Source organism: Sycon ciliatum, chromosome 7, assembly GCF_964019385.1.
Source record: "Sycon ciliatum chromosome 7, ocSycCili1.1, whole genome shotgun sequence".
Lineage (NCBI taxonomy): Eukaryota > Metazoa > Porifera > Calcarea > Leucosolenida > Sycettidae > Sycon > Sycon ciliatum.
Window position 1 is genome coordinate 20,421,188 of NC_088649.1, and position 144,179 is coordinate 20,565,366.

General features: G+C 46.6%; 2 protein-coding genes and 2 long non-coding RNA genes across 4 annotated transcripts in view; 1 reads left to right on the top strand and 3 right to left on the bottom strand.

Annotated features, from left to right (window-relative positions):
• The first annotated feature begins 24,732 nt into the window (after positions 1–24,732).
• On the top strand, positions 24,733–78,876 carry LOC135820596 (uncharacterized). The gene is made up of 18 exons (XM_065333653.1): positions 24,733–24,808; positions 29,131–29,215; positions 31,010–31,201; positions 33,109–33,132; positions 33,838–33,900; positions 35,442–35,708; positions 37,651–37,938; positions 39,547–39,672; positions 40,612–40,803; positions 45,567–45,830; positions 47,858–48,145; positions 60,948–61,070; positions 63,693–63,815; positions 64,595–64,786; positions 70,749–71,045; positions 74,064–74,222; positions 75,479–75,769; positions 78,581–78,876. The coding sequence occupies exons 1-18, from the start codon at positions 24,791–24,793 to the stop codon at positions 78,598–78,600; spliced, it is 3,012 nt and encodes a 1,003-aa protein (XP_065189725.1). The 5' UTR covers positions 24,733–24,790; the 3' UTR covers positions 78,601–78,876.
• A 44,254-nt stretch (positions 78,877–123,130) lies between these two features.
• On the bottom strand, positions 123,131–125,990 carry LOC135820597 (uncharacterized). Its single transcript, XR_010554128.1, has 2 exons — positions 125,710–125,990; positions 123,131–123,842 (listed from the first exon to the last, which is right to left on the bottom strand). It is a non-coding gene; the product is annotated as an uncharacterized LOC135820597 (long non-coding RNA).
• A 2,754-nt stretch (positions 125,991–128,744) lies between these two features.
• Positions 128,745–131,034, bottom strand: LOC135820598 (uncharacterized). Its single transcript, XR_010554129.1, has 4 exons — positions 130,963–131,034; positions 130,138–130,234; positions 129,658–129,758; positions 128,745–129,309 (listed from the first exon to the last, which is right to left on the bottom strand). It is a non-coding gene; the product is annotated as an uncharacterized LOC135820598 (long non-coding RNA).
• Positions 131,035–143,133: 12,099 nt separating this feature from the next.
• The window catches only part of LOC135820599 (uncharacterized), a 91,429-nt gene continuing 90,383 nt past the window's right edge, over positions 143,134–144,179 (bottom strand). Inside the window, exon 15 of the mRNA XM_065333654.1 lies at positions 143,134–143,671. Within this exon, the coding sequence (XP_065189726.1) occupies positions 143,652–143,671 (20 nt within the window). The 3' untranslated portion in view covers positions 143,134–143,651. The remainder of the gene's footprint in view (positions 143,672–144,179) is intronic.

Below are 144,179 nucleotides of genomic sequence, written 5' to 3' on the forward strand. Positions count from 1 at the left end.
AGGAACAATAAACATGTATTAAAATGTAAACAAATACATTGCTGAGTCCGACACCTCGTTCCAAGAACTACACTGATCCTGAGGATAAAAGGGTCAAGGCTATGGTTGGAGGTACTGATACTGAGAGATAAACAAGGCACTCCATGATAATAAAATCTTACACATCTTTTGGTGAGTATGAATGATGTCCAGTCGAACCTCTTTAGGACGAACACCAAGGTACCGATGGTATTTTATTCTGTGAGTTTGTCTTAACCTATTTTATAACCAATGAATACAATTATTTCTCCAATAGACATACGAATAGATTTCTTCTACAGTGAAAGATTCTAAGTCATACCGACTCATTGACTCGTCTCGTATGAAACAAATGAGTCACTAGAGAGGTTCTGCAGAACGAAAATGCGTACAAACTTTCGCTCTACGTCATGAAGTGCAAAACTTCACACGAACTTTCGCAACTTTGGACGCGAAACTTACATGGAACGCCAAATGAACCGCCGTAGGAAATTTCGTGAGATCGGGTCATCATGGCGCACGTGCACTTGGCCCGCGCAAACTACGAAAATGTGCAGAACGCAAAGTTCGTGCAAAAATTCGTACACACTTTCGAAAGGACTGTCGCGAAACTTCGTTCGAATTTTCGTTTTGCAGAACCTCGCTACTGAACCTTTCTTTAGCAACATGACGCCAACTGAAACAGCAACAGAGAAAGTACGATACATGTACTGCATATTCTTACAGGTACTACAAACAGATTGCAGATCGTAATTCTTGCTTTGGCGGCACGAAACTTTATTTGGGGCAGTGCAATCTCGGCGGTACTCACAAATCAAACAGCCCAGACTCGAGTAAATAAATCCAATCATACAAGTAGGAGATTTTCACGAGACGAGACTGCACCCATTGGCTTGTTTCGTATGAAGCAAACAAGTTACTGAACCTCACCACAATGGAGATTTGCCCTGATATGCGAATTTATTTGGCAAACTCGGTCAATGAGTCCTTGAACCTTTCCCTCCAGATTGGGAACTGCCAACGATAGTATGCCACTGACCAGTGCCTTACTTGTAACGTACTAATGTGCAATGAATATGAGTCTTTCGACAACACATCTAACATAAGCCTTACCGTCAAGAAGGTGAACTCGCATTCTTCGCACACTGTAGGCAAGGGCAAAGAGATAAAAATGGATCTAAATCCGAATAAAATCAGCACACGTTTCCGTAAATGAAAGGGTGAGCATAAGCAAATGAATCGAAGGAAACTGGTCAACTCAGAGATCACCTGTCATTGAGTATTCCGTAAAAGGAGGCCTCGGCAGCGGAAAAGCTAAATTTAGCAAGGAGATCCTGTCAGCTTTTCCATTATTTATTGCATTCCGCGCCGCCCAAAATCAGCACACTTTTCGTAAATGAAAGAGTCAACACAAGCAAATGAATCAAAGGGAACTGGTCAACTCACCTGTCATTGAGTAATATTCCGCGAAAGGTCTCAGCAGCGCCGAAACGAAATAAGCCAGGCCAGGATACGAAATATCCGAAACAGCTCATGCAAGAAGCAGTTCCAAAGAAGGAAGTTCCTCGTGCATGCACATCCGAAAAGGCAACAACAAAAAGTCTGCAATGCACAGGCATAGGCATGCGGCCAGCCGGCCGCGCGATGGCAGGAGCCATGGAGTAGCTCCCTGGTCCAGGACCACGTACCGAGCATCTTACGTAGAAACTTACGCAGCTACGTAGACAACGTGTCTGAATAGCGGTGTCGTTAGGTAGCGCCATGTGAACACAATAATAGAAAAGCTGACAGGATCGCTTTTCTAAATGCATGCAGTCCGCGGATCCGTGGTCGGATGTGCATGCGCGAGGAACTTCCTTCTTTGGAACTGCTTCTTGCATGAGCTGTTTCAGATATTTCGTCTCATGGCCTGGCTTATTTCGTTTCGGCGCTGCTGAGACCTCCTTTCGCGGAATATTACTCAATGACAGGTGAGTTGACCAGTTGCCTTTGATTCATTTGCTTGTGTTGACTCTTTCATTCAGGAAAAGTTTGCTGATTTTGGGGCGGAATGCAATAAATAATGGAAAAGTTGACAGGATCTCTTTTCTAAATTAAATAATTATTTTGCTTTTCTGCTGCCGAGCTGCGAGGCCTCCTTTTACGGAATACTCGATGACAGGTGATCTCTAAGTTTACCGGTTTCCTTCGATTCATTTGCTTATGTTCACCTTTCATTTACGGAAACGTGTGCTGATTTTATTCGGATTTAGATCCATTTTTATCTCTTTGCCCTTGTCTACAGTGTGCGAAGAACGCGAGTTCAACTTCTTGACGGTAAGGCTTATGTTAGATGTGTTGTCGAAATACTCATATTCATTGTACATTGGTACGTTACAAGTAAGGCACTGGTCAGTGGCATACTATCGTTGGCAGTTCCCAATCTGGAGGGAAAGGTTCAAGTACCAATTGACCGAGTTTGAAAAATAAATTCGCATATCAGGGGAAATCTCTATTGTGGAGAGGTTCAGTAACTTGTTTGTTTCATACGAAACAAGCCAATGGGTGCAGTCCCGTCTCGTGAAAATCTCGTTTGCGCGGGCCAAGTGCACGTACGCCATGACCCGATCTCACGAAATTTCCTACGACAGTTCATTTCGCGTTCCCTGCAAGTTTCGCGTCCAAAGGTGCGAAGTTTCGCACTTCATGATGTAGAGCGAAAGTTTGTACGCATTTTTGTTTTGCAGAATCTCTCTAGTGACTCAATTGTTTCATACGAGACGAGTCAATGAGTCTGTGTGGCTTAGAATCTTTCGCTGTAGAAGAAATCTATTCGTATGTCTATTGGAGAAATAATTGTATTCACTGGTTATAAAATAGGTTAAGACAAACTCACAGAATAAATACCATCGGTCCCTTGGTGTTCGTCCTAAAGAGGTTCGACTGGATATCATTCATACTCACCAAAAGATATGTAAGATTTTATCATTGTGGAGTGCCTTGTTTATCTCTCAGTACCTCCAACCATAGCCTTGCCCCTTTTCTCCTCAGGATCAGTGTAGTTGTTGGAACGAGGTTTTGGACTCAGCAATGTATTCGTTTACATTTTAATACATGTTTATTGTTCCTCCTTTGCTGTGTTGTTTTAGACAATCGTGGACTAACAGTTTGAAGTCATTGAACTACTTCCAAAAGTTGTATCGACATCAACAGGATTACGATTTCAGTTTCAATATGAGGCTGGATGACCTTATCACGATAACCCATGACTATAAACCATTATAAACACAGAATCAACAAAAACATCTGCGACACGCACCTGGCGCATGGCTACATTTCTCAAATAAATCTGATTGAGGGTGGAGAAATCTGAAATATCTGAAAGGCAAGACAATTTTATGACAGAGTCATGAAATTCTGCAACAGCAACATGCACAGAATGACCTCCGTATAATAAAAGTATCACCACCACTGCTCACATGTTTCCCCGCAGAAGAACATGCATTATTCTAGTGCCATTTTCTGCAAGAAAAGGCTTGCACATCAATGCGTATAATATGGTATTGATATGATGTGAAGGCCATCATTTACATGTACATATTGATATAGGGAATTCCATTGATTGGTGACAGAAAAAACAAAAGAAATTATAGCAATAAAAACTGCTTTATGGCAGTTTTCTAAAAAAGGTTATTGTGTTCTAGTCCATGGACCCCGTCTAAAAAGTAAGAAATTAACGAAATGTGATAGCTGAAAATTAAAATTTCACACAAAACCTCACAATAATCACAACACTTGAAATGCTGCTTTCAACACTAAACTTGTACTGCACCAACAATTGGCAACATGCATGCATAGGAAAGAGGATCACGAGGGGAAAAGGTCTTCTGCATGTAGCTTTTCATTCTGTGTGTGATTATTGTGAGGTTTTGTGTGAAATTTTAATTTTCAGCTATCACATTTCGTTAATTTCTTACTTTTTAGACGGGGTCCATGGACTAGAACACAATAACCTTTTTTAGAAAACTGCCATAAAGCAGTTTTTATTGCTATAATCTCTAGGGAGGTTCTGCTCTACGTTTTGGGAACGCGACGCAAAGAATCACGCGAACTTTCTTCGCGTTCCCGTAACGTAAAGAAATGCTGTTCTGCTCTACGTTTCACCTAGAGAAGTCACGTGGAATGTGTACTGGGAATTTCCCCTTCCATATTTGGCAGTTTTCTGCATGCAGTTGATCGATACCCAGCAAATCCGTACGCATTTTCTCTGCGTGTGCCACAACGTAGAGAATCCCATCTCCGCGTAGAAATCTGGAGCCAAAACACGCGAAGCCGTAGACTCTAACCCAGACACCTGCTCTCTACGTGATTTCTCTACGTTTCACGTATAGCAGAACCTCCCTACTGCTGTACTTTCCTCGCCGTTTGTGTCTGTGTTGTCAGGTACACGTAGTAATGTAGCCGCCACGACGTGCTTTGCACTTTTCTACGCGCGCTCTCACTAGGTACCGCGCTTGAGTGTAGGCAGGTTGCCTGCAAACTATTCTAGCTCGATGAAGCTGCGCGAAGCGTCCTTCAAGAGTTTGAAATTGTTATTCTTCATCAGCACTCGGCCGAAGACCGGAGATTGGCACCCGCCGGACTAGCATCCAGCAGCCAAAGGTGGGGCCATGCATCACATGGATGTTATGGAAGTTATTCTCTGGCATTCTGAGCAATACGATCACAGCCTATCTCGACGCGGCATCTTACAAATCAAGGACCTTACGCAGGATAGCCGCCAAGCCAAAGGGAGCATTCTTTTGCAATTCAGACACAGAGCAGTAGCTGGTGATGCTGATGGTGTCAAGGTATCCTGGCAACTGTTTGGAAACAGTGCCCAAAGTCCCACCCACCACAGGAACAATCTGAGTCTCAATTTGCCATAGCCGATCGATTTCGCGAGCCGCTTGAAGAAGTTGATACTTGGCACGTTTCTCAAATTCCTTTTCAGCAACTCGTGGATCACGAGGTACAGCATTGTCAATGATCAGGGCCTTCTTGGCAAGTCTATCAACCTGAGAACAATATCAGGCCGTCGGTGCTCAATGAAGCGACCGCACTGGATGGTGAAATCCCACAGAATCTTGATCTTCTGGTCCTGCGGATGGATGTTGGCGTCTGAAGGATCTCTAGCTTCAGGCACGTTACCGTCGGGTGCAGGATGCTCTTGGACCGTTGCACTGTTCTTGGTATGCTCAAGGACCGGATCACAGTGATGCCTGTAGTACCTGCCTTCACATGGTATCCGATATACACGACAGAGCGACCAGTGGACCAGAGAGGCCAGCCGATTATGACGCTCCAAGTAATCCCTTCTTCCACTGAGCTTTGAAGACTCGCAGAGGATGTGGGCAACCGACTCGCCTGCCTTCCCACACCTTCGACACAGGGGGATTCCACCCTGATGGAAGATTTGGGCCTTGAGCAGGTTAGTTGCCAAGGCCTGGTCTTGTGCCGAGATGATCAGGCTCTCCGTGGTCCTCTTGAGGCCAGCCTTTGTCAGCCAACTCCAGATGTTCTCGTTGGTCAGTTGTTTTGTTTGCCGGACAAACTGTCCATGCAAGGGTTCTGGGTCCACGCCAAGAGGTGTTCTTTTTGAAGCCGACACTTCACCACCTCTGAGTTGTTTGGTGGGGCATCCAGATGTGACTACAGAATGGGCGCTGTCACCTTCAGGAGTTCCTCGTCTGACTGAAGCACATAACGCTGCATTTTGCTCTTCTCCATGGTGACAACATCATGAATACTTTGCAAACCTCGTCAACCCTCCTTGCGACTGACGTACATACTTGCTGCATCAGCGTGTGGATGGAGAGCTCCATGCTTGCGCGGACTTTGGTCAGCAAATTACACCTCGTCTGCCTCCTTGCCAATATACCAGCACTACACCGTATCAAAACAACAGCCCAGGTGTTGTTAGCTGTGATGATGTTGTGGCCGTTTAGAGCTGAGAGCAGTACTCGTCGCACACGCCACTTGTACTCCTGCAGGATTTTCATCATCTTACTTGAATGTTCCATACCTCCAGCTTCAAGGAGTCCGAGGTATTTGTACGTTTTTTCTGGCTGTAGCGACCTGATAGATGAGCTGTCAGGCAATAGGATCTCGTCAGAGGCTGCATACTTTCCTGCCTTTAGTACAATGGTTGCGCATTTTGCCACACCAAACTGCATGCCAATGCCTTGACTACAGCCATTAACAGTGTGAACAAGAGATCGCAACCCCTTTTTATTCTTTGCATACAGCTTGAGGTAATCCATGTACATGTACCATAGATGGTTGAGCTTGGTACGGTTTTGGTCCTTGAAACAGTAGGCTGCGTCAGCCTTCCGTAATACCATGATGATTGTTAAGAGGCAGATGACGAACAGCAGTGGGGATAAAAAGTCAACTAGGAAAATCCCACGCTGAATGGCCGCCGATCCCAAGTTGTTGGTACAGTTCCAAAGGTCAACCTTCCACTGAGCCATGCTAACAGTCATAAGTCTGCGTACGGAATTGTGTATGCGAAAAAGCTCCAAACAGCGCTCAATCCAATCGTGAGGAACCATGTCGTAGGCCTTCTTGTAGTCGACCCAGGCCATGGCCAAATTGGTTCTGCGACGCTTACTGTCCGTCATAGCGGCCAGGTCAATGACGAGTTGATCGTCAGTGCCATAAGTTCCGGGCTTACAACCTTTCAGCAGAGATGCCGCGTCGAGATAGGCTCTGCCGACCTTGGGTCTCGGCTTCATCATAACCAGGCGAGCCAATAGCAGAGAGAGAGAGAGAGAGAGAGAGAGAGAGAGAGAGAGAGAGAGAGAGAGAGAGAGAGAGAGAGAGAGAGAGAGAGAGAGAGAGAGAGAGAGAGAGAGAGAGAGAGAGAGAGAGAGAGAGAGAGAGAGAGAGAGAGAGAGAGAGAGAGAGAGAGAGAGAGAGAGAGAGAGAGAAAGAGAGTGAGAGGGTTGACGGTGGACTTGTTTCTGGTCTCTCTCAAAGGTTCTATTCTTTCAAAACTGCCGGGATCGTTCATCGGAGCGCTTGATCACAGAGGATGTAGCATGACTTTCCTGCTTCACCTCTTCCAGTACGACATTACGCCCCTTTTCAGGATCTCGTATTTAGTGGCTAGCTTGTCCTTTACCCTCTCATTTGTCAGTCATTGCCGACTCCATTCGCCAAGTCGACCGCGATCTTTGCGGAGCCGGGCCAGCTTACTCTTTCGCCATCCGTTCTCATTACGCCTTTTCTGTGTCTCAGTTGTGGATTTCACCTCTAATTAACCGCCCACAGACCAGGCGAGCTCGAGCAAAGATAAGTTGATTCAGACAGCTAACATATTCCTCCGGAACGTACAGTAACAGTCGATTGACAAAGCTAACCACTCACTGCACAGAGTCTAGATGGAGGTATGTGGCGCAGGGATGGTATACGAAGGCTTCAGACTTGCAGCAGGCAAACACACCTTCTCCGCCACTGTCCTATCAGGGCGCACTGAGCCACGTGCCTCTGCCTTGAACGACCCGCAAATTGCGTGGGTTAAAGAGTATTCAAACCGTGAGCGCAAGAAGCTGGCAGAGAGAGTTGAAGCTGCCCGCAGAGGAAGCCACTAGTGCAATGAAGGTAATTACGGTCCGTCAGTGTTAACTATGAGTAGTATTGGTTACCTTTCTTTCTTTTTAATACTCACTGCACTTGCTCTCAATCCCCATGCTGATCCCTTTTTCCCTCGTGCTGCTATGCGGCCTCCCGTTTCCTTTTTCCGGTGAGCACCCAGGACACCCGAACTCTTAAGCTAGGTTTTTTGAATGTCTGTAGCTTGCGCTACAAAGTAGATGAAGTAACACCACTCCTCTAGGCGCAGGACTTTGATATTTTTGGATTGGCCGAAACCTGGCTAGACAGCACTATTGGTGACGGAGAAGTAGCCATTCCTGGACACAACCTCACAAGGACGGACCACGTGGGTAGACGAGGAGGAGGTACTTGTTACATTACAAATCTTCTTTGCCAATCCGACCTTGCCTTGAACTGTCTTTGAACGGCCTAGAAGCTGTCTGGATATCGATCAAAGGCGGACAGGGTCGACATGCAGTGGCATGCGTCTACTGAGCTCCAGACGTGGGGATTGACTACTGGATCGACCTTGAAGAGTCACCGCAGCGGGCCCAAGCGCAAGCACCACAAATGATCATTATTGGCGATCTCAACGTCAACATGACAACTCACAGTCCCCATCGTACACACCTGCAAGACCTCAGCAATATGTTTCGCATCTCGAATTTGGTGAAGTCCCCCACACGGCCGACTTCAAGTGGGAATCATGGTTCAGTGATCGACCTCGTACTAGCAGACCATAACTTTGTCTCGAGTTGCGTTGTTATGGAATGTTCGATTAGCGACCACCACGCGGTGATGGCGAACCTCCATATCGCCATGCCCACAACTAGTCCAGGTAGGGAACGCCAAAAGCGTCGCCACTTACGCAACTCAGCACTCAGCGCTAATACTACATCCGCCCACATGGATGTTGACGACATGTGAACGGCTTTCTATGAAGGGCTCAAAACAGTTCTAGACCTACATGCACCCATCATGCTCTCCTCAAGACGCCAGAGAGCTGTTGCGAGATTGCCTTGGCTCGACAAGGATACGTACCAACTCACGCAAAAGAAAAAACATAATTACACAAGCGCTGGCTAGGAGATAGAGGAAATGACATCCTACTCTCCCAGTATAAACAGCCTGGTCTTAGGCATCCAACGCAATCCGCAGGAAAAGAAACCATTTTTTTCACCAGACAATGTGAGCAGCACTCTCATGATCCAAGGAGAATGTGGTCAACCTTGAACGCAGTAACCGGCCGCTCCAAGGCAAGGCAGGACCCAGTGTGCGACGTTTCTGCTGTGTGCAGCTCCTTCAATAGTATTGTCACTGATCCAAGTCGTCCTGACACCCTACAGATACCCCATGGTCCCTGCACCCGCACCTCACTATCAGCTATCACGCCAACGACCTGCCCCGCAGTACAGCGATTACTCGCCACAATCGATCCTGACAAGGCTACAGGCAGTGACGACATCCCTGGCCGTCTGCTCCGAGCTTGCAGTGATATTGTTATTATTATTGTTATTATTATTATGAACAGTTTCGCGTACTTGAGGACCAGCCTCTTTCCGCCTCTGTGTTCCTGAGCAATAGAAGGAAAGAGACAAAACTATACTATTATGATGATGACAAGGGAAGACATGGACTGCAAGGTACGGTTTACAAATCGACAATAAGCAAATAGCACTGAGAAGGATGGGCAACTTCTGTTTCGTCAGTGTTCACTGTGCGTTTTTTACGAAGGCCTTCCACACTTGCCTGTCGGATGCCTTCTGCCGGAGGCTCTGCAGATGCGGGCTCCTCTTGAGTGGCGTTTGTCTGTGGACGCAGTCTTGCTGGATCTGGGTGACTAAAGTAGTCAGAGGTCTTCCTGGCTTGGCTGTGTTCGGTGGATTGAAGTAGAGTGCCATGGCTTGTTGCGGTGGTGTGTCTTCAGGTAGGCGTAGGACATGTCCCAGCATGGTCATTCTTCGTCTGTGGACTTCCTCGGAGATGGGCTGGCTCCGACATCTCCGGTATAACTCGATGTTTGTGATACGATTGGGGTAATGTATGCCCAGTAGCGAGCGAAGCTGTTGCCTGTGGAACACGTCCAGCTTGTCACTGACTGCCTTTGTTGATCCCCACGTACAGCAAATGTACAATAGGGTCGGCAGAGCATATGCGTTGTAGAGGCGAACTCTGCGAGCTTCTGAGACATGCTCCCTCCGCAGCCACAGAGTGTACATGTTCTTGAAGGCAATCGTTGCCCGCTGCTTTCGCCTTTGGATGTCTTCGTTAGTTGCCATGAGTGATCCCAGCTGCTTTACTGTTTTCCAATTTTCTGTTGTTGGCGATACTGTGACCCATTCCGTCTTCTGGGTGTTTACGTACAGCGACCAGGATTCAAGGACCTTCGCAATGATCGGCAGTGCAGCTCGTAACCAGTCTAGACTTGTGCTGTAGTAGTTGACATCGTCAGCATACCTGCTCTCATGGGGTAGTAGTCTATCGCTTTCTGGACGGGGTGGCAGATGGGACAGGACATCCCTCAGGGCCGCCTCGAGATAACAGGTGAATAGGACTGGGCTTAGGCCATCGCCCTGTGGTGTTCCAACTGTGTTACTGAACGACTCTGAGGTCGCCTGTCCAACACGGACCACGAGGGTTGTTCTCTCCAGGAGCAGTCTCAAGAGTTTGCGTTCGTCTGGGCCAACTACTCCATCCATCACTTCCAATAGCCGCTGCCTGTTGATAGTGTCAAAAGCACGACTCATGTCGATTCCCAGCATGTGGTAGGTGAATGGATGCCTCTGTGTCTTAGCACTCATCCAACGCTGTGTCCATACGACGTCTGCCGTGCTCCTGCCTCTTCTGAAACCTGATTGTATCGCGCCAAGGTGTCCATCGACGGCTGGGGCTATTCTTTTGAGTACAACCAGAGATAGAGCCTTTCTGATGGTATTGAGGAGAACAACTGGTCTTAGGCTTGTTACTGGACCTCTGGGTTTTCCTGGCTTTGCTAGTGGTACTATTATGCCAGCTCCAATGACTTGCGATATGTCTTGGTTATTGGTAACAGCTGTGTTTATGAGTCCGACGATCAAGGGTGACAAGTATCCTTTTCCATACTTCAGCAGCTCCGCTGGCACTCCGTCAGGTCCTGCAGCTTTCTGGTTGTTCATTCTTGACAGTGCAGCTTCCATTTCATGTACTGCTACTGGGTTTGACAGTAGCGTCGCCAAGCCCTCCGGTGTCGTCACATGGTTAGTTGGTGTGGGATTGCACAACAGTGTGCTGAAGTGGTCACGGACACGGTCAGCTCTGTCGACGTCTCGATCAAGGACTAATCCGTCCACAGACTCCACAATGATTTTCTTTTGCTTTTCTCTGCGGAAGACTGATGTTGCTTGGTACATTTTGATGCTGTCGGGAGCGCGCTCAATAGCTTCTGCTGCTCTATCCAGCTGAGAGTTGGCGTTGTCCAAGCACCTGCGTCGTATTTGGTGGGAAATCCTGTTCCTCTCTCCTCTAGCTCTGCGTTTGCCTTCATCGTCCAAACTGCCGTCCTACAACCGTAGACGCAGTAGTCTCTGCTGCATCGACAACCGTTGGATCTGTGGGTCTGGATTGACGAGTCCCCGACGCGTTTTCACCATTGTTCCAAGAACGGATTTTGCCTTTTCCTTCACTATTTCTTTGACTGTTTGCCACGCCACCGAGAGGTCTGCTGTGTTCGCTGCGACTTGCTCCATGCAGTCACTCGCACTCAGTGCGTCCACATACTGCCGCCCCACGGTGCTGTCATACAGTCTCCCTATGGCAACGGGTGGTTCCTGCTTCTTCGACGCTCTGAACACTTTGAAGAATGAATCGAGTCGGAGATCGCTGATCACAAGTTTGTGATCACTGCACACCATGGTGCCACCATATGAGCGTGCTCGTCGGACAAGGGATTTGCAATGTTCCGGTACGATGATGTAGTCAATCATATTGTAGATAGGCTTAGTGCACGGTCCGTCTCTGACATATCCAGTCCACGTCGTTCTGTAGCGCTGTGAATAGCGAAAGAGTGTGTTCGCCAACACCAGACTCCTGGACGTCGCCCATTGTTGCCCCGCACTTATGCGACCTCTTCAATGCCTCCTTGCATTCCGGTCGCCGGTGCCTGGCCCTGAAGCAATGCTTCCGCATGAGGAGGCTGCGCCTCCGGGTGCTTGGCCTTGAGGAGATCCCGAACGGTGCTTCCATTGATGGAGTCATCCAGGTCCAGCACTCCTTCACGCACAAGTAGGTGCGCATGTAGATGTAATACCAGTTGGATACATGTGCCTCGCAGTTTTTCGTAGTACCATGATCCCGAATTCCACGTGTGAAGGCAGTGTACGTTGATGAGTACATCAAATTAGGGAAGTATGCATGTAATAAATGTGTTATTAGCCTCGTAGTACGGGCAATACCGGCTACGATATCTGCCCTCACGGCTGACGCCGTTCAGGCAGATATTGGTCGGTATTGCCCTGATACTCGGCTAATAACACATACTTATCCCATGGTACGGTACTATAGGCCTGTTTCAGCCAATCAGGAGCCTTGCTGACCGGGAAATAATAGCGAATACAATCCCGCGCGGGATGATATTCATTATTAACTGGGTTCACTTCTACCGTACCTACTACGGTGCACCCTGCATTGGCATGCCCCCACCCCCTCTCGATTCGATGCAATGCATCTTGCCACTGGAGTCCTTTCGATCAGAACCCAGCGACAAAATGCACTACACAGAACCGTGAGAGGGTGGCACGTGGGAGCATGCCAATGCAGAGTGCACCGTCGGTACAGTAAGGCTGTGTTTACATGAGAAATTTCAACCCGGGTCGAGTTCAGCCCGGGTTGAAAGTCTGTACGATAGACAAAATAGGTGAGCGTTTACATGAAGACAGTTGACCCGGGTCAAATACTGATATGCCGCCAAAATTCCACTTCTAGAGTCCTGTAAGGTCACGTGAATCGTTTCGCGCGAAATTTGCATGTGCAGTGCTGTTCAAACCTGGCGCGAGATACGCACAGTACGATATCTTTGACCCGGGTTGATTTCAACCCTCCCCCCAAGAGGAGGGTTGAAATCAACCCGGGACGAAATTTCAACCCGGGTCAAGCGCAATGCGTCATGTAAACGCGCCATTCATTTTGTGTGCATGGCGGGTTGAAATCTGACCCGGGTCGAACTCAACCCGGGTTGAAACGCCTCATGTAAACACAGCCTAAAAGTGAACGGAGAGAACTTACCTCCGCGACTACGTCCAAAACCAGATTCCACACAAACAAACAACGAACTCCAATCACTATTCAACTCAACACTACGACACAAAGGAGACTTCGAAGTGCATCAGTTCTCATTCACTCTTTTTAAACTCGAAAACTACACAAAGTATCACCATCCGAGTGAAAATTACTACATGTAATTGCAAGGAGAGATACCGAAACAACACGAAAAGTACACGACGTGAAAGTGAGAGGAAAAATCTTGTACAGAATATTCAACAGTGTGAAAGAAGAAGAGCGCAGCAATCCATGTGTGATGTAGATAAGATATGGATGCAAGATGCGACCCGCAGTGATTATCATGACATTGTATCCAGTACGATTAGTAATTTACCACAAGAACAATCTAAAACGTAGATGCTGCTACAAATCCAGTATGCCTATAATAATTATAACAAGGCCAAACTAAAGAAGGTGTGTGGTTCGACTAACATGGACATTTTTTTACGGGCGGGCGGGCGTATTTTTTTTTAATGTATTTTTTAGTACATGTAAATACACTGTACTGCCTTTAGACACCCAGTACATCGGCATTATTACGCAGTATTATGCCATACATGTTGTATAAAGGGATCACTGGCTATTACTTTGAAACATTGTGTAGCTCTGGAACGAGAAGAGAATAACTTCAAGCGGTGACTCTGACTGTCCGAATCATCAAGCAAATGAAGAACGATGCGAGTTGAAAGTAAGTTCGGGAACTACTTCGAAGTACAAATTGTACAATGTACCGGTACATGTATTGCTAGATTGGTGTCGGCCTGCACGAATACATGGGCTTTTTCCATCGACGCTTCCTCTGCTTGCACACATGGAGCAGCAACTTACCGGTACAGGTGAAATATCGTTCCCAATACACGAGGAAGTAGACAATCATAGAGGTCCGGCAGGACTTTACGGCTGAATCAAGGCCGAGTGCGTACGGCCAAGGGCGCAGGCCAAGGCGCGTAGCGCCGAGGCCTTCGCCCGCGGCCGTACGCACGAGGCCTTGATGAAGGCGAAAAGTCCTGCCAGACCTCTATGATGGTGTTTCAGGTTTTGTCTTTCGCCTTTCTGGTATAAAAGCAAGACACGTATAGGGGTGGTGGTCGGGGACGTGGTGGATTCAGCTTGTGAGTTTCAGCTCCTTCAGCTTGTGAGTTTCAGCTCCGTCCGCTTCTCATGGATGGGATGACCCTTGGTCCATGATCTTTCGCTTCCCCAAAATTATCAGAAAAGTTCGTCAACTCCTTTTTTTAGTACATGTACATGTAGAACAGAAGGTGGAAAACTGATCGCGATGTGTGCCACTTATTTCAGCTTGCTTCTTAGCAGATCGATAGGTGCATGCTCTTTCGCTTATTCACAACTATCGTAAAATTTCATCTCCACTCACGACAACAAGAACTTGAGTTGAAAACTGACCACGATGTGTAGACACTTTTCATGTTGCCGTTTTTGGACAGGCTGTTTCCAGGTACCATGTCAGAGCATGTTCACAGTCGAATGTGAGATGTGAACTGAGCTGACAACGAAAAACTGCCACAGACCCCTGCAGAGCTAGTGTTATGTAAGTTCATTCCCCCCTGGTTTATACCATTAAGCGGCTTGGTGTCCATTCAGCCCGCCGCACCACCGTTATGACCGTCCACAGGAATAGATTAAAGCGTATTTTTGGACCCGTAAACCTTCCCCCTGTGGACGCCCCGGTTAACCCACCTCCAGCCCCCATAATGGCGGGAGTCACCATTCCCCGCCTGCCCTCTTCGTTCACACCCTTATTCTGAGACCTCCAGCTGAGTGTTCGTCCTCGCTGTCGCAGTTTCCCCTCAGGCAATTTTTTTTTTAAACTAATCTCCAGCCGAGTGTTCGTCCTCGCTGTCGCAGTTTCCCTCAGTCATTTTTTTTTAAAGTAATCTCCAGCCGAGTGTTCGTCCTCGCTGTCGAAGTCCCCTCCGTCATCTTAAGTTTTAATCTCCAGCCGAGTGTTCGTCCTCGCTGTCGAGTTTGACCTGTGGATGTTGGTGTGTCTGCTGTGGTGTCTGGTGTGGCGTGTTTGTTTTTCTCTCTGTTGGTTTCGGTTGCGCGTGGTGTGCAGGACCATCACCCTGCAACTCGACTAACCCCCTCCTTCATCGCATCACCACCGACATCACTACCAGCAACACCACCAGCAACACCACCAGCAACACCACCAACATCACCCCCGACTCCACCACCAACATCACCCCCGACATCACCACCAACCAAATCTTCGACAACACCTTCAACAACAAATACGACATCAACTACTACCACCACACCCTTCCCAGCACACAACACCACCACGCCCACTAATGCCACCGGAGGATGCTCGACGGACAATTGAGCGACGCCGCCATACCCGCCAGACCCGCCGCTGTCGAACCCCCGCTTTCATCGCCAGGTCTCGGCGACGGCCCGCAGCTCGCCTTCAACAGCGGGCCCGACCCCGGGCGATTCCTCCCCCACCAACCACACCCCCACCGACCACACCTCCACCGACCACACCTCCACCACCACCGCCACCGTCGAACCCGTCTGGCCGGTTCGATCGCTTCAACCAGGATTCAGAACTGGTTTCAGAGGCCGACTGGTCCGATGAAGAGTACAACCCTTGACTGTGTTTCCCCTCCTATTTTCCCTGTGTGGTAATATTTGTTCTTCATACACGTTTGCTATGTCGAGAGGTTTTGCATCCTCGACGCCCTTTCCCCCTTGCCATCCGTGTTGAGCTGCTTTAGAAATCCTCCACGCCCTTTCCCATTTGTGTCGAGATGTTTTGAATCCTCGACGCCCCTTCCTCCTTTCCATCCGTGTCGAGTTGTTTTGAATCCTCCACGCCCTTTTCCCTCTTTCCACCTCTAAATATTTTCACGCCAACTGACCCTATCAATTCTAACTGTCACGGTTTATATATATATTTTTTTCATTCATTCAGACTTTGCGATTTCCCCACTTCCAAAGTTCCCTCTAAATTACCCTTCCAACAATCATTTCATTAAGCCCCTTTGCTTGTCATCTCCAGCTGAGTGTTCGTCCTCGCTGTGGAGTTTAGCCCCTTCCCAAGTGAGAGGAATCATCACTCCCCTAGCTTCTTTCCCTCACCTTTGGCCCCTTTGTTTCCACGCCTCCAGCTGAGTGTTCGTCCTCGCTGTTGAGCTTCCCCCAACAGCTTTTGCATTCTTGTTGTGTGCTTGTGGTTGTGTTTTGTTTTGTGTTCGTTCTGAGTTGTGCGACTCCTGATCTTCTCTGCTTGCACCTACTCTTCTTTTGGTTCCCTCTTTCTTCTCTCTACATCTCTTTCTGTCATTCACTTGCCTTACACGTGTTCTGTTGTACATGCGGGTGTCTGCGGAATGCGTGCATGTCAGACTCGTATGTGCGTAGTGGTTTACATGTCCGTATATGTGTGCTTGTTAAAATGCATGCCTCATTTTTAGTATTATCAATTTTTTTTCCTAGATCTTGGGGACACGATTTTTGTTCCCCACGGGGGGAGGTAATGTTATACGCATCCCATATTTGGATCCCGACCCCGGCATGATTCCATTACCCCTAGCCCTGCATGCAGTAGTTCGTACACATTCCATTACCCCCTACCCCTGCATGCAGTAGTTCGTACACATTCCATTACCCCCTACCCCTGCATGCTGTAGTTCATACGCATTCCATTACCCCCTACCCCTGGCCCTGCATGCATTAGTTTGTACACACTTCATAACCATATTTGACCCATTATCCCCTACCCCTAGCCTTGCATGCAGTAGTTCGTACGTACACACTTAGGCGGTGTTTACATGAGGCGTTTCAACCCGGGTTGAGTTCGACCCGGGTCAGATTTCAACCCGCCATGTGCATAAAATGAATTGCGCGTTTACATGACGCATTGCGCTTGACCCGGGTTGAAATTTCGCCCCGGGTTGATTTCAACCCTCCCCCCAAGGGGAGGGTTGAAATCAACCCGGGTCAAGAAAATCGTACAAACGTACTTCTGTGCGTATCTCGCGCCAGGTTTGAACGGCACTGCAGATGCAAATTTCGCGCGAACGGATTCACGTGGCCATACAGGACTGTAGAAGTGGACTTTTGGCGGCATATCAGTATTTGACCCGGGTCAACTGTCTTCATGTAAACGCTCACCTCTTTTGTCTATCGTACAGACTTTTAACCCGGGCTGAACTCGACCCGGGTTGAAATTTCTCATGTAAACACAGCCTTAACCATATTTGACCCATTTCCCCGCTGCCCCTGCATGTTATAATTAGTACCGTACACATTTGTAGCCCGTTTTCCCTCCTTCTGCCCCTGCACATAAAAACCACCGTACACTTGATCTAATTACATCCCTTTATAGTGTACATAGTCGGGCTATACACATAATATACGCGCCCAGCTAAATGGGCGCGCTCATGCATTGCACCGTACATTCTATTCTAGTTCACTCTAAGATAACCAAACTTCGATAATCTAGTCAGAAGTCGAATACATTCCCTATAGACTGTGAGCCAGGCACCAAAAATCCTGTTAGAATTATTTTTCGTTCCGACCTCGAGCGTACCGCAATTTTTTTCCCCAGTTCGTTTCATCTACTCGACTAGATACGAATTCAGCTTGTTGTCACTTCCAAATCAGGCACGAACATGCCCAAATAGAAGGGAGAAACTACTTTGGCCAAATCAATAGCCGCCATCGACAAGAACCAAGGTCACAAGAGCTGGAGCGGACTTCTGTTGCACCACTGACCTCGCAAAAATGTACGGTGGTGCAAACCCAGCCGCATCATGACGATGTTTTTTCGTGGTTTCTATAGTATTGTGTGCAGTGCTAGTGCAGCGCAGTGGCAGTACGAACATCATCATGTCCATCATATCAGTGTGCTAGCATGCTTGCTGCTGATCAGTCAAGCTAAACTAAAGGTTTTGTAATCAGTGTTGGAGCAGAAATACATGTAGAACGTACATATACAATGTACCTTATCTCCGGAGAGCTAATAACTGTTTCGATCTTTTATACTGAAGTGCTTCAGACTATGATTAACATGAATATGCATGTATCTTTCCGCTTGTGTTCTGTACATACAATGGGTAATGTTTCAAAATAATTATTATTATAGTTCAAATAAACTACAGATCTGTATCTGCCGGTATACCCCTGTGGTCCTGTAACGTTACTGGTTACGGTCATTGCTCTACCCTTTGCACTTATACATGTAACTTAGGAAGCAATACAGCAGTACTTACGAAGTAACGTTACATTGATTATTATTATTATTATTATTATTTATAAAATAATATTATTTTGATAGGGCAATCCCCACAGACTCAAGGTCTTCTTACGGGGTACCCTAAGAATGAAATTGATCAGTTATATGAGTGCAAATATACAAATCCTGTATCCAGCAACTTCTTTAACATTGTTCTGCCATACTGTAAATGTATATATTATAGAGATGTAGAGGGTGAAATGAGCATTGCACCGGATTAAACCAGATTCTCCTGGCTGTTGTTGATGGTCTTTTCCAATCGTTGTCTGGAGAATTCGCTGCTGCTGGGCTTTGTATATTGAATGCCACCTGTTTGTTCTGTACATTATCATTCCTGAAATGCATTTCGTGGTTGTCGGCACCATTTCATGTGCACTTACCTACCAGTGCATCAAAAATTTAATAATTATAATAATAATAATCGTCACTTCGAGTAATATTTAAAATGTTCACGTACTTTATACAATGCACTTATGCGTAATTCTATAATTTTTGGCTCGTATAGTTATTTTAACCCAGCTGCAATGACGCTTGATATACATTTCTTCGTCCAGTGCCGTTGCCGGCTGAAAAAAGTAAGAAACACCTTCAAAATAGCATGTTGCTATGTCAGTTGCTATGTAGTTGCTATGGAAACGGGGTATGTTAAGATAATTGCTTATTTTGACTTCCCTGCAAGCTTCCCAAACTAGTCCTAGGGCTCATTTGAAATTTCTCACTTTTACTTGACACATGTTTGCTAACATGGATTTTATGATCATTCCTGGATGGTTTTTGCCTCCTGAACACGATGGCATAGATTTCGATTGCCGAATTGTGTCCGAACATGGTGAAAAACATCAAAATAGAAAAAGGCCGTTATTACCATGGCAACCTAACTAAAATTGCTCCTATATCCATTTTTACTGACATGTATATGGCCAAGTAGCACCTCATTTTGCTCAGAATAAGCAGTAGATACAGTACGGCGACAAGAACTGTACTTTTACAGTGTCAAAACAAAATTTCCAAAGTGCAATGAAACTTGGCTATTGGACATGTACATGTACATGATTGTACATTACATGTCGCGTCGAATGTTAGCATTGAGGTACGTGTACATGGATGTGCAGCTAGCAGGTACATGAGACTATTTACAGGCATGCATTACTATAAGTATCAGACTGCAAACACGAGAGAAGCGTCAGACGGTTCGGCGTTACACTTCAACTGAGAGAATAGGTATTGTAACCCAAGTACTAACAGGAGAAGGAAAAGGTTGTAGGAAACTGTCAGAGTCTAAGGAAAGAAGTGATAGGACAGTTGCAACCTGAAATAATTTACTCGAAGTACGTGTAGATAATACGATAGATCTCGCAGCAATGTAAGAAGGACAACACTATTTGTATGCGATGGCAGTGCTGTAACGAAAAAATGATGAAAATGAAAATACCAAAATCCTTTGCATACTAGTAGATATTAAAACAGTCCAAACATTGGCTAGCTTGTCACTATACTTAAATGCTTTGAAAAGACTTCAAGGCTGCAGTTGGACAACGCTCACAGGTGAATAGCTGCAGTTTAAAAAGCTGATCGATCCCAACATTGTAATGCGAATACTTTCGCTTCCATGTGTTTCACTTTAACTGAAGTTGTTCTTCCGTCTGAGCTTTGGAAACTCTACGCCGTACAGCTGAGCCCATCTCTACTCCGCCACCTACACCATCACTGTTGGCTCTGCAGTCAGGGACAATTCTTTAGCCACTAGTACATGAGGTATTATATGAACATGTTTTCCCTCTTCACCGCCGCTCTTGAATCGCATCAACTACGTGCCGTGATCAGTTCAGGAGAGACAAGCCATGACATTGGACATCGGACTCTTTCTTGCAGTTAGTGTTTTATAAGTATACCTGTAGTTTCACACTGCCTAGGCCCAGCCATCAAATTCTGTGACAAGGAAATGATTCTTCTACTGCTGGTGTTGCATATTGGGATAGGTTACCTCCAGGTACTCGGATTTCGTTTTTGTAACACTACACACCACATAGCTACTCCCTCTCACTGCAGCATGGCACTCCTAAGGCAGTTGTCCTAGAGCTGTTGAGCTGGTAAATAGGCTTTGTGCAAATGGTAGCTGATCACCACGGTCGGTGTGTTCAAATCATGGTACTAACACTAGTCGCTCTTGTAGATTCGAATCAAATGCTCGTCCACTGTAACACCTCCTGTGCAGCAGTACTCACAAAGTAAATGCTTTTATTCCAGCCCGATGAAGTTAGCCAGGTCTGAAACGTTCCACGGTTGTAGATTAGTCCTATGAATAGTTACAACTGGCTTGGCAAGCTATGATGACTTTCCCCTGCTTTCCACACATAATTGTTGTGCTGCTCCTTGTTGGAATCATGCCTACTTTTCCGGGGAGCCAAGATGACATTGCAATGAAGGTTCTGCTGAATTTAGCATCGATCCATTCGTGGACGTTCCGACAGCAAAAGCGCCAGCGAGTCAATGCAAAACTTTGAAGAAAGTGTCCAAACGAGGTAACACATTTCTGGTATGTCACAACTACACTACTTGATGCTCAATCTTTCCAACTCTCGCACAAAATCAGTGTACGCGTCGGTTCGCATCCTGTGTATGTACGGTGTTACTATAGCTCCTGGCACATAAAAGGGTAAAAACTCCCAGGTCCAGTCAATATAGTACCGAGAAAGTCTTGAAAATGCTTGAATATAGCCGATGAGAACTTAGTTTTTCGGCAATTTTGTATTCCTATCGAGGGTGATTTCGGGACCTTTGGACGCGATTGGACACGCCATACTGGGCCAAGATACTCTTGAAGACATTATCTATCAAATAACACCGAAAAATCCTTGTTAGCCAACATGTGTCAAGGCATGTATTTTAGAGGTCGATTTTTTGAATTGGCCCCAGTACTAAACTGACAACAATCAAAAATGATCTTCTATTAGGTCTCTCCACATGCTAAAAGAACAAAATCGCGGTACACCCAAAGTGGGAACGAAAATCATGAATTCATGCACTTGGCTCACAGTCTACTAAGGTTGATGTCTAATAATTCTGTCCTCGTCCTGTGAGATATATGCTTTACCGACTCTCATAAACTGGTATCTCTGATTGTCTGGTGTGAACCAATAACGGAAACCCCCTTTTATAGACAACACTAGGCTGACAGAGTACGGGGTGCCATTGACGACGGGCTTTTATTGCTACCGTATGTTGCAAAAGAAGGATCCACGAGCGGGATTCGAACCCAGCACCCCTGTCTTTCCGGGACAGTGCCCTACCGATTAGGCTACCGGGGATCACACACACTCATGGGTCCTTCTTGCTACACTGCTCCCCCGCCCCAACAGGCTGTGTCCTCACGCCGTACCTAGCTCGCGGGGGGTACGATGGGTCGTGGGTTCGAGCCATTGCCAGGCGCCAATGTTGCAAAAGAAGGATCCACGAGCGGGATTCGAACCCAGCACCCCTGTCTTTCCGGGACAGTGCCCTACCGATTAGGCTACCGGGGATCACACACACTCATGGGTCCTTCTTGCTACACGTATTTTTCCGTATCCATTGACCACGGGCTTTATCGGCTCATCAAGGCCACCGCGGGAACGTCGCTCATTGGCTACAACCATAGAAACGGTACGGTAAAAACCTGAAAGTGCAATCTCGTCTGTCCTTCATCCCAAAACAGAAGGCCGTCCTTAATCTGGAACGAGGCATTCACTCTCAACCGGACGGTCACTTCAAAATAAGTCTCGCCAGTCTGCCGGTGGTCGTATCGAGTAGACTCTACTACCAGCACAAGGCAGCAGTCGTACCACTCACTGCACTGCACTGCAGAGTGCAGTACAACTACAAGTCAAGTCCAAAAGGAGCCGCCTGCGTCCGCAGACTCACGCTGCACAGCACGTAGACGTGGACGTGTTCAGTCCACGTACGTCAGTCACACGACAGCCCGCCGAAAAAAAGTTACGGTCGGGCTGAAAAATGTACGGTCGGTCGGGTGAGTCGAACCACAGACCTTCTTCAGTGTGGCCCAAGATCAACGTTCTTCTGATTGCATAGTGGCCGATAGTGATACAACCAAGAGTCTTGATACTAGTAGATGGAGCACTTTTGGCGCGAAATGTGAAACGCATCGTGTACGTTTTCAGCAAGACCAGGAGGGGTGTAGAAAGCAGGATATACCCAGCGTTCTACTGACAAACTTCGTTTTCCTTGCATTGTGATCTGTCGTCGTGTTTGCTTTTTTTGCTTCTGTTTGCTTTCATTGCTGGTTGCTGGTTGTGCCTTCCGTTTCGGACAATGCCTCGCCAAATATTCTCTGATGACCTGGAGGCTAGACTTATTGAGTTGTGGGCCGACTATCAAAAGTCAAAAAGTGGCCAGATGGTGAAGCGTATTGTGAGGGAAAGGGAGATCGCCGAGAAGCTCAATGCTTTTGCCAAAGAGAGCAATTTGGATATCGAGATCACCCCCTTGATAGTCAACAACAAGGTGGACAATTTGAAGGCAAAGGCGAGGGACTTGTACGAGAGCGACTCGTACCGAAGATTTCGGAGATCGACTGCGACTGGTAGTCAAGCTGACAAGACGGATATTGATTTGGAAGCAGCGTACTTGATGTGGGGCAATTTCAAACGCGTGCGGATTCCGTATTTTACGACTTCTGTGCGAGGCAGGTCAAAGCTGCCATGGCAACTGCTGCTTGAAAAGCATGTTGCGACACTCGTGTGAAATCACGCGCTGTGTACTGTGCCTAGAACGCCCATTCGTGAAAAGCCATGTATACCTCGTGTGAAACGGCCCTTAATTTGCTGGCCAAAAATCCTATATATAGGATATGGAAATGTGTGCCTTTTATGCCTTTGTGTAATATTGGTCATTACGACCAATAATAATGGCATAATGGTTTTCATAGAAGTTGTAAATATGTTTGAGGCATGAATGTTTACATTTTAGATTGATAGGGCGAACATATTTCTGATGAATACCCATTTTCAGCAAGAATTGGAAATTTGAGCATAATTGTTCAGCTGCTGTCATGGATAGGACTGAAGCAGTGAATGTGCAGAAGAACATTTCAGGTGTGGCACGGGGTGTTTTCATGACGACATATCGCACATGCCGTCATGAAACTAACAGTTTTAAGGATAAAACAAGGTCCAATAAAATCTCAAATCCTAGATTTGGGATTCGAAAAATAGGGCACAGGCCTTAGTAATATTGGGCAAGGAGATGAGCCTGAGATGTTAGTATTTGAAAAAACTATCTTATTCAACTCTCGATACATGTATATACTAAGACCTAGCAAGGAAGAATTGGTCACATACTTTTTGCTATTCTCATGCCACACCCATTTTGAGTTGAAAAATATGACCAAAATCCTATATATAGGATTTAGCAAATTAAGGCTGCATTCGATTGTAGCAAGAGTACATAACCCCTGGGGGTTATGTACTCTTGATTGTAGAAACTGGATCCCGATCCCCGCCGACCAGATCACTTCGATCTGATGGATACAATCGAATGTTCACAACCGATAATCCGTTTCAAGGCCTTGGCAACCGCGTTGCTACAGCTCATCCCGTAGTATCTGTACGCGTTGTGGTAAACTCTTGACCCAGTGTACGCATATTATTGCGAGTTTTGAGTAGATACGAGTCGTACTATCGAAATGAATCCGTCGAATCCGTCGAATCCGTCTCTGGGAGGTGGGTTGACTGGATCCGAATCCGTGCTCTCGGGATCCGGATTCGTACAATCGAACATGCACAAATTTGGCGAATCCGGGTCCGGGGCTGATGGATTCGTACAATCGAACATGCCCTAAGAGATATCAAGAGTATGGGGTTACAATACTCTTGCTTATAAACACAGCAAAAGAAATCAACAGATGCAGTAAAAGATGCGATAGATGCAATGCAGTTGCAATCATAGGGGTGACAGACAACAAATGCAGTAAAAGGTGCAATAGGTGCAATGCAGTTGCAACCATAGAGGTGTCCAGCAACAAATGCTGTTGAGAGCTAAAAAGCGCAATGCTGCTACAGAGTTATACTGTAGAGTTCATTAGTTGTATAATCCAGGAAAGGTGCATGAACTGCAGGTTAGGTTAAAAGCTAAAAGTTGTATTTTTGGTTGGTGCCAGAAATTTCTGGCACGCTCTCCAGCAAACCCGCTAGCGTACACACGAGGGCGTGAATTTTCGATCAAGCCCTTCGTTCGTACCATGCTTGATTCTACGCAACAAGTCACAATGATTGAATAAAATCGTTTTTACGCTTATACCCTTGTCTTCTTCTTCTCCGAAACTTGACTGGAAGCATATTTTCTAGCCTTCCTCCTGTGTGTGGATCAGCACATCCGCAAGTCTTGTGAGCCTTTGCACCCCCGGTGAGTAATAAAATTGCGGGACGAGTTGTCCAAGGAAATTATTATTTGCTATACTTCTTGTCTTCTGGGTTTTTTTGTCGTGACACCCTGATTCTTCTTCCCGGTTTTGTCGGTTTGTTGTTTCCGAACCTCTTTGAATAGTGCAAGGCTTGACAGTCGCTGCAATCCTTCTTCCGTACGCGCACTGTTGCCATAGTCATGTCGGCGCTGCCAATGGTGAGTACAACGGCTACGAATTTGCGTTTTTTAGTCATGTAACGAACCACAGTTTCCACGAACGGTTGTTCCTTTTCCCGCGGTTCGGGTGAGACTTGGTTCGACCGTGTTTTGGTTGTGTTTTTGTTTGTTTGTTCGTTCGTTTTCTTTATTTTGGTCAGCTAAAACCAAACGGGCAGAACTGTCCAGTGGCAAGGGAGCGAATGATGAGCGTCATAAAGATCCCCCAGATAGGCGTTAGCCTTTGGGTAATCCTGAAATAAAAGATTATTATATTAACTATGCAGTCAAAACGTTTCCGGGCAAAATGAGGCAGACTACATTTTTGTAGAAGGAGGATTTGCAGAACGCTAGTACATAGAGGGGAGTACCAGAACAAAGCAACCAAGTCCAGAAATGTTGTTGTGCACCAAAACAGAGAGAGAGAGAGAGAGAGAGAGAGAGAGAGAGAGAGAGAGAGAGTTTCCGTGTCCGTGGGAACACTACAGGTCTACTCTGCATATAACGTAATCTCTGGGACCATGCAAACATTATGTTATATCGAGAGGTATGTTACGTAGAAAACCGTGTGTAAAATACAAGATGCACCTCAAAATGGATGGTATTACGAGGCGGGTTCAACCGTGCAAACATATACACACTGTACCACCATCGACATCAGATACACTGTACCATCAATGCTGCAGAATATATGCACATAGGACTAAACTGGCTAGCTACGGCTATAGCTTGATTGTACTGCGCACGTGAATTTACGTTGTATCGAGATTGTACACCTCGGGGACTGCGCCGTAGGGTGCGTTATGCCGAGGTTTACGTTATGGAGGACTAAAATTGGCCTAAACTGCCTAGCTACAGCTACCGCTTGATCATACTATGCACTTGAATTTATGTTGTATCGAGAGTGTGCACGTCGGGGACCGCCGTAGCGTGTGTTATGTCGAGGTTTATGTTATGTAGGATTATGTTGTGTATGGGAGTGATGCTGTTTCGGCTCGGGATTTTTGATTTTTTTATGTAATAAGGAGGTTTATGTACAAGTGAGAGTTTTTATATCGAGAGCAGACCTGTACCAGCTTCTACAATGTACAGTTGTGGCAAGTGAAATCCAACTCTTGGCATAAGGGACTGCACCATGCAGTCTGCCGCCCCTGCAGCCCTGCATGCGTACAGTAAATGTGTTACATACAACTTTATCTGTCTGATGACAAAACTCGTACTCATCACAGTCAAGGTTCAAAAGGTGCTGGGAAAAATGAATGGGGATTGGATTCCAATACTCCTTATGTGTACCATACCTGTGAACTGTGTGTATCTACGCTGTGACCTGTCGATCTTTTTGGCATGCATGCGGCTCAATAGTACAAATTAGGTGCAGTGCAGTACATTTTTTAAATGTATTTTTTACTATGTTCACCTAACCTCCTTGATGTCCATTTGTGGCGCTGTCTCGTATGGCAAATGTCGGATTTCACTTCCCACCACTGGTTTTTCTGTTGTATGAAATTCAATGTAAAGTCCGCGGCAAACCCCCAAGCCATTTTTGCAAGATTATTATTATTATTATAGACAACACATCATGGCATGAGAGGAAAATCAGCCAGTACGGGATATGTGGGTGTTAACCCAACATGGTGAATAAAAGAAGAACAAGATTTGCTGGCTTGTGCGCACTTGCTAGTCATAGCCCAAATTTGCTAGCAATTCTTCGAGCAAAATATCGGATGCGCAAGTTGCCAGCAAGTTTTGAGCAAAATATCGAGTTTTGGTAGGCTTTTCAGAAAACCCAAGGCTTCTCAGGGACTTTCTCAATGCAATCAGTCACCAAGGTTGAAAACAAGCACAAAAGTTGGACAAAACAGACTCATGGCCACATCTTTGTAGAAAGTTGAGCAGCAGCAGGAGCTCAATCAAAAATTCCCTCGTCATCAGCGAAAATTATCATCGAGTTTTCCTTGAAACTCATATTTCTCAAACAAAATCAAAGCAAAATACCGACGGAAAGAGGAAATGACAAGCAGAATATCGAAAATTTTGTAGCAAAATTGTGCAGCAAAATATTGATGTGGGTTGAGCAAATTTGGGCCATGACTAGCACCAAGAGTACATAACCCCCCAGAGTGTGCAACGCCGATCCAGCTTTGCATAGGGTCTTGGTTGAGCGGAATCGGATCTTCTGATGTCATGCGTACAATCCACGCCAGTGCAAGGCCGGTCTCGAGGCAGGGCACCATTGTTTTTGATCCAAGAGTACCCGCGACTCCCCGGGTTCCCCTCAGATTTGTACGGTATTATGACGCTTCTTTTTGCTTGGTATCCTCGCCAACTGTCCAAAATTGCAGGCAGAAATTCCTGGCGATTTTCCTTAGCCACCAGAGACGCATCGCTCTGGAGGCCATTGAAAGACGGTAGGATTGTTTGGCATTGACTTCCATACGACTCTGTGCGGGCTGAGTGCTCAAGTGAAGAGAGAGAGAGAACTCCTTGGTTTTGCATTGAAACGCGAAAGCACGACGATTCTCCTTCGTAGAATGGACGCGGGCACTGTTGTGCTTGTACACAAGAGAGTGGCCTGCCTCTGACTAGTCTAGCCATGTGCCAATCACCAGCTCGTCGCTTGGCTTCCTGCACCCGGTTGCATGGAGCTACCACAAGTAGGTCGTGCCTCACAGCCTTGTGAAGTTGTGGTACCAAAAAAAAATCAAAAAAACCAGCCAAGTTTCGCTTGTCGGAGGTAGAACTACAGTTGCGCTCACTGAAATCGGACCCGAAGTGCAAAGCTGGCGCCTTGGACCAGTTCAGATTACATTATTGTACTTGTACATGTGTACGTCCAGCTGCATTCGTACGGCTTCCAGGGCATCAAGGCGTGCTTGTTGAGGGCATCAGCTTTGCAATTTGGGCCGGATTTCAGGGAGCGCAACTGTACTACTAACTGCGATACTGCAACCGGTCAAGTCGTGGGGTGACGCTTCGTTAAAATAATTCTATCTTCGCTGAATTACCGTTGCATTCAGACAGTGCGACATCGTGGCATTGCATTTACTGTAAAACCGGAAAGTCTAACGAGTCACAAAGTCTAACGTTTTAACGACCATTTTTCGTTTTTTGAAAAAAAAAACGTTATCGCTAGATTTCTGTGTAAAGATGCAAATACAGATCGGTGGCCAGGTAGCCATCGTTAAACTTTCTGCACGTACCGGTAATCATGCCAAAATTCCAAAAATCGTTACACGTTTTGGTCATTACACTTTCTGGTTTTACAGTGGTATAATTATTTTATGATTTAAAGGATTTCCATCATTTTCATAATTTGAAAGCCAGATAGATTCCACGGTATTTCCACATGGAGAACAATCGGATACAAAGGCGACTCACGTATCGAATGAAAGGAAATCTCAACAACAAAATTTCTTTGCAAGATAATGGCAATCGTATTTGCAGAGCCTCTTGGCCAACTGGTAAAACGTAGGAAGTTTGCAAGTCCGTCAGTCGTTCTCGTACGCATTCAACCTTCGTGACGGTTTTGTACATTTTGCTGAATTGAAAATAGTATGGACTTGCTGTTTTGGTCGTATTACTATTTGAATCTTTTAATAATTATCTGGAAACTGAACCTGTGGACGGAGCTGTTTCGTCCTTTGCGGATGCATCACCGCAGCACGGAGAACACGAGACCGAACCTGATAGCAATGAAAAATTAATATTTCAAGGCCAGATTTACACCAGGCCCGAACAGCCCCATATATATTATATAAAGAGAGAGAGAGAGAGGTAGGCGAACAACATTTATAATTATACACACAACAACACGGTTTTTAATTTCCTAATACCAAACGCTTTTCACCCATAATGCTTTTCACCCATTTTCATCAGTGGTAACATGGGAATGAGGAAGAACGAAAAAAGCCAGAATTTATCCGAGGGGTGAAGAATCAGCAAGAATGTTCTGCTGTGGCTCAAGTTCACACTACACTACCATAAGAATGTATGGGGCAGTGGAAACATGCGGGAAACAACACCTGAAGGGAATGCAGCACAAGAACACACATCCGACGTTCACTGGTCTTCACATACGCTGGGACTTGTTTTGTGGCACTAGAAACAAAATGAATTTGCGGTGGCGGAGTGTGACCTATGAAATGCGTGTGCTAGCCTGTGTGTTAGCCTGCTGCCGGCAAGTGTAATGTGCTCGCTTCTGGTCACAGGAAAATCTATCGCTTCTATTGACTTGTTTTTCTTGGGAGAACTTCCTCCCCTTCTCTGTTATAACAATAAGTATGAGGGAGTTGAAATCGGTTATGTATGTTTGTTTTCTGCAGGACACCATTGCCTTATTCATTGCAATTTGCTTGGCATTTCCAAATCCCATTCCAGCATCCGATGGCGTTAATCACACAAATCAATGTATGTACGTGTTACAGGGCAAGCATTCGATTGAGTGCTGATCTGATTTGACCCATCCGGCAAGGTAGCCAGCAATCATTGGAGCATTTGGTACTATCAATTTCAGTTAATTGGCTCTCCATTGTCCCAAAGAAGTCCGATCCTTTTCAAACTCTGCTATGGGACATATGGCACCCCACCGGTTATCGCTATCATAATATTGGGCACCATTGCCCGTTTCGTCTGCGATACAAAATTAATTTCAACAACAAACAACAGCCGGTATCACCGACTGAAATAATCGAGCGTGAAATTCATTGTTGCACAGAAACAAGAAGATTAATAATATTGTAACATGGAAATTGTGGGCAATTTCCATGTAACAATTAATTGTTTTCCTTGGTTCACCATCAGAGTTCTTAAAGATACAAGAAGTAAATTGTTTTTTTCCCATCTACTCCCATGCAAAGTCAAAGGAGCCTCTTTTACGGGCCAATAACAAATCCAATCTGAAGAGCAATGTCAATAAAGCCGCTCATAACGCTAAAAATCAAATCAATTCAGGAAAATTCAATTCAATTCAAAGTCGTGACACATCCGGTAAAAAACAGCAAGAAATAATATCTCGGTGCAAAAGAAGAAAAAGGAAATAAAAAGCCGCTTCATTTTAAAGGACCAAATGAAGAAAAGCAAAGAAATACCCACATCAGCGCTAAATTGCACGTACTCCCATACAAAGTCTATCTCTCTGGCGTCATAAATACAGACGCATTGCGCTTGACCCGGGTTGAAATTTCGCCCCGGGTTGATTTCAATCCGGGTCGAAGAAATTGTACTAACGTACGTCTATGCGTATCTCGCGCCAGGTTTGAATAGCAGTACAGAGGCAAATTTCGGGTGAAAGTATTCACGTGATCATACAGGACTCTAGACTCTAGGCCATGACGTTACCATACTGCTCGGGGCTCTTTGTTTCCAGAAGAGCGTCAACCCTTGCGTACAATGCCGATGCCGCCTTCCATATCCGTCCTTTTACCGCCATTATCTCTGATATTGCCGACCCACCCAAGTTGGGTGGTTCGTTGCTTTGCTGCTTCGAATTGTAGTCAGACCGCATTGTCATGTTATTAACTGGTCTCGTCATTGTCCTGTAACAGTCGGCATTCTTTGTTGCCGCAGGACTTAGCTTGTGCACATTTTCGGTGCGCTCACCTTCCCCTCTTTGGTCCGACGTAACCATGAACCTTCCAAGTTGGAAGGTTGTTGGTTTGCGCACTGGAGATGTGTTAGAGCTAGGTCCCGGGTCGCTGAATGTCTCAGTAGCCCGTCAGTTTTGTGCCCTATTATCGCACTTTCTGACCGTTTATCATCATCGTGTTACAGTCGTGGATAGTTGCTGCATAACTCGTTCTCATGTGTTTCTTCTCCTTTTTACATTTTATTATTGGCTCAGTGTCCGAGTGCTCTTTATATTAAATTAAATGGAATCAAGGAAAACGGTGATTGGGAAAATGTTTACCAATTTGCACGGATTACATATGCAATCAGACCTCATTATCCGGTCCTCTTTTAACCGGATCTCAAGCCGTCTGGAACAATATCATTGGTTATCGGTTTACAGCATTATGTAATCTTGGTGACATGCATACATACATACATACATACATACATACATACATACATACATACATACATACATATACATTATGTGTGTTCGATTATCTGGTTACCTCGCCTACCCGGATATTTTGTGGAAAAAGGATGTGTGCAGTTATGCGAGGTCTGACTGTACATAATTCATGTGCCCTTGTTCAGCGATTCCCGGCTACTGCTCTCAGCTACTGGTCCAGAACGGCAGCATTGCGAACGGCACAGGGGCATACTTGGGGACGATGGCACTGCTCGCATGCGATGTAGGCTTCGTTCCAGCCGATGGGGTCACAAACTTCACATGCGATGCTTTAGATGAGGTGCACGGTAACTGGAGCGGATTGCCAGCCTGCCAACGTGAGTTTTTTTTTTTTTTTTTTTTTTTTTACTAGAGCCACGTAAACCCGTCATGTGTGAGCCATGAATAAGGGGAGTGGTGGCGTGGTCTGGGATGCTCTGCCGACCTTGGGTCTCGGCTTCATCACAACCAGGCGCGCCAATAGCAATAGCAGAGAGAGAAACTTAGACAGAAAGAGAGAGAGAGAGAGAGAGAGAGAGAGAGAGAGAGAGAGAGAGAGAGAGAGAGAGAGAGAGAGAGAGCGAGAGAGCGAGAGAGAGAGAGAGAGAGAGCGAGAGAGCGAGAGAGAGAGAGAGAGAGAAAGAGAGGGGGGGGGACAGTGAAGCAGATGAGTTCATCCTAGTTGACGGTACGCCCTGACAGAAAGGCCAGGCTTAGCGATTTGAAAGTGGAGCGCTTTCTTTCGAGGCATGCTGGGTCTGGGAGCTGGTTCCACAGGATAGCTCCAGCATGGCTAATGCGCTTAGCTGAGGATGCAGTGGGGGACACAGGAATGATGAGTAACTTGCTGCTCCCTCCTCGTGTTCGGAGAGAGGGACTACGGGTGATAAAACTTGCAAACAGAGTACTTGAAAATTTGTTCAGGCAGCGCCAAATGAACACAAGAATGTGCATATGGGTGTATATGCTGAGGGTATGGGTATTCATGCGTTCAAGTAAGGGAGCCGTGTGAGTGCGAGGAACTGCCCTGCACACAGAGCGAGCCGCCCCTTTGAACAAACTATTTAGTAGCTTATCCTGGTAGGACGATAAGAAAGGGGCATAGGCAGCAGAATTTTGATAATATAAAGGACCTGAAAAACTGAACACGTATTGAAAAAGGCAAACATGCTGCATTTCGATTTAGTAGCCCAATCTTAGCGGCAATGCGGCGTGCAACATAGCTTGTCATGGTGTTCCAGCTCATGTCTGAGTCGAAATGTAGGCCAATATACTTGTGTGTGCGCGTCTGTGTAATGGTGTGTGATGGTGTGTGTGATGGTGTGTGTGATGGTGTGTGTGATAGTGTGTGTGTGTGTGTAATGGTGTGTGTGTGTGTGTGTGTGTGTGCGTTTGTGCGTTTTCGAGCTCTTCTTCTCTCTGCGTGCGGTTTTGGGCCATCATTCTGACTCACAACAACAGTTACAATAACTTTACCTCCATTTCAAATACAGAAAAAAGTTTCTTTGGAGACGAAAACTCTACAACACGAAGAAGTAGGACACACTTTCAAAATGATGTTGAAGAAGCTGAAATTTGTCGCCTTTTAAATTATCTCATTGCGACAATTTGTTCGAGAAAAGTCCAGTCTGACAGCATCGAGTCGTCTGTTTGTACAAGTAGTTGAATACAGACACAGTGAAAGCTGTCTAAGGCGACCACTCAAGTGACGAGAAAAGTGTTCGCCTTGGCCAGGTGGTCTTCGTATCCAAATCCAGTGGGTGACGTGATCATATCCACATGTGATATATCATTTAGATCAGTGTACCACACTGCACACACCTATGCTGCTCTACCACGCCTCGTGTGCCTAGGGTCCTCATACGAGTCAAGTTAGTGTCGTGCATGCACCATGTACATGTAAATCTACACTTGCAGCGCTGATGACTGATGCGTAGATCTACCATGCATGGTGCACAGCGCAATGCATGGTACAGTTAGATATACTAGCAGGGTGCAACGCGGTCGCGGGTGGGTGGTCGTCGGTCGAGTTGAGCAAGTGGTCGCCTTATCCGAGCTGTTTTGAATGTCTACGTGTCGGTGACAAGGAAAAGTAGTCACCATGGTCGAATAGTCGCCATTGCAGGTTTTTACTGTGCATGGTTGTGTCTAGCAGGTAGGATGAGCAATTGTGACCGGATTTGGCGGTGCGTCTCATTTCTTTTGTTTCCTGTATGTATGGAATGACACGGATGGCCGAACACAGTGCTAGACCCTCAAGCTGCGGCAGGTGAGTTTGACAAGTTTCTCACACCTTTTGGCAGCACGCATAGCCGCTGAGTGCGTTCGATTTTGCACACGAATTGATGTTGAATCCATTCATGAATCGCCCCTGGCTATTCACATCATCCCACATCATCTCATGTGAGTAGGGTGAATGGATTCCGAACCCATTCCAGGGCTCATGACATGAGATTGAACGACGAGATTCCATTCATGAATCGATTCATGGCAGTAAACAAACACACCAACTGTGCTATTGCTCATTTCGATAGAGTTTCCCTATCGTAATGAGCTCCACACAAGGGGCCATCACGACCTGGTCTCTATCACAGGGGGTCTGCGTATCCAGGGTCATTTGACTAGCCATAAAATCCATTTGTGCTGGTGGCCGTGGTCTTCTGCAACAAGTGGTCGCCTTGGCAAGTCTTATTACTGTATGTGACTATGTCTTCAATCGTGAGAGGTACCGAATTTCCCCGAATATAAGTAGCACCTTTTTACCCTAAACTTCATTCCCAACAAAGGAGGTGCGACTTACAATTGAGTATGATTTACTACTGAAGTGAACATGTCAAAACAATAATGATAGTGATATGGACCTGGACCTTGAAATGGGGGTGCGACTTACACTGGAGTTTCACTTACAATCGGGGAAATACAGTATGTATAACAGACACATGTTTTCACTCCATCTTCGTGTTTTCTTGTCCAGAGAACAGCTGTAGTCCGATGTGCACGGGGGGACTGATGTGTGTGAACGGAACCACATGCCAATGTAAGACAGCGTATTTTACTATTCTACTTGTTAAACATCATGTGTGTATTAATTTTATGTGTGTGCGTGTGCGTGCGTGTGTGTGTGTGTGTGTGTGTGTGTATGTGTGTGTGAGTGTGTGTGTGTGTGCATGCGTGCATTTGCATGTGTGTATGCATAAGTATATGTGTGTATGCGTGAGCGTACACGTGTGTGTGTGTGTGTGTGTGTGTGTGTGTGTGTGTGTGTGTGTGTGTGTGTGTGTGTGTGTGTGTGTGTGTGAATGTGTGTGCCTGCGTGCATGTGTGTTTGTTTGTTTTCAAAAATATAAGTCCTTGCGAGGCATCGTACATGTACCGTAAAGTACCGCCAGAGCGCCCCACCATTTCGTCCTTTCGTGGTCGTATCGTATTGTGGAGGTGGTCTGCTGTCTGTAGGTCATACGACATGGACCTTGTACACATATTGCACGTTTTGCAGTCAATCCGTACCTTGGAGCGGACACAAGCTCCACACAAAACCCTGCCAAGCGTGACCTTAAAACACTAAGATTCTCACATCGTACAAACTTCGTTCCACTCTGCCATACGATTTTCCTTTCTCTGCCTTTAAAATCAAGGTGGGGCGGTCTCGCGAGACGGGGCGCTCTGGCGGTACTTTACGGTACCTGCAATGGGATTTTCCCTTGCCCAACACATGTATATGATGTATTCTGATACCCTGCAAGTCGGTATACGGCTGTTTCGGAGCATATGCATTACAGTGAAGCCTGTCTAAGGCGGCGGCTCAAGGGACCTTGCAAATGTGGTCCCCGTGTACAGGTGGTCTTCTTTTCAAGGGTCATTGGACTGGAAATAACCTCCATTGGTCCTGGTTGTAGTCGTCTCCTGGGACAGGTGGTCGCCTTTTCAAAAGTGGTCGCCTTGCCAGGTTTTGCTATACTTGCAGCTCTTGTTGTTATTGCTCTTTGCTCTTTCCTGTGCTGGCAATCAGAGCGGTTTGACAACCTGGGGGTGTTTCTGGTCGCCACTTCTTACCCTATCAATACTCTGAATCCATCGTTCTAGTGAAAGCAATCTCCAAAGTGAGAACTGTAGGCATCTTGGCTTGATAATGTAGTAAGCCAAGTGCGCCCACATCTGCTCATAACTACAAGCTTACTGTGTGCTTGTGCAGTGTGAGTCTGCATCATGGCTGGGCAATTGTTGGCCACCGTAGATTTGCAACAGCCATACCAAACGCATACTGTTAGACCAGTAACGAACATTTAATTCTAACGATTTAACGAATTTAGAAAATTCGTTAACATTTGAAGTCGTTATGTACAAACGATATGTACATGTACAGTCATTTGCCGGTATTGAGACGGAATTCGTTAGAATTTCACCGTGCTAGCCCTCAAAAATCCGGATACCGTTAACTTTAATTGATGTTAAATTATCTGGTCTTACAGTAGCAGTGCTTGCACTGCTATCTATGGCAGTCTACCGGTCATAATTGTCCTATCCTGTATCTACCTATCCTTTCACCCATTCCCGGCCCCTATCTGTCGCCTACTACAGATGTTATGGTACATACTCCCAACCTGACCAGCATCTTCATGCAGTATGTCGTCCAAAATTTTGAAGTAGAGGTGGAGTACTACGACCATGTGGCAGACGAGTGGTTTGAAACGCGTAACTTCACTTACACCGACTTTCCATACCGCATTCCATACCGCATTCTGATGCACGTCGGACACCAGGGCACGTATTTCCGATCGCGGTTCAATATGTACACCCCGAAGCGCTCCACAATATCACTCGCCTACACCGGCACCCCACCAACAGGTGAGACCCCGTCAGGCTGTACCCTAAAACTTGAGCTTGCCACTCGCATCAAGAGCACATAACCCCCAAGAGTGTGCAACTGCCTGCGCAACCTCTATAGGGTGCTGCGATGACAGAACTTCACTTCACTTGGCACGGTCCAAAACGTTACGCTGGCTAGCAGTGCAAAGTGACCACAAGCGAGTTGAACGCAAAGCAGGGTTGCGTACGACCCTGCATCTATCATGCACAGGGTACAAATGTGTGAGAGTTTCATCAGGTGATGTGAAGTTCTGCCGCCCCGGACCCCATGGCTGGAGTTGCACATTCTTAGTTGTTACACACACAACAGAGGCGAAAGGCTGTGTTAGCTGTAACTTAAAGTTTCACGCATCGGAGCGGGACATGGTTTCTTAATGGACTGTTCAAAAGTTGTCGTCATAGTTCTTTTAGAAGTGTAAACCGGTGCTGCACCATTATATCTGATTTTGCCAGTCAATGTCATGCCGGGCGCTATGCAGGCCAAGGTCGGGGAATATCGAGTTTTGTCCCCCGTGCAGGGCGCGAACTGGACTGATGCAATCGGATTTAATTTTAAATGACTCGGATGGAGAGCCAATGATGATTAAAGATGAGCACAACCCTGTGCACTGTAGGGATTTCTGTCGCGGTCGGTATTGGCTTTTTGATGTCCACAACATCACTTGCCTACAACGACCAACGTTGCATTGCACTAGGTGTACCTGAACTTGACATGTGTCGGAGTATAATTCAGATCATGCAGGGTACAACCTGCGCTGACTGGACGTCCTCGGTGCAGCGGAAACTGTCCTGCTATGACAGGATTCCGCTTGATCCAGGGATACACGTTCGATCCACAGCACTTTGATGCACAGAAATTGTCCCATCAAAACAGGATTCCGCTCGGTGCAAGGGCCTTGGGAAGACACATGAAACGTGATTTTTCACATTCTAGTACTATATTACAGCACACAATATCGTGGTTGGAAAAGCCACATGCTTTCCTGGACATCTATTTCTTCACTGAAAATAAACTCGCTTTTGCATTTGAATCTGTCCTATGTGCTAATTCAATGTTGTTTTGTCTCCTACAAAAGAGAATGTGGTCGACCTTACTTGTCATTTACAAAATGTTTGTGTCCAGGTGAATGCATGAGAGAAAGAGGGGCTGTTTGTGTGTGCATATGAGTGCGTGTGTGTGTGTGTGTGTGTGTGTGTGTGCCACCGAATTAGTCCTTTCGTTATCATTGCCTACGGCAAAGGACAAGTTCAAGGTTCAATTTGTGAGTGTGAGTGTGTGTGTGTGAGTGTGTGTGTGTGTGTGTGTGTGTGTGTGTGTGTGTGTGTGAGTGTGTGTGTGTGTGTGTGTGTGTGTGTGTGTGTGTGTGTGTGTGTGTGTGTGTGTGTGTGTGAGTGTGCATATGTCTGTTCGTGTGTGTTTGCATATGTCTCTTCGTGTGTGTGTGTGTGTGAGTGTGCATATGTCTGCTCGTGTGTGTATGTGTGTGTGTGTGAGTGTGCATATGTCTGCTCGTGTGTGTGTGCATATGTCTGTTCGTGGGTGTCCATGTGTGTATGGGCAAGTGTGCACTGGTACTTGCATGTGATGTACACGTGTACGTACGTAAGCTCAGTAGGCACGCCTATCTGCATGAGCGGAAACTTGTAGTCACTCGTGACGTACCATAATTCCCGAATATAAGTGGCACCTTTTTACACTAAACTTCTTGGACGCAGAAGGGAGTGGCCTTATAATCGAGTATGATATCCTAGCAATGAGACTATTTTGAAACACACAGCCCGAACGCGAAAAGGGTAGAGTGACGAGTGCGACTTTATAAATTTCATGGGAAATATCAAATATGGTACCGATAATCGTATTCCCAAAATCCGTACGCGATGATAATTCCTCACATCATGATCTCGTCTCCTTTCCCTACAGGCTACTCTGTGTTCACCTGGCCGATGTTCCCGGTTGTCGGCATCACTATAACCGCAAACGACCCTCTTCTAGCAACGGTCACCGTGTCTTTGCCGACGGTTAACCCCGCGGCAAATCTGAGAGTGCAGATCGGTCAAGCTCGCGGCGGCAACAATGCATCGTCGATCGTCACATCCGCCAGCACCGTAGCACTAAGAAATGTCACAGAAGGGGAATTCTACTTCCGTGTCGCATCGACAAGCAGTTCCTCGGCTGCTTACTCTCAGAAAGTGTTCTTCCACATCTCATGTAAGTTATCAGTAGGTGCTTGAGATCTTTAAGGGACGGTGAGGGGTGGGAGGAGGGTAGGAGGGGGGGGGGGGAGAGGGGGGGGGGGGGGTGGTAGGTGATGTTCCAAGACCAAATCCATTGTCAACATTCTGCTGAGGGATGCTTGTGTGTGTAGCATTATGGGTGCACGCAGCTTCGTGCTACCGCTCAAACAATACTGCTGTGTTTGATAGTGCTGTTGCTACACGCTCATGCTTTGCTTCTGCCTACGGTTGTGTGCACCACGGTGACCATGTCGTCCAAAAAACATGGTGCGTGCACGTGTGGTACTCTGTGCAACGTTGGGTGGTTGGGTGGTTGGGTGGTTGGGTGGTTTGTTGCTTTGCTGCTTCGAATTGTAGTCAGGTCGCATTGTCATGTTATTAACTGGTCTCGTCATTGTCCTGTAACAGTCGGCATTCTTTGTTGCCGCGGGACTTAGATTGTGCACATTTTCGCTGCGCTCACCTTCCCCTCTTCGGTCCTATGTAACCACAAACCTTCCAAGTTGGGCTGTTGGTTTGCGCACTGGAGATGTGTTAGAGCTAGGTCTCGGGTCGCTGAATGTCTCAGTAGCCTGTCAGTTTTGCGCCCTATTATCGCACTTTCTAAGTTTATTTGTTTGTTTGTTTGTTTGTGCCATTGGCATGCCTGGCGCTATCACGTACCTATCCCGTACCGTACCGTACCATCAAAGGCAGCTGGCCACAAATAGCCGGCCACAATATTCAAATAGGGCTTTCAAATGCAAGATCATAACGAGTAGCAACTTGAAAGAATGAGTATGAATGAAGAGTATCGGGGGAAATTTTATAACATCCCTTTGCTCGTTTCGCCCAGGTCATCAAGGTGGTAGACGGTGTCGTATTAGCCTTGACTGTACGTGTCCCGTACCGTACCGTACCAGCAAAGACAGCTGGGCCTGGCCACAAAAAGCTGGCCACAATATTCAAATAGGGCTTTCAAATGCAAGATCATAATGTGAAGCAACTTGGAAGAATTAGTATGTATGCGAATTGTATCGGGGAATGCATGGAGGGTGATAGTGCGAGTTCGAATCCCAGGTTATGTCTTGAGAAAAAATCGGAGAAAGGAAAAGAATTATAACATCCCTATACTTTTTTTGCCTGGGTCATCAAGGTGGTTGACGGTGTCGTATTACCGGTATACCATGAACCGGATGCAAAGAGAAAGTTTGATGTAGCCAATCAATGGAAAAAGATATTTCCATCAGTTCTAATAACATGCATGGTGAGCTACCTAGGCAAAAAAGCATAGGGTAGGGCCCTGAGTTTCAAGCTCTCTCGTTATAAAGCAGCTTTTGTAGCATCATGGTTGGAACTAAACAAACCATTTTCGGAGCATTATCCGCTGGATCCCAGCACTGGACAGGACAACAACGAATACTACAATAGAACCAAGAAGCACTCAAACGCCAGATTAGCAGATTTCATTATTTCCTTGAATTAGTGTCGATCATTACCGGCAGTGTATTAGTGCTAACTGTATCCATTACGTGAATTTGACTTGTCCCTCCTACATATACATGTATATATTTCTTGTGTTTCAACCTGGCTGGTGGTCTAGATCGAGATGAGTGTCTATATCGGACTCACAATTATTGCGACTCCAATGCTACGTGTACCAACACGGTTGGGTCCTACAACTGCATATGTAACGCTGGGTTTTCAGGTAACGGCAGGTCCTGCCAAGGTATGTTACAATTGCTATTGGTATGGTAATGCGAAAGGCCAAATAGGCCAAATAGAACTTCAACTGAAATGTATGGGTTTTGTTCTGGCAACTTCAGTTGCGCTCGGTGAAATACAGTCTTATGGGGTATTCAAACGACAGGCACCTGTACGTTGTACAGGGAGTGACATACGAGAAAAGTGACTGTGTGGATTCACACAACTGCACTCGACGACATTTGCATTTTTGAATGATTCACCGACCAGTAGCCATGGGTATTTCAAATTTTCAAAACAAGCATACAACGAGAGAGCTTGGAAGCTCAGGGCCCTACGCTATGCTTTTTTGCTTGCTCATCATGCATGTAAAGAATATCTCATGAGTACAAGGGTGAGACGTAACGTGCCAATGCTGTGTGGACCCTGGCTAGCGCCAAACGATACTGAAGTAACGTCTGTTGCATAGCTATGATATTTCATGTTTATTTTTTGAAACTCGGGTATTGAGCCAATAATAAAAGTAGAAAGGAAAAGGACATATAGAAACGAGTTAAGAGTAACTCTCCACCACTGTAACTAGATCCTATATACAGTCAGAAAGTGCGTTTCTTCTCCGTTTTACATTTTATTTCTGGCTCAGTATCCGGGTGCTCTTTATAATAAATTAAATGGAATCAAGGAAAACGGTGATTGGGAAAATGTTTACCAATTTGCACGGATTACATATGCAGTCAGACCTCATTATCCAGTCCTCTTTTAACCGGATCTCAAGCCGTCCAGAACAATATCATTGATTGCCGATTTACAGCATATGTCAACAAGAGTATACTCTTGGTGGCATGAATACATACATGTACATTATGTGTGTTCGATTACCTCGCCTATCCGGATATTTTGTGGAAAAAGGATGTGTGCAGTTATGTGAGGTCTGACTGTACATATTTCATGTGCCCTTGTGCAGCGATTCCCGGCTACTGCTCTCCGCTACTGGTCCAGAACGGCGGCATCGTGAACGGCATAGGGGCATACTTGGGGACGACGGCCCTGCTCGCATGCGACGTAGGCTTCGTTCCAGCCGATGGCATCACAAAATTCACATGCAATGCTCGAAATGAGGTGCACGGTAACTGGAGCGGATTTCCAGCCTGCCAACGTAAGTACAGTATACATACCAGGGGTGTCACAGGGCAAGGGGGAGGGGGAGGGGGGAACGAGTGAGGTCCGGGAAGTGTCCGGGAGGGGAGGGGGGGGGTCGGATCTTTTCGTCAGGCGAAATTACTGGTCAGTCGGCGACACGCATTTTTCACAAAAAATTGCGTCTCACCTGCTGGGAAAGTATGCGTGTACTCGAGTCTCATCCTGAGCACGTTTTTTTCTTCTTTTTTTCAGCTCAAGTATAGCTGTATTTTTCATTGCAAAGCCGTCCTCGATTGTTGTGTTCGTTGTTCACACGAAGTGGACATTCAATCATGAAGGCAGAGGACATAGGAGCCTGATTGGAGTTTCTCGTAGCATAGGACGGCCACACAGAGACACTTTGGGATTTTCTGAATATAAAATACCGTACGCACGATGCTGAGATCAATTTGTGCGATATCAAATTGTTTGTGATCTGCCACATCGAGCAGAACGGGATCCAAACACAAGCTTACCAACGGTTAGGCTGCCGACCTGACTGGACAAATGATCCCTGGCTTCACCAGACGCCAGAAGTCGGACACCATGTCCTTTGCCGCGATGTCCATCTCCAAAAAGAACTCCATATTCGTCGTGAAAAGGCTTGAAATACTCAATATTCAACCGAGATTCGCGGTCTCACCCTTTCTCAGATCGAATCATTTGTTGTTGTAGCAGGTGCAGGGCAGATCCCCGCCACTATTTCAACAGGCGATGGCTCCAAAGCATGCCTGGAACAAGCCATATCGAGGTTGCAAGCCACCCCTCTCAGCAAAAAAATCGAAGAAATTCGAAATTTCAATGGTGGAAGATATACTATGAAGAGAATTTCCAAAAGTATGTTTCGCGGAGCGATCGCTCAACCTACGTCATTCAAACTTTGCAGGATGGTTCAGACGTACATGCTAGGCATGGAACCACAGGCGATGATGCCATAGCTGACACACAGAGTAACACACACAGCAGATTCGTGTGGACAGATACTAAATTAGTGGACGTCGTCATCTTCTTCCCGCTGATCTCGAATGTACTATGACGTGCTATTTCGCCTGACGGGCCACCAGATCAAGTTTTCGCGCTCTACAGTTACTCTCGGCGGACCATTCTAGATGAAAAGTGGTATGGCTATGGTGGTATTGGTCGTACCATGTTTGACGCCCCTGCATACCCCGGCATGTGTGATCTCTGACTGCGTATAGAACATGCATGCGTGTGTTCTTCATTGAAGCTTGGTCCTGTGGATGGGCTGAACACTGCAGGCATTCCATGTTTTGATATTGGCGGATGTTCATGCAGGTCGATGACGATACTGGCAAAACCCTTGGCCAATACGGTCAAACCACGATTCAAGGACGCAAAGTAACATTCCACACAACTTGTGTGTCTCAAAGATGCGAAGATCAATAAAGAGGGTAGCTACACGACCAGGAATCATGCAAAACCGAACCCCTCAGTAAAACAGCACTGTACTTCGACTATGACAATTTGGATGGACGACAAGCAGCGGTAACAAGCAGAAGTTTCACACGACGATCGTTTCGCTGTATAGATAAGGACCTTGTTTCCAAGTAACCGACGAGGAGACAACAGTCGTAAAATAGCAATGAAAAATATCAATTGTGCACCATGCATAAACAATTAAAATGAAACAATTCCAGAACGTTTTCGTGTGACTATCATCAGTGGAACATCGTCACATAGTAAGAATCACTAAAAACAACCAGTTATATAGCTAGAGCAATATGAAAAGAAGAGTGAGAATGCAGCACAGCTAGTGGTTGTGCATAGCGCGTGTAGTGTGAACCTTTGCAGTGTATCTGAGAATGGTAGCAGTAGATGAATGTGGCAGCTGTGAGTGCGTGTGGACAAAACTGGTGAGTGCGTATTATTTAAAAAGTGTGAGTGCTACAACATTTTCTTTTTGCTTGCATGGAACAGGGTCACGTGTGCGAATATAGCTTCCAACACCTGCAACTGCTTAAAGAAACATGCTGAACAAATATCACTAAACCAGGAATCGTCAAACAACTTACGACAATCCGGACTGGACACCAAATGCTTGTATATGGCAGACTTGCTCTTGTTGATGTCGAACTCCTCCTCGTCAGTATCACTCTCATCCTCCACTTCCCGTTCCCGCTCACCCTTGCTTTCCTCCTGACCATCCTGTTCATCCCCATCATCATCCTCCATCTCCATCTCCTCATGCCATCGCTTCTTTCTCCTTGACGTGTTCACTGCTGTGCCCGTTCTTTCACCTGCCGCTACTGGTTCCGCCTTCTCGATTTTTATTAGTCGTGTCTGCGCTAGTCTCTGGCTTCTCCTCAGATTCGTTTTTCCTCCATTTTCGTTTCGTTCTCCTGGTGATCTTTCTGTTACCGCCGTCTGGTTTGTTAACGAACGATCATCCGGCGGTCTCCCATGCCGTGGTGTTGTCGTCAAGAGTGACACCAGATTCATGTGTTGCGCTCCTGTTGATTACCATGTATACAGCAGAGACGGCACCACCTCAGGGTGCATAATGTACGCACATTTAGCATGAACCCTTCATATCGACATCGGAGAACATAAGAGTTTGACAACCACAACCGATACGTAGATGATTAACGATCGTCCCGGCATTCAAAGTTGCTCCAGCAGTAGTATGTTGAAAAACCAACATCCTGCGTTGTCGATGTGAACACCTCTGCTCCTTGTCTACTTCGTTGGCTAGATCTTTGGCAGGTAGTCACAGCCATTTCTGAGTCGGCATCAACGCCATTCGCTTTGTTGAGGCCAAAAGAACTGGTCCTCAGCCTTGAGTAGTCCTTGTTTCGCCTCATAAACTCCAGGAAATTCACTAATGCGAAGGTGAGATACTCTGCCTACCCACCCAACACATGATTATTTCAACGAAGCGCGATCGATCACTGTTTGAAGTTCTGAATTATTCGCAAGCGCTCCCAGTTCAGCGGCTGCCTGCGCAGCCTAGCACAACTGATTCTCTGGTACAGATTTGAATAGAGATAAAGCAAGAACCACCTGAGGTCGAACTGAGTTAGCAGTACATGAAAGACTCGAATCAGCAAGAATTCGACTCCTTTCTTTTTTTGAAAAGGACTCGACTACGCAAAAACATGATTTTCTCCATTTGTTCGGCAAAAGCTATAGGCCGATTTGAGCTTATCAGGGCTCAATTATTCTCGAGCGCTGAATAATGTGCTGGGATTCATAGGGCTTTAACTTTTCAGATTGCGCGGAACATCTTCACTATTTCAGAAATATGAAACTCTGATGTTGAGCCAATAATAAATGTAGAAAGGAAAAGGACATAATTATGGATATGAAGTAGGGCTCAATTGCTTACTGCTATACAAAAGCGTCCGGAAGAAACTCCTATACCAACTGGGAGCTCTCAGAGAGCGAATATTAGAAGGTACGACCTCCAAAGTGTTGGATGGTGGTCATGAATATCACCATTTTCAATTTTTCATTCAAAAATTGATCCCGGGGCCTGCATCCATTAATTTCCCAAAGGTGCTCGCCCATTTTTTCGCCCTTTTTGGCACTTTTTGGAAAAGCCCGTTTCTTTCGCCGTTCACTGCGTTTTTTTGGTGAATATCGCCCCTTTTGAGCTTTTTTAGCTGAAAAAGTGCTAAGATCTGTTTGCTCATGCATGCGATCACAGTTCCTGAGTGCTCAATGCATTGATATGGGCCTTTGCACGCCGCTTTATTTGGGGGCAACAAGTTGGTGAAGCTTGTACCCGGTACCGCGGTGTACACAATGCTGTAAAAAGTGGGTTTTTGGAACTTTACTTCCTGTTTTGCCTTTCTGGGACCCATAAATGGAAAAGTGCGTATTCCTTTCTCAGCTTGGGTTCATGTCTGAACATTTATTATGGCTGTGCTTCACTGGAAAAAGAGCACTTTTGGCCTGTTTTCACTGAAAAAAGAGCACCTTTTCAGCATTTTGAGGGACGCGATAAGCACTATAGTCAGTTTCAAAAAGATTAGCAATCCTGGCGATCGCCCGTATGAGCGCTCGAGCGCTGCCTGGAAAAACTCACTGTGAACTCGAAGAAATATTCCACGCGAAAGTATGAAAAACGACAACTCACGGACGTCGGTACTTGTAAATATTTTCGTCTGGTTTACAACAAACGAGTTCTTTCTCGCATCGATATGGAGTCAGAGAGGACATGTCGAAAGTGTGGTAAATTTCGACGAGCGGGATGCGTCCGTTTTGTGACCAAATAGATTCTTTGAGCTGCCGCGGATGCAATTTACTCTCATGATGTGACGAAAACGGCATCCACATTTCCTCATATATACAAGCTTACTGTGTGCTTGTGCAGTGTGAGTCTGCATCATGGCTGGGCAATTGTTGGCCACCGTAGATTTGCATCAGCCATACCAAACGCATACTGTTAGACCAGTAATGAACATTTAATTCTAACGATTTAACGAATTTAGAAAATTCGTAAACATTTGAAGTCGTTTTGTACAAAACGATATGTACATGTACAGTCATTTGCCGGTATTGAGACGGAATTCGTTAGAATTAGAATTTCACCTTGCTAGCCCACAAAAATCCGGATACCGTTAACTTTAATTGATGTTAAATTATCTGGTCTTACAGAAGCAGTGAGATAGCAGTGCAAGCACTGCTATCTATGGCAGTCTACCGGTCATAATTGTCCTATCCTGTATCTACCTATCCTTTCACCCATTCCCGGCCCCTATCTGTCGCCTACTACAGATGTTATGGTACATACTCCCAACCTGACCAGCATCTTCATGGAGTATCTCGTCCATAATATAGAAGTAGAGGTGGAGTACTACGACCAGGTGGCAGACGAGTGGTTTGAAACACCTAACTTCACTCGCACCTCTATTACCCACATTCCATACCGCATTCTGATGCACGTCGGACACCAGGGCACGTATTTCCGATCGCGGGTCAATATGTACACCCCGAAGCGCTACACAATATCACTCGCCTACACCGGCACCCCACCAACAGGTGAGACTTCGTCAGGCTGTACCCTAAAACTTGAGCTTGCCACTTGCATCAAGAGTACAAAACCCCCAAGAGTGTGCAACTGCCTGCGCAACCTCTATAGGGTGCTGCGATGACAGAACTTCACTTCACTTGGCACGGTCCAAAACGTTACGCTGGCAAGCAGTGCAAAGTGACCAGAAGCGAGTTGAACGCAAAGCAGGGTTGCGTACGACCCTGCATCTATCATGCACAGGGTACAAATGTGTGCGAGTTTCATCAGGTGATGTGAAGTTCTGCCGCCCCGGACCCCATTGCTGGAGTTGCACATTCTTAGTTGTTATGTACTCTTGCTCGAATTTAGTACTTTACCATCTCGTGAACATCCTCTTTACTGTGAACACAGACTTTGCATTCACCAGATTTTCGACCAGGTTCAGCATCAGAGTGGAAAGGGAAAGGGTTTGCGAAATGGAGAACTTCTAAGCATGCAAGTAGCTGTGCTTGAGTTAACGGACAAGTCAAAAATCTTTAGCAATCCATGTGATAACATACCTTTCAGGGTGTCCGGTTTTCCGGATGCTTAAAACTCAGTCTAACTCGAGCGTGAATTTTTTTATTTTTTTTGGCGGGACATGGTTTCTTAATGGACTGTTCAAAAGTTGTCGTCATAGTTCTTTTAGAAGTGTAAACCGGTGCTGCACCATTATATCTGATTTTGCCAGTCAATGTCATGCCGGGAGCTATGCAGGCCAAGGTCGGAGAATATCGAGTTTTGTCCCCCGTGCAGGGCGCGAACTGGACTGATGCAATCGCATTTAATTTTAAATGACTCGGATGGAGAGCCAATGATGATCAAAAATGAGCACAACCCTGTGCACTGTGGGGATTTCTGTCGCGGTCGGTATTGGCTTTTTGATGTCCACAACATCACTTGCCTACAACGACCAACGTTGCATTGCACTAGGTGTGCCTGAACTTGACATGTGTTGGAGTGTAAGTCAGATCATGCAGGGTACAACCTGCGCTGACCGGACGTCCTCGGTGCAGCGGAAACTGTCCTGCTATGACAGGATTCCGCTTGATCCAGGGATGCACGTTCGATCCACAGCACTTCGATGCACAGAAATTGTCCCATCAAAACAGGATTCCGCTCGGTGCAAGGGCCTTGGGAAGACACATGAAACGTGATTTTTTCACATGCTAGGAAAAGTCACATGGAAAAGCCACATGCTTTCCTGGACATCCATTTCTTCACTGAAAATAGACTCGCTTATGCATTTGAATCTGTCCTATGTGCTAATTCAATGTTGTTTTGTCTCCTACAAAAGAGAATGTGGTCGACCTTACTTGTCATTTACAAATGTTAGTGTCCCGGTGAATGCATGAGAGAAAGAGGGGCTGTTTGTGTGTGCATGAGTGTGTGTGTGTGTGTGTTTGTGTGTGGGTGTGTGGGTGTGTGGGTGTGTGGGGGGGGGGGGGGGTGTGTGGGTGTGTGCCGCCGAATTAGTCCTTTCGCTATCATTGCCTACGGCAATGGACAAGTTCAAGGTTCAACGTGTGTGTGTGTGTGTGTGTGTGTGTGTGTTTGTGTGTGTGTATGTGTGTGTGTGTGAGTGTGCATATGTCTGCTCGTGTGTGTTTGCATATGTCTGTTCGTGTGTGTCCATGTGTGTATGGGCAAGTGCGCACTGGTACTTGCATGTTGTGTACATGTGTACGTACGTAAGCTCAGTAGGCACGCCTTTCTGCATGAGCGGAAACTTGTAGTCACTCATGACGTACCATAATTCCTGAATATAAGTGGCACCTTTTTACACTAAACTTCTTGGACGCAGAAGGGAGTGGCCTTATAATCGAGTATGATATCCTAGCAATGAGACTATTTTGAAACACACAGCCCGAACGCGAAAAGGGTAGAGTGACTTATAAACGAGTGCGACTTTATAAATTTCATGGAAAATATCCTATATGGTACCGGTAATCGTATTCCCAAAATCCGTACGCGATGATAATTCCTCACATCATGATCTCGTCACCTTTCCCTACAGGCTACTCTGTGTTCACCTGGCCGATGTTCCCGTTTGTCGGCATCACTATAACCGCAAACGACCCTCTTCTAGCAACGGTCAATGTGTCTTTGCCGACGGTTAACCCAGCGGCAAATCTGAGAGTGCAGATCGGTCGAGCTGGCGGCGGCGGCAGTGCATCGTTGATCTTCACGTCCGCCAGCACCGTAGCACTAAGAAATGTCACAGAAGGGGACTTCTACTTCCGTGTCGCATCGACAAGCAGTTCCTCGGCTGCTTACTCTCAGAAAGTGTTCTTCCATGTCTCAGGTAAGTTATCAGTTGGTGCTTGAGATCTTTAAGGGAAGGTGAGGGGTGGGAGGAGGGTAGGAGGGGGGGGGGGAGGGGGGGGGGGGGGGGTGGTAGGTGATGTTCCAAGACCAAATCCATTGTCAACATTCTGCTGAGGGTTGCTTGTGTGTGTAGCATTATGGGTGCACGCAGCTTCGTGCTACCGCTCGAACTATACTGCTGTGTTTGATAGTGCTGTTGCTACACGCTCATGCTTTGCTTCTGCCTACGGTTGTGTGCACCGCGCGTCACGGTGACCATGTCGTCCAAAAAACATGGTGCATGCACGTGTGGTACTCTGTGCAACGTGGCAATCTACATGACATTGAACAAGACACTCAACGTGGCATTCATGTGTGGCGCTCACCCTCGATGCGGGCGGCATGCAACAGGGCATTCAACCTGACATTTATTCCCGTAGCTATGCAGAAGACGTTACTTCAGTAACGTCTGGCGCTAGCCAGGGTCCACACAGCTTTAATTTGGTGTTTGTTTGTTTGTTTGTTTGTTTGTTTGTTTGTTTGTTTGTTTGTTTGTGTCACGGCTGGAGCTATCCCGTATCTGTCCCGTATCTGTGACTACAAAGGCTCTACAGGATTGTACATAACAGCTGTCCACAATATTTGCGGGTTCCTGTATCTGTCCCGTACCGTACCAATATTCGTCGTATTATGTATACGACTCCCTGATGTAGAGGGAGATTTAGAAAGAAATAGGGAGACGAGGAGGAAATTAAATTAGAATAGACGCCGATTAGGTGATAGGATGCGTCAGCATAAACATACTTTGGAAGAGAGATCCCGTCGTCTCCAAAATAAACGTGAACGAGCGATTCAGTGCCGGTCACAGGAAACGTCGGAAGAGAGATCCCGTCGACTCCGGAACGCCCGTGATCGGTAGAGTCCGGCGGCACCAGGAAACGTCAGGACAGACATCCCGTGACGTCGAGTCCAGAACGCCCGTGATCGGCGGAGTAAGCGCCGGTCCCAGTAAACGTCAGGACAGACATCCGGTCGATGCGCAGAGAAACTAAATCTGCAGCCTCTTTTGCCGTCGATCAGGATACGTATTTAGACTGTAAAGTTATGTTATGTCCAAATTTTGGACGTGAGCTGCAGGTCACTCGCGTTGATTTTTCGACGTGCGAGCCAAATAGCGCGAGCTGAACTTTCGCGTCGCAGACATCCCGTCGACGCGCAGAAAAACTAAATCTGCAGCCTCTTTTGCCGTCGGACAGGATACGTATTTAGGAGACTGTAAAGTTATGTAATGTGCTCTAGGCCTTGGCGGATAATGCTCGAAAAGGTGGCAGATTCTGCTTTTTTTGCACCGAAATTGGCAGAACCATACAAACCTTATGGCGGGCAATTCCTCGAATTCTGCTCCATTTCTTTATCCACATACCAAACATGCATGAAACTTACCAGAAAAAGTACCGAATTCTGCCAATTTTTCTGCCGGCATTATCCGCCAAGCCCTGATGTGCTCCACAGGCAACCATGCATTCGGCGTCGTCATTGGCTCAACAGGTCAATGTACATGTATCACTACAAAAAGGCCAGAAAATCCGATTACTGCATTAAAATCAACTAATGTTCGCTGGCGATTTAATTTCGCTGATTTCGCCGCTTGGTACCAACTGGCCAAAGTAAATCGCAGGCCAACGTTTGTCATATAGGCAAATGATCCATGATCGAGCAATGGATGCATGTGAGAGCAAAAATACCGATCGATTTCAAATTTGACGTGAAACTGCGCGTCACGTCGGAAATAAAGTGCATCTTTTAACCTCTCTAATAGAGAGGTTTCTATTTCTCATCGGCCAAAATTTGTTGATTTACAATATAAGGAGATAAAAAGAAAAAAAGGAGAAAAACAAAAGTAGATGATTATTAGAGAAATAACAATCCGCAATAAATTATGCAAATACTTTTGCCTAACTCATTATTCAAACCGATTGAAACGTTTTTGCAATACAGTGATGTGGCCAATCAACGAAAAAGACATTTCCATCAGTTCTTATAACATGTACGATGAGCTAGGCATAAAAGCATAAAAGCATAGCGTAGGGCCCTGAGCTTCCAAGCTCTCTCGTTTAACCCTTTACCATTTGTACATACAAATTTCGACCGCTCGCGTTTAAAGACGTCCATGCGCACAGCGCTGACCTGGTTCGCCGCAGAGAGCTGGGATATTTCCTACTGGTAGTGAAGATGTACGCGCAGAGGGTGCCGACAATTTTTTGTGTGTGCAATATAAAAAAGTAGGGGTGAAAGGGGTGATCCGGGTAACCCGGATACCCGTCTGTTTAGCTGCTGATCCGTTAGCAAACGAGTACCCGATAGTCTTGTAGGATTGTAGGGTACAGTATTAGAAGCTTGCTTGTACAGTTGTACAGTTCAGTGCACAGTTTTGAGTGTGTTTTTCCTCGTTCAATCCTGCTACATATCACGGTATCCATTGTAGCTACGACAATTTCGACTGTTAGCTTGTAGCGGAGTGATTGTGCACACTGTGCTTGTCGCGGTGTAGTGTACTTGTATGATTTCGCATATCCTCCCGGCGTGAAATCCGGAAGGCTACTGTTGCAATTGTTGCCCGAAAATCGCTCTCCTATCAGAATGCCTGCAAAAGACATGTTGCGCTTACGATCCCAAGCAAATGCAACGTTTTTGGAAAAGTATGGCGGATAAAGGGTACCCGATAACCCGCCCGTTAAGCCAGATACCCGTTTGTTACCTTAAAGGGTAACCGTTTCACCCCTAATAAAAAGGAATTCGGGTGGACACATTATAAAACTCGAATGTTGACACGCTGTGCTTAACATGCACACTCGTAATCACTCATATTCCATCCATGGATTTATCGTAATGTATTTGTTTGTATATGGAAGCACAGTCACGAATTCTAGCACATTGCACTTACCTGTTTCTGGCTTATTTTGAGAATAAATGCTTCCCACTTACCACAGTAAGCACCTTCACGTAAATACAATCCATATGATTTATTTGTCAGATCTGGATAAGAAAAACTCCCGATAAGACAAACAAAGTTGTTCAGTGACTTCAAGTTCGTCCTTACGAGGTTTGATTGTGCATGTGTTGCCCTATGGCAAGAATAATGATGGGTTGCTAACTCCACTTACCCTGCCATGCATGGCAACTTTTATGTTTCTGTCTTTAATCCCCCCCCCCCCTCCCTCCTTCACACACACACACACACACACACACACACACACACACACACACACACACACACACACACACACACACACACACACACACACACACACACACACACACACACACACACACACACGTACGCACGCATGCACACACGCACACAAAACACACACACACACCTTGTGTAACAGTTTTACACCTACTTTCACCACTCACACCTTATCACCTTGTGTCACACCTACTCTCATATATATAACCAGTATATTCAGTAATAAACGCTCTCTTCTTTCTTCGCTCAATGAAGAACTATTACATTGGTAGCAAGACGATGGATCTCCATCCCCTGTGGTCGTTCGTGGGCCTAGTTCTGGCCTCGGCTATCAGCTCTATCGTCGTCAGCATCTGGATCGTCAACCGTCTCCGGAAGGAAGCTCTACCCTCTACTCAGTCGTCACCCCAGTGTGTTCCGGAGTCTCGTGCTTCAGCTTCCCAGCCTGCACCGCGTGATCGCCCACACTTCAAGGAGCCGCCCGTGTTCACCGGAGATCCCACCACGTTTCGGGAATGGGCATTTGCCTTCGAGTTGGCCTTGGCTTCGTGGCGCTTCGCGGATCCTAAACGTGAAGCTGAGTTTGCAGCCAGTTATATCGCTGGAAATCCGCGTCTGTGGTTGATGACTTCCCTGGAAGCCGGCGCTGCATACCCAGACTGGTCGTCCTTGAAGAAGGCATTAGAGGCGGCTTACGGTGTGAAGTACGACCAAGAGAGAGCTCGGTGGAGTTTGTTCTCCCTCTCCCAGCGCGGCGCCTTAGGAGACTACATCGCAGAATTCTCGCGGCTCAGTTTTTTAATCACTGACCTGGATGGCCACTCTCGCGCAGTACTATTTGTCAGGGGCCTGGCCCCGGAGCTCAGGCGTGAAGTCATGAAGGAGCATCCTACAACCCTGCAGAAGGCGACAGAAGCAGCGCTCGCCGTATCGCAAGTGATGCCCTTCATTACGGTACAACAGCAGCAGGGGAACCTGGTACGTCGTCCACTGTCGGTTCCTGGTCCCCGTGCCAATCGCGAGGAAACGGAACGACGATGCTACATATGCCACCGACCTGGTCATCTGGCACGTCAATGCGACCCGAACCCAAACGCTGGACGCCAGTAAAAAGAGGGGTGCGATTACTGGCGTGTGAGAGAGCACCCAAGGTCACCGTGCCAGTCGCCAACAGGTTTAGTTGCCTGGAGACAGACGACGTGGAGACTGATGATGGCGACGACACCCTGGAGTCTCAAGCCCCACAGTGCGTGCGGAGCTACGTCAGCAACATTGCCCTGGATTCGCACGCGCGGGACCACGATCTCCTTGTTGTGAACGGAAAGGTGAACGGCCACCGAGCGACAATGTTAATCGACTGCGGGTCAACACACGATTTTATCTCGGAACGATTCGCAAGAAAACAAAAGATGAAAACGAAGATCGTGGAGGAGGTTCTAAAGGTGGCCTTGGCGGACGGATCAACCAGTTCGCGGCCGCTAGAGACCACCGACGCTCGCTTGGCCATAGGAGGCTATGGCGATGACCAGCGCCTGACGGTCTTTCGCCTTGATCGATATGATGTGATCCTGGGAAAACCCTGGCTGACCCGGAATAACCCAGCTATCAACTACCGCACCAACGAGGTCAAACTGGGTGCCGAATCCCTAATCGCGGGTGAACCCACAGGCGACGCTGCTGTTCCCTCGGAGCTGATGTTCATCTCTGGCAAACAAGCGCGACATGCGCTACGGCAAGGCGCAGAGGGTTACCTGGCTTGGCAATCTTCCCCCGACGACAGTTCGTCACATGAGCCTCGGAAGGAGGAACCTCCGGACAAGCAGCGTGACTTCGATGAGCTGCTGCAAAGATTCTCGGACGTGTTCCCCGATGACCTCCCTTCACAGCTTCCCCCAGAAAGGTCGGTGGACCACGAGATTGAGGTCGAACACAACTCAACGCCACCATCCAAGGCAGCTTACCGACTATCCAAGCCCGAGATGGATGAACTACACAAGCAGCTGACAGCCCTCCTGGGTAAAGGATTCATCGAGCCTAGTAAGTCCCCGTACGGAGCCCCGGTGTTCTTTGTTAAGAAGGCCGATGGGTCATTACGAATCGTTTGTGACTGGCGGGATCTAAACAAGATCACTATTAAAAACAAAGCCTGCCTTCCGAACATTGACGATCTGTTCGACACCGTCCAAGGGGCTCGCTACTTCACGAAATTAGACCTCCGTTCGGGATACAACCAAATCAGAATTAGTGAAAAAGATGTACCCAAAACGGCCATTAATACCCCCTTTGGACATTTCCAGTTTCGGGTAATGGGATTTGGTCTAACCAATGCGCCTGCCACATTCCAGGCCTTGATGAATTCAATACTACAGCCCTATTTACGTGATTTCGTGGTCGTATTCCTTGATGATATCCTGATCTTCAGTAAAACATGGAGCGAGCATTTGAGGCATGTCAGCACTGTTTTGGAAACCTTGAGAGCCAACAAGTTATTCTGCAAACCCTCAAAGTGTGAATTTGGGTTGCGGGATGTCATCTTCCTAGGCCACAAGCTGAGTGGTTTATCTATCTCTCCCGACCCAAACAAAATTGCTGCGGTTAAGGAGTGGCCTGCGCCTTCCTCTATAAAGGAAGTGAGACAGTTCTTGGGTTTCGCGAACTATTTCAGACGGTTCATTGATCACTATTCCATGATTTCGAGACCTTTGGAGGAAATCACAGGGAAACACTCGCGTTTTGAGTGGAACAGCGCACGTCAGTCTGCATTTGAGAAGCTGCGGAAGGCCTTACTGAGTGCGTGACCCGTATTGCGACTTGCTGATGTTAAAAAGCCATTCCGAGTAGAAACCGACGCTAGCGATTTTGCCATTGCTGGGGTGGTCCTGCAGCAAAGCGAACCAGGAAATCTCTGGCATCCAGTCGCTTATGCTAGCTGGAGACTGTCCTCCGCCGAGCGCAACTACACAGCCGGAGAAAGAGAAACCCTCGCTCTAGTCCAAACCCTGAAGTGTTGGCGAGTGTACCTCTTTGGGCATTTCGATGTGTTCACGGATAACATGGCCGTTGTACACCTGAGAACCAAACCTACCCTCACCAAAAGGGAGGCCCGTTGGGTAGAGTTACTGGCGGATTTCGACTTTACGGTCCATCATAAACCTGGAAGGGACAATCGGCTGCTGATGCCTTGTCTCGTCGTCCTGACCTTCAGCCGGGCGAGATCTCAGTAGTTCAAACAAAACTGACTGCTGCACAGTGTAACGCTCTTGAGTTTGCTCTGGCAATTGATGATCAGTTCTCGAAGACGGTAGCAGAAGCATATCAACACGATGCAGAGTTATGGCCTATCATCCAGAGGATGCGTCGTTCTCCGAGTGACAACGTTCACCAGGCATGTCTCTGGGATGGTGACGCCCATCATCTTTACTTGCGATCTTCCCCTAGTAACAGGTTATGCGTTCCCAAATGCGCACTTCGACTACAACTCTTGCAGGAGCACCATGACTGCATTGCCGCAGGTCATCCCGGCAGGGACAGAACGTATTTCCAGCTCGCTCGTCACTTCTATTGGCCGCGCATGGGGTTGGATGTTAAGAAATTTGTTAAATCGTGTGATGTCTGTCAGCGCGCTAAGGGTGCTCAATTAAGGTCTGGGCTTCTCCAGTCAATTCCTGTGCCCGAGCAACCCTGGGACCATATTACCATGGACTTCATCATGGGTTTACCCAAGTCACCCGAAGGTCATGATGCAATTTACACATTTGTAGATAGACTCACAAAATGTGTTCACCTAGTACCCACAACAGCAACCATAGATGCCGAGGGCAGTGCCAATTTGTATATTCAGCATGTTTTTCGTCTTCACGGTCTTAGCTCTTCTATAGTGTGTGACCGTGACCCACGATTTACGGCCCAGTTCTTCCAGGAAGTGTTTCGTTTGCTCGGTACTAAGTTGTCATTTTCCACGGCTAATCACCCTCAAACAGATGGACAGACAGAGCGAATGAACAGATTAATTGCCGATATTCTCAGGTGTTTTGTTAACCACAAGCAAGATAATTGGGCCGCACTATTACCCATATGTGAGTATGCCATCAACAATTCCCAGCAAGCATCCACTGGTAATTCTCCCTTTTTCTTGAATTATGGTTTTAACCCGAAGGTGCCCGCAGACTTCATTCTGGGAACGGGAGCGCAGAGAACTAGGCCAGACTGGATCCAAGCCAGATCTGATGCGCTTAAGAAAGCGCAGGATAGTATTGTTGCGGCTCAAGCCCGCCAGGCCCTGTATGCCGACAGGGGTAGGAGTCCTAGCCGTCTTAAGGTGGGAGACCTGGCCCTGGTCTATAGAGACTTTCTGATATCACCGGAGGCCCGACAACAGCCATCGAGCAAGCTACAACCAAAATGGTTTGGGCCGTTCCGCGTCGTTCGGGAGGTGGGCTCGAACGCCTACGAATTGGAGCTGCCGTCCGTTTTCCGCTGTCATCCTGTATTCAACGTCACTGCCCTGCGACACTACGAACAGAACACCATTCCCAACAGACGCCAGCCAGTGCCCCCTCCGTTTATGGATCTGGACGGAAACACCCGCTATATGGTGGAGGCCATCCTGAAGCACAGAGATGACCGGGGTGAGCGCCAGTACTTGGTGCTTTGGAAGGGTTACCCCGTTGGCGAGGCAACATGGGAGCCCATTAGTAACTTGGTTGACGAGTCAGGTAAAAACATTGTCCAGCTGCGGAACTATCTATCTAGTCTACGCAAGTGATAGCATGGTCTGCAGCTCCTCCATGTTGTGGTTATTTGCGTTCAGTTCCTGACATTATTGAGTTTTTTTAGTTACACAGGCTTCCGGTCCTGACAATTGGGTATTCTGTTGCTCCTTGCCACCTGCTGCATTGCTACACCATCATGATATTACTGTATTCCATGCTCTTGGGTTCCGTGATTAACAATTGGTTAAAGCCACGGAACTTTCCGTTGGGGAGGGGATGGTGTAACAGTTTTACACCTACTTTCACCACTCACACCTTATCACCTTGTGTCACACCTACTCTCATATATATAACCAGTATATTCAGTAATAAACGCTCTCTTCTTCCTTCGCTCAATGAAGAACTATTACACCTGGACCTTGACCTTGACCTTGATACACGTTGCCTTGATAGGTTACACGGTTTCCGTCAGGGGAGAGGGGTGGAAGAGGCTGAGGAGCAGCACTTCTAATGGCGCACTAGATGGTGACGTAGTCGGAACTTCCTTTGGCAAGGGCACTCAAACGGGAAGTCGGCTCTTTCCGACGCTGTCCTTCGTTTCGTGCGGTCGCACTTGTGTCTGGCCAAGCCGCTGCTGAACTTGAAACTCCGGTGGCAGGTGCTGCACTGCGGAGTGACCGGGTTGCCGGGGTGCTCGATGTTGGGAGCAGGTCCGTGATCGCACCGATGGGTAGACAATCCACCGGGGCTGCGGAACCAACGTTGGCAGAGACAACACTGGCAAGCGCAAGCCTGATTGCACACTGGTTTCTGCCGTTCTGCCAAGCATTTGTGACGCTTCTCATCTGATGGGCAAGAGAAGTACCGATCACATACTTGGCAATGGATATTGGGTGTGGGCGGTTCGGGCTCGAAACAGCGGTACATGCGGCGCCAATCGGGGCGAGAATCTGCCAGATCGTACCATCCCTCCACAGCATTCAGGGCCTTCAGGTCTGCACTTATGCAGTCCTTCCAGCGTTTGCGTGGACCGCCAGGTGGACGGCGGGATGGGAGCAGACCGAACAACAGAATATTCGGGATGCACTCTTGTGGCATGCGAGCAACATGACCCAGCCACTCAAGTCGTCGATGGCGAATCCGGACAGCAAGTGGGCGCGTGTCGTCCCACATTTCCAGCATCTGATCATTGCTGATCCGCTCATGCCAGGCGTCTAACCTTGTTATGGCAAAAACGGTGTGCAGACACTGCATGTAGAACATGGAGAGCCTCCGGATGTTGGCTTGGAGGGGAACCCAGCACTCAGCACCGTACAGCAGAATGGTGCATTGAAGATATTCTTCTTGGTGCGGACAGACAGATGGTGGTTGCTGAAAACTGGCTTTCGCAGGGAGCCAAACGCACAGGAGGCAGCCGCAATTCTGGAGCAGATGTCATTCGAACACCGGCCAGACGTATCGATGATCGACCCAAGGTAGCGAAACTCCGTTACACACTCAATCTGGTTCGAACCAACACAAACAGGGGCGAGGGCCGCATCAGAAATGCCTCTGTGTGGATGCCGAGTGTGGGAGCGATCACAACACACACACACACACACACACACACACACACACACACACACACACACACACACACACACACGCACACACACACACACACACACACACGCATACCCCCACACCTTGACCTAACCTTGATACACGTTGCCTTGATAGGTTACACGGTCCCCGTCAGGGGAGAGGGGTGGAAGAGGCTGAGGAGCAGCACTTCTGATGGCGCACTAGATGGTGATGTAGTCGGAACTTCCTTTGGCAAGGGCTCTCAAGCGGGAAGTCGGCCCTTTCCGACACTGTCCTTCGTTTCGTGTGGTCGCACTTGTGTCTGGCCAAGCCGCTGCTGGACTTGAAACTCCGGTGGCAGGTGCTGCACTGCGGAGTGACCGGGTGCCTTTAGGTGGAATTTAGATTTAGATGATTGGCTTCTCTATCGAAATCACCGAAATCAGAGACACAGAAAATCGCATGTTTTACAGTATCCGTGAGCTGCCTGGAAAACAGGTTGCAGCTAGAGAGACAAGGAGAGAGAGAGACAGAGAGCGAATAAGAGAGACAGAGACTGAGACAGACAGAGAGAGACAGTAAAAAAGACAGAGACAGAGGAGGCAGAGACAGAGACAGAGAAACAGAAAGACAGAGGGAGAGGTCGAGAGACACACAGAAACAGACACAGACACAGAGCCAGAGCCAGAGCCAGAGACAGAGATACACAGAGAGAGAGAGAGATAGATAGAAAGAAAGAGAGAGAGAGTGAGAGAGAGAGAGAGAGACAGGGAGAGACAGAGAGAGACAGAGAGAGAGACAGAGAGAGACAGAAAGAGAGAGAGACAGAGTGAGAGAGACAGAGAGACAGAGAGACAGAGAGAGAGAGACAGAGAGAGAGAGAGAGACAGAGTGAGAGAGACAGAGAGACAGAGAGACAGAGAGAGAGAGAGAGAGAGACAACACATCTATAATAAGCCTTGCCGTCAAGAAGGTGAACTCGCGTTCTTTGCACACTGTAGGCAAGGGCAAAGAGATAAAAATGGATCTAAATCCGAATAAAATCAGCACACGTTTCCGTAAATGAAAGGGTGAGCATAAGAAAATGAATCTAAGGAAACAGGTCAACTCAGGTTACGTTTGGTTCGTCACATTCCCAAATGGGAATCACTTGGAATCACTCGGAATCATTCTCGCCCGTTTGGTTGGTCAAAAAAGTGCGTTAGGTTAGTCACATTCCACATGATTCCAGAATGGGAATCGCTGAGAATGATTCTTTTTGGAGAATGATCATTCCACCTCACATGCTGGAATGAGCATTCTCATTCCGGAATCAAAAATGATAATGGCTGCCACAAGCCAAACAATGTAGCAACAGGTTCAAGTGCCTCGAATCATGCACTCAGAAGTACCATGACTCTCTCAAGGAAACTAGAGTCGGGTAAAAGAAAAGACAGCCGCCGTTCCACAACGACATTATGGAATTGTTATGTCAAGTGATTCCTAATTGATTCTGGCGCGTTAGTTTGGTCAGGTGATTCTTGCCGATTCCCATTCCAGAATGGTCGTCATTTACATTCTGAAAATGCCCAACCAAACGCAACCTGAGAGATCACCTGTCATCGAGTATTCCGTAAAAGGAGGCCTCGGCAGCGGAAAAGCTAAATTTAGAAAATAGATCCTGTCAGCTTTTCCATTATTTATTGCATTCCGCCCAAAATGAGCACACTTTTCGTAAATGAAAAAGTCAACACAAGCAAAAGAATCAAAGGGAACTGGTCAACTCACCTGCCATTGAGTAATGTTGCGCGAAAGGAGGTCTCAGCAGCGCCGAAACGAAATAAGCCAGGCCAGGAGACGAAATATCCGAAACAGCTCATCTACCACCCGTTGGTAGATCTACAACACTTGTAATACCGAGCACCTTACGTAGCCTAAGTGAAATACCGAAAACCTTTCGTAGAAACTTACGTAGCATAGCGATGTCGTTTTTCTTGCCATGTGAACACAATAATAGAAAAGCTGACAGGATCGCTTTTCTAAATTTGTTTGTTTGTGCCATTGGCATGCCGGGCGCTATCCCATACCTGTCCCTTACCGTACCGTACCATCAAAGACAGCTGGCAACAAACAGCTGGCCACAATATTCAAATAGGGCTTTCAAATGCAAGATCAAACCGTGAGGCAACTTGGAAGAATGAGTATGTATGAAGAGTATCGGAGGAAATTTTATAACATCCCTATCCTTTTTTCTCACAGGTCATCAAGGTGGTAGACGGTGTCGTATTAGCCTCGACTGTACGTGTCCCGTACCGTACCGTACCAGCAAAAACAGCTGGGCCTGGCCACGAACAGCTTCCCACAATAATCATATAGGGCTTTCAAATGTAAGATCATAATGTGAAGCAACTTGGAAGAATTAGTATGTATGCGAATTGTATCGAGTGAATGCATGAAGGGCGATAGTGCGGGCGATAGTGCGGGTTCAAATCCCAGGTTATGTCCTGAGAAAAAAATCGGAGAAATGGAAAAATTATAACATCCCTATGCGTTTTTGCCTGGGTCATCAAGGTGGAGGACGGTGTCGTATTACCGGTATACTCTCGAACGGATGCAAAGAGAAAGTTTGTTGTAGCCAATCAATGGAAAAAACATTTCCATCAGTTCTAATAACATGCATGATGAGCTAGAAAAAAACATGCACAGTTCGCGTGAGACTGAGGCTTTCCGCATCCGTAGGAACGCCACCACCCTTCAAGGATCAAGCTAGCTAGGCAAAAAAGCATAGCGTAGGGCCCTGAATTTCAAGTTCTCGCGTTATAAAGTAGCTTTTGTAGCATCATGGTTGGAACTAAACAAACCATTTTCGGAGCATTATCCGCTGGATCCCAGCACTGGACAGGATAACAACGAATACTACAATAGAACCAAGAAGCACTCAAACGCCAGATTAGCAGATTTCATTATTTCCTGGAATTAGTGTCGATCATTACCGGCAGTGTAGTAGTGCTAACTGTATCCATTACGTGAATTTGACTTGTCCCTCCTACATAATTAAACATGTACACAATGAAAGCGGTCCTCACCAAGAAAACACAATCCGTTGCTACTCCGAGTTTCTCAGAAACTCGGAGTAGCAACGGATTGTGTTTTCTTGGTGAGGACCGCTTCCATTGTGTACTAGCTCCAGTGCACCCCAGCGCTGTTGAGCCCTCTTTGCGGTGGACGGGACCACTTCCCCCTGTGTAATTATACATGTATATATTTCTTGTGTTTCAACCTGGCTGGTGGTCTAGATCGAGATGAGTGTCTACATCAGACTCACAATTGCGACTCCAAAGCTATGTGTACCAACACGGTTGGGTCCTACAACTGCATATGTAACGCTGGGTTTTCAGGTAACGGCAGGTCCTGCCAAGGTATGTTACAATTACTATTGGTATGGTAATGCGAAAGGCCAAATAGAACTTCAACTGAAATGTTTGGGTTTTGTTCTGGCAACTTCAGTTGCGCTCGGTGAAATACAGTCTTATGGGGTATTCACAAGACAGGCACCTGTACGTTTTACAGCTGCCTGGAAAACAGGTTGCAGCTAGAGAGAGAAGGAGAGAGAGAGAGAGAGAGAGAGAGAGAAAGAGAGAAGGAGAGAGACAGAGACAGAGACAGAGACAGTAAACGAGACAGAGACAGAGGAGGCAGAGACAGAGGAGGCAGAGACAGAGGAGGCAGAGACAGAGACAGAGAAACAGAAAGACAGAGGGAGAGGTCGAGAGACACACAGAGACAGACACAGTCACAGTCACAGAGCCAGCGCCAGAGACAGAGATACAGAGAGAGAGAGAGATAGAAAGAAAGAAAGAGAGACAGAGAGAGAGACAGAGAGAGAGACAGAGAGAGACAGAGAGAGAGAGAGAGAGAGAGAGAGAGAGAGAGAGAGAGAGAGAGAGAGAGAGAGAGAGAGAGAGAGAGAGAGAGAGAGAGAGAGAGAGAGAGAGAGAGAGAGAGAGAGAGAGAGAGACAGACAGACGGAGATACAGAGAGACAGAGAGACAGAGAGACAGAGAGAGACACAGAGAGACACAGAGAGACACACAGAGAGAGAGAGACAGAGTCAGAGACAGAGTCAGAGACAGAGTCAGAGACATAGTCAGAGACAGAGACAGAGGTTGAGAGACACAGAGCGAGAGATACCTTGATGACCTAGGCAAAAAAAGCATAGGCACAAACAAGCAAACACGGAATTAAAGCTGTGTAGACCCTGGCTAGCGCCAGACGTTACTGAAGTAACGTCTTTTCCACAGCTACGGGAATAAAAAGAGTTTGTCAACTGACAACCGCTCTATTCAATTGCTATTCACTCTTGGCGCATACGCTGGATTAAAAATTCTTCTATTAGTAATGTCGAAAAATTATAATTAAATCCCGTAGCTGTGCAAAATACATTACTTCAGTAACTTATGGCGCAAGCCAAGGACCACACAGCTTTAGTTTAGTGATTATTTGTTTGAAGTTGATTGTTCCAACTAGGAACACATGCTTCTTGCCGAACTTGACACTTGACTGCATAGTTGGAACAATCAACTTCATGACTATTACCGCCGAAGTCACAACTTCTAAGTTTACTTGTTTGTTTGTGGCATTGGCATGCCTGGCGCTATCCCGTACCTGTCCCGTACCGTACCGTACCGTACCATCAAAGACAGCTGGCAACAAACAGCTGGCCACAATATTCAAATAGGGCTTTCAAATGCAAGATCATAACGTGAGGCAACTTGGAAGAATGAGTATGTATGAAGAGTATCGGAGGAAATTTTATAACATCCCTATCCTTTTTTCTCCCAGGTCATCAAGGTGGTAGACGGTGTCGTATTAGCCTCGACTGTACGTGTCCCGTTCCGTACCCTACCGTACAAGCAAAAACAGCTGGGCCTGGCCACGAACAGCTTGCCACAATATCCATATAGGGCTTTCAAATGCAAGATCATAATGTGGAGCAACTTGGAAGAACTAGTATGTATGCGAATTGTATCGGGGGAATGCATGAAAGGCGATAGTGCGGGTTCAAATCCCAGGTTATGTCTTGAGAAAGAATCGGAGAAATGGAAAAAATTATAACATCCCTATGCTTTTTTGCCTAGGTCATCAAGGTGGATGGCGGTGTCGTACTACCGGTATACTCTCGAACGGATGCAAAGAGAAAGTTTGATGTAGCCAATCAATGGAAAAAACATTTCCATCAGTTCTAATAACATGCATGATGAGCTAAAAAAAAAAAAAATCACAGTTCGCGTGAGACTGAGGCTTTCCGCATACATAGGAACGCCACCACCCTTCAAGGATCAAGCTAGCTAGGCGAAAAAGCATAGCGTACGGCCCTGAATTTCAAGCTCTCTCGTTATAAAGTAGCTTTTGTAGCATCATGGTTGGAACTAAACAAACCATTTTCGGAGCATTATCCGCTGGATCCCAGCACTGGACAGGACAACAACGAATACTACAATAGAACCAAGAAACACTCAAACGCCAGATTAGCAGATTTCATTATTTCCTGGAATTAGTGTCGATCATTACCGGCTGTGTATTACCGTATTTTACCGGTTGTAAGTCGACCCCGGTTATAAGTCGACCCCCGTATCTGGAGGTCTCAATTCTGCATTTTAGAGTTTTCACCCATCGAAGCATTACTAACCACTCCCTGCCACTAACACATCAACAAATCAGGTAAACACTCCTTATTGGAGGGTATACCGTCCCAATCCTTTAAACAAAATGCCAATAACCTGGCAAAAATGTGTACACGCGGTGCACTCGTGCATGCAGTGCAGGTCATTTTTGTAAGATACTGATAGTTCCCGGTTATGAGTCGAATCCCGGTTGTAAGTCGACTCCCACCCTTTCTCCTTCTATTTTTAGTCGTAAAAGGTCGACCTTCAACCGGAAAAATACGGTAGTGCTAACTGTATCCATTACGTGAATTTAACTTGTCCCTCCTACATATACATGTATATATTTCTTGTGTTTCAACCTGGCTGGTGGTCTAGATCGAGATGAGTGTCTAGATCAGACTCACAATTGTGACTCCAATGCTACGTGTACCAACACGGTTGGGTCCTACAACTGCATATGTAACCCTGGGTTTTCAGGTAACGGCAGGTCCTGCCAAGGTATGTTACAATTGCTATTGGTATGGTAATGCGAAAGGCCAAATAGAACTTCAACTGAAATGTTTGGGTTTTGTTCTGGCAACTTCAGTTGCGCTCGGTGAAATACAACCTTATGGGGTATTCACACGACAGGCACCTGTACGTTTTACAGGGAGTGACAAAGCTGTGTGGACCTTGGCTAGCGCCAAACGAGACTGAAGTAACGTCTGTTGCATAGCTATGGGATTACTATTTGGTGTTTATTTTTGAAACTCGGGAATTGAGCCAATAATAAAAGTAGAAAGGAAAAGGACATATGGAAACGAGTTTAGTAACTCTCCACCACTGTAACTAGATACTATATACAGTCAGAAAGTGCAGCAACTAGGCCCAAAACTGAGACATTCGACGTCCTGACACCTAGCTTCAACACATCTCGTTCTCGTGTGTTTCTTCTCCTTTTTACATTTCTGGCTTAATATCCGGGTGCTGTTTATATTAAATTAAATGGAATCAAGGAAAACGGTGATTGGGAAAATGTTTACCATTTTGCACGGATTACATATGCAGTCAGACCTCATTATCCGGTCCTCTTTTAACCGGATCTCAAGCCGTCCAGAACAATATCATTGATTGCCGATTTACAGCATATGTCAACAAGAGTATACTCTTGGTGGCATGCATACATACATGTACATTATGTGTGTTCGATTACCTCGCCTATCCGGATATTTTGTGGAAAAAGGATGTGTGCAGTTATGTGAGGTCTGACTGTACATATTTCATGTGCCCTTGTGCAGCGATTCGCGGCTACTGCTCTCCGCTACTGGTCCAGAACGGCGGCATCGCGAACGGCATAGGGGCATACTTGGGGACGACGGCACTGCTCGCATGCGACGTAGGCTTCGTTCCGGCCGGTGCCATCACAAACTTCACATGCAATGCTCTAAATGAGGTGCAAGGTAACTGGAGCGGATTACCAGCCTGCCAACGTAAGTACAGTATACATACCAGGGGTGTCACCGGGGAAGGGGAGGGGGAGGGGTACAAGTAATTTCCGGGAAGTGTCTGGGAGGGGATGGGGTTTATCTTTTGGCCACCAGATCATGTTTTAGCGCTCTACAGTTACTCTTGGCGGACCATTCTAGATGAAAAGTGGTATGGCTATGGTGGTATTGGTCGTACCATGCTTGACGCCCCTGCATGCCCTGGCATGTGTGATCTCTGACTGCGTATAGAACATGCATGCGTGTGTTCTTCATTGAAGCTTGGTCCTGTGGATGGGCTGACCACTGCAGGCATTCCATGTTTTGATATTGGCGAATGTTCATGCATGTCGATGACGATACTGGCAAAACCCTTGGACAATACGGTCAAACCACGATTCAAGGACGAAAAGTAACATTCCACACAACTTGTGTGTCTCAAAGATGCGAAGATCAATAAAGAGAGTAGCTACGCGACCAGGAATCATGCAAAACCGAACCCCTCAGTAAAACAGCACTGTACTTCGACTATGACAATTTGGATGGATGACAAGCAGCGGTAACAAGCAGAAGTTTCACACGACGATGGTTTCGGTGTATAGATAAGGACCTTGTTTCCAAATAACCGACGAGGAGACAACAGTCGTAAAATAGCAATGAAAAATATCAATTGTGCACACATAACCATGTATTAACAGTTAAAATGAAACTATTCCAGAACGTTTTTGTGTGACTATCATCAGTGGAACATCGTCACATAGTAAGAATCACTAAAACAACCAGTTATATAGCTAGAGTAATATGAAAAGAAGCGTGAGAATGCAGCACAGCTAGTGGTTATGAATAGCGCGTGTAGTGTGAACCTTTGCAGTGTTTCTGAGAATGGTAGCAGTAGATGAATTCGGCAGCTGTGAGTGCGTGTGGACAAAACTGGTGAGTGCGTATTATTTAAAAAGTGTGAGTACTACAACATTTTCTTTTTGCTTGCATAGAACAGGGTCACGTGTGCAAATATATACAGCATTCCAACACCTGCAACTGCTCAAAGAAACATGCGGAACAAATAACACTAAACCAGGAATCGTCAAACAACTTACGACAATCCGGACTGGACAACAAATGCTTGTAGATGGCAGACTTGCTCGTGTCGATGTCAAACTCCTCCTCGTCAGTATCACTCTCATCCTCCACTTCCCGTTTCCGCTCACCCTTGCTTTCCTCCTGACCATCCTGTTCTTCCCCATCATCATCCTCCATCTCCATCTCCTCATGCCATCGCTTCTTTCTCCTTGACTTGTTCACTGCTGCGCCCGTACTTTCAGCTGCCGCTCCTGGTTCCGCCTTCTCGATTTTTCTCAGTCGTGTCTCCGCTAGTCTCTGGCTTCTCCTCAGATTCGTTTTTCCTCCATTTTCGTTTCGTTCTCCTGGTGATCTTTCTGTTACCGCCGTCGGGTTTGTTAACGAACGATCATCCGGCGGTCTCCCATGCCATGGTGTTGTCGTCAAGAGTGACACCAGATTCATGTGTTGCGCTCCTGTTGATTACCATGTATACAGCAGAGACGGCACCACCTCAGGGTGCATAATGTACGCACATTTAGCATGAACCCTTCATATCGACATCGGAGAACATAAGAGTTTGACAACCACAACCGATACGTAGATGATTAACGATCGTCCCGGCATTCAAAGTTGCTCCAGCAGTAGTATGTTGAAAAACCAACATCCTGCGTTGTCGATGTGAACACCTCTGCTCCTTGTCTACTTCGTTGGCTAGATCTTTGGCAGGTAGTCACAGCCATTTCTGAGTCGCCAAAAGAACTGGTCCTCAGCCTTGAGTAGTCCTTGCTTCGCCTTATGAACTCCAGGAAATTCACTAATGCGATGGTGAGCTACTCTGCCTACCCACTCAACACATGATTATTTCAACGAAACGTGATCGATCGCTGTTTGAAGTTGTGAATTATTTGCAAGCAAGCGCTCCCAGTTCCTCGCCTGGCTGCGCAGCCTAGCACAACTGATTACGCAAAAACATGATTTTCTCCATTTGTTCGGCAAAAGCTATAGGCCGATTTGATCTTATCAGGGCTCAATTATTCTCGAGCGCTAAAAAATGTGCTGGGATTCATAGGGCTTTAACTTCTCAGATTGCGCGGAACATCTTCACTATTTCAGAAATATGAAACTCTGATGTTGAGCCAATAATAAATGTAGAAAGGAAAAGGAAATAATTATGGATATGAAGTAGGGCTCAATTGCTTACTGCTCTACAAAAGCGTCCTGAAGAAACTCCTAGACCAACTGGGAGCTCTCAGAGAGCGAATATTAGAAGGTACGACCTCCAAAGTGTTGGATGGTGGTCATGAATCCCGGGGCCTGCATCCATTATTTCCCAAAGGTGCCCGCCCATTTGTTCGCCCTTTTTGGAAAAGCTCGTTTTTTTCGCCGTTCACTGTGTTTTTTGGTGAATATTGCCCCTTTTGAGCTTTTTTGGCTGAAAAAGTGCTAAGATCTGTTTGCTCATGCATGCGATCACAGTTCTCTGCTCCAAATTTGTTTGCACGAGCATCAGCATGCACACCCAGCTCTATTACACACAGCAGCCATTTGAACATGCGGTGAATGCAGACCTGCTGCACAAGACTTCTTGCCATAGCTAGATAATGGCGCTATGCGCCTTGGAAGAGAGCCAGCGCTGTAGCCCTAACTTATTGTCAGCAATACATCAGAATAAGGCAGAAAACTAAGGCATCGGCAGCTTCAGCATTTGCTAGGCTTCAGGAACCATGCTTTACTACTTCGTTTTTGAAGTACGAAAAACTCGCCAAGCGAAGAGTTATAGGCATATAGACCAGAGCATCATGAGTCACACGACTACAGTCTGCAGCACACACTACAGCGGATAACGGCAGCGCACACTAAGAAGATAGTTGACCAGGGTGGGTGGGTGGGTGGGCAGCTGCACACTTGGCAAGAAGAAAAACAATGACCTGCAGAATCACAGCAACAGCACTTTCAACCACAGCACACTGTCCTCGTACCCGTTCCGCACGCACGTGCAAAAAATATTAACAGAGAACTAGATTTCTCGTTTCTTTCGCTTCGCTCAGCCAACGAGAAATAAACATTTCCCGAGTGCTCAATGCATCGATATGGGCCTTTGCACGCCGTTTTTTGGGGGCAACAAGTTGGTGAAGCTTGTACCCGGTACCGCGGTGTACACAATGCTGTAAAAAGTGGGTTTTTGGAACTTTACTTCCTGTTTTGCTTTTCTTGGACCAATAAATGGAAGACTGCGTATTCCTTTCTCAGCTTGGGTTCATATCTGAACATGTATCATGGCTATGCTTCACTGGAAAAAGAGCACTTTTGGCCTGTTTTCACTGAAAAAAGAGCACCTTTTCAGCATACATTGTATTTTGAGGGACGCGAAAAGCAATATAGTCAGGTACAAAAAGATTAGCAATCCTGGCGATCGCCCGTATGAGCGCTCGAGTGCTGCCTGGAAAAACTCACTGTGAACTTGAAGAAATATTCCACGCGAAAGCATGAAAAACGACAACTCACGGACGTCGGTACTTGTACATATGTTCGTCTGGTTTACAACAAACGAGTTCTTCCTCGCATCGATATGGAATCAGAGAGGACATGTCGAAAGTGTGGTAAATTTTGACGAGCGGGATGCGTCCGTTTTGTGACCAAATAGATTCTTTGAGCCGCCGCGGATGCAATTTACTCTCACGATGTGACGAAAACGGCATCGACACAGACTCATTCCCAAGGCCTTGAAGTGGCAAAGCTATCCGTGTGACTTCGACGACATTTTGAGAAAAGCAGACGCCTGTGAAAGCTGATAGAAGACGGCGTTGACCCCTAAATTCAAATAAATTGGCGATCTTCAAATACTAAAATAATTCTCAAACAGAAATCGATCGATCGATGTGGCGGTGTATTCAACAACACGTAGCTACAGCGCAATGACTTCCGTGTTCACTCACACGGTTTCAGTGTTGTGTGTGCTCACAACTTCACATGGCGTGAGCCTGTAAAGTGTGAGTCAGTTCGGCAGGAAACGCGAGCTCCAACAACAAGTCGTTTGGCGCAGCCACCTTCTTTTTTCTTGTACCAGCGTGATCACCAAAACAATGAAAAAATGACGAAAAAATGTTTGACTTGAAGATTTGTTGGGATTTGAACTCACAACTTCATGGTCAGCAGACAGCATTTATAACCACAAGGCCAAAAAGGAAGGTATAAGTCGTGGGTTTTGATAACAAATCGATACTGGCTTCCAGGGCAAATTATAAACCGTGGGAAAAGGCCAGAAACCTGGCCGAAATACTTACTCCTTAACGGTTGGTCAAATTGTTCCGAAACCTTCACAGAACAATTTGCCGTGTCCTAACAAGCCGTTTTATGTACTTTATTGTCCAAATTTCCCTTATCTTCATACTTTTTAAGACCCAAACTTGATTGCTAATCTTTTTGAAACAGACTGTAAGGTTATGATCGTTTGGTCGGATTCAGATCCAGATCCAAATCTCAGATCCGTCGGATCCTTCAGAATCAACCAAACACTTTTTTGCGGACCTTGGCTGTTGCCATGTTGACGAAGTAAAAAATGGCGCTGACAGGTCTCCCAAAAAAGGCACAAGTCGTACTGATCGCCCGCGTCGTACGAAAAGTCAACAAAGGTCCACTAGACGTACGACAATGAGTATAAAAATGATTTTTACCCACCATATACGCACAAAGGTCACATTTGGATCCGATGGATCCAGTCAACCCTGCTCCCGGGGCAGGGTTGCTCGGATCCAAATCCGAAGGATCTGGATCCGGATTCGACCAATCGATCATTGCAGATCCAGTGGATCCGATGGATCTGGATCCGACCAAACGATCACGGCCTAAGTGCGAATTAAAAGAGCACCTTTGGGAAAGGGCTACACCCCCCCCCAACCCTTTTCTGGAAAATATTGCCTGAATTTTTTAGTTGGTCGGCAGAATGGAGATGAAATTTGGACAAATTTGAAAACGATTAATGACAGGTCCGTGGAAAATAACATCTACCTTTCATACAACTTTTTCAAATGTAGGAGGCCAGAGAAGGCCCTTCTTCGGAGACCCACGGAGAAAAACACGTTTTTCAAGTTTCATCTCCACCTTGCCGATAAACTCCGGATGCACTCAAAATGTAGTGAAAATTACCCCTAAAAAGTTGCCCCCCCCCCACCTGAAGAATTCCCTAACATCAAGAGTCCATAGCCCAGGCTTATGTAATCTTGCTAACTTATGGTTTTTGCACTCATTACCACAATACTGTTATACTTCCCAATCCGTTGCTCCCAAAAATGGCAACTTTGTCCGGTACACCCTATCATTGGTCATATACATACAGTTATCCCTTCACTGTAACTGAGTTTGATGTTTCGTTACATTGTCGACAGATCTTCTGTGTACCGGTTTTGTGGCACAATGATTATAGCCATTATATGTTGTCGTCTCCATTCTTGTGCAATCATGCATATGTAGGTTGGTTCTCTTCATGTTATTGTGACCTATTTCGTAGATGTTGGTTGCCTTGTTGCTTTCTCTCCCCTCTTCTCTTACCCAAGCCATTCTGCATAAGCGAAGCTGTGGACACAGCATACTGCTGCTAAACTTCAACACGGGAATGCATATAATAATAATAATATCCCTTCACTGTGCATAGTTCGACATTCCCCCCCCCCCCCCCACACACACACAACGGTCCCCACGATAGGCGGTCAGCCTTTGGGTCATCCTAATAAAGTTATTATTATTATTATTATTATGGTTGCCTCTTTGGTTTGTTATAGCAAAACAATTCAAGGCGGTGAACCCCTCGATAGGCGATTTGCCTTTGGGTCATCCTAATAAAGTTATTATAACATTTGTCTCTGGTTCTCTTTTTTCATCCATGTGTGCCCATACCTGCCAAATACAGGTATCCGCTTTTGCACCCATATCACTGTTCATGCCCAGACTGGGCCAAAAGTCGTAATTCAAGTTGTTTCACCCAACACCGTGCCTTATGAGGCGGCAAAAGCTATGTGCGCCAAGGAAAAAATGCAACTATTGGCTCCAGAGCTCAGCTGGTGTGCAACAACTGATGGTTCTAGTCCCTATAGTGGTTACAAAGCATGGCTAAAGTTTGAAGGATTACCGGGCGAAAGGATTGTATCCAACATCGGTAACGTTTCGATGAATACTCCAACCCTATATCGCGCTATTTGCTTTAAAGGTAAGTGCATTAAACAGTGACCTGTAATTTCGCAAGTTGCATTACATGCTGCTAACCAGAGGAGCAGAATGACACAGACATCATCATCATCATCTGCTTTAAAGACATAGGAAAAGTACCAAAGGGAAAAGACCTACTTGTAGGCCCATTTTCAGGAATTGAAAGGTGAAAATATTACAATTTCATTTTTTCTGATTGGGTCCTAAGTACAACGTTCATTCCTGATGAGTGCTCTATGCAAACTAGCTCGAATCATCTTTTTCACATCGCGTTTTCTTCTTACATGTATTTCTCCTTTCCCGGTTTTTACATTGTTTTCACATCATCTCCATCTATTGGCATTCTTTTAATAAAGTAATCCAAAGTCACTTTAGCTGAAGGACTATGCTTTCCAATGGTTTTCATTTGCTGGAGCGAAAAGTAAATACTGGAGCGCCGAAGGTGGAAATGCAATTCACCCCCGACATACACGCCACTCAATTTTGCACAATGAATTTTCGAGTGGATATCCGCGGGGATGGGAACATTCCCTATGACTGACGAGTACCAAGCTGAGCGCTTGAACTTCAAGAATCTGAGGGAGTTGGATTTTTGCTCTGCGCTTAGTAAAACTATAGAAGCTAAACACTTTGTGACTGCATGTGGACACATACTACTGTGTGGATTATTTCCTAGAGGCACGGTAGAGCCTCTCTCAACAGAGCGTGAAGGCAACTCTACTCCTCCTGCCGTTCCTGAGTGAAGTTACAGTCTATTTCAAAACTATAGACGCGTAGGGTTTTTGAAATATTTCAAATTTGGCTGGAACTTTGAGAATACTTTTCGGAATATTGCTCAGGTCCGCTCCACAATTCCTCTCGTTATAGTTTCTAAACAATTGGATGACAGTCGTTGCGTTGTTCAACCGCGAATTCCACAAGTCATAAAGCACGGTCCGTGACAGGATGACTTCTGGACCTAATTACTTGTTTTTTGGGGCTTCTTTTCGATTGATTCTCCTTGAATGAAGCGGAATCAAGTTCACAATACCAGTTTTCATGAACACCAAAAAAGTAGCTTCGAAAGGTGTGTGAAATAATAACTCCAGGAAATGATAAAACAGTTCGTTTGTCATGCTCCTGAACTGCCCCTAAATATCATAAGCGACATCGGACATTACCTTGCTAAAATTCAACTAAAGTCATGTTAGCCACTCTGCGAGTTATCATGGGAAGCGGAGTGTTCGAAATACTAACAAATTCCAAGTACAAATCGGGAGTAGTCGGCGCACGATGTTGTCTCCTGTTCACACTCAAAATCCAGCTGTTTTGTACGCTTGCATCCCCATCTACGCCCGTCCACGGTATGAAAGGTTGGATCGACCCAAATCATCCCGTCGTGTTCCGCTCCATACGGTTGCGTTCCCATTCCTGGTGTTCACATTGGACGCCGTCTGACTGTTCCGTCGCTTCCCGTCGATCCTTACGTTGCGTCCCGTCGTACCTCGTCGAATGTGAACTAGGCTTAACGATGAAAAAACGTTTCAACCCCAGTCCCCCCCCCCACCCCTTCAGTTGTGGTCTGTGAAACCCAACACAAAGTGCATGTTAGTACTTCAAAAAGTATCTGAACATATGTACGTCCAGCCACATTTGTACAGTTTTCTCTAATTCTTCAGTTCAGACTTCAGAAGAAGCTCCAATAAGTGGAACGAATCCTTGACGTGGATCGTGGCACACTGACCCCCCTCTTTTCGCCGGTTTCTCGTGATTTCTGTCCTGAGTATGACAAGTTCCTGAAGCGCTTCTGTGGCGTGCATGCCAAAGCTGATTCCACCATGACCATGCCAACCCGTGGTGTATTTAGCCGGCAAGTTAAGTCCCATTTCCACAGGTATTGATTCCATCCTCGAGGTTTTCTCACTTCCTGATTACCCCCCTTCTTTACCGGCACACTTTCCGCTTGCTTCTACTCAGATTTCTTAATTAACTTTTTAAATCGTTTTCTTCCTTTTGAAAATGTCACCATTTTGTACACTTATTGTACACGTATATTTATTCTCGGAGACCCCCCCCCCCTTGATTTAGGCTTCGGCCTTTGGGGAATCCCTCAAACAATAATGATAATACAGTGAAACCTGTCCAAGACGACCGCTCAAGGGACCTGCAAAATGTGGCCAGGGTCGTTTGGCTGCTAATAGTTGTGTTCCATTCTGCCCGCGCCTATGTTGAATTGAATTGAATTCGTTGTTTTCCATTGCTAGCATAATCTTTATACTGCTCTGTCCAGGTTCCTTGAGTACCCCTTTTGTTCTGTTTTCTTTTTTTCTCCTTCTTTTTCTCAGTTGTCCCCACCATGGCTAGTTAAAATCGCCCGCATCACATGCTTATTGGCACTATGTCATCGTGATTGTGGAATAATAATAATAATAAATAATAATAATAGCACCTCTTGATCCTGGTTACAATGGTTCTTTGAGGCAGGTGGTCACCTTATCAAAGTGATCGCCTTCACGGGTTTTGCTGTAATAATAAACGCTGTATGGGGAGTACACTGCAGGCTCTCTTCTTACCTGCCCAGTTACAATGTCATGTCTATTCGGTACTCTTCGTAGTTGTACTTCTGTCCTGTTGAGCTATCCGAATTCACATAACCAACAAAAAAAATTAAAAAAAATGTGTGTGTTCGTGGGTCTCGGTCTGCATAGCATCGTCCAGCTATCGAGCTCTGGAAGGTGACCGTGGTGGAAAGCCAGATCCAGACCAGTTTAACGGCTGTTTGTTTGGTGTCGTTGAAAAGTACCCACAGCTTTGTGTTATCTATTCCGGATTTAGCTAAGGGTTTTTATGATAAGAATGTGTGGTTTTTGGCTATACAAAAGGCTGTATGTAGTACATGGGCAAATAAAGTGATGTTAGCGAAAGAGATCCAGGTCGCGGATTTTGCACTTTCCGTGGTATTTCAGTGAGTGTAGCCGTACATCTTAATGTTGACTTCTGCGAATTAATACTTTGGTTGTTGTGTTCCTCTGTCCACTAGTCGCCTGCTTTGTACCTGCCATTGCTAATGGAGGCAGTATCAATGAATTTATCCTTAAGGATGACCAGGTGCACTACACCTGTAATACAGGTTTTTCACGTCCACCCGGTATAGACACAACATGTCTGGCTGACGGAACACTACACGAAGCTCCATCATGTAAGCTTGTAAAGTCTCTACATAGTCCAAACAGTTCAATGTGTTTGTACTCTTTGCAAACATTTCTACTGACTTTGCATGGTAGGCCTGAGGAGTTGCCTGATGATGAACAAAGCATTAAGGCAAGTTTATGTACAATTGTATGTATTCGAAAACGAGTGCCCGGCACAATGAGCAGAACACGATAATCGTGATTTTGGAAATAGAACTGTACTTTTAACCATATATCCGGTGTTTTGGTGATAAACACTTTCTGCTTCCCCTACTCTCTTTACAGCAATAGTTAAAAAGTTGCTGTCTCCACGTCCAATAATGTATTTATATGCATATAATTTATTTTACATTGCAAAGCAAACGGATGTGATGGTCCCTGTAGTAGGGGCACTAATTCAGAAAAACACAGATAACTGCCCTTCAGCACACAGTTGTCACACAAGCCCCAAACCTTTTTGGCGGATATAGGGCCGAAACACGATCAATGAACATGCTTGCATGTGCAATTGAGAAGTTGCACATCAATTGAACTTCATATTATGCAGTCAGCTGTTGTACTTGGCAGGCCCAGGTCAGGAAACGTCTTGACTGTATGATATGCCTGTTATTCTACTACTGGAGAAGGCGGAGAGACCGAATGTGCGTAATTTTACTTTTTATTATTTTCCATGGCGACCCCTGTAAGCCCCCATAACTGGCAGGGCGGGGTTGGGCCTTTTTTCATTTTTCTTTGACATAGCTACGTCTTGTTTTGTTCGCCCGCAAAAGAGGCTTAAAAATAATTCTACCACTGGCAAGTGTATAATTATAATACTCTTGCTACTAGGGTATCGCACTCGGTTTTCACGAATGCTCAATACATGTCCAGTGCACATATTATCGTGATATAGAGTTACATATTGCGAAAGAGGTGTCAGAACCAACGCAGAGTGATTTAGTTGAACACAAACAACTCTCCATAGAGGGATTACCCGTACACCGGTACAGGTAAACCACTCATACACCGGTATGTTTATACGAGTAGGCAAGCATAGTCAAGTTGCACACTCTTGGGGGTTAGGTACGCTTGGAGTGGGACTCAGTGTGGAATTTGGCACCCACCCCCCCCCCCCCTCCCCCTCCCTCCCCCCCCCCCCCCGCCCTCCTCCACAGACCAAAACAGCTTCCAGCCCTACTCCTTAAAGGCGGCAAGTACTCACTAACATGTGGATTATCTGGCTCTCTTGTCTTCATCCATGTCTGTCCATACCTGCCAAATACAGGTAACCTAATCTGCACCCGTGTCTCAGGTCAAACTAGAACAAAAGTCGTAATTCAAGCTGTTTCACCCAACAACGTGTCTTACGAGGTTGCAAAACGGATGTGCGCCGACAAACACATGCAACTATTGGCTCCAGAGCTCAGCTGGTGTGCGACAACTAACGGTGCTAGTCCCTATAAAGGTTACAACGCATGGCTCGATTTTGAAGGAGATCTGGGCGAAAGGATTGTATCCATCATCGGTCCCGTTAAGATGTATAATGCAAAGCTATTTCGCGCTGTTTGCTTTAGAAGTAAGTGCATTAGACAGTGACCTGTAATTTCGCAAGTTGCATAATATGCTGCTTAACGAGAGGAGCAGAATGAGACAGGCATACTCTGCTTTAAAGACGACCAAAAGTACCAAGGGGAATGGACATAGGCCAATTTCCATGAATCAACGTTTCAATATTATTTCATGAACTTTGAAACTCTTCTGTAGGCTGTCATTTTCAGTACACCCAACTCGCACCACACGCACAACCATTGGCTACACCGCGTACAATGAATTGTCGGAATTTTCACCCAGGAAAGCATCATCAGGGATATAGGAGAAGAATGATACAACGTTGGCTGTTATAATAAAAGACAGTACAGGGACAGTCACATAATTCATAATAATTGCGATGCGCACGCCACTACATGTAATCTGCAACAAGTTACAAGCTAGCACTAAGTCAGAACAATGCAAGTGAGTATTTCATCAAATGAAAGGTGGGCGTGAGACAGCCACGATTGAGTTGAGGTGTGTGTACATTTTTTTCGCATCGTCTCCATCGCAATGTGACTTCAGCTCCTCCTCCTTAATGCAATATAAAAATCGTGATGAATGAAAATTATGTTGCGAATGTCACGAACGTCACTACTGTAAATCTAGAGCATTCACAATACCACCAGGTAATTCTAGTATTATGGAAAAAAAAGAACTTATAAGTTTTACTTCCTCCGCGTCATTAAAATTGTCGCTTCCCAGAGCGATTTTTCGAAAATTATGTTGTCCACTTGAAGGGCATAGAAATCAGCTAGAAATCGAGGCAGAGCATTGTCGACGGGCCAAGCTTTAGTTTGTGACCCCGCTTCGCTGCACTTGCAGCTAAGGTCGACGTCTTCATCAGAGTTTGAGGCAGACCCTTCAGCACTCAACAATACGCTGAACAAGACGCGCGTTCAAATTCAGGTCAAGAAACTTCGTTTTCAGGCGATCCATGCTTCCAGGTGCCAGGCGATGAAGGCAAGCTAGCATTTTTCAAGTACACTGTAACGACCTTTCAGCGGGACAGGGTAAGCAGTTCCGCACTTTCTTTCCTTGGCAAGCGCTTCACTGATTTTGTTGGTGTTTTCAGACCTGCTACCTTCGCAGCAACATGCTCCACAAGTAGCGCATTTTAGGAATTTGAGACCACTTTGTTCTGGCCATCGCCAACTTCAGCAATTTGTATTCAGGAGAGATACCAGCATTCTTATACCCGACGAGCTTGCAGTCTTGCCAAATGCCCAGGCGAACGATGTGGGATGGCACGAACTCCAGAAAACGAAATGCGCTCTAGGGCGGAATAGTGCGGAGCGCGATGAATTCGCTTGGTGCGGAAGAGAGCTCCGACAAAGTTCGAGACCACCACGGCTTCAGTGACAAGTAGACATTGCGCAGGAAGGGTCACACCAGTGTTCAAATACAGAAAACAACGATTCCGAAAGTCTGACTAAGACGAGCCAAGTCACAAATATTGCGATGCGCGAAGCGACAATTTTAATGATGCGGAGGAAGTAGGAGATTAGAGGCCACATGCCACGTACTGCTCTTTTCTCTCCGAAACTCAACACTTGCAAGCCAGATATGAAAGAAAGAAAAATCATCAGTCACACTACCGGGACTCGAACCAGGGACCTTGCTTTTTTTCTTTTTTTTTTCTTTCTTCATATCTGGCTTGCAAGTGTTGAGTTTCGGAGAGAAAAGAGTAGTACGTGGCATGTGGCCTCTAATTTCCTAAAACTTTGAAATTCTCCGTGAAGTTCAAATTTGAAATTGCAAGGTAACAAGATTATACAGTAAGACAGTGTGACAACAAGGGACAAAACTGACGAGGATTTTGAGAAACACGACCACCCGACACCTAGCTCCAAGACATCTACATGTACGTCCTCGCTCGGCTTGCCCTCTTCATGTATTTGTATAATTATACCTTTGAGCCTTCCAAGTTGGGTTGTCTGTGGCCTTGCGTGTTCGGGTTATAGTTGGACCGGTTTGTCCAATCGTCTTACTAGTGTCATCATCATCCCGTAAAGTTCGACATTCTTTGTTGCCGAGGGACGTAGCTCGTGCACATCTTCGTGGCGCATCCCTTCTCCGGTTTGGACTTTTCTGCACTTGAGCATTCCAGGTTGGAAGGTTTTTGGTTTGCCCTTCGTAGATGCGTTGAAGCCAGGTGTGAGGTCGTCGAATGTCTCAACATCCTTGTCAGTTTTGTACCCTGTATGTCGCACTATCCGACCATATATTGACCTTTGATAAATACCCACACTCATTAGTGACCACACCATCAACAGTACCAAATTCAAATACATTTGCTTGACTCAATAAATACCACTGCACCTTTCCATGCAGCACTGCACTTTTCCCTAAAATGGCGTATTTTATAAACAGTATTTATTGGCCTAGTGGTATTTTATAAACAGTATTTATTGGCTTTGGGGCCAATAAATACTGTTTATAAAATACTCCTTTTTAGGGAAAGTGAAGGTTAACATATGTATAATAAATGTAGTAGCCTCCGGATATATTGCAATTACATACCAGTTATAAAAACCTCGGGGGACCTCGGTTTTTATACTGGTATGTAATTGCAATACATCCTTAGGCTCTACATTTATTATATACATATAATCTTGGTACCTGGGTGGACTGTTAGTCCTAACTAGTACTGACGTAACGTATACGTCCTTTTCTTTTCCATATTACTATTGGCTCAACATCCGAGTTTTTTTATTCTAGTATAAAAATCTTGAGCTCCCTGAGGAGTTGCCACATCCCTTTTTGGCGTTTTCATTTCTCTACTCTCTTTTCCCAGCTCTACACAACAGAGGTTGATCAACCCACTAGTAGAGGCCCGTTAAATGTGGTCAGTACACGGTGGCTGCGTCACATAATTGGCAGATTCCGCTAATAGAAATAAATTGTCCTCATGCTGCCTACCTTCGTCCAATTCTCTCCGCCCCCTTATGTCTCTCGCTGAAGTTTCTCACTCTTTCTCTCCCGCTTTCTTTCTCTCTCTTTCTTGCTCTGCCTCTGTCTCTATTTCTCTGTCTCTGTCTCTGTCTGTCTCTCTCTCTCTCTCTGTCTCTCTCTCTCTCTCTCTCTCTCTCTCTCTCTCTCTCTCTCTCTCTCTCCTCTCTCTGTCTCTCTCTGTCTCTCTCTCTCTCTCTCTGTCTCTCTGTCTCTCTCTCTCTCTCTCTCTGTCTGTCTCTCTCTCTCTCTCCCTCTCTCTCTCTCTCTCTCTCTCTCTCTCTCTCTCTCTCTCTCTCTCTCTCTCTCTCTCTCTCTCTCTCTCTCTCTCTCTCTCTCTCTCTCTATCTATCTATCTCTCTATGTCTCTCTGCCTCTCTCTCTCTCTGTCTGTCTCTCTCTGTCTGCCTCCTTCTCTCTCTCTCTCTCTACCTATCTCTACCTCTCTCTACCTCTCTCTGTCTCTCTCTCTGTCTCTCTGTTTCTCTATCTCTGTCTCTCTATCTCTGTCTCTCTCTCTCTCCCCCCCTCTCTCTCTCTCTCTCTCTCTCTCTCTCTCTCTCTCTCTCTCTCTCTCTCTCTCTCTCTCTCTCTCTCTCTCTCTCTCTCTATCTCGCTCTCTCGCTCTCTCGCTCTCTCTCTCTCTCTCTCTCTCTCTCTCTCTCTCTCTCTCTCTCTCTCTCTCTCTCTCTCTCTCTCTCTCTCTCTCTCTCTCTCTCTCTCTCTCTCTCTCTCTCTCACTCTCACTCGCTCTCTCTCTCTCTTTCTTTCTCTCCATCTCTTTCTCTCTCTTTTTCTCTTTTTCTTTCTCTCTCTATTCGAATATCCTCATTCTCGCCTTCTGCCTCTTAACCCCTTGTCGAGATACCTCTTTTTCCCTATCGTTACACTGCACATCATATGTATGTCAACCATTATGTTGGTCCTGGTTGAATCCTTTACTTTGTGCTGGATATGGAACACTGCACTTTCTTGTTTGGCGGGTTTTGAAAAGCTCCTTGATTTGGTATATAGCGCGGTGCCCAACACCCTGTTAACTATTAACCCCCCCCCCCCTTTCTTCAAATGTACCCGTTTCGCTAGATTTTATGCAGACTTCTTAACCCTTTAACCGTCAGACCATACATTTGTGGGTCGAATTCGACCCATCATTTGAAATACTCGCACTGGAATGTTAATTAACCCCTTCCGATTAATCCTTTATAAGTTGTACCCTTTTGTACATGTACATCACACCGGTATTAATTCCCGGAGCCCGCCTTGACTTAGACATTGGTCTTTGGAGAATCACTCATTATATATAAATAGTAAACGTATCATAGCTCATTTGTGTGCAGTGTGTTTCTCATGCACCAAGTTGTATATCCTGTTGAAAGACTATACATTCACGGTTTTCCTGCTCATTGACTTGATCAGCTTCCTAATGTTGTCTCTCAGTTTCATGCAAGGATATGCGAACGCACGCCGTAATCATTAGAGAGGTTAAGTTACACGTTTTTGCCTTTTTTTAAAGCACGATGCAAATCTTACGTTACGTGTAAATTTTAGAGGTTAAGGGTGCGTTCTTTTAAATCCTCTCGGAACAGTAAAAGTTGGAGACTCTCCGAAAAGTTCGAGAGCTGCTCTTATATCCTCTCCGACTTTTACGAGGCTCTCCAAAGCTCTCCAAGCTTCAGAGGTGGTTGAAACTTGGAGATTCCCGCGGTTTGTGATCAGCGCATGCGAACTACGACTAAAAGCCACGTGTCCATCGTGAGTACGCATTTTCTTTTTCGCATACGCACACGTGCATTACTACATTCATCACTCAAGGCCCTTTGGCGCTTCATTTTGCTTGACATGTGCAAAATATCTCCGACTTCTTCGAGACCCGTTCTTGAGTAATCCCAGTTTCTTCGACTTCTCTTTGCTTCTTCTTCTAGAAGCTAGAGAATATAAGAACGCACCCTAAGTTACACGTGCGACGTGACGTGAAATTTTGTCTGGCAGGATTCGGGTTAAGTTCATGCAAAATATCAAATCTTCCAGCAAACTCTATGAAACTCGATAAAACTACGGAAATTCACACAAATTCGGGCAGGATAACCAAGTGAAACTTCCAAAAACGCACGTCACGAACTTACGTGCGGGACAGTCAACTTACGGAAAACGCGTCCAATTTGACGTGAGTTTTTTGAACTTTTGACTTGAAGGTTCACGGACGTAAGAGTTTTACATGAAATTTAACCTCTCTATTGTTCATTTACACGTGCCCTGTGATATTAGCATCTCCACGAGCAAACACAACGTCTACGTTTACCGATAATTATATCAAAGAAAGTTGCCGGCTCGCAGAATTTCTCGTCGACTCGAGTCCATGTTTTGATTTGTGATTTTACTCACAAGTTAACTGCAATCTCAAGCACAAGTGAAGGATCGTACCAAGCTTTAAACTCCGCACCTCAGCAAGACAAGACCAACTGTTCGCAATGATTCCCGTTCTAAAGGGAAGCTTCAGGCTTATATTTTGTTGGTTGGTTTATTTTAATTCGCACAAAAAAAATGGGAACTAGGCCCAATGATATGAAGGCGAATGGATAAGCCGCATTCGGGTCACGTTTGCTTGGTCACATTCCCAAATGGGAATCACTCGGTATCATTCTCGCCCGTGTGGTTGGTCTAAAAGTGCGTTAGGTTGGTCCCATACATGAATGGGAATCACTGAGACTGATTCAATTTTGAGAATGATCATTCCACCTCCCATGCTGGAATAAGCATTCTCATTCCGGAATCACAAATTAAAATGGTTGCCAGGAGCCAAACAACGTAGATTTAGGTGTAAGTGCCTCAAATCATGCACTCAGAAGTGCCTTGACTCTCTCAAGGAAACTAGAGTCGGGTAAAAGAGAAGAGAGTCGCCGTTCCACAACGACTTTAGGGACCTTTCGAACCACGCGTACGGATACGAAACGAATGCTGATTCGTCACCTGTGTTCGAGGATTAGGCCCAGCAGAGAGCTCGTTTTCACGAAGCCTCTGCATTCGTGGCACCCCCGAATTCGTCAGGTACACATTTTTTTGCCAGGTGCACATGTTTTGCCAGGTACACATTTTTCCCTTGATTCAATGATCCATGCACGTGTGCGTGAAAACACCCGTACGCCAAGCTACCGGCCGTATTCGTAGTTGCCAGGCACATTTGCATGACGACTTGCGAAACCTGAATATATTTTCAACGAAACGATCACTAGCCGAATCAAACTTTAGTTTCGCATTTGATTCGTAGCAAATGCGAAATTTCCCTATCATGCTATTGTTATCTCAAGTGATTCCTAGTTGACTCTGGCGCGTGGTTTGGTCATGTGATTCTTACCCATTTCCATTCCAGAATGGTTGTCATTTACATTCTGAAAATGCCCAACCAAACGCAACCTTAGAAAAGAAAGTACCGGAATTAGAAAATCACGAAAGTAAAAGTATCTGACGTGGGAGTCGAGCGAGTTTCAGGGGTGACGTATTCTACTCTTACATTTATCAACCAAGTCTTGCAAAAAAGTGTGCTTGACATAATTTCTGGAACAAATTTCATGAGGAAAGGAAGTCTGTTGTATGGAATTCTTGCGGTTCTTTCAATGGAGTAGCTTCCCAAGTTCCTATCTTTGTCAGATTAGGAAGTCGTCAAGGCATGTTGACTGTGGAACCAAGATCACAGGGCGTCGCACTTTTATCATGAATTTGAGTAGAGAGGTTGCTTAGAACATTATCGGTCGTAGGAGCCTGAAGGTTTCAATGTGGTACGCACCTTCAACGGACAAAGAGCTGAACAACCAAAATAACTGTTACAAGTACTTTCGTTGCAGTAACGTACTCGCAGTCGTATACATTTGACAAGCTCAGTACTCCTTGCAGGCTGAATGTCACCAGTCTCAGTCAGCCCCCCCCCCCCAAACACGTGTTCACAGACACAAGTGGTCGCAGACACACAACAGCCCCCCCCCCTCTCTCTCTGTCTGTTTGTCTCTGTTTCTTGCTCTCTGTCTCTCTCTGTCTTGCTCTGTCTCTCGCTCTCTCTCCATCTATCTATCTCTACTTGCTCTGTCTCTCGCTCTCTCTCCATCTATCTATCTCTATCTCTCTCTCTCTATCTCTCTATCTCTCTCTATCTCTCTCTATCTCTCTCTATCTCTCTCTATCTCTCTCTATCTCTCTCACTCTCTCTCTCTCTCTCTCTCTCTCTCTCTCTCTCTCTCTCCCACCCTCTCGCGCACATACACAGTTTACCAAAGCCATGAACACGGAAACTGATGAACGGAATTATCTTATGTATGGTAAGCAGCATCAAATAATTTTAAAGTAGCTTCAAAACTAAACTAATTCAAAAAACGTGAGTGGCAGTCGGATGGAGAGCCAAGGATAAATGTGTAGAAAAGAAAAGGACCACGGTACTAAACGTTACCCTTTGGTATCCACTGACACAAGTCCGCTGACACCACCAGTTCCTTGACAGTCAGCTTATACGATAACATTGCAGGATACTGCCCAACGCCCCCCCCCCGTTCTACAACTATAACTATCAATCAGCTGTAGCACATTCTGGGTGTGCATTCCAACAGCCGTCCAACATGGAAGGTACTAAGGTATTGTTGGAATAAGATCTAATTTGCAACCTTAACTCCTATACACCTAGTTCACGTTCTGCACCTTCAGTGAACCCAGCTTTCGTGCAGACCGACATCTTTTGCTTCTTAAACGGTCTCTCAGATCACAACCTGGAGAGTGCATCTATATCCACCGATCATGCTCTACCTCCCTCGCGGAAACAGATAACCATTCGAAAGCCAAGCATACGGCAAGTCGACACCGAAAAACTCCGAGTCGCAGCAGTTTCAGCGCTAGATAAGTGGGACCATAGGGCTGGAAGTGACGACGTCTAAAACGGCCTGGGAGTAGTAAGTTGACATCAGATTTCTATTTTGGATCCACTAAGGTGTGACTTTGCTATTGCCTCAGTATGTGGGTCCATAGCAACCCGCCCATGTCGTATGCAGGTGCCACTTTTACTTCGCCAACAGTTGTCACCCCGCCCCCACTAGCCAAATCAGTCAGTTTCACTGGCTACATCACCTTGCGGTGAGTAAGACCGCTTGAAATGTGCTTGGATCCATACAAAAACTGGATCCAGGTGGATCCAGTTTTTGAATTTTTCAAATTGTTGCTATGCCATTGCTATGCTGTGACGTAGCACTTTCAAGCCCTATTGTCACTAGGTTTAGGCCTGTTTTGGAACTCCACTCTAAATAAAGCCAAACAACAAACAACAACAACAACAACAACAACAACAACAACAACAGATAATCTCACCAAGAAGAACATTAATGACGGCACAGAGGCATTCCATTCGAATGTACAACCCGCACTCGACGAAGTAGCGCCAATTAGAAACGATCAAAGATTGACTTCAGACGCCATGCCCACAGCCTTGGCTGACAGATGAACCGAGCAACTTGGTGCATTGTAAGAAGCAAGTACATCGGCCTCAATATCACTGTCATTTACTGCGAGCGTCGCAGGGTTCTACACACCTCACTGGAGGTGTCAGACTGGAGTTGTACTTGTTGAAACGAGCGTATCTATAACAAACCAGCGATCAGTTCCACTAACGAGCAAGCTATCGAGCGAGCTAACGAGTTTCATTGATGTGGCAAATATGATTTTTTGAATAATTTTTTTTCTAAGTTTGATTTTTTTCACCTGGTTCAAATTATCAACGCCGGCATTTGGGGTTGCTGCTGCTTCACTTCGGACGGCTGTTTGGTGTCAAGATGTCTTTTCAGCGCCGTCGTCGAGAAGCCTTTGTAAGAATAGACCGTTTTGCAAAGATTGCAAGTAACCCTGGTCTTCGCTGCATTGCGGGAGAAAACTTCAAAACGACTGAGCGTAACTTTCACTCGAATGGAGAGGTGACCGAAGCATATCCTGCGACAGGTCAGCAGATGCGGAACAAGACATCAGTAGAGTCCACCAAAGCTGCAACGACAACTGAAACAACTCAAGTGCTGTGCAGGCATACAGTCACTGTAACTGCGAGTGATTTTCACTTTGCGCTAGACTGGACTCTCGATCGACCAGGGATTCGTAAAAATATTTTGCGACTCCCGGCCCCGCGGGCCCGGTCGACATGTACTGCCATGTGTACGTAGTGCGGTGTACGGTGTTCGTTAGTGCAAACGAGCTGGCCGCACAAACGAGCCGAGTTTCTGGCGAGCGAGCTAACGAGTATCCGGTGAGATCGTTTCAACACTAGCCCGGCCCCCGGCAGTGAGTTGTATCACTGCTGTACTTTCCTCGCCGTTTGTGTCTGTGTTGTCAGGTACACATAGTAATGTAGCCGCCACGACGTGCATTGCACTTTTCTATGCGCGCTCTCACTAGGTACCGCGCTTGAGTGTAGGCAGGTTGTGTAACAGTATAGACTTGATTGATTGGAGAATACCCCGAATGATGTTCAAACCAGAGGTTATAAAGCAAAAGAAAGGCGAGAACCGCAGGAGTGAGAATAGTAGGAACACAAGGTGTTACCAAAAGACAAGCAAGAAGTGTCAAGGTAAAACGATTACACTCTCCCGGCCCCATAGGAATCCCAAGGTTCTATTAGATAACACAATCCAGTTAGGAGATGCAATTGTGGAAAGAGGAATATTAAATAATCACTCATGCACATGCATAACCACATTGAAGTGTAAGCCAACTCAACTTCATCACTCTCACAAGGAGATGACGCAAAACTATATCAGTCTATAATATATTATTAACTATCTCAGCAAGAGATGCATATGGCTCAGCCCAGTTAGATCAAGGCTGCTGTCGTTGTGAGGCTAGATAGTTCTGCAGCGGTTTAATATTCCGACCAGACTCATCACATAGGTTGCCAGCGGGCTCCCACGTAGCTTCGCTGCTGGGGTGACCCTTCCAATGCACCAGGAAGTGTTGCTCACCACTGCGGTGTCGGTGATTCAAAACGGCTTCGACAACATAGCGTGTGTGTCCATCTAGATCTGTGAAGGGCGGAGGCGGGGGTTGGTGTCTTCCAGGAATCATGTTCTCTTCGTAGCGTTTAAGAGCAGTGACATTAAACACGGGATGGCAGCGAAGTTCACGGGGTAGTTCCAAGCGAAAAGCATTCGCTCCAATCTTAGCCTGGATACGATACGGACCAAACCACTTGGGTTGCAACTTCCGAGAGGGCTGGCCACGAGCTTCCGGGGTCAGTAGAAAGTCTCTGTAGACAAGAACGCTATCACCAACCTTCAAATCACTGGGCGTTCTCGTCTGGTCTGCGTATAGAGCTTGCCTTGCCTGGGCGTCGAGCATTGCATCTCGAGCTATCCTTAGTGCGGCTTCCTGCTCATGAAGCCAATCGACCGAATCACTCCTTTCCCCTCCCGTAAGACTGAATTCGGGCGGGGACTTAGGGTCAAACCTATAGTTCAGATAGAACGGTGTATTAGCTACAGATGACTGTTGTGAACTATTTATTGCAAACTCGCAGAGTGGTAGAAGCGAATCCCAATTGTCCTGTCTCAAGTTCACAAATGCTCTTAGAACATCTCCCACTTGCCGGTTAACTCTCTCTGTCAAACCATCCGTTTGAGGGTGGTTAGCAGTGCTGAATGCCAATTTAGTTCCTAGCTGAGAGAATACTTCTTTGAAAAAGGCTTCAGTGAATAGTGGATCACGATCGGAAACAATGGTCGAGCTCAGCCCGTGCAGACGAAAAACGTTTTGAATGTACAGTTGAGCGCTGCCCTTAGCATCAATCTTCGAGTTTGTTGGAACAAGATGTAGGCATTTCGTAAGTCGGTCCACAAAGGTGTAAATTGCGTCGAAGCCACGAGAAGTAAGGTGCAATCCAACAATAAAATCCATTGAGATATCCTGCCAAGGACTATTAGGTATTGGAAGTGACTGGAGAAGCCCTGTTCGTGGCTGACCTCCCTTCGTTCGCTGGCAGAGATCACAGGTTTTGACAAATCTCTTGATATCGAGACCCATTCGGGGCCAGTAGAAAAAACGTGCTAGGCGGAAGTACGTTTGATCACGACCCGGGTGGCCAGCCGTTGCACACTCATGGTGTTCTTGAATGAGCTTTAACCGGACACCGCACTGTGGTATGCACAACCGGTTATTGGGGGATGCCTTGAGGTACAAGCGATCAGTGGATTCGTCCCAATAATAGCGATCATGCAAATTATCTCGGAGAGAATGCTTCAATCTTTCTATGATGGAAGTTAGCTCTTTGTCTCTCTGGTAGGCATCTGATATTGTATTGGACACGTCATCATTCATTGCTAAAGCATACTCAATAGCATTCAAACGTGGTACTGCATTCTCCACGAGGTTACTCTCATGGAGATCTGGGCCACGCGAAAGGGGATCTGCAGGGTTCTCTCTGCCGGGTCTGCGACGGACTGTGTAGTCATAGTCAGCTAGGAATTCAACCCATCGCGCTTCTCTCTTTGTAATGCTTGGTTTTGTTTGCAGATAAACTACCGCCATGTTGTCTGTAATGACCTCAAATTGTTGAAAGAGGTAGATGCGCCAGGTCTTTAGCGCAAACACTACGGCCAATGTTTCTCTTTCTGTAGCTGTATAATTCTGTTCAGCAGCAGACAATTTTCGGCTAGCATAAGCCACTGGATGCCAGGCATCTTCCTCTAGTTCTTGGAGAAGAACACATCCCAAGGCGAAATCGGTTGCATCTGTTACCACTCTGAATGGTCGGTTCACATCAGCCAGCCGCAATAGGGGCGCATTCAACAAGGCATGCTTTAGCGATTCAAAGGCATGTTGCCGAGAGCTGTTCCACTCGAATCGTGCATGTTTTCCCGTTATCTCCTCTAAGTAACGATGAATTGATCTATGAATCGCCTAAAATAATTTGTAAATCCAAGACATTGCCTCACCTCTGTGACGGAAGTCGGAGCGGGCCAGACCTTTACTGCGGCAATCTTGTCTGGGTCAGGGGCGATGTGCAGTCCATCGATGCAATGTCCCAGGAACCGCACACTCTCCACGCCAAATTCACATTTTGACAGTTTGCAAAATAACTGGTTGTCCCGGAGCACGCTCAATACCGACCGGACATGCTGCATATGCTCCGACCACGTTTTGCTGACGATGAGTATGTCATCTAGGAACACGACTACGAACTCCCTCAGATATGGTTGAAGAATCGTATTCATCATGGATTGAAATGTTGCCGGTGCATTGGTGAGACCAAATCCCATGACCCTAAATTGGTAATGCCCAAAGGGAGTGTTAATCGCGGTTTTGGGCACGTCCTCAGCTTGAATGCGAATCTGATTATACCCTGATCGGAGGTCTAGTTTCGTGAAGTACCTAGCACCCTGTACGGTATCGAATAAATCATCCACATTGGGCAAGCACGCCTTGTTCTTAACAGTTATCTTGTTTAGCTCCCTCCAATCGCAGACCATGCGTACCGAACCATCAGCTTTCTTGACAAAAAACACCGGTGCACCAAAGGGGGACTTACTTGGTTCTACGAAACCCTTTTTCAAGAGTTCTGTGAGCTGTTTCTTCAATTCCTCCATTTCTGGCCTGGGCAGGCGATAGGCAGGTCGCGATGGGGGTGATGAGCCTTCCTCCAGGCGGATTTCGTGGTCTACAGACTTCTCTGGTGGGAGTCTAGCTGGCAGATCATCCGGGAAAAGATCGTCATAGTCACGGAACATGGCCTTGAGATCTGGGTGCTCGTTCTGAGTGGATTTATCGGGAGGTTCCTTGCCAATGCCGTCTTCTACGCTGACCCACGCCAGAACACCTTCGTCTCCACTCCTAAGAGCATGCCTAGCCTGACGACCAGATATGAACATCGCCTCCACAGGAGCGGTCGGTTCGCTTTGACTGGGCGACGCACAAGGCAAACCATTCGAGTTCAACCTGACTTCATTCGTCCGGAAGTTTATGTCTGGATTGTTACGCGTTAACCAAGGTTTCCCCAATATAGCGTCATAGCAATAATGGGGGAACACCGTGAAGGTTTGGATATCGCTGAAGTCGCCTACGATAACCTTCAATTCATGGGTCGTCTCCATGGGAAACGAGCTTGATGCTCCATCAGCCAGCGTGACATTCAGGTTTTCCGAGCCAATTTTGGTTGGCAGGTTAACTCTCCTGGCAAACTGTTCGGCAATGAAATCATGGGTCGAGCCCGAATCTATTAACATAAGCGCGCGACGACCGTTGATTTTGCCTTCTACACGCAGGAGCTCATGTTCCGTTTCCACATTGACGCTGGTAACCTGGGCCTCAATAGTTGGTGTAACATCTCGCTTGAAATTGGCTTCGGAGCATTCAGCATCATCGTCAACATCCTCCACAGCGAGGCTACTGAATCGGTTACGGGTAAAGACGGAGCACACACTACACGCAGGTGATGCCTTTTCTTGCTGCGTCAGTAATCGCATCGGCCTTACTGACGTCCACCGTTTGGGTGATCTCGATGCTGCGGGCAATTCTGGGCCATATGGCCTGGTCGACGACATGCGAAGCAGCCCCCCTGGGCTCGTAATGTCTCACGTTCCTCGGGGCTTAGTTTTGTTAGCTTTCTGCTACCTGATGGTGGTGCGAATCCCGGCGCGGTCGCCAGTGGTGGTCTGCGCTGAAATCGGCTGTCTGAGGCGACTGCTAGCGCTGACTGAACGGCGGCTGACAGTGTAGTGGGGTGTTCCTTCACTACCAAGGTCCGCATGTTACCGTGCAGGCCGTTGACAAATAGCAAGGCTCTGGAGAGTTCGTCAAGTTCCGGCACCTGTAAACTTAGCCGAAAAAACTTCGTTAGGTACGATTCAATTGACCCACGCTGTTGGATATTATTATTATATTATTATTTATTCTTCTTTTACTAGGGAATTCCCAACAGGCGTCAGCGCCTTTTTACAGGGAACCCTAGGTATAATTTGATGGATGAGCGAAATTCAGCTGGTGAACTAGACATGCGGCAAGCCGGTGGAAGTGTATTCCACCTGGCAGCGCCCAAATAAGAAATTGCACTAAAGCCATATCGGGTGTTAGCGGGGGGCAGAACAAGAGCAGCAGAGACTTGGCCACGGGTGGTGGCTGCAGTGCGAGCACCATGGGCGCGCAAGGTAAAGCGGTCTCGCAGAAGAGGACTAGCAAGTCCATTCAGGCAGCGGTAAACAAATACATAGGTTTTGAAGTTGAGGCGTTTCTCAAGGGCGTACAAGTTAGTATGACTGTATAGAAGAGTGGTGGGAGTCATTCTATCCAACGAAAATATTCTCTTTAATGCTACGCGGCTGGCAGTAAGAAGCTTGTCATATAGGGTTTGTGATAAGCAATGAATATATGCAGTGCTGCCCAACTCAAATGTGGACTGAATGATCGATAAATAGAAAAGTCGTTTGCCAAAAATGCTGATATTCTGCTTTGCATGGACAAATGCTTTGACCTTCCTATTGACAGTTGCACATACTGCATCCACTTGGGTTGAGAAAGACAGATGTTCGTCAACCAGTATTCCTAAGTACCGAGCGTAAGCAGATGGGGCTATGGAAGTGCCCCGGCAGTTGACTGCGATGCCAGGTGGCGGCTCCTCGCCCGGTCGCCTGAGCAGGACAAACTGAGTCTTGGACGGGTTCAACACCAGTCCCTTCTGATCTAGGTAGCGATCCAGAGCGGCAAGGTCAGCACTCAGCTGGGTTGTGATGGTCTGGATGGACTTGTGCCTGATATAGAGTGTGATATCATCGGCATAAAGTTGATTCAATGCATGTTGGAAGCACTGTGGTGCATCACGGGTGTAAATGCAAAATAGCAGTGGGCCGAGCACGGAGCCTTGTGGGACGCCTCTTGTGCAAGGGCGGGCCCCACCTAGCTCTTGTCCTACTCTTACTCGCTGGACGCGTCTGGTCAGGTAGCTTGCAAACCAGGCAAGTGCAGTGTCAGCAATGCCAAGCATGGATAGAGAACATATCCAACCGCACTCTTTCCCCGTCATAGTGCGGGCCATACACTCGCGCTAGGGCGCTTTTCAAAGAATGCCAATCCGAAAATAGCTCACCTGCTTCCATGGAAGAAATTAGCCAAAGACGCGCATTCCCAGCGAGGTAGCTAGCCGCAAAGTTAACTTGGCTCTCCGGGTCACCTTGAGGTGAGCACTTCAAGGCTAACTCGACCGTAAATACCCACTCTTTGAACTCGGAAGGGTTCACATGGAAAACATTCGGTTCTCTGGTAACGCGTTTGACGCTCGGGCTTGCCTGGGAGACAGAACGCGATCGACACGGGGCTAGATCCGGAGGACTTGAGCTTGATGTAGCAGGTAATTGATGTCGTCCAACTGTAGCAGCCACGTTGTCCCGAGCGCGGCGGATCTCACGGAAAGCGGCGTATAGCAGAGCAGTAGCGGCCAGGAGCACAAGGCACGTCAAAGGGCAAACGATGATCTCAACCATCCTCAAGCTACCAGTGTAGCAGTATAGACTTGATTGATTGAAGAATACCCCGAATGATGTTCAAACCAGAGGTTATAAAGCAAAAGAAAGGCTAGAACCGCAGGAGTGAGAATAGTAGGAACACAAGGTGTTACCATAAGACAAGCAAGGAGTGTCAAGGTAAAACTATTACAGGTTGCCCGCAAACTATTCTAGCTCAATGAACCTGCGTGAAGCGTCCTTCAAGAGTTTGAAATTGTTATTATTCATCAGTACTCGGCCGAAGACCGGAGATTGGCACCCGCCGGACTAGCATCCAGCAGCCAAAGGTGGGGCCATGCATCACATGGATGTTATGGAAGTTATTCTCCGGCATTCTGAGCAATAAGATCACAGCCTATCTCGACGCGGCATCTTACAAATCAAGGACCTTACGCAGAATAGCCGCCAAGCGAAAGGGAGCATTCTTTTGCAATTCAGACACAGAGCAGTAGCTGGTGATGCTGATGGTGTCAAGGTATCCTGTCAACTGTTTGGAAACAGTGCCCAAAGTCCCAACCACCACAGGAACAATCTGAGTCTCAATTTGCCATAGCCGATTGATTTCGCGAGCCGCTTGAAGAAGTTGATACTTGGCACGTTTCTCAAATTCCTTTTCAAAACTGACAGAGTACTGAGACATTCGACGCCCTGTCTTCAACACATCTCCATAGCGCTAACCGACAGAGTACAGAGTACTTAGACCTTCGACGTCCTGACACCTAGCTTCAACACATCTCCGTAGCGCTAACTGGCAGCCTTCCAACTCGGAAGGTTCAAGGTTATGTCAGTTTTGTGCCTAATTGTTGCACTTTCTGACTGTATACACTATCTAGTTACAGTGGTGGAGAATTACTCTTAACTCGTTTCCATATGTTCTTTTCCTTTCTAAATTTATTATTGGCTCAATACCAGAGTTGTAAAAAAATTGGTATTAAAATTAAATTTTATTTCCTGGATCTTTTCTTTACGATTTGACCAAGGTCTAAACCTGGCCGTATCTCCATCTCAAACTTGGTTTACTAGATGGGCGTATACATTTACAGAATAAATTGCCGAGCCCAGGCCAATCTTTACATGCACAGACAGACGCCGCTTATCCATGTTTTTTCCCTGCCATCCGGAAGGAAATGGCTGATCAACAAATCACAGCATATGGCGCACACGACATAATCTGATCCAGCGACACGCAGACTGGTTCGATTTGGTATGTGAAAAAAAGCGTATAAAAGAGGTCCAAATGGGTCCATCGTATCCAGTTTCCATATGGCATGCAGAAAGGAAACAGATGAGTCGTACAAAGGATAGGGATTTGAATGACTCACTGAACTACTGGCTCCATGCTCTCAGTTGAATGCGTTGGTAATGTTTTTAGCTTCTCTTCTTTTCTTCAATCCAAACACGAAAACAGTCTCTCCGCTGCAAATGTTCGCCACTTGATCATCACCTGGATGAAACAGTGGAGACTATTTGCTAACCATTTTAAAAGTAGTTTCTGATGAGCAGCAGAGAGAAACATGCAGGAGAGTATAATTATATGATGAGATGGAGGCGACATTGGGAATACTCGGATTCACAATGTACGCGTGCCATCAGCTGGGTAATCAGAGTCGTCGTTGGACATCGTAAGTTACAACTCAAATGTATTTGGAATATGCTAATAAAATGTTATGGCAAGTTGGACTGTCTGTTAATTAATTACGATATGATCATGCAATGCGGGAGTCTATACTTATTTATTTATTCAACATCTCCTGGCCCGTCCGAAGACTGCCAATAAACATGAGAGGTCAGGTGATAGCCAACCACGGCAAGCTAAAAGGGAAAAAAAAGAAAGATGCTGTCAGAGAGGGAAAGGAGATAGGGAGAGAAAAAGAAAGGGAGGCACATTAATAATACATGGGATCACTTCGGATGAGACAGTGTGGAAAGCTGGACTGTGAATTTCCTGATATCGTGGCAGGTCTTAATGCTAGTAGGCAGGTTAGACCAAAGGGAGTATGCTGAGAAGAAAGGGGATTTCAAAAACAGAGAGGAACTAGCTCGGGGCAGTGATAAGGCATTGCGTGTTGGTCTAGTGGTAACAAACCAGTTGTACTTGGCAATATGTTTCGGGACTTGGGCTAGGAAGATTTTTTGCACAAGGATACAAAGATACTTGCAACTTCAAATTGATATGAAGTAGTCTTCATGATGTGGTGACATTCATGACAGATACGCTGTGGCGTGACTCGTTTCTAGACCCATAAATAATGTGATATTTCGGCCATTTTTGAGGGGTATGCAAATTTCAAGGTTCCCTTCAGAAACTTTTTCAAGGGCTTTGCACAATCGATCCACACACCAAAGGGAACCTACCTGCAAATTTTGAGCGAAATCGGAGAGATCCACTTGCACACATACTTTGGTATTCTCAGACATGCTCTCTTAAGGAGGTTACGAGTTTGCCTGACTTTGACGGAAAAAGCCACTTACACAGAATATTTCTTTCATCCTTGTTTGGTGGAATTTGTTTCAGTTTTTTCTCAGACTTTCCCCTCAAGCTTTTCCTCTCTAACTGCAAATGTGTTGCACTACGGCTTCATAATTTCCTGTACCGGCTACTCCTACACATGTCAAACCAGCTCCTCAAAGGATACCTTAATGGCGCGTATAACAGCCATGCTGATTCTTGTGCCAGCCAATGTCAACTGAGGTTTCTAGGTTTGCGAGAAGAAAGGACCATAGATTCACAGGTTATCCATAAGTGCCGAACACAGGCAATTACAAGCTTGATTGCTTGATAAGGCTGTTGGGATGTGTATTCAAGACGCCATTGAGCTAAAATTCAGATCCTTGAATGGCAGTACCATATCAGTCATTGTTATGCTAACTGTTGCACAGTATGATTCATCACAGTATGATTCATCACAGTAACAAGCTTATAATTGCCAATGTTGGACAGCAACGGGTAACCTGTGACCCTTTGTTCCTTCCTTCTTAACATCTCCCCATCTATGCCAATACTAACAAGGATGATGAGGCTAAGGGCATATTCGATCGTTAGGATCGGGATCCCGATCCACCAGATCCACTGGATTCGCACCTTTTCGCTTGGTCGAATCTGGATCCGGATCCTTCGGATTTGAATCCGGTCAACCCACCTCGGGGAGCAGGGTTGACCGGATCCAACGGATCCAAATGTGACCTTTGTGCGTATGTGGCGGGTAAAAATCGTTTTTGTACACATTGTGGTACGCCCGTGTGGATGGAGACAGAGCTTGTTGACCTTTTGCACAACTGGCGCGGTGAGTACGACTTTTTATTACTTCGTCAACATGGCAACAGTCAAGGCCCAAAAAAGTGTCCAGTTGTCTCTAAAGAATACAACGGATCTGAGATTTGGATCCCGATCCCGATCATTACCAATCGAACTTGCCCTAAATGGGCTGATCTTAAAAATCATGATTTTTTCAAAATAGCCTTCTCCAATATGTGAGACAGGCTTTTACACCGGACATTAGCGTAGTTTGGGACTCTGAAACAGATGGCAAACCTGTTGTGCGTGCTTCGTCTGTGTTGGATGATGTAGTAGAAGAGTGTTTTGATGGGGCACGAAACCTTGTTGTCAGTCCGAGCCCTTGAAACAACTCCATAGCCTCCATGTTTGCACGTGTGTGTATGTGTGTATGTGTGCATGTGTGTGTGTGTGTGTATGTGTGCATGAATGTGTGTGTATGTGTGCATGTGTGTGTGTGTGTGTGTGTGTGTGTATGTGTGCATGCATGCATGCGTGTGTGCATCGGTACGTGTATACTGGTGTGGTGTCTTTCTTTTGACTTTTTTGACTGGAGAAGTAGTCACCACAATAATTATTCCAGGTGAAAATTCCAAAATGAGCACTGGGGCACTGGCAGGATTTGTCATTGGAAGCTTTTTTGCGGGTGCAGTGTTTGGAGGTGTTGTTTTAACACTGTCAAGGAGAAAGTCTCCTGGATTGAGGTATGTGCAAGTAACTGCATTACTCCGTCCATGTCTCTTTAACACTTGCGGCGTTAAGTCATTGATGATGGCCTACATCAGTGGTCCATTGTGTGAAATAAACCAGCCAGCATTGTTGTATCTGAGATAATTTCCTAATACCTGTATGCATCATCGACCTTGTTGGCTAGATATTGTGCTACTTGGAGCTGTTCTGTGCGATAGGTTTTGACGTGCTCGCACGATAAGCGCTGTGCTTCTATTCTTCAACATCTCTCCACCCTGTGCATATATAGGAGAAGGCGCTTATATTGGAGACAGTGCTTACATTTGTTTCAACCAATACAGTCAGCTTTCACGTGATTCCGTAACTTGGATGCTAGTTTTTGTCGCGAAAGCTAAGTAGGTCTCTTCCAGTTTTAGTCAGTCCGAGTTCTGTCATGTTCTGTGTACTTGATTCATATGTCATGTAGGAAAATATTTCTCTGACAAACAGAGAACAACAAGGTCATCCAAGGCTAGTTAGAGGCAGCTCAGAGGATGCTACTGACAGCATGCATACTGATTTGCTCTAAAATGGAGGTAAGACGTTCCATGAGTTTATGGAGAGAGTACATGTGATCACTTTATGTAGCATTTTTTCTATGCAAGGTACGGAATACGTCGTCAGAAGGGGTGGGGGTAGGGAATAATGCGCCCCATTCACCACTCTCAGTTGGTTACTGGTATAATATAGAGTGTTTCCCGGAGAGAGAGGGAGGCATTTTTATTCAGCTCCGCCTTATAGACAATACTTCTAGCACTCCAGCAAGTCGGAGGGGGTTACTGCACGGGACTTGTGGGCCGGAGAGCTCGCTGCAGACAATGGCGCACAGGACCCATTGAGAAAGGTATCATCAACGGAGTTGCGGGCCAACACAGTCACATTTCCCGCGGAAAAGGTTGCCTAAAGTATGGGCTACACCAGCTGCCCTGAGCAGCACAGTGTCTCTGCTGACCAAGTCTTATCTTAGACAGGTAAGCACTGCTGTCCAGTGCCGACTTGCGTATCACGTACAGTTCACTGCTCCTACCGTCCTCCAAACACAAAACCGTATGCGTTTCTGCCAAATATTGGAGCCCTGTATAAGTCTCTGAAATATTAACTCTCTGTTTCTATTGGTAGGAGATATAAACACAAAGCACTAATTTTGGCTTATCAAAGATAGTATTGATAAAGCTGGTGACCTACCGCCCTACCCATTGGACACTGCATTTCCGACCTGTATTTGCAGAGGTAATGTGAAATCCTGACTCATCATAGCCATCTCCAACTTACCAGAAGAAAACCTACCTGTTACATGTAACTTTTTGCGGACTGGGTTGCGGATGCAGTTTTGAGCTCTGCATCCTTTTGTGAAAGTTTTCTGTTTTAGGTTGTCCCATATCAGGAGTCTTTTTGCCCTGGCCATGGCGACAAGTGCAAGTAGTATTAGCATAATGGTTGACCCCACCAATATGGGAGTCCTTCGCCCGGCTCAGTTCTTACAAACAAATGTAGTGAATGCCAAAACGGCCTGGCCGAAATTGTAGACGAAATACAGCGAGAGCGACGCGAGGCAGCAGATCGAGAGAAGCGTTTGATGTCCAAGATTGATCTGCTCACCGGGAAGGTTGAAGAACTAGACACCCTTAGCAAAAAACGCTATGTTGTAACGGTATTATCGTTTGAAGAAGGGCTGAGGCTTCCTGCAGCTTCATCTGTGAAAAGAATTCCGGTGGACACACCCATTCCCATAGCGCTGCATACCACATCCGAACCAGTTCCGTTATTTTACAACGTTTCGGCACTTGGCCATCATCAGGTAATAACAATGAATACCGTGGAAGCCACACAAGAGCAGTATATACGCAGAGTGTAGCGCCAAAAAAGATTCGAATTATGTATTTAATTATGTATTTATTAGGTATTATCGTAAGGGGGAAAATACCGTGATTTGGGTTCCACCTTCAGCAAGATGCACGCTATATTTAGTACGCTGTTGCCACGAGAATAGAGAGGTTAAGTTACACGTTTTTTGCCCTTTTTTCAAAACGCGGTGCAAATCTCACGTTACGTGTAATTTTTAGAGGTTAAGTTATACGTGCGACGTGACGTGAAATTTTGCCTTGCAGGATTCGGGTTTAGTTCGCACAAATATCAAATCTTCCAACAAACTCGATAAATTTCCATAAAATTCCGGAAACTCACACAAATTCGGTCGGGATAACCAAGCGAAACGTCCAAAAACTCACGTTATGAACTTACGCGCGGGACAGTCAACTCACGTAAAACACGTCAAATTTTACGTGAGTTTTTTCACTTTTTTTTTTTTTTTTTTTTTTTTTTTTTTTTTTTTTTTTAAGTTAACACAATTTTATTGAAACAAAGAAAAATGATGGCACCTATGTACAGGGGATGGCCCACGCCTGGTATAAAGTAAACGTAAAAGAGAAAAAAGTAGTACAGTGAAATCGATAACAATAGTTCAGTTCCCACACAATACCGCTCCTGAGCCGGATCAGACCACAATCCTAGCCTCTGCAACCGCCAGTGCGGCAGAAGCAGAGACAAGGCGGTGGCAGTGGATCGGTCGGCGGGCACCCCGAAGACAAGCAACACTTGCACGCAGGAGGGCGAAGCTCAGCCGGGCACGAATCCAGGCCATGACAGAGGAGTAGGCTTCACGAGTCTTCTCGGACAACATGGAGGCAATGCGCTTGTAAAGAGAAATAGCTGAATTGCCCATGCCACCATGTGCAGAGAAAACCACAGGGATGAAGCCTGCCCGCTCAACGTGCTGAACCCTTTCTCCGTAGGCCCGGCGCTTCTCACGTTCGTGTCGCTTGTAGCAGGATGCCGCAGATGATGAGCGATTTGATGGAGCGTGCGGGTTGAAGACCCGGACGTCCAGGTAGCTCCGTTCAAACCGGCCGCCATAGATACCGCTCGCGACAACATCCAGCCGACCCAGGTCATCCCGCACAGCTGTGCGATAGCGCAAGTTCTCCCCGGTCAAGGGCTGGAGGGTGGGCTCCACGTTGACGTCATGCGCCACACGACCGAGCAGCTGCGCCGTGAGATCCCTCACCTCATTGTGCCGCATGATGATGAAGCCGCCCGTAGCGCAGGAGAGAGCATGTGCAACAGTGAACGTTGCACCACACGAGCAGGTTGATGGCAGTCGGTCCGGGTGCCACCCATAGCGAAGCGCCAGCCCATCACGAAACTGGGCCTTGGACAGGGTAAAGCCATGACGTGCTAGTGGGCGGCATGTAAGCCAGCTTGAGGCTCCTTTCTCGCTGCCAAGCTCCATGGCACGCTTGACTGGGGGAGATGCATCATTTGCGAGCTCCATGGCACGGTGGGCCACAGACCTTCGCTGCTCACGCCGTACCTCACCTTTGCGGTCCCTGACCTCAGCCAATGACTCTCCCAGGATACCAGCCTGAGTGTTCATTTGATGGACTAGCGCAGTAGTGATGTGCCGAGAAGCCGAGTACTGACTGGAGAGAGATGTAGGATCCGCCAGGCCAAGACCACCATGGCGACAAGGAAACCCAATGAGGCTGCGGTATTCTTGGTCGATGTGTTGGCCAGTCAGCACTGGGATCAGCTCTGTAGCGATGTGACGTTCCAGGGGTCCCAGCTGTTCAGCCGCCCCAGCTAGTGTTCGACAGATGAAGGTCCACTTGTGCTGAAGGCCTCTGGTGAAGGCACTGTATGCTGCCTGAGGTTGCGTGCGTGCATACTCTGTGAGGATAGCTAACTCTGCAAGCCATTCCTCACACTTCTTCTGGACAAAGTGCTGGCAGTACTCCGGTGTGCCGATGGCAGCGCCAAGGTATCTATGGCCTTCATCGGTGATGCGGATCCCTGAGCCGGCGAACACTCTTCGAGCTTCATCCAGACGCTCAGGTTTGACTACGAGGACTGACTTTGAGGGATTGGCTTGATAGCCAAAAGCTGGGCCCCGTTCCAGGAGACGATCCCACCATACCTTCAATCTCACCATCTTGCCGCCAGCAGATGAATCATCAGCATACCAATGTTGGCATGCCCCATCAGTAGCCACGGACGTGATCAAGGGGAGGATGCCGATGGCATAAATTGGCATAGCCAGCGGGTCACCCTGCGTGGTTCCCTCCCTTGACTGAATGGTTTCTCCCCCAACATGCAAGTTGGCGGGGCTGCGGTAGCAGTTGATGACAACCGTTGCTAGGGCTGGGCATGACAGGCGGATGTTGTGGATACATGCAGCACGGTTGAGGCTGTTAAAGGCGTTTCACTTTTTGACGTAAAAGTTCACGGACGTAAGACTTTTACGTGAAACTTAACCTCTCTAATTTTTTTATTTTATTTTTTTATTTTTTTTAGTAGTAAAAGCCTCTTTTACGGGCGAACAAAACACGATTTGCCATGGCGGAGGATTGAAAACAAATCACATAATGATGACGTCGCATGTGATCAGACAGCAAGAGAAGCATAGCATAGTCCGCACAATCACGGGGCAAGGCTCAACGGGACACCCTAGCCTCCACGACAGCCAGGGAGGCACAGCCATCCATTGGAGGCTGCCAAACTCGGCGAGCCCCACGCAGACACGTGACACTCGAACGCAGCAGGGCGAAAGACAGCCCTCTATGGCGGTGTTTACATGAGGCGTTTCAATCCGGGTTGAGTTCGACCCGGGTCAGATTTCAACCCGCCATGTGCACAAAGTGAATGGCGCGTTTACATGACGCATTGCGCTTGACCCGGGTTGAAATTTCGCCCCGGGTTGATTTCAACCCTCCCCCCAAGGGAGGTATATTATGTATCAGATTGCAAGGACCAGGAGGCTCTTATTAGTGGCTGCAAATGACCGATATCCGTCACTTGCAGCTCTGCATCAGAGACCTGTTGCTGGCCTGAAAAGTTGTAAAATTACTCCTTCGTAGCCGGGGGAGTCAGAGCGAGGGCGATTCACGGCTTGGTCAAAAAAGTGAAAAAACTGTCGGCCTGGAACGTAAACGTCGATCTGCCGACACAGTTCACTTGGTTCAAACGCCTGACCTGGCATGCTGCCTTGCGTGAAAGGAACATTTTTCCGAAAGCAAGCTTCTTCTCCAAAATTCGAAATTTCTTTCCAAAAATGCCGTCGTCCTTGACCTCGAAGCTGAATGTTGTTAGGATAGAAAATTAGCGAAGATGTAGCCGACCCAATCTGGCAAGCCGTGTGCCCTCTGGATATGCAGTTGTTCGCCATGGTCAACAATCTTCTTCTCCTTCGTTCGTACTTTCACTTTCCTGACCACGAATACAAGCGGTACCCATGCTCAGGTTAGTGTTTATTTGTCTGTCTATGCACATACATACAATGTACTGTTCGTGCTGTAGGCACTGGCCGATCATGGAAATACATGTAGAGGAAGCAGCCAGCTTTCTTTGAATTCTCATCCTTTCAACAAAAATATGTACACACTTTCCTTGGTTCCTTTTTCCCACCGCCACCATGCATGCACTGCTTTTCAAGTTTGTGTTTGCTTTGGCAGTGGTTTCATGGGCATCCTTCAGCCTTCCCTGGCATTCAAAATTCAGAATAGTTTCCACCCAGGTGCTAGTGCCCCTGTTCTGCTTAGCACATTGTAGTGAAATTATTTGCAACTGTCCACCACTGCACTCTTGGCTCACATTCACCACACCATAGCGAGGAAGTTTGTTCTTGGATAGATGTCTGGAGGATGTAGAGCATCTATCCAAGAACGAACTTCCTCGCTATGGTGTGGTAAATGTGGGCCAAGAGCGCAGTCAGGAGAGGTGGACAGTTTCAAATTATTTAGCCCCATCCGATCCTTTCTCCGATAATTATGGACATGTTTTACTATACCGGTATATTGAATGGCCACTCATGCTTCTATTGAGAGGTAACACCATTCAGGAAACTGAGGAAAGCCAACCAACCGGTGTTGCACAGGATTTGAGGTTGGGAAGAAAAGATGTTCCGATAAAAGAACTGCGAGTACATGGGAAACGTATTATGGAAAGGGCAGTCTGAATCGAACTAGGATCTCCTGTTCCAGACTGTACCGAAAGCGTGAATATGAATACCGTAAAGTCGCGGATAAAATCCGGGTTTGCATACAAGCACATCGCAGATAGAAGCCTGAAAATCAAACGGGTCGAATGCATATAAGCCCGTCGCGCGTAGAAGCCTTGCTCTATGCAAGCGTGGATCGGGTGGGTCAAGAGTGCATGCACTATGTATGGTGCATAGTAAAGCTGCCGCCATACCGGTAGTCAGTGGTAGATCTACGCGTGTCGCACTTAGAAGCCTGGCATACAAGTCTGGCAAAAATATCAGTGGTGCATAATAAGCATGGTTTGCATTAAAACCTGATGGAGAAAGCGGCTTATGTGCTTATAAGCCCGGCTTTTATCCGCGACTTTACGGTACAGTAGAATGCCGATATTCCGAACAATCACTTATTCGAAATGCCAGTTTTCATATTGAGGAGCTAGAGTGTGTCTAGTTCCTGTGAAGAGAATGTGAGAAATGATGGAAACGAGAAGGAATGTGCAAGTCTTAGATGGATGTGTGACTGCTCCGTTATCCGAATTTTTCCCCATCCGAACCCCCTGGAGAAAGCGTGCGCCCGAGGGGTGCGGATAATCTACACTTTGCTGTAACAGTTATGTACAATGCGTGCCGATGCACATTGGACAACGTTGCAAATGTAGAATTGTAGGTGGACTGTGGTTCACATTAGACGATCGGAGTAGCCCCACCAAACGAAGAGAGCTCAACATCACAAGGTAGAGCTTGCATGTACAATCGAAAAAGAGTACATATACCATTAGCTGATGTTGACTTGTTAGTGTGCGTTACGAAGTCTGAAGAAAATGTTGAACGATCTCGGCTGGGATGACGGCTACACCTTAGCTCAGTGATTAGAGCATCGCTGGCCTCAAGCGAAGGTCCCTGGTTCGAATCCTGGTGGTGACAGTAAATTTTTCTTCAGACCTTTCCCGTTTGTGCCTTTCCCTCTAACCAGTGAATATTACTGTTAGTTTCGTACTTTGAGTGATTATCACTTACAGTTACATATACAATGTACTTGATAACTTCTTAGCGCATGAAAATCGGAGTCAGTACCACAATATTCCTCCCTCACTATATGAGTCTAGATACTTTGAATGTGGAACAGGGTCCAGGACAGGATCGTCTGCTCTATCCGAATTATGGCCTGGTTGCAATTTGTCTATTTACCAGCAGGTACATCGCACCAGGGAGTCATAGCACCTACACTGTAGGGAGACTACACAATACTTTATAGAATTTTGGGTCAGGATTTGGAGGTTTTCCGTGATCTGTGCAACCCGCGATCACGGCATTGACCTACTGACCCTGAGAACGGCCCAGGTTAGCAATACCATGTACGAGCGTGTATAGATCTGCCCAATGGTGCCCCAAGGGTGGCTGAAACAGGAACCCCTGGGTTGAACCCCATGTCATTTAGCTTTACAGTCGCCTGTGTCGTCTCCCTAGATGCTACAACTCCCTGCGTTGCACCCAGTAAATGCAGCACATCAAGTATACAGCCATGTAGTGTTGGTTGTCACCTGTTCTGATCGTGTGATATCACTAACAATCTTCTACGGTCCATTCATTTTTAACCTGGCACGTTAGGGGCCGTCCATAATTATCTATCTTTAACAGATTGAGTATCTTTAACACGAAACGAGAAAAAAATCGTTCATGGGCGGGTGGGTCAAGAAGGGTTTCGTAATGAAAAATATCGATAGCTGAAACACTAGTCCATTCCAGCTATTTTTCGTTGAGGGGTGAGTAGGTGGGGGTGGGGGACGGTCACAAGTTGCTCATAACTAAACTTTTCATTTCGTGAAAATTATCGATAATGCCGGGTCCATAATTGTCGATCTTTTACACGAAGAGAAAAAGTTTCGTTTGTTGGTGGGTCAAGGGGAGTTTCGTTTCGAAAAAATAATGATATTACAGACATCAATTGGGGGGGGGGGGGGTGGAGGAGGGTCCTTCTTTCATTTCGTAAAAATTATGGATAATGCTGGATAGCTCCTTTAGTCTGCAATAAAATAGTTGTTTTCTTCACACAGTACCGTAAAGTTTAAACAATATCCGGCCATGTTTGTACCGAACATTTTTTCGAAAGGTAATTTCTCAAATGTTGCCTTGAGTACATTCTCAGCAACATAGCGGGCCAGTTTCAAATAATTGGACTGCAAACTTGCATCGCTGGTTGTTGCAGCTCCATCACAGGTCGTATCACGGGAAATTGAGTCCAGCTTGGGTGCAGTAGCATGCATGTACCTGATGATATTGTTGCAATGGATCATAGTGAGGGCGTAGCAGTACTTGTGCACTGATAGTTGGTAATGGCATGAGTACATAACCAAGAGTGGGCAACTCGATGATCCCTCTGCCCACGGCAGAAAGTTTCATCACTTCGGTTTTTGTGGGCCATTGGGCTCATTAATACCATCATGCGTAGCCAGAGATCAAAACTTGTACATCACAGCTACGGCAGTTGAAGCAGAACAATGAACTGTGGATCCATGCCTACTGAACCTGATGAAACACTCTATCTACATGGCACATGTAGAAATATATGCGCGCTTGCTCATAACCATTGGATTTCGAAGCCGATCGTACCTTATGTTAGTAGTTGCACATTCTTAGCAGTTATGTAGTTTGATAATAACGTTACAATAGATTATTAATACTGGTGGAAACGTTATGCTGGTTGCATATTTGGTACCCGGTGTGCCATGACCAGGCATGCTAATTCATCGGATATTAGCAAGTTTGCCTGCCTGCTGGGTGTTGTATCTTAGCTTCACTGTACTACAAATACGATAGGCTTAGTTTTCCTAAATTGCTTCTTTATAACATCCAGTTTGTTTTGCTGCAATCTTTTCATGTGTTTTGCAGGATTGTAGCCAAGGGTGAATACCATTATCATGAGCGAAGGTCTCTGAGAACTCATGTCTGAAGGATGGTCATGTTGGCCCAACGATGACTTTCATTGCCTGTATCCGCCACCTTCATACTGGAATGAACTGGAACATGTTCACTCTCTGTTTCTCATGTGGAAGGACGGAACAGATTGTTTGTCTGTCTCTGTGGATCACCGAAGGCTGAACAGTACAGTTGGAAGAATATTGGATCTCACGAAGTGACTGAATCTGAAGCGGCTGACATGCATCTGCACAGCGCTTTCTTTCTGAGATTTGCTTCAAGGCAGGTTATTGTGTACAATTTTGTCCACAGTATTCCTATATTTGCCAAACGTATTTCTCTGATAGTATTGTGACTACACACGCGCAATGATCTCTCCGTCATCAGTCTTTCGCAATGATGTGGCTCACTGACGACAGCATGCATAGCCATAGATCAAATGAGCAGCTAAGGTAGTTGAAGCAGAAGAATGGATCAATGCATCCTGAACCTGGTGTACTGCCTTTATGCACCCTCAGTAGTATTTATAACGTGTTAACTATGAAGTATCAACATTGCTTCTCTTCTATGTGGGTGGTGTGAGTGAATGTCAGATGGTCTGTACTGCCATGGCCGATGGTGTTCACCGGAAGATGTTGGGTTGGACCATTGTGCCCTCTTGCAATATGCTGTTGCAGCCTGAAGGCAATGAAAAAGTTCGAATGCTGATCTGCTTTCAAGCGTAGAATGTTACATTATGTGCATTACATATTTGCATAATTATGTTTTGTACTGGAGTGTGAATGTGCGGCAAGTGCATGCACATGTAAGTATATCGCACTGCAAACAGCCTAAGAGTTCACATGGTGTGTGATAAGTACACTTTTGGAAAGTGCGTGCACAGTCGAATCATGTAATGTTAAAGCAGCCTTCGTGCTCCTCCCTGAATGGCTGCACAAGTAGAAATCTCCTTCTTCCTTTGCTTCTTTTTGCTTGAGCTGGCATGGTGGTCGTAGAGTTGGAAATTGTCAAGTATGATAACAATCATTGTTTGGTCTGGAGACAAGAATGCATTTGGATAATTGTCCTAGGACTGCATGGCTTCCCAAACTGCATGTTGAATGCCATAGATGATTATTGTTCGGTTCAAGAAAGAACTCGTGGGTCTGTCTGGCTATTGTGAGCTCTCGCTAGTCCATTTCCATAGCACTTGCTCTGGATTCACTCGCTGGAATATTCTCCAGTATAGAACAAGAAGTTTAAAAAACCTACTGGTGATATTAGTATGTTATACTAGTTTCTCCGCACTGTACCGCAGCTTTTGTTATCACACACATGCGGGTTATATAGTTTATCTACAATCCAGCATGATGTTCTTCCAAGAACGCCCCCGACCAAGGCCGTCGGAACGACGTTCTTTGGTGTGCAACATCACTTATAGTTCTAAATCTTAGAATTACCGGTAAGCGCAGGATTTTAGTGATCACGGTTCCAAATGCATGTCATTGCACTCCACCTTTGGGATTTATTAAGAGCTGCATGCATGCCAAAGCTTGTCATAAAAGAAGAGCAGACTTAAATAGGCATCTTGCATGCATGATTTCTAACATGTAACATCCCTGCCGAAGAGCGTTCTTCCATACTACAGTAGAGTCGAGCGTCCAAGAACGTTGTGTCCAAGAGGTTAGCCTGGGGTGTTCTTATTTTTCAGCCATCCGGCTGCGCTCTTATAGCATGTTCTTAGAAACAATCATGTTAGGATCATAATTATGTATCCCGAAAGCTACCGGAAAACCAACACCGCCATTCTTTTAAACTTAAGGCGGTGGTGTTCTTAGCATTTCAGGCTGGACATTCTTGGGCAACACGTTCTTCGGCGCCTGACTATACTGTAGTACTGTACATGAAATACAGCTGCTACAACTGTAGTAATATAGAATGCTGATTATCCGAATGATTGATTGTCCGAACTGCTCAGGCTGCATGGCAGCAGGCTGTCATCAACATGCATCCCATGATAATTTCGAGGAGCTGGAGTGTGTGCCAAAAAGAATGAGAAATGAAAGTATGCATGAGGAAATGAGTATGTTTTAGATGAGTGTTTTCCCACGCCCTTATCCGAACATACATGCACTCGATCGCCATAACCCCTGGCACACAGCACACAGCTTCAGAACCTGAGAGAGTATGATATGGGTATGTCACAAGTACTCCCAGGTCCCGAAGCTTTCGTCTCAACAAAGGATCATAATCGACGACTTGTAATGAACTACATTTTGGTGGTATTATACCGTACTTGTTTACATTCAATTTAGGAATGAGTTTAAAGCATGAGAACTATCCACAGCAGACATTCTCACTGTTCGGAGTTGCCAAAAAAGTGGTGCATGTACAAATCAGGGATGGGTACAATACAGTGTACCAACATCTGAGGTGAGTCTATCAGGAAAGTGAATGTCGTCCACTCTATAAAATGGGGTCCCTCAAGAAAGATGGGATTTTGCAGACTTGGACGTTTCCAGCCAGGTGACTGTATATACAGTGATCTAAGTTATGCAAAGCTTGACATGAATGATTGGCTGGACACGTCGAAGAGAAGCAGACCAACCTTACACCAGCTGAGTGTAGCGGCCCAAAACAACAAACTAATTCTGTGTGGCCTTAGAGGAGCTGGGCAAGATGTGTACAGTGAATTAAACTATACAGTAAAAGTGGGAGAAGAAGTGACAAGACTGAGTATGATACACTGTGCCAGCACAGTGCACATACTAGTGCAACTGTTGGTGTAGTTACAGTTAGCCCACACAAGCAGGTCACTCGATTGTAGATACACAGAGCACATTCTACATCATACAAAACATGTTGAGCTAGGCAGCAGTGGCTGGCATTTACCGACATGCACCAATGCCAATGCGCGGCTTGAGCAAATATTACAAGCCTCAGAACACCCATACGCCATTTTAGAGACAGAACAAGGCCATGAGTAAGCACCAAAGGATTATATGAATAGCGGGCAGGCAATAATTCAGGCCACTGCTGCTAATCAAGGACTAGTTACTAGTACTAGTATGTTGTCAGTGTACCCTGAAACGATGCAATCACAGCGAACGTGATACATACACATCATGTTGCCTGGTTCTTGGTTAAAAGTTGTATCCTCAATGCTTGAGGTTTGTGGGGTCCCTCCAGCTTCTCAGAGTCCTGCACAAAAAAGATAAAAGCAAGTGCAGGTAGAATAATAGTAAGCTCACATAAAACCTCTTCGTCTTGCTAACAAATTTCGTGATTAAATCCCCAGCATGGGAACGAGGCTACAGGAAAAAAAAGTTCAACCATAATAATGCAAAAAGGCAACTTTAGCTAATCATATTTTTGGCAGCAACACTATACTGTTTGTATAGGAGAGTTGGCTTGGTGTATTCATGCCAAATGAACTCCATATAGTATTGTATTACTGTACTTCATCATTTTACTTGAGCATTCATTCCCAGTAGCCCTAATGTCTTCTAACAGAGTGCGCAAGGTACTTGTGCGAGATTTATGAGTGTCAGTTGTCATATTGTCAAGGAGGGAGTGTGCGAGATTTACGAGTGTGATTTTGAGTGTGATTGGACAGGACACTGCGCTGAAATAGAATGAGTGTTGTTGTGATAACATCATTTACGAGTGTGTTGTTACGATACAGTGTTTGTTGTGCGTGTTTGTCGGATACGCCGATATAATCAGTTGCATAGATAATACTTACGTTGTTGCTTGCATTCTCGCTCTCCACAGCAACTCCACTGCGTGCTGCGTTCTATGTATTCCTATTCTGTACATTGACTCTCTCTGACAGGGTTTGCTGTCACCCTGTCTCTGGGCGCAAGCACCCTCTGACAGACCAAACTGATTTGCTTCATCTCCACAATATTTATCTCCTTTCGATTTGAATTTCTGTTTGTTCTGCACTCTGATTTTTCCTTGTTGCACCTGCGCTTTTGTACGCGGAACTTTGCTGTCGCCATCGCGTCGCCATTATTTATATCCATGGTTACGTGGTGGTATGACTCATCGATGCATCATGCGCGCATGATCATTCTTCTTTTCTACTCGTACACTTCGATATGCATGCACGCACACTGATGTACACGTACACGTAAGCCAATGCACGCACGCGAGCACGTTTTGCTGATGACAGCGATTTGGCGATCGTTGTTGTTTTTGTTTTCTGGTTGATTTGAGAGTGTGGTTGAAACCAATAAGTAAATACAGTCTTCTAGTTGTCTCCACGAAAAGGCCAGGAAATCGCGCCACAACAGGGGTCTGAAGACCGCGTAGTTTTTAGTTGTGGTCGATAATTTCACATGGTCCTTCGAGCCGGATCGTGGAGCTTGAGATCGAGAGTCGATTAGTGTTTTAAAAATTGAGAAATTTGGTCAGTCATGGAGGAGAAGGAGGAGTCCAGAGAGACGAGTGAAACCACTAGCTCTGGGACAAAACAACCAGCAGTAGAAGCGTCGGCAAAGACGCAGGATCAGCTTGTTTTGCACAAGAAGCGCAGGGTGCGTGGGGGCCATCGGGGATCGTGCACGAGATGCATGGGCGAGTTCCAGCACGTTGTGGACGAAGCTCGATATCTGAATGTGTTGGCCGACGATGTCCGTGCGTCTGTGCGTCATGCACGCAATTTGCTGGCGTGCAAGAGGGAGCTGCTGGCCGCTCTGGACGCAGAGGTCTTGGATTTAGTGTGTGACGTCAGTGATGGAGACGTTGAGGAGGAAGTCATGGAGGCGGATGACTGGACACTGAAGCTGCAGACGTTCTGCAGCACACTGGACCATATATTGGATTTCCCAGCAGAGGAAAAAGCACGTACCCGTGATGACCGACGCGCCAGTACACTGAGCACACTGGGAGAGAGCTCAGAGAGTACTGCAGACTCGGGAAAAGCAGTCAACCCGATCACTGAGGATGCCGCGAGTGATAATACTACTACTAGTACTGAGAAGCTTGCTGCCCTTACAGAAGAGAGTGTTGTGGCGTCGTCAGCGTCCAACTCACAGTTGAGTACGCTGTCGTCAGTGTCGGCCAGTGGCAGCTCTGCCAGAGGAAGCTGCCGAAACTAGAGCTCGGCAAGTTTGGTGGCAACGCAATGGAGTGGCAGCATTTCTTTGATGTGTTCAAGTCGCTGATCCACTCCAATAGCGGCTTGACAGACACGGATAAGTTCACATACCTACGTAGCAGTGTTTACGGAGCAGCAGCAGCAGTGATCAGTGGTTTGAGCCTCACAGAGGCGAATTACGCAGCGGCAGTCAAGTGTCTAGAGCAGCGGTACGGAGATCCGCAGCGTATAGTCAGTGCGCATATGGATGCCCTGCTGAACTTGCCAGGTATCAGCAATGAGCATGATCTGTCGGGCCTCCGCAAATTGCTGGACAGTGTAGTGAACCACGTGCGGTCACTGGAGAATATGGGCCGGAAGACCGAGCATTATGGAGACATGTTCGCCCCAATTCTTCTGCAGAAACTGCCAAAGGCAGTGCGCCTGGATGTGTGCAAAGGTGTAGGCGATGCGTCCTTCTCGTTGCAAGAAGTGCTGCGGCAGTTGCGGGAAGAAATAAGAACCAGGGAACGCTGTTCCTATGTGTCCAGCGTCCAAAGTGGCACCAGAGAACCAAGCCGGGGCGCCATGGCAACAGCGGCATCACTAAACACGACAGTGCACAATATGGCGTGCATCTACTGTGGGCGGGACCACGCTACCGCGTCATGTTCCGTTATAACCAGTGTGGCCAAGCGGAAAGATTTGTTGATCCAGCAGCGCCGCTGTTTTGTGTGCACAAGGAAAGGGCATATAGCAGCCAAATGTATGTCTAAGACACGATGTGGCAAATGTGATAGACGGCATCACACCACCATTTGCGCAGACGGGCAGCAGACATTCTCCGGAACGTGCTCCGCCATGTCGCAGGCATCGGCACCACTACTCCAGACGGCCAAGGCAGCGGTGGCCTCACCGGAAGACCCGAACCGTCAGCTCAAAGCCCGCATCTTGTTGGATTTGGGCAGCCAGCGGTCATATGTAACAAACAGCCTACGTCAACAGTTGGACCTGCCGACGGACCACACGGAGCAGCTGGCCATACGTGGTTTTGGCACACAGCACGGGTCGCCAAAGGAAGTCGACGTCGTGCGACTAAGCATCGCTACACTGGAGGGGAGCCCAGTGTCAGTGGCAGCAGTAGCCGTTCCCTTGATCAGCGCGCCGATCAGCCGGCAATTTCCGACCGAGGTAGCGGAGTCGCTCGCACCGTTCTCGACATTGCAACTGGCTGATGATTGCACTGGCGCGGCCAATGTGGACATCCTGATTGGTGCAGACCACTACTGGGAATTCACAGAGGGCAACGTCATCCATGGCAGTGATACCCTGGTTGCCATAGCGACAAAGCTTGGTTGGGTTTTGTCCGGTTGTCCCAAGCCATCAGCACCAGCTTCAGCAGCAACGCACGTGTTCGCGGTCACGGCTGAGCAGCTAGAGCAGCAGCTAAAGCGGTTCTGGGACTTGGAGTCTCTCGGTATCCAGCCCTTGGATGGGAACCCAGTGCAAGCAGCGTTCGACGAGACGATCAAGTTTGCTGACGGCCGCTACACTGTGAGCCTCCCGTGGAAAGAAGTCCACGCTGTGCTGCCGGACAATTTTGGACTGAGCCACAAGCGGCTATTGTCTCTCACCAACAAGATCGAGAAGGTGCCAGACGTGTTCAGTGAGTATGCCCGTGTCATGGCAGAGCAGCTGGCAACTGGCGTCATTGAAGAGGTACCAGCAAACGAAGTCGGCGAGGTGGGTGAAGTTCATTACATTCCCCACCAAGCAGTGGTCCGCAAGGACAAGGCTACCACCAAGGTGCGGGTGGTGTACGATGCCTCAGCACACGCAGGGAAGAATCCTTCCATCAACAGCTGCCTCCACTCCGGGCCGAATTTGCTGGAGCACATCCCAGACATCCTCCTCCGCTTTCGGTGCTATCCAGTTGCCCTGACTGGTGACATTGAGAAGGCGTTTCTCATGCTCAACGTATGCGAGCACGACCGGAATGCGCTGCGGTTCCTGTGGTGGGATCGGCCGTTCTCGAGCGAGCGGCAAGTGCAGGTGTACCGGTTCGCTCGCGTGATGTTCGGGCTCACATCGAGTCCATTCCTCCTCAACGCCACACTGAAACATCATCTCGAGCAGTACCGGCAAGAGGATCCAGAATTCGTTGATGAAATCAGCCGCAGCATGTACGTCGATGACCTGGCAGCTGGCGCAGCGGATGACGAGGAAGCGGTGGAGCTGTACACGAAGCTCAAGGTCCGCATGGCTGATGGTGGGTTCAATATACGCAAATTTGCGTCAAGTTCCGCAGCTGTGCAAGAGCACATCAACCGCACAGAAGGAGATACGGCTGCAGTTCACCCTAGCTCCGGGAAAGCGTGCGAGGACGACTCCACGTACGCCAAGGCATCACTGAATGTACAGCCCCATGATTGTGACAAGGTTCTGGGTGTCACGTGGGACCGCCAGACTGACAGCATAACGGTGGACATCGCGTCAGTCTTCGACTCAGCAAAGGAACGGCCTACGAAGCGTACTGTCTCATCGCAAGCGGCACGGTTGTTCGATCCACTCGGCATAGTATCGCCAGTCACGGTCAAGCTCAAGATATTCTTGCAGCAGCTACATGTCGCCGGTCTGGACTGGGATTCACCGCTATCAATTGAACAGGAGCGGGAGTGGGCATCCTTGATGAGTGCACTTCAGCGAGCAGCACCAGTGCGCATGCCACGATGCTATTTCAGCGGCGCTACAGCAGACGCCAAAGTGTCGCTACACGGGTTCTGTGACGCTTCACAAGCCGCGTTTGCCTCCGTCGTGTACCTGAGGATCGAGGCTGCGACCGTGTCCATTCAGTTCGCCATGGCGAAGACCAGAGTAGCACCGACAGCGAAACAGACCATCTCACGGCTCGAGTTACTCGCAGCGTTGACGCTCGCCCGTCTGTTGGTCACAGTACGCCAAGCCCTGGACAAGCAGATCACGGTAGCATCGACTCACTGCTGGACCGACTCACGAGTTGCGTTGGGTTGGATCACCAACACGGAGCAGGAGTGGAAGCAATTCGTGCACAACCGGGTGTGCGAGATCAGGCGACTCACCGACGTCAGTGTGTGGGACTTCTGCCCAGGCACCTTGAACCCAGCCGACATTCCGTCACGTGGTGCTACGCCGGACGAGTTGCATACGTCGGTCTGGCTAACAGGCCCAGCATGGCTCAGAGAGAGTGAGCGGCCACCGGGTACGAGCTTCACGGAGGGAGAGCAAGTCCCTGAGGAGTGTCGGCAAGAGTTAAAGAAGTCAGCTCAGGTCACAAATCTGGTGACTACCGACGCAACTAGCAGCAGCATCAGCGCCATAATGGACTGCACACAGTACAGCTCCTATCAGAAGTTGCGGCGAGTTACAGCGTACGTGTTGAAGTTCGTGAAGCTCGTGCAAGGCCGACGAGACGAAGCAGCCGCAGAGACGGTACTGCTAGATGAAGCGCAACGGCTATGGATTGCTGACGTGCAGCAGTCAGCACCAGACGCAACCAACCGCATCGCCAAGGCTAAGAAGCAGCTTGGCATCTTCGCAGATGAGTCAGGTCTGCTAAGGTGTGGTGGAAGATTGCAGGCAGCGGATCTGTCGGCAGGCCAGAAACACCCAGTGCTGCTGATACCCGGGCACCACGTCACCGAGTTGATCGTCGCTGACTGCCACGAGCGAGTGCTGCACAATGGTGTACCAGAGACGCTGACGGAGCTACGAGCTCAGTTCTGGATATGTCGTGGTCGTCAGTACGTGCGTATGTTGCTGCACTGATGCAGACTCTGCAAGATGGTGGAGGGCAAGCCGTACGCGGGACCACCGCCACCTCCACTGAGTGAATTTCGCACGCAGGTCGGCTACGCGTTTCAGCACACAGGCGTTGATTTCGCCGGTCCGTTTCATGTGCGGACAGCGCAAGATGTGGAGAAGGCATACCTGGTACTGTATACGTGCGCAGTCACCCGAGCAGTGCATTTGGATCTCGTCAGCGATCTTAGTTCAACCACCTTTCTCCGGAGCTTCCGGAGATTTGTAGCGCGGCGAGGAGTGCCGGCAGTTGTGAAGTCCGACAACGGCAAGACCTTCAAGGCAGCCGCACGTCTCTTGCGAGACCTCCATGTGGAACCGGAGACGAAGAGCTACTTGCAAGCCAAGAACATCCGTTGGACGTTCAATCTGGAGAAGGCACCTTGGTGGGGTGGCTTCTTTGAGCGACTCATCAAGAGTGTCAAGCGATGCGTCAAAAAGGTCCTGCGGTCGGCGCAGATTACAGCTGACGAGCTATTGACATTACTCGCAGATGTCGAGGCAATTCTAAACTCGCGCCCGTTGACGCACGTTTCGACGGAGGATGTACGAGAGCCGCTGACGCCATCTCACCTGCTATGTGGCCGAAGAGTTCTGTCACTACCTGACATGGTCGCCGACGATCCTGACGAAGTGCCTGTAAGCCGCAGATATGCCTATCTGCAAGAACTCCTGCGTCACTTCTGGTCTCGGTGGAAGAATGAGTACCTGCTGGAGCTCCGGAACAGCCACCGTATCGGACGTCACACCGATGTTGATACTATCGCCGTGGGTGACATTGTGGTGATTCACCAAGACGGGGTTCAACGCGGCCTGTGGAAGCTGGGAGTCGTAGACAGCTTGCGTCCAAGCGAGGATGGTCGTGTGCGAGGAGCTGTGGTGCGCACAACAACGAAGAGCGGCCGACCGACAACGCTAAACCGGCCGATTCAACGCCTCTATCCGGTTGAACAGCTTGTCGTGTCACCAACCGCAGCGACACCTGAAAAGTCGACGCAGCAGATGCCTGATGCAGCGGACGACACGCCTGTCGAGGACGCAGCAGATGCCAGCCCAGTTCCGGACACCCGGCAGACACGCCCACGTCGGGCTGCAGCTCAGCGAGCGCAGCAGGAGCGACAACAGCTTATCAGTGCCAACAGGTTGTGAGTATGGCAGTGCACCAGCAGTCGCATCTTTCTATTCTAGCGTTGTAATTATGTAGTTGACTATTGAATAGTCAAGGAGGGAGTGTGCGAGATTTATGAGTGTCAGTTGTCATATTGTAAAGGAGGGAGTGTGCGAGATTTACGAGTGTGATTTTGAGTGTGATTGGACAGGACACTGCGCTGAAATAGAATGAGTGTTGTTGTGATAACATCATTTACGAGTGTGTTGTTACGATACAGTGTTTGTTGTGCGTGTTTGTCGGATACGCCGATATAATCAGTTGCATAGATAATACTTACGTTGTTGCTTGCATTCTCGCTCTCCACAGCAACTCCACTGCGTGCTGCGTTCTATGTATTCCTATTCTGTACATTGACTCTCTCTGACAGGGTTTGCTGTCACCCTGTCTCTGGGCGCAAGCACCCTCTGACAGACCAAACTGATTTGCTTCATCTCCACAATATTTATCTCCTTTCGATTTGAATTTCTGTTTGTTCTGCACTCTGATTTTTCCTTGTTGCACCTGCGCTTTTGTACGCGGAACTTTGCTGTCGCCATCGCGTCGCCATTATTTATATCCATGGTTACGTGGTGGTATGACTCATCGATGCATCATGCGCGCATGATCATTCTTCTTTTCTACTCGTACACTTCGATATGCATGCACGCACACTGATGTACACGTACACGTAAGCCAATGCACGCACGCGAGCACGTTTTGCTGATGACAGCGATTTGGCGATCGTTGTTGTTTTTGTTTTCTGGTTGATTTGAGAGTGTGGTTGAAACCAATAAGTAAATACAGTCTTCTAGTTGTCTCCACGAAAAGGCCAGGAAATCGCGCCACAACAGGGGTCTGAAGACCGCGTAGTTTTTAGTTGTGGTCGATAATTTCACAGTACTGCATATTCGGCGCATATTTTATTTTCGGCTATTATCGGCCTGCGCATTTGTAATTCGGAAAGTGGTGGACATCACGCAACTGAATTGTAAATAAAAGGGGGTTTGTCAACTGACAACCGCATACTTTTTCGACATCACAAATAAAATAATTTTGCGTCCAGCGCATGCGCCAGGAGCGAATAGCAACTGAATAGAGCGGTTGTCATTTATTTACTAGAGGAAACGCAAAAGGTAACAAGATTACGTAACCAAAGGTGAGAAGGCACTGAACGAACTGACAACCTACGAATACAACCTCAGTGCAACAACGTGCTCTTTCTGCTTACACAAGCAGAAAGAGAAAGAGCATGTTGTTGCACTGAGGTTGTATTCGTAGGTTGACACTTCGTTCAGTGCCTTCTCCCCTTTTATTTACTGGGCATTTGTAGCCTAAAACTTGTTTTGCAAGGTTCAATGTGACAGTGTATACAGGCATCAGCAGTACAGGCTGAAATTTCAGTGTGGCCGAGATGTGTTTTTGCCCTGGGGAGGCTGCAATTTAAAAGCGTCGAAAATTTGCATACTTTACAACACAGTACTGAGCATGCGGTGAGCTGATGACGAAATGAATTGGAGGTGCTAATAATGCCAAGGGATTCGGGGGTGCATCAAAGGGGTCAGCACCAAGGAATGGGATAGATTTGTGCCCAGTTCGGGTATGTATATTGGGTATAGAACGGAAATTATTGGGTAAGCCTCGGGCGACTCCTACCAGTATTGCCACCAATGGCCCATGGCTACTGATCTCTGTGATAGAAATGAGACGTGTATGTGAAACCAAAATATGGCTTTTCAAGATGTACTGTAAGACATTCTGTTATAACGAGTCGCAAATTTAACGATTGTCCAAAATTCATAGGTTAACGAGAAGATATGTTAACAATCTTGCAGTATTCTGCCATATCCACACACAGCATATATGAAGCAGTACGGCCTCAACGGATCTATTATAACGAAGAAATGTCGTCCGTTAAAACGTTAGATTTGCTTCCTCGTTTAAATATATAATATATACTGTAAGACATGATTGTATATTATAAAATCATGTCTTACATTATGTGCATTTTGTGAAGATCTGATGTAAGTCATTAGGGACACCTTGTTGGGTCTTGCCAACATTCAATTATTATGATGTTCATATCTATGCAATAACGTTAATGGAAGCAAGAATCAATAACCCCAAGAGTATGCAGCTTTACACATGGAGTCTGCCACAACACGTTTACCAAAGTACATGAACCTAGACACGAGCTGAGGAATCAGCTGAGCTGCTGCATCATTTATGATCTGCTATAGTTTCCAGTCTCCATGGAGGTTTTTCTTGGAAACGTCGAATCTACAGTATTAGGTGTGAAACTGTTGTACTAAACCGCAGGAGATAGAATCTATTCAGCTCGGACAACATTTCACTACGTACGGAAGGAAGTACGCCGATCAAAGCTTGCTACACTCCCGTTTAGTCAACTTAACGGCCCAAATAATGCTTGGGTCATGAACTCATCGCTGTTGGTCTTTCGAGGGTGCCTGACAATGGTTGTTAATGCACAGCACCAGCCGGGCCAAATGACAAGATCAGAGACATAGATCTTCCTAGTTCAATTGCTGAAACGTGACTTGTGCAAATGTTACGTAGCAAAAGGAACTGTACTATGGCACTACACGCCATCCACAATAATCAAAAATGCCCACTTGACAAAACAGAATTTCATCAACGGAGCCCCTGGATTTTCTCTTCTGTACATATGCATTATGGAGTCATAGCATAAGGGAGACGGCACGGTAGACTTTCAGCCTAAATCATGACGAGGGCCAGCTGGGCAGCTCAAAAGAGAGCTCTATGCACTATCGGCAGAGTGGTATACATGAATAGAGAGTGACCACCCAGTGCATGAAGCTTTTCGTGTCACCCTAGAAAATTTCGAAAATTAATAATGTGGGTTCAACCCTGGGCTGCCAGTGACAGTTGCCCTAACTGCCTTAGGGGCAAGTGCGATACATACATGCTCGCATATAGCATCGCTTGACTGACCCATGCTTTGGGCCAGTGGGTCAAGTCCGCGATCACGAGTTGCATAAACCACAGATCATGTAGAATCTCCATGGATCCAATCTGTGTACTGTAAAAGCAGAAATTTTCGGTGGTGTAGTATTTTCGGAATTCTCCAAAATCGGCGATTCGGTGGAGGGAAATTTTTCGGTAATACCCGCTTTCCAGGTAAGGGTGCTAGTACCACTAAGTAGTACCGAAAAAGTTAGGTGCATTTTTTCGGTAAAAATTGTCGGCACCGAAGTTACCGAAAATAAAACACCACTGAAAAATTTCCGCTTTTACAGTACATCATTTTGGGTATCATGATCTCGTGTTGCTTCCTTGGGTGCTACGACTCCCTGACATGCATTGATCCATGGAACGGTATGAATTGGGCGATTTCAGCCAATCAGTAGACGTTCGGAGAGGGGTAAATTCAACGATACACCCCGCTCAGTTCACAAGGGTTGCGCCAAGAGTGAATATTGGAAGGAGTCTTGGGAAAGTGCCCTGGGAGAAATGGATTGCACCATTTTATACATGTACTGCATTCCCCATAATTTCCTCGTGCTATGTCCTATACCCTTCATATACTCATAGAATAATCCAAACGTATCTGCAGTCAACCACGGGTATAACAACCCACGGATAGTGACACTATCTTCAGACCTAGTAACAATATAGCCGTATATTTTCAACCCCGTGAATGACGACAACTCCCAAATACCAACACTTTTCTCATGCCCGGTCAAGGGTCGTTCGTTACTGGAAAGTTAGCAGGATATCATGTCATGTAGTCATTATTACTTCAGGCAGGGACAATGAAATACACCCCCCGCCCCCTTTCCTGCAGAGGGAACAGTGCTGTGTCCAGGTCCGCATGCAGCATGGAGGTGCTAGTAAGTCACTGGCATTATTTTCTCTTGTGGATCGATGTACAGTGCGTGACAATGCTTCCATAACGTTAGTGGTGGTGGTGGTGGGAGCATACTGCACTGCAGGGCATTACAGCACTGGCATACTATTATTTTCTCTTGCAGACAGCATTACAGCACTGGCATACTATTATTTTCTCTTGCAGACGTGCCGTGCACGACAATGCTTCTATAGTGGTGGTCACGGTGATGGTAGTGGTGGCGGCGTGGTGGTGGTGGTGGTGGTGGAGGTGGTGGTGGTGATGGTGGTGGTGGTGGTGGTGGTGGTGGTGGTGGTGGTGGTGGTGGTGGTGGTGGTGGTGGTGGTGGTGGTGGTGGTGGTGGTGGTGGTGGTGGTGGTGGTGGTGGTGGTGGTGGTGGTGGTGGTGGTGGTGGTGGTGGTGGTGGTCACAGTGGTGGTGGTGGTGGTGGTGGTGGTGGTGGTGGTGGTGGTGGTGGTGGTGGTGGTGGTGGTGGTGGTGGTGGTGGTGGTGGTGGTGGTGGTGGTGGTGGTGGTGGTGGTGGTGGTGGTGGTGGTGGTGGTGGTGGTGGTGGTGGTGGTGGTGGTGGTGGTGGTGGTGGTGGTGGTGGTGGTGGTGGTGGTGGTGGTGGTGGTGGTGGTGGTGGTGGTGGTGGTGGTGGTGGTGGTGGTGGTGGTGGTGGTGGTGGTGGTGGTGGTGGTGGTGGTGGTGGTGGTGGTGGTGGTGGTGGTGGTGGTGGTGGTGGTGGTGGTGGTGGTGGTGGTGGTGGTGGTGGTGGTGGTGGTGGTGGTGGTGGTGGTGGTGGTGGTGGTGGTGGTGGTGGTGGTGGTGGTGGTGGTGGTGGTGGTGGTGGTGGTGGTGGTGGTGGTGGTGGTGGTGGTGGTGGTGGTGGTGGTGGTGGTGGTGGTGGTGGTGGTGGTGGTGGTGGTCACAGTGGTGGTGGTCACAGTGGTGGTGGTGGTGGTCACAGTGGTGGTGGTGGTGGTGGTGGTGGTGGTCACAGTGGTGGTGGTGGTGGTCACAGTGGTGGTGGTGGTGGTCACAGTGGTGGTGGTGGTGGTCACAGTGGTGGTGGTGGTGGTCACAGTGGTGGTGGTGGTGGTCACGGTGCTGCTGCTGCTGGTAGTGGTGGCGGCGGTGGTAGTTGCGGTGGTGGGAGCATTCTGCACTGCAGGGCATTAAAGTAAGCTCGATTGTGCATGCATGGTGGCGGTGGGAAAGAGGGGCCAAGGAAAGTGTGTACATATTTTTGTTGAAAGCACGAGAATTCAAAGAAAGCTGGCTGCTTCCTCTATTTCCATGATCGGCCAGTGCCTGCAGCACGAACAGTACATTGTATTACATGTATGTGCATAGACAGACAAATAAACACTAACCTGAGCATGGGTACCGCTTGTATTCGTGGTCAGGAAAGTGAAAGTACGAACGAAGGAGAAGAAGATTGTTGACCATGGCGAACAACTGCATATCCAGAGGGCACACGGCTTGCCAGATTGGGTCGGCTACATCTTCGCTAATTTTCTATCCTAACAACATTCAGCTTCGAGGTCAAGGACGACGGCATTTTTGGAAAGAAATTTCGAATTTTGGAGAAGAAGCTTGCTTTCGGAAAAATGTTCCTTTCACGCAAGGCAGCATGCCAGGTCAGGCGTTTGAACCAAGTGAACTGTGTCGGCAGATCGACGTTTACGTTCCAGGCCGACAGTTTTTTGACCAAGCCGTGAATCGCCCTCGCTCTGACTCCCCCGGCTACGAAGGAGTAATTTTACAACTCTTCAGGCCAGCAACAGGTCTCTGATGCAGAGCTGCAAGTGACGGATATCGGTCATTTGCAGCCACTAATAAGAGCCTCCTGGTCGTTGCAATCTGATACATAATATACCTCCCCAAGGGGAGGGTTGAAATCAACCCGGGTCAAGAAAATCGTACAAACGTACTTCTGTGCGTATCTCGCGCCAGGTTTGCACGGCACTGCAGGTGCAAATTTCGCGCGAACTGATTCACGTGACCATACAAGACTGTAGAAGTGGACTTTTGGCGGCATATCAGTATTTGACCCGGGTCAACTGTCTTCATGTAAACGCTCACCTCTTTTGTCTATCGTACAGACTTTCAACCCGGGCTGAACTCGACCCGGGTTGAAATTTCTCATGTAAACACAGCCTAATAGCCCTCTAATAGCAAGAGTACATAACCCCCCAGAGTGTGCAACGCCGATCCAGCTCTGCATAGGGTCTTGGGCTGTTAGACTGTGAGCCAGGCACCAAAAATCCTGTTAGATTTTTTTTTCGTTCCGACCTTGAGCGTACCGCAATTTTTTTCCCCAGTTCGTTTCATCTACTCGACTAGATACGAATTCAGCTTGTTGTCACTTCCAAATCAGGCACGAACATGCCCAAATAGAAGGGAGAAACTACTTTGGCCAAATCAATAGCCGCCATCGACAAGAACCAAGGTCACAAGAGCTGGAGCGGACTTCTGTTGCACCACTGACCTCGCAAAAATGTACGGTGGTGCAAACCCAGCCGCATCATGACGATGTTTTTTCGTGGTTTCTATAGTATTGTGTGCAGTGCTAGTGCAGCGCAGTGGCAGTACGAACATCATCATGTCAATCATATCAGTGTGCTAGCATGCTTGCTGCTGATCAGTCAAGCTAAACTAAAGGTTTTTGTAATCTGTTGGAGCAGAAATACATGTAGAACGTACAATGTACCTTATCTCCGGAGAGCTAATAACTGTTTCGATCTTTTATACTGAAGTGCTTCAGACTATGATTAATTGTATCTTTCCGCTTGTGTTCTGTACATACAATGGGTAATGGAACTAATGCTTCAAAATAATTATTATTATAGTTCAAATAAACTACAGATCTGTATCTACCGGTATACCCCTGCGGTCCTCTAACGCTACTGGTTACGGTCATTGCTCTACCCTTTGCACTTATAAGTTAGGAAGCAATACAGCAGTACTTACGAAGTAACGTTACATTGATCAGTTATATGAGTGCAAATATACAAATCCTGTATCCAGCAACTTCTTTAACATTATTCTGCCATACTGTACATGTATATATTATAGAGATGTAGAGGGTGAAATGAGCATTGCACCGGATTAAACCAGATTCTCCTGGCTGTTGTTGATGGTCTTTTCCAACCGTTGTCTGGAGAATTCGCTGCTGCTGGGCTTTGTATATTGAATGCCACCTGTTTGTTCTGTACATTATCATTCCTGAAATGCATTTCGTGGTTGTCGGCACCATTTCATGTGCACTTACCTACCAGTGCATCGTCACTTCGAGTAATATTTAAAATGTGCACGTACTTTATACAATGCACTTATGCGTAATTCTATAATTTTTGGCCACGTATAGTTATTTTAACCCAGCTGCAATGACGCTTGATATACATTTCTTCGTCCAGTGCCGTTGCCTGCTGAAAAAAGTAAGAAACACCTTCAAAATAGCATGTTGCTATGTCAGTTGCTATGTAGTTGCTATGGAAACGGGGTATGTTAAGATAATTGCTTATTTTGACTTCCCTGCAAGCTTCCCAAACTGACAACAATCAAAAATGATCTTCTATTAGGTCTCTCCACATGCTAAAAGAACAAAATCGCGGTACACCCAAAGTGGGAACGAAAATCATGAATTCATGCACTTGGCTCACAGTCTATGTGTTTACATGAGAAATTTCAACCCGGGTCGAGTTCAGCCCGGGTTGAAAGTCTGTACGATAGACAAAAGAGGTGAGCGTTTACCTGAAGACAGCTGACCCGGGTCAAATACTGATATGCCGCCAAAAGTCCACTTCTACAGTCCTGTATGGTCACGTGAATCCGTTCGCGCGAAATTTGCATCTGCAGTGCCGTTCAAACCTGGCGCGAGATACGCACAGAAGTACGTTTGTACGATTTTCTTGACCCGGGTTGAAATTTCAACCCAACCCGGGTCAAGCGCAATGCGTCATGTAAACGCGCAATTCATTTTATGCACATGGCGGGTTGAAATCTGACCCGGGTCGAACTCAACCCGGGTTGAAACGCCTCATGTAAACACCGCCTTGGTCGAGCGGAATCGGATCTTCTGATGTCATGCGTACACTCCACACCAGCTCAAGGCCGGTCTCGAGGCAGGGCACCATTGTTTTTGATCCAAGAGTACCCGCGACTCCCCGGGTTCCCCTCAGATGTGTACGGCATTATGACGCAAAGATCCGATTCCGCTCGACCAAGACCCTACACAGAGCTGGATCAGGTGTTGCACACTCTGGGGGGTTATGTACTCTTGCTAATAGCTTTGATTTCGCGCGGTACAACCATTTTTTTCACCATATACGCGATACAAGGTGAAATGCGTACGGACTATGCAATATTTGGCCAAAACACATACCGTTCAGTCCGTGCGCCAACAGTCCGTGCGCCAAATTCAAAAAAGTCGTCTAGAAGTTGCACTTTTATTTGCAACCGCGGGAAATTTGAGAGGTCTGGAGAAGAAAATTCTCAATGGGACTCAAAATTGACAAACAAGACGACGACCAGCGCTCGAGCATAGTACCTTTTCGCCATTCCTTCGTGCATAATACCTATTCTAATTGATAAACACTACCCTCATGTTTCGTTTCATGCGCAACGGACGAAGCGAAGTGTCTTTTTTCGTCCACGAAAGAAAGGTAAGGAAATTGTCGTCTTCGCGACACCCTTCGGATTATTTAGTGGGGCATTATGGGCCAAGGATATTTTTTCTTTTTCTTTACAACTGTCCCCAGGTACTGAGACGGCGGTGATATCCTAGGAGTTCTGTTAGTGCAAAATGCCAGGTTACTGACTTATGGCGAGGTTTGTCCACCCAAAAATATGGGAGATTTCTTGGATAACATACACACATAATACAGTGAATGGTATTGCAGCGGGCATCCAAAACGGTTGAACCAAAAAAATATGGTATGATACCTAGAGGCTAGGCACACAAAAATCACTCAGGAATTGGACGCAAGTCCCGGGACCTTGGTGCGTCATTACACCCGGACATTGAATGTTTGCCGGCACACGGCTTTTGCTCCACCACTTCATACAAGTTTACGCACTCACTCAATTCGAAAGACTGGAACGAGACCAAACCGAATGTGACAACTAAGAGCGAGTTGTGCATTTGTTGGAACAACGTTCGGGCATTGCGAGAAGGATATCAGCAGGGTCCAACAATGGCAGCAACGGCACCAGGTGATTATGGAGTACCAAGGAGCTTGTATCATGCACATTACCTGATTACAGTGAGCAACAAGAGAAACCGTACTGTGGTACGTGAAATCAGAGCCTGGGCAGGATGATCGACACTGTACACTGTGCTACAGCGCCTCAATTGTGCGAGAGAAAACAAACAGACCAGCAAGCACAGATCATGAACTGGTACACAACATTGACAAAGCACAAACCGCACAGCAAAGTTACAGGGCATAGCCGAGCGTTTTGTTGCCAATGAATTGCTTGAAAAGGGAGCAGTATTCCTTGTAACATTGCATGGAGTAAACGAGAACGCAGAGTCAGAACCAGGCGTAACAAGGCAAGACGGCTACTGTACAGGGGCAGGCTTGACGATCACTTGCATACTCGCAATTTTGGTACAACCAGGAAATTAGGCATCACGTCATACCGAAGTGGCTTCAACACGCTACATTGCATTCATAGCTGTACGGTGAACCTGTTACACGAGCTTCTGTGAAACAGACAGCATGCCAATGACCTGCAAGCACCAACAAATGCAGCCGGTAAAACAAACGCAGCCGGTAAAACAAACGCTACATAACTGCCCAACATAAACTTGTACATGCTGATGAGAAGCAAGAATGTGCTTGATGTTGCAAGTTATGCTCGCATATTCAAAAACATGCATGGAAAAACATCAATGACATTGTTCACGAATACAACAGAAACATCATACAGGGAGAGTATTAAAGTAATCCTTCCTCCGTTTTGTATACGCGCACGCGCGCGCGCGTGTGGTAGATAAATCCGTTTGGCATGACTTTCGATCGAGGTTGCGTTCACCGTAGAGATAGGTGAACTCGAAGCCAACACCTCTCACTTTCGCTCTACTGCCCCTTTGGGGCCGATGCGATCCTTGTGCTAAGTTGTGGTAGTGGCTCAACAGAACAGGACAGGTGTGTGTGTGTGCACACGCGCGCGTGCGCGCATGTGTGTGTGTGTGTGTGTGTGTGCGTGCGTGTGTATGTGTAAGTGTGGTTTCTGAACTTTTCTCACAATCGTATAAGTTTCAAATTTTCGTGAAAACCCAGCTACACTGTGACCGGTACAATCGCATGTCGTTTACTAGTATCTGGCGGTCAGTCACATGGCATGTCGGGTATCCAACAGCACCGCACTGACAGCTTATAGACCTTATTTTTAGTATTTATAGTCCTACTTCAAGTAAATGTAGACAGTCAGCATCATGAAAGTTGCCATTACGTAGAGTTAAATACAAGCCAGTCTCTAGAGATGAGCACGACTGTCTCAGGGTAATACTAGTGATAAATACAGGTACTTCGAAGTACTGTCTTTTTTATCTGTTAAGTTAACACAAGATGGCTTTGTAGCTTCAGTCGTCCAGAATATTTATTTTATTCCGCGGTTGCCGCATAATCGACACGCAACTGTACTTGTGCAAATCTCCAAACGCTACGTAATTGGCCGACATTTACTTGTCCACGGTGATGAGAAGCACGGCTCCTAATTTTTAAATCATGAAAGGATTACATATGCAGGTACATGCATACAATGTGCACTATCCTGAAGTCGTGCGCAAATATTCAAAATCATTCACCGAACACAGAGAGGCGCACATACCGTAAAGTACCGCGAGAGCGCCCCACCTTGATTTTGCTGCGACAGATTTATATAATACAGCCAGGGAAAGGAAAATCGTGTGGCAGAGTGCAACGAAGTTCGTACGGTGTGAGCAACTTAGTGTACTAAGGTCACACTAAGCAGGTTTTTGTGTGGAGCTCGTGTCCGCTCGAAGGCACAGATTGTCTGCAGAACGTGCAATATGTGTACAAAAATCGTGTCGTATAACCTACAGACAGGAGACCACCCCCACAAAACGACCACGGAAGGACGAGATGGTGGGGCGCTCTGGCGGTACTTTACGGTACATGTAAATACGAAGGAACCACATGCGCAGCAAGGAGATTAGTCATTACTTTACTTATGAGTTGATGGATAGAAGTTTCCTTTCAGCTGACCATTACCACTCATGAAAGCAATAGTGAGTGCTGTTGTTCTGATTCACAGGTATATATTCGGCACTTAGCGCAATGTGTTTTCGAAGCTAGGCACACGATTTGCATGAGGAAATCATGCAAAGATGTGGCATAAGGCCCTACAAACATGACCTAGGTAAAGGGATGCTATTATTTGCATTTGCAGTACTTTGCCATAGGATAATTTGTGTATGATTGTGTTGATCAATTTCACATTATTTCACGACAGGTCATAGTTTATTTAGTGGGGTGTTGTGGGCCAAGGATCTACGACCATGTCTTTTGCATTTCGAACAAGTAGACACTTTCAACAATTCATACAAAAAATGCCTTCAGTGCAAAACATACCGTTCGGACACACCAGGCAGTCCTTTCCAGCCTTGATTTTCAAGTGCAGACGTATCCACGATGACCTTCGAGTGAACTGCGGCTTGGAACACTTTGAATACGAACCACACACTCAAACTAACTAGACCACCGCATCGCTAGTGTATTCACGGAGCCAAAGAAGTCTCCTTCTGCCCCCACAGGGTCTTGGTTAGTTCTCTAGAAGGGACGAGAGCCATACCTAAATTCAATAAATTCTCCAATTCCAAAAGCCTCAAATGAAGGCGTCTTGGTGACTTCGTTTCCCGCGGTGGCAAATAAAATCAGCCCTTGAGTACCCCTTGGCGCACGGACTGCCAAGTTCAAAAAAGTCGTCTGAAAGTTGCACTTTTATTTGCAACCGCGGGAAATTTGAAGACGAATTTAGTGATATACCGAATTATTCTCAATTTTCGACTATTGGTTACCTCGAGAATACAGGCTTATCCTCCTATATCGATTGCTTTTGCGCCGTTATGGTGTTATAAGGGTGAGCGATGAGCACATTTTTCGAAAGCGCACAGGAAGCCCAGGCGTTGTTTGGCTCGAGTGGCAACCTTCCGGAGATGAGTGCTGAATGACAGCTTCGAGTCAAAGGTCACTCCAAGTAAAGAGAGAGCCTTCTCCTCAAGGACAGGAGTGCCGCCGAAGACAATGCGAGGCAAATTGATGGGGGTTCTGCGGAGAGTGGCGGTCATGGCTTGGGACTTCGACGGTTCGAAGGAGATGCGCCATCTGCGGCCCCACTGATGCAAGCGATCAACAGAAGTCTGGAGGCTCAATGCTGCGTCGGCTGGGGAGGTGTCGAGGGATATCAGGCCTTCTCTTCTTCTTCTTCTTCTTCTTCTTCTTCTTCTTCTTCTTCTTCTTCTTCTTCTTCTTCTTCTTCTTCTTCTTCTTCTTCTTCTTCTTCTTCTTCTTCTTCTTCTTCTTCTTCTTCTTCTTCTTCTTCTTCTTCTTCTTCTTCTTCTTCTTCTTCTTCTTCTTCTTCTTCTTCTTCTTCTTCTTCTTCTTCTTCTTCTTCTTCTTCTTCTTCTTCTTCTTCTTCTTCTTCTTCTTCTTCTTCTTCTTCTTCTTCTTCTTCTTCTTCTTCTTCTTCTTCTTCTTCTTCTTCTTCTTCTTCTTCTTCTTCTTCTTCTTCTTCTTCTTCTTCTTCTTCTTCTTCTTCTTCTTCTTCTTCTTCTTCTTCTTCTTCTTCTTCTTCTTCTTCTTCTTCTTCTTCTTCTTGCCAACCTCTCGTAGTCACTTGTTCTTGTCGAATCGTTATTTTCATAGCCTTCTCGACATTCGCCCTACAAATTACCATACATCACAACGCAACTACCTGTACATGACACACCATACCATACGGACACAACCACACCCCAACTGTACTGGGGGCCTATCTCTTCGAATTGCATTATATGAGTTTCTTTTTCCTTTTTTCTTTACCCGTTACTGTCTAAAAAGCAGTCGAAACGGTTTTTATCCACCATTTGATGGTGAGCATTTCCCTTCTTCTTCTTCTTCTTCTTCTTCTTCTTCTTCTTCTTCTTCTTCTTCTTCTTCTTCTTCTTCTTCTTCTTCTTCTTCTTCTTCTTCTTCTTCTTCTTCTTCTTCTTCTTCTTCTTCTTCTTCGGTAGCTACAAGTCATAATAAATATGAAAATGACTGTGAGAGTACAGTGTACATGTAGTAGAAACTTAGATCAGTTTCTCCAGTTGCAAGAACTGGATAGCTTCTGATGGTTGTGTGAGAATTGCCTCCCTGACTGATGTGAAGGCACATAGACGTGTACCTGCTCGACTGCTGTGTCTGGCAGGGCAAGCTAGCAGGAGGTGGGCAGCATCATCAACTGTTCCAGGACAGTGAGTGCAGTCGGGTGAAGGTGCCGCCTCAATCTGGAACAAGTACTTATTCATCAGGCTGCAATGGCCAGTGAGCAGCTGATTGAGGATGGTGGTCTCATGCCAGGACGGAGGGCTGCGGAACTTGCTGGTGTTGAGTAATGGCCGGGGGTATGCGGTTGCAGACCGAATTGAAGCCTTGGCAGCTTCTCAATTTCCCATTTCGTAGATACGTCGCAGGAGATTGTGGGCCGTCTTATTTTGCAAGGCTCTATCTCTGATAAAACTACGCGAATGGGCGGACAGATGGTGTTGCTATAGGCCAGGAAGAAACCACGAGTGTCCGCACTGTGACCAAGTACAAATAGGCCGCCAAAGCCAGGGCTCGAAACTGCATCCTGACATGCAATGCAGACCATGTGTAGCCTGCCAAGATGTTCCCCTTGATGGCAGATATGCCCACCCCGAGACCACGCTATGCTGGGAATATGCACATCACCCTACAATACCACGAAATGCATGTATCTGCAAGAAATGCATGAAAAGGCTCATAAATCATTCAGCAGAGCCAATAGAGAGGTTCCGGGGTACGATTTTCCGTGCCAAAATCCGTATGGGCGCTACGGATTTTTTCCAGGCGTGCTCCATACGATTTTTCGGCACGAGAATCCGTGTAGACTGGCTTTCATACGAACCATGCTTCGTATGGAGATTTTGCGTCATCGGGTGCGGAAAGATTTTTCGCGTACAAATTTGGTACGAGAAACATCGATTTTTCGCGGGAAGTTTTGATTTCGGTACAAATTTTCAAAATAAAAAGGCATAGCGCGGGAATGTGACGTGTTTGCGATCGTAACCTAGGCAATGACGGCAACCACATAAGTTCCGTACCCCGGAACTTTTCACTGCTCGAAAACGACGTATAAAAAATCCGTAGAGCCTCCACGGATTTTGGCACGAAAAATCGTACTCCGGAACCTCCCTAATGCCTGTCACTGACAACGTGCAGCCTACAGAAGCGATGCCTACACAGCATGTTGCAGCAGCAGCAGCAGCAGCACCAGCACCCGCAACAATACCAGACTGCTCAGTAGATGGTTGTGATTTGCCACGGCATGTCACAGTTTCATTACAAGCAGTAGAGCTGGCCGAGCAGCTTCACGGGAAAGTAAACGCAAACGATAAGCCAGCGGGTCTCTGCAACCGGCATAACATGCAGCTACATGACAGCAACAGGCCCACATGCACCATGTGTGGCGCACAAATAAGGGGTGTTAAGCGTAAATGTCCGAACGTTGGAGCAGTTCAGCGTCAGCTGCACGCTGACCGTGGTCTTACGGTCACCGCGGATAGTGCTTTTTGCCTAGCCTGTTATAAAGGCCAACTGGATATGGTGGACAGTCAGACTACTGACTTCAAGCTGGAGAGCCTGGTGCAGAGTATAACAGACGAAATGCACCAATGCACCTCACCCGAGGAGTCCGCATTGCTGGCAACAGCAAGATTCGTCTGTCTTGCATTCCTCGAGAACCGTTCTCTTCCTCGGGCAACGGCTGCTGATTTCTTCACCTCTTCTTCACCATCCATCGCCTGCAACAACCGGTGGCTACTGTCCAGCCTTATTTCGAAGCTTGGCGCTCATCTCAGCCATGGGTCATATGGTACCAGTAAGAAACGAGGTACGCTCCTGTACCGTACAGGGTGTGACACAGTTCTGTGCTTATACAATTCCCTCGCCGTAGCACGATCCCAGACCCTGAAACACAGAGCACAAAATGAAACCCAGCACACACAGCACACAAGCCAACCCAGTGGCCCATCATCCTTCGTGTCAGAGCTGTCGGCTGCAATGCACTCACAAATCAAAAGTCAAGCACAAGAATTCAAACGCAAAGAGCATAACGTTCTAACTTCACTGTCGGAAATGAAGCTGGACGCAGTGGTGGATAGTGTGGACAGTGAGTTGTGGGGATACATTTGGCTGATGATGTACAGCCAATCAAAGTCAGAAGGAAGTCAAGCATCCAACCACCGTGCAAAGAGGATCAGGTGCTTGTTTGTGCTATCATACATGATGCATGCAAGCACACGAGCATGCACTTACCCTTTCCAGCTTGTTCTTTCGGCCTTTGTGGATGCACATAGCAATTCCAGCGAGCTCATGCGAGTACTAGCTCGAGTCGGCGCAACAGCAGGTGTCGACTTCTACAAGCGATATCAAAAGACCATCATTGATAGGAAAGTAGAGCTCGGAATGAACAGAGAGATACCTCACGCAAAGTTCTGCATTGCAACAGTGGATAATATCGACAAAAACGAGCCAGGCAAGCGACTGTACTGCGGAGACCAATCAAGAGGCTTCATGGTACATCTATTCAGAGCATCACACCAAAGCCCATCAGTAGCAATATTGTCGCGTGCAACAACATACATGTAGACCGAGTGCCACATCAAGGATTCCACTGTGCATCACAGCCTGCCAACACGAGTGAACCACAGGGTATGCGAGGCAGGTCCCGTGCAAGAACAATGATTGAAGGCCAGAAGCCACAAGTCGACCATCAGAGCACGCAGAGACACTTACCTACACCCCAGTTACAGCTGGATGATGCCGTTCAGCCTGATTGGCCCACTGGACCTACAGTAGTGTAGTGCTGTTGATGACGAGCGCACAAGACCATCTACAGAAAGCACAGAGAATCCAGACAATACGGCAAAAACCTGTGACACAACTATCACACATGATCAAGATAAGGCTGCAGGGTACAGAATGTTCAGTATGCAACACCCAACCAGCGCCAGATGTGCGCGCGTGCGTGTGTGTGGTGTGTGTGTGCGTGCGCGCATGCGCGTGTGTGTGTGTGTGTTTGTGTGTGCGTGCGCGCATGCGCGTGTGTGTGTTAGTATTTGTGTGTGTGTGTGTGTGTGTGTGTGTGTGTGTGCATATGTGTGTGATGCTGAATTCGAAGATGCTGAATTCGAAGACACATGCTCTCACAATGCATTCGCATATGCTGCGGACGCTGAGTCTCCAGCTCTTGCTTTTCTTTCAGGCCCTGCACTTCTGTGCAGTTGTGCTAAACTACATAAAAAGTTTCTTTGACTATGTACTCCATCTATAATTATGTAATGAACGTCCTACCATGGTACATACAAAAGAAACAGTTCAACAGACTACCTTCAGCCAGAACTTTAGCAAACTAGATTAGCAGCCAGGAATACTGCTGGATTTTGATTAAAATCTGGACCCCAACCACACGACTAACATAGAAATTCCGTTTAGATATCGAAAACACAACAGCAAGGGGACTAGTTTGCAATGTCGAGATGCCCAAGGAAAATAAGCAGCCAAAACGTCCTTGTTCAAGCACAATTACTTTAGTGCAAATTTCCACACAATTCGACATACCTCCACGAAATTGTGGGCCGCTCCATTTTGCATAGCCTGATTGGGATGTGCTTTGGGAATCCAAACCCAAATATATCTCCCTTTGGCTTAGAGCAGAAGCCGAGAGTGTCCGATTATGCTATCCACTTCAGCACGACAGGCAAGTTGATGGTACGATTACGACGAAAAAATATGTAGTGCAAACACAGGTCTTCATGGTCTACAGTTGGACGCAACGAACCTCAGCTAAAGTGCCATATGTGACAAAGGGACATACCTCAGCAGCAAACCAAGTAATGAACAAGGATTCCTCCAGCACACGCCAGTTCAGGTCCAAATAAGGTTGCAAAATACCAACAAAACAATTGTGTCGTCGTCATCTTTTTGCACCTCGATTTTTCCCGCGGTTGCAAATAAAAAACAGACTACTCAAGGGCTTGGCGCACGGACTGCCGTTGGTCACAACGATAAATCAGCCCCCATAACGTTTATATGCTGCAGCTTCAACGCTTTTTGGGTGATCAAGGTACGAGTACCGTAAAAAATAGCGTTACCGTTGTTTGCTAAGGGTGTCTAATATCTTTATTAGGATGACCCGTATTGATATGATGTGAAGGCCATCATTTACATATTGATATAGGGTATTCCATTGATTGGTGACAGAAAAAACAAAAGAAATTATAGCGATAAAACTGCTTTATGGCAGTTTTCTAAAAAAAGTTATTGTGTCCTAGTCCATGGACCCCGTCTAAAAAGTAAGAAATTAACGAAATGTGATAGCCGAAAATTAAATTTTCACACAAAACCTCACAATAATCACACACAGAATGAAAAGCTACATGTAGAAGACCTTTTCCCCTCGTGATCCTCTTTCCTATGCATGCATGACTGCATGTTGCCAATTGTTGGTGCAGTACAAGTTTAGTGTTGAAAGCAGCATTTCAAGTGTTGTGATTATTGTGAGGTTTTGTGTGAAATTTTAATTTTCGGCTATCACATTTCGTTAATTTCTTACTTTTTAGACGGGGTCCATGGACTAGGACACAATAACCTTTTTTAGAAAACTGCCATAAAGCAGTTTTTATCGCTATAATTTTCTCTGCGTGTGCCACAACGTAGAGAACCCCATCTCCGCGTAAAAATCTGGAGCCAAAACACGCGAAGCCGTAGACTCTAACCCAGACACCTGCTCTCTACGTGATTTCTCTACGTTTCACGTATAGCAGAACCTCCTAGAGTTGGGCGATCTCACCGGATACTCGTTAGCTCGCTCGCCAGAAACTCGGCTCGTTTGTGCGGCCAGCTCGTTTGCACTGACGAACACCGTACACCGCACTCCGTACACATGGCAGCACATGTCGACCGGGCCCGCGGGGCCGGGACTCGTAAATATTTTTTTTACGACTCCCTGGTCGATCGAGAGTCCAGTCTCGCGCAAAGTGAAAATCACTCGCAGTTACAGTGACTGTATGCCTGCACGACACTTGAGTTGTTTCAGTTGTCGTTGCAGCTTTGGTGGACTCTACTGATGTCTTGTTCTGCATCTGCTGACCTGTCGCAGGATATGCTTCGGTCACCTCTCCATTAGAGTGAAAGTTACGCTCAGTCGTTTTGAAATTTTCTCCCGCGATGCAGCGAAGACCAGGGCTACTTGCAATCTTTGCAAAACGGTCTATTCTTACAAAGGCTACTCTACGACGGCGCTGAAAAGACATCTTGACACCAAACAGCAGTCCGAAGTGAAGCAGCAACAACCCCAAATGCCGGTGGTGATAATTTGAACCAGCTGAAAAAAATCAAACTTAGAAACATTTTTATTCAAAAAATCATATTCGCCACATCGTTAGCTCGCTCGATAGCTTGCTCGTCAGTGGAACTGATCGCTCGTTTGTTATAGATACGCTCGTTTCAACAAGCACAACTCCAGTCTGACACCTCCAGTGAGGCGTGTAGAACCCTGCGACACTCGCAGTAAATGACAGTGATATTGAGGCCGATGTACGTGCTTCTTACAATGCACCAAGTTGCTCGGTTCATCTGTCAGCCAAGGCTGTGGGCATGGCGTCTGAAGTCAATCTTTGATCGTTTCAAAGGCCGCGGTCACACATGAAAAGCTTGCACCGCTTTTGCGGAGGCGGAAAGCGGAACTACCGCAGCCGCTTTGGCGGACCACACGATGCAGCGGTCACACATACATGTAGACTACTGTGCTCCTCAACGCTCCGCTTTGGCGGAGGGAATGCAAATGCAGCACGTCCTATGAAATTTTAGATGTTCTTGTCCGAGTTGAAGCGACCTTCGCTTGTACAAGTAGAGCTATCGTGGATCGCTGACAGGCTGCTGGATGTCTCCTGTCAAGTACACTCCTGGATTGGGGGCGCATTCACTGCGGCCCAGCACGGGTGTATTTGAATATTAGTTTAGTTTACATCAATATCAAATTCAAAATTTATAGCAGGGTTAGGTGTCGTTGCCTCCTCCATGATCCATCATCGACCCAGCGACTGCGTGGATGCCTGCAGCTGCAGTGAGGGTGTGGCAGAGTACTCTACTACTCCCTGGTTGCAGTCCTAGTGTTGCATACTCTGGTGGACGTATTGCTTGGAGAGAGAAGGAGAGAGTTGGAGATAGTCCGCGATCGGGGCCAATGACTCGTTGGGAGACGGATTCGGAGTTATTCCCTCACCAACTATCCACTCATAACGATGCAGTATTGCTTGCGAGATCTCCAGAACGTACAGTTCATTGGCAAAGAAGAACGATATGAAAACTGAATACCAAACGGCAACCAAACAACACCAGAACTCAGTGCAGAAGTAGTACACCAAACTCCAAAGCCATCACCATGCAGGTTCCGCCAAAGCGGATCCGCGAAAGCGGATGGTCCGCTCGCATTTTTTTGGCGTAGCGAAATCCAAACTTTCCGCCAAAGCGTAACTTACGCCTCCGCCGTTGACGAGGCAACGGCGGAAGCGTAAGTTACGCTTTGGCGGAACCGCCAAAAAAAGTGCATGTGTGACCGGGGCCTAAGTGGCGCTACTTCGTTGAGTGCGGGTTGTACATTCGAATGGAATGCCTCTGTGTCGTCATTAATGTTCTTCTTGGTGAGATTATGTGTTGTTGTTGTTGTTTGTTGTTTGGCTTTATTTAGAGTGGAGTTCCAAAACAGGCCTAAACCTAATGACAATGGTCCCACTTATCTAGCGCTGAAACTTCTGCGACTTGGAGTTTTTCAGTGTCGACTTGCCGTATGCTTGACTTTCGAATGATTATCTGTTTCCGCGAGGGAGGTAGAGCATGGTCGGTGGATATAGATGCACTCACCAGGTTGTGATCTGAGAGACCGTTTAAGAAGCAAAAGATGTCGGTCTGCACGAAAGCTGGGTTCACTGAAGGTGCAGAACGTGAACTAGGTGTATAGGAGTTAAGGGTGCAAATTAGATCTTATTCCAACAATACCTTAGTACCTTTCATGTTGGACGGCTGTTGGAATGCACACCCAGAATGTGCTACAGCTGATTGATAGTTATAGCTGTAGAACGACAGGGCCGTTGGGCAGTATCCTGCAATGTTATCGTATAAGCTGAATGTCAAGGAACTGGTGGTGTCAGCGGACATATGTCATTGGATACCATAGGGTAACGTTTAGTACCGTGGTCCTTTTCTTTTCTACACATTTATCCTTGGCTCTCCATCCGACTGCCCCTCACGTTTTTGTAATTAGTTGAGTTTTGAAGCTCTTTTAGAATTATTTTATGCTGCTTACCATACATAAGATAATTCCATTCATCAGTTTTCGTGTTCATGGCTTTGGTAAACTGTGTATGTGCGCGAGAGGGTGGGAGAGAGAGAGAGAGAGAGAGAGAGAGAGAGAGAGAGAGCGAGAGAGAGAGAGAGAGAAAGAGAGAGAGAGAGAGAGAGAGAGAGAGAGATAGAGAGAGAGAGAGAGAGAGAGAGAGAGAGCGAGAGCGAGAGAGAGAGAGAGAGAGAGAGAGAGAGAGAGAGAGAAAGAGAGAGAGAGAGAGAGATAGAGAAAGAGAGAGAGGGAGGGAGAGCGAGAGAGAGAGAGAGATAGAGAGAGATAGAGATAGATAGAGAGAAAGAGAGAGAGAGAGAGAGAGAGAGAGAGAGAGAGAGAGAGAGAGAGAGAGAGAGAGAGAGAGAGAGAGAGAGAGAGAGAGAGAGAGAGAGAGAGAGAGAGAGAGAGAGAGAGAGAGAGAGAGAGAGAGAGAGAGAGAGAGAGAGAGACAGAGACAGAGAGAGACAGAGACAGAGAGAGACAGAGACAGAGAGAGACAGAGAGAGACAGATAGACAGAGAAAGACAGAGAGAGACAGAGAGAGAGACAGAAAGAGACAAACAGACAGAGAGAGAAGGGGGGCCCGGCTGTTGTGTGTCTGCGACCACTTGTGTCTGTGAACACGTGTTGGGGGGGGGGGGGCTGACTGAGACTGGTGACATGCAGCCTTCAAGGAGTACTGAGCTTGTCAACTGTATTTATTTTGGTTGTTCAGCTCTTTGTCCGTTGAAGGTGCGTACCACATTGAAAACTTCAGGCTCCTACGACCGATAATGTTCTAAGCAACCTCTCTACTCAAATTCATAATAAAGGTGCGACGCCATGTGATCTTGGTTCCACAGTCAACATGCCTTGACCACTTCCTAATCTGACAAAGATAGGAACTTTGGAAGCTACTCCATTGAAAGAACCGCAAGAATTCCATACAACAGACTTCCTTTCCTCATTAAATTTGTTCCAGATATTATATCAAGCACACTTTTTTGCAAGACTTGGTTGATAAATGTAATAGTAGAATACGTCACCCCTGGTACTCGCTCGACTCCTCTTCTAATTCCGGTACTTTCTTTTCTACGGTTGCGTTTGGTTGGGCATTTTCAGAATGTAAATGACAACCATTCTGGAATGGAAATGGGTAAGAATCACATGACCAAACAAACGCGCCAGAATCAACTAGGAATCACTTGAGATAACAATAGCATGATAGGGACATTTCGCATTTGCTACGAATCAAATGCGAAACTAAAGTTTGATTCGGCTAGTGATCGTTTCGTTGAAAATATATTCAGGTTTCGCAAGTCGTCATGCAAATGTGCATGGCAACTACGAATACGGCCGGTAGCTTGGCGTACGGGTGTTTTCACGCACACGTGCATGGATCATTGAATCAAGGGAAAAATGTGTACCTGGCAAAACATGTGCACCTGGCAAAAAAATGTGTACCTGACGAATTCGGGGGTGCCACGAATGCAGAGGCTTCGTGAAAACGAGCTCTCTGCCGGGCCTAATCCTCGAACACAGGTGACGAATCAGCATTCGTTTCGTATCCGTACGCGTGGTTCGAAAGGTCTCTAAAGTCGTTGTGGAACGGCGACTCTCTTCTCTTTTACCCGACTCTCGTTTCCTTGAGAGAGTCAAGGCACTTCTGAGTGCATGATTTGAGGCACTTGCACCTAAATCTACGTTGTTTGGCTCGTGGCAACCATTTTAATTTGTGATTCCGGAATGAGAATGCTCATTCCAGCATGGGAGGTGGAATGATCATTCTCAAAATTGAATCAGTCTCAGTGATTCCCATTCATGTATGGGACCAACCTAACGCACTTTTTGACCAACCACACGGGCGAGAATGATTCCGAGTGATTCCCATTTGGGAATGTGACCAAGCAAACGTAACCCGAATGCGGCTAATCCATTCGCCTTCATATTATTGGGCCTAGTTCCCATTTTTTTGTGCGAATTAAAATAAACCAACCAACAAAATATAAGCCTGAAGCTTCCCTTTAGAACGGGAATCATTGCGAACAGTTGGTGTTGTCTTGCTGAGGTGCGGAGTTTAAAGCTTGGTACGATCTTTCACTTGTGCTTGAGATTGCAGGTAACTTGTGAGTAAAATCACAAATCAAAACATGGACTCGAGTCGACGAGAAATTCTGCGAGCCAGCAACTTTCTTTGATATAATTATCGGTAAACGTAGACGTTGTGTTTGCTCGTGGAGATGCTAATATCACAGGGCACGTGTGTATGAACAATAGAGAGGTTAAATTTCATGTAAAACTCTTACGTCCGTGAACCTTCAAGTCAAAAGTTCAAAAAACTCACGTCAAATTGGACGCGTTTTACGTAAGTTGACTGTCCCGCATGTCTTCAACAAACATAAAAGTATCGTACTTGAGACACCATGATCATGCATTCTCTATTCTCATTGGATACACACTCTATCGCTACACTAGATTACATTCTACATTATACTTGAAAGAACCATTGCCTTTGCCATCAAACTTCCAGCACACAAATTCTTGACAACTCTTCACCAGGTTTTTATTTCCTATACTGTAGTAACTTTGAGGGCAGTTAGCTTTTTCGAGCTCCGTAGTTTTCGCAGGTTTTGTAGTAGCCAGCCGGCAGCAGGCCGGTCTGGAGAAGGGTAGGTACTAGGTAGTTAAATACGTGTAGGTAGTAGTTAGTTAGAGAAGTGTATACGTATGTAGTATGGCTGCAAATATGTCTGCAAAAGGTTGTTCTAACCTAAGCCGCGGTTCAGGCACCCCTACCGCTTTGGAGTCACGTCAAAGGAAGGCAATCACCCCTCCCGCTGCCCTGCGCATAGCTACAGGAGGTTCGTACAGTGCCTCGTTGTCTTCAGGAAATCATGAGGCCCCCGTGGACATGATGAAGGAATTTAGGACGTGTATGTCCGAGTTGTTAGACGAACGGCTGGCAAACCTGGTGACACAGGTTGCAGACCTAACCACGGAGGTGACAGCTCTGAAGGCAAGACTTGGTGATCTGGAGCGGGAAAAGACGGACCTTGCCGCCACGGTACGGTTTTTGACAGACGACGCCAGCAATACAGCAGTGCAAGGCGGACCAGTCAGTGCACCATTGACCTCTGACGCGGCAAATGCAGGGCCGGTAGTTCAACTCGAACCATACAACCTCTCCGACATCATTGCAGAGGAGGTTGAGAGGTCCAACCGTACTACCAGCGTCATAGTACGAGGACTGCCTGCATCATGGAATGAAACCCTATCCCTGCATTGCAGTACTCTGTTCAAATGTTCGACCTCTGACCTGCTGGAAGTCGAACGTTTGCGCCCACGCGCTACTGAACATGATACTACAGCGCCAGGTCCAGCTCCTGTCAGAGTACGCTTTGGAAACAAGCGCCTCAAGGCGTCAGCGTACAAGGATCGCCTTGGCCTGAAAGTGAATGGACATGATGTGTACGTCAACAACGACCTCACTCGACAACAGCAAACGAAGCGGAAGGCAGTACTACCGAAGTATAAGTAACTTCGAGCCAAAAAGGTCAAGTGCTCTCTGCCTTATGACGTCATATTGGATGACAAAGGGACACCTCTCTCTGACAATGCCATCCAGGATCTGCTGTCTGCCCAATAGGACATATCAGGGAACCCCCAGCCAGACAACCGCGCCGTCCTCAAAGTTGCTCATATAAACATCTGCAGTCTACGAAACAAAGTTCATGAAATCCATCATATCCTGCATGCCAATAAAATTCACATCATGTCAATTAATGAAACCTGGCTAGACAGCTCAGTATCAGATTCCCTGCTGAACATCCCTGGATATCGGATATATCGGAACGACAGGAACCTAAGGGGCGGAGGTGTGTGCTTGTACGTCATGTCTAGTCTCCGCGCTCGTCTCATCATGCCCGCATCCAACACACATCTGGAGTCGTTGTTTGTGTCAGTTCGCATTGCACGGGAGCCAGATGCGTGTAAGCTCCTCGTGAGTTCAGTCTACTGCCCACCGAGCTCTGGTACAGAATTCTGGGAGCAATACAGTGCCCAGTTGGATGGCATTTTCGTGGACAGCTCTGACCTGCTAGTTCTGGGAGACTTGAACACGGACATCTTACAACCGACTCTACATCATAATCAGCATCTACTTAAGCTTTGTGCAGAGCACCAGCTGCAGAACATTGTCCACGCACCAACTAGAGCGCCGTCAAACACGTGTCTTGACCTGGCTCTGTTGAACACTACCTTTCCATTGCCCAATCCAACGATCATTCCCATGTTAGATCTTACTGATCACCACCAGAAACCCAGAGAACTAAGGTTGTGAGAAAACCAGGAATAGCTACTATCAACTACTCTCAGTTTAATGCTGACCTGAATAATATGCTCGAGGACTCATCCTCATTTTCAACATTGGACAGTCAAACTTGCCATCTTCTAACGTCTATTGCTGCTGTTACTGATACGCATGCTCCATCTAAACAAGTTAGACTACCCCTCCGTCCCAAACCTAAGCCTCAACCGTGGGCAACACCAGAGTTACGGAAACTGCTGCAGCGCAGAACTACTCTGCATCGTAGAGTCCTTTCGCAGCCTGGGAATATGGTTCTTAAGCAACAGTATCGTTCTGTCAGACGTGAGGGGACGCTTCTGAGTAGGAGACTGAAATCCCGTTTCCTGATGCACCAGTTCTCGGCACTCCGACGAAATCCTAGAGGTCAGTGGGCTCTTCTTAACAGTCTGTCTGGCAGGCGGAAAGTAAGAAATCAGCCAACTGCATCTCTCAGTAGTCTGACAGAGACATTTGCTAACATAGTGCACGATCCAAGCCGGCCTGCTGACATATGTTTACGCCCAGCCACCCAACAGCCAACTACGGCGGCTCGACTGTCCCATTTTCGACCCGTAACTGTGGCGCACATCACCACACTGCTCAAAGCAACAAACACAAGTAAGTCACCTGGCTCTGACAACGTCTTACCAGCCGTACTGAAGCATGGTCGTGATTCCATAGCAGTTTCTCTCACTGATATTATCAATAAATCTCTGAGCACAGGGTGCGTACCAGATATTTTCAAGAATGCCACAGTCAGCCCAGTTTTCAAATCAGGCGATGCAGAAAGCTCTACTAATTACAGACCAGTCTCATTATTGCCCATATGCAGCAAGATATTAGAACGAGTTGTCTTGGAGCAGCTGATTGCATTCTTTAAGTTACACAGCATCATGTACGTGCCTGACAATCAATTTGCCTACCGTACCAACAGCTCGTGTGAGGACTGCCTAGCGCTAGTGGTCGACGAGTGGCTCCAAGCCCTTGATAACAACGAGTACTGCGGCATAGTGTTTGCAGATATGTGCAAAGCTTTTGACCGAGTTAAGCATCAAGAGCTCATTGACGAGTTGAAGATGCTTGGCATTGCTGACACTGCACTTGCCTGGTTTGCAAGCTACCTGACCAGACGCGTCCAGCGAGTAAGAGTAGGACAAGAGCTAGGTGGGGCCCGCCCTTGCACAAGAGGCGTCCCACAAGGCTCCGTGCTCGGCCCATTGCTATTTTGCATTTACACCCGTGACGCACCACAGTGCTTTCAACATGCATTAAATCAACTTTATGCCGATGATATCACACTCTATATCAGGCACAAGTCCATCCAGATCATCACAACCCAGCTGAGTGCTGACCTTGCCGCTCTGGACCGCTACCTAGATCAGAAGGGATTGGTGTTAAACCCGTCCAAGACTCAGTTTGTCCTGCTCAGGCGACCGGGCACGGAGCTGCCACCTGGCACCGCAGTCAACTGCCAGGGCACTTCCATAGTCCCATCTGCTTACGCTCGGTACTTAGGAATACTGGTTGACGAACATCTGTCTTTCTCAACCCAAGTGGATGCAGTATGTGCAAATGTCAATAGGAAGGTTGGAGCATTTGTCCATGCAAAGCAGAATATCAGCATTTTTGGCAAACGACTTTTCTATTTATCGATCATTCAGTCCACATTTGAGTTTGCCAGCACTGCATATATTCATTGCTTATCACAAGCCCTATATGACAAGCTTCTTACTGCCAGCCGCGTAGCATTAAAGAGAATATTTTCGTTGGATAGAATGACTCCCACCACTCTTCTATACAGTCATACTAACTTGTACGCCCTTGAGAAACTCCTCAACTTCAAAACCTATGTATTTGTTTACCGCTGCCTGAATGGACTTGCTAGTCCTCTTCTGCGAGACCGCTTTACCTTGCGCGCCCATGGTGCTCGCACTGCAGCCACCACCCGTGGCCAAGTCTCTGCTGCTCTTGTTCTGCCCCCCGCTAACACCCGATATGGCTTTAGTGCAATTTCTTATTTGGGCGCTGCCAGGTGGAATACACTTCCACCGGCTTGCCGCATGTCTAATTCACCAGCTGAATTTCGCTCATCCATCAAATTATACCTAGGGTTCCCTGTAAAAAGGTGCTGACGCCTGTTGGGAATTCCCTAGTAAAAGAAGAACAAATAATAATAAAACAAAATAATAACCAGACGTTCCAAAGGGCCACAACCCAAAAAATCCCACACATGCTCCAGAAGAGCAAGCTGCGACAAAAAAAAGGATTAAATCGCAAAGGATGCGGTTTACATAACAAAGTTGACATAAAATACCAGAATCACACGATACTACGTATGAGATCAAGGATTAACAGAATCTATCCCGAGTCATATAAATACCACTCGCATGTTCGCGACACCGCACGTAAGTTCGTGGCGTGCGTTTTTGGAAGTTTCACCTGGTTATCCTGACCGAATTTGTGTGAATTTCCGTAGTTTTATCGAGTTTTATCGAGTTTGCTGGAAGATTTGATATTTTGCGTGAACTTAACCCGAATTCTGCCAGACAAAATGTCACGTCACGTCGCACGTGTAACTTAGGGTACGTTCTTATATTCTCTAGCTTCTAGAAGAAGAAGCAAAGAGAAGTGGCTTAGTTTTTCTCCACCTCTATCCTAATTACATCAGTCCCCAATTTCATTTATTACTGCTTTCTATCTGCATTCGCCACCTTTTCATTGGGCAGATTTGCCCGTTTGGTTTGCGAATTAAAATAAACACAACAACAAGTCGAAGAATCTCGGATTACTCAAGAACGGGTCTCGAAGAAGTCGGAGATATTTTCCACATGTCAAGCAAAATGAAGCGCCAAAGCGGCCGCGATCTTGAGTGATGAATGTAGTAATGCACGTGTGCGTATGCGAAAAGGAAAATGGGTATACTCATGATGAACACGTGGCTTTTAGTCGTAGTTCGCATGCGCTGATCCCAAACCGCGGGGATCTCCAAGTTTCAACCACCTCTGAAGCTTGGAGAACTTGGAGAGCTTTGGAGAGCCTCCTAAAAGTCGGAGAGGATATAAGAACAGCTCTCGAACTTTTCGGAGAGTCTCCAACTTTTACTTTTCCGAGAGGATTTAAGAACGCACCCTTAACCTCTAAAATTTACACGTAACGTAAGATTGGCATCGGGTTTTGAAAAAAGGCAAAAACGTGTAACTTAACCTCTCTAATGATCACGGCGTGCGTTCGCATATCCTTGCATGAAACTGACAGACAACATTAGGAAGCTGATCAAGTCAATGAGCAGGAAAACCGTGAATGTATAGTCTTTCAACAGGATATACAACTTGGTGCATGAGAAACACACTGCACACAAATGAGCTATGATACGTTTACTATTAATATAATGAGTGATTCTCCAAAGACCAATGTCTAAGTCAAGGCGGGCTCCGGGAATTAATACCGGTGTGATGTACATGTACAAAAGGGTACAACTTATAAAGGATTAATCGGAAGGGGTTAATTAACATTCCAGTGCGAGCATTTCAAATGATGGGTCGAATTCGACCCACAAATGTATGGTCTGACGGTTAAAGGGCTAAGAAGTCTGCATAGAATCTAGCAAAACGGGTACATTTGAAGAAAGGGGGGGGGGGGGGTAATAGTTAAAAGGGTGTTGGGCAACGCGCTATATACCAAATCAAGGAACTTTTCAAAACCCGCCAAACAAGAAAGTGCAGTGTTCCATAAACAGCACAAAGTAAAGGATTCAACCAGGACCAACATAATGGTAGACATACTTAAAATGTGCAGTGTAACGATAGGGAAAAAGAGGTATCTCGACAAGGGGTTAAGAGGCAGAAGGCGAGAATGAGGATATTCGATTAGAGAGAGAAAGAAAAAGAGAAATAGAGAGAGAAAGAGATGGAGAGAAAGAAAGAGAGAGAGCGAGCGAGTAAGAGTGAGAGAGAGAGAGAGAGAGAGAGAGAGAGAGAGAGCGAGAGAGCGAGAGAGAGAGAGAGAGAGAGGGAGAGAGAGAGAGAGAGAGAGAGAGAGAGAGAGAGAGAGAGAGAGAGAGAGAAGAGAGAGACAGATATAGAGATATAGAGATAGAAAGACAGAGTGACAGAGAGAGAGAGAGAGAGAGAGAGAGAGAGAGAGAGAGAGAGAGAGAGAGAGAGAGAGAGAGACTGAGAGAGGTAGAGAGAGAGAGAGAGAGAGAGAGAGGGAGACAGACAGAGAGAGACAGACAGAGAGAGACAGACAGAGAGACCTAGAGAGAGAGACATAGAGAGAGAGAGAGAGAGAGAGAGAGAGAGAGAGAGAGAGAGAGAGAGAGAGAGAGAGAGAGAGAGAGAGAGACAGAGAGAGACAGAGAGAGAGACAGAGACAGAGAAATAGAGACAGAGGCAGAGCAAGAAAGAGAGGGAAAGAAAGCGGTAGAGAAAGAGTGAGAAACTTCAGCGAGAGACATAAGGGGGCGGAGAGAATTGGACGAAGGTAGGCACCATGAGGACATTGAATTTCAATTAGCGGAATCTGCCAATCATGTGACGCAGCCACCGTGTACTGACCACATTTAACGGGCCTCTACTGGTGGGTTGATCAACCTCCGTTGGGTAGAGCTGGGAAAAGAGAGTAGAGAAATGAAAACACCAAAAAGTGATGTGGCAACTCCTCAGGTAGCTCAAGATTTTTTATACTAGAATTAAAAAAATCGGATGTTGAGCCAATAGTAATATGGAAAAGAAAAGGACCTATACGTTACGTTAGTACTAGTTATGACTACCAGTCCTTCCAGGTACCAAGATTATATGTATATAATAAATGTAAAGCCGAAGGATGTATTGCAATTACATACCTGTATAAAAACCGAGGTCCCCCGAGGTTTTTATAACTGGTATGTAATTGCAATATATCCTGAAGCTACTACATTTATTATACATAATTATGTTAACCTTCACTTTCCCTAAAAAGGAGTATTTTATAAACAGTATTTATTGGCGTTAGTGGTATTTTATAAAAAGTATATATTGGCCCCAAAGCCAATAAATACTGTTTATAAAATACCACTAGGCCAATAAATACTGTTTATAAAATACTACATTTTAGGGAAAAGTGCAGTGCTGCATG

Excerpts from the sequence above, each read along its gene's own strand:
- LOC135820596 (XM_065333653.1), top strand. Across the intron at positions 31,202-33,108 it reads CGGATTGCCAGCCTGCCAAC|TGCTAGACCCTCAAGCTGCG; the intron begins GTGAGTTTTTTT and ends GGCCGAACACAG. Across the intron at positions 64,787-70,748 it reads CGGATTACCAGCCTGCCAAC|GTATCCGCTTTTGCACCCAT; the intron begins GTAAGTACAGTA and ends TGCCAAATACAG.